The sequence below is a fragment of the Corvus cornix genome, chromosome 26 (genome assembly GCF_000738735.6).
Source record: "Corvus cornix cornix isolate S_Up_H32 chromosome 26, ASM73873v5, whole genome shotgun sequence".
Classification (NCBI taxonomy): domain Eukaryota; kingdom Metazoa; phylum Chordata; class Aves; order Passeriformes; family Corvidae; genus Corvus; species Corvus cornix.
Genome location: NC_046354.1, coordinates 4608910 through 4745465, shown reverse-complemented (window position 1 = coordinate 4745465; position 136556 = coordinate 4608910). Strand labels below are relative to the sequence as shown.

The window sequence follows — 136556 nt, the reverse complement described above, 5'->3', positions numbered from 1 at the left end:
CTCGGTGTCCCTGTCCAAGGCATGGGGTGGAAGCAGGTGATCTTTAATGTCCCCTCCAACCCAAACCATCCTGTGATTCTGTAATTTCAGTGGACACATGACGTGCCTGTGGAAGCAAACCTCCATCCTCACTTTCTTCCCCATCCCGAAGTGGCACGGCCCAGCTCCAGGACATTCCCTGCTCCCACCCTCTGGGTCACATTGTGATAGGAAGGTGATGGCTGGAGGCATTGGAGCTGCTTAATTGCTTTGAGCAAGTTAATTGGTGAAAACACAACAGCGGGAGATGTGGTGGCTCAGCACAGGGATTGTGCTCCGCTCAGAGGGGATCGGGCAGCGTTCCCACATCCCAGCGGGTCTTTGGCCCCTGGTCAGTGGATTAAGGCTCTTAGGACCACACATCCCTCACCTGGTGTGGGCATGGGCTGTGTGTGAGCCCCAGGGTGGAGGAGAACTCTGTGCCCTGACTCTTTCCCCAAATACATGCCCCTTGGTTTCCATGGCTTGAGCTTTTCCAGGGTGTTCATCAAGAACGACTCCATGGGGCTGTCACAGGTGGTGGAGAGCCTGAATCCCACAGGATCAGGCCCTAAACACCAGCAGGTTCCCGATATTGCCTCCATTTCTGCCTCGATGTTTTCCCTGCTGTCGCTTAACCCCATTAATGGGATCTGAGCTGGTTCAAAGCCTCCGGAGCAGCAGGGGGGAAAGCTCAGAGCAATAAGTGGAGGCGATCTCTGCCAAATTGGAGCAAGACATGCCTTCCCCCCGCTGCCCAAACAGCATTTTCCCATTAAACCTCGGTGCCCAGAGTTGTTGGGGAAGAAGAAAGAGCCAGGACCAGCCCTTCCTGCATGGAACCAGGGTGCAAAGCTTCTGCATCCGGGGGTAAGGACTCAGCAGCCAACCCTACAGCAGCCTGGGAGAGGATGCTCCCGGAGGGATCGCTCAGAGAACCCAGATCCCAGGGCGTGAAGCCCATTGGAAAGTCATCAACTCAGGTAATTTGGGGAGAAATGGGTGTTTTAGAGGGGTGGGTCTGGGAAAAAATTACGCTGCGGTCTGGGCACCACATTCCTCATGGGAAATGGGGAGAATGGGCCATTCTGGGTAAAAAGTGTTGATTTGTGATTTTCTTTTTTGTTGCTGCTTCTTCTGAGCATCTTCAGTGGGGGTTCCCCACCCCAGCTCTGCTGTGCAGTGCCCAAAAGTGGAGGGAGGAGCTGGAACAGGGACCCACGTGGTGGACGGAGCTCGGGATGGAACCCCCGGTGCTGGGGACACTTGGAAGGGACACAGGTCTCTGGCTTTGGGGTCTTGGGGGATCCTGTGGGGTGGAGGGGCTCTGTAAGAGGTGTTTCCATGGTGCAGAGGTTTCCAGAGCACAGAGACTAAATTTTAGCCTTTATTTTATTTTGGTCTGATGCTGCTGATTTGGGTAACAGAGATCCCAGCACATCCACTCTCAGGCTGATGGAATTACTCCATGAGCAGGATCTGACCTGCACCAACAACCTTCCTTCCCTCTTCCCAACAGCATCTCTGCCTGGCCCTCCATCCTCCCCTGCTCCTGGGGTTCTCTCCTGGCCCCTTTTTTTCGGAGGACATTGCTTGGGGAAGAGGAAACAAAGCTCCCTCCCTGCTCCCGGGGCCACGTGTGACTGGTGGGATGGGGTTTAATGGGTCCCAGGCGCTGCCCCTTCCCTTCAGCTCATGGGGGGAACTGAATCCCATAACCTTGCCCCAGGCGTGAGCTCGGCGAGGCTTTCCCGGCACTGCCCCCCCTTCCGCTGCCGCACGAGGAGTCACGGCTGTTATCCCAGCAGAGCGTCCCTCTGTGTGCCTGCGCTCCCCGAGGAGCTGGGAAGGGTTATCCCATCCTCTCAGCCCGACTGGAGCCGCGCCTGGGGACTGGGAAGAGGATAAAGTTGCACGAGGAACGTTAATGGGCAGCAGGAGTGAGGAGGTTGCCGCAGCATCTCGTGTTTGCTCTCCATCCCTCCGGCACTGCCCGTCTGACCGGGGAGGGTGGGGTACCGGGAGTGGGTGCTCCAGAGGGGGTTTTGGAGCACCCCCACGCTCCTGCCCTGCAGAGCATCCCCCTGGGAATGCTCTCCTGAGGAGGAAGGCGCAAAGATGGCTCTGTGTCCCTCCAGCTCGCAGTAATTTAACTCCTTTAATTCAGAGGAGGTTCCTTCACTGGGATTCATTGACCCTGTGGAAGCTGTTCGGTATTCCAGGCTGAGATCCATCCACTGATTCCAGCAGGGCTAGCTCCCAGCCCAGCCAATTCCCTGCATTCATCCCCCCGACTTTTCCCCATCAACACAACCACTTCTGGGCAAGGGCACAACAGCTCACAGCCGGTCACGGTTTCCTAAGAAGGAGTGAGGCATCCACCCAGCCCCAAAAGGGGGATCTGCCCTCCCTGGGTGGGAGAAACAGCTTTTACTACAGGAAGAAAAATTCATCTGGGATCAGGTGCAGGAGCCGTGCAGTGCTGTGAGATCCATCACCCATCACCCATCACCCATCACCCATCACCCATCACCCATCACCCCACTCCCTTTGCTTCCTGCTGGGACACCCCCACCCTGATGGGGCTCCCCGTGCTGCAGCCCCCCCTTCCCACGGGGAGCCCCCATCCCAAAGCCTGGCTCGCTGCTCCCCACCAAACAGCTGCCTTTGGGGTGATGCTTTATTCCGAGGCTTCTGCCGGCACTGAAGGAAGGTGGGAGGGCACCTGGAGGCAGAGCCCCTGTTTGTTGTTTTAGTAAATATGGAGCAGACAGGTCTGGTGTGGAGCTGCTCTCTCTGGAGGAGCTGGATGGGCTGGGGAGACCCCAACAGAAGGGGCTCAGCCCCATCCTGAGCTGCTGCAACTCCCTGGCTCCTGGAAAATTGCTGTTCCTCCTGTTTGGGTCTGAGTTCAGAGCAGAGGCTGAGGGTAACAGGACATGGGGTCGTGACTTTGGGGTTCATTTTTGGGAGGATCTTACAAACATCTTTCGTCCTGTGTCCTGTCATAGCAGCCTGTAGGAGAGGATGAGGATGAGGAGGATGAGGATGAGGGTGAGGATGAGGGTGAGGATGAGGATGCTGTGACTCCAGAGCCCATCACAGGCTCATGTTCTCCCCACTACCCCATTCCATGTATCCAGGACCTGTGTGGTGCTGGCAGAAGGCAGGAGGTGAGTGCTGTGCCCTCCCCAAACAAGCAATCCCTAGGGTAACCCCTCAAATTCCCCCCTGGAGTGAACCCCAGTATGTTCTATCCAGGTTGGTGACCTCGAAGGGACCTGGGCTCTGTGACTGTCCTGGCAGCTGCTGATCCAAAGGCATCAACCTCCCAGCCCCATCCCGGCTCCCAGGGCCTCCCATCAGCCCCAATTTCCTGCAGAACCCGGTGATAAGAGGCTGATCCTCAGCCATGGAAATCCGATGCCCCGGTGTCAGGGAGCACAGGTCCTGGGGGACTGTGGAAATCCGGCTGAGAATGAGCAGATCTCGCTGCTTTCCCTCCTTCCCATTGCAAAAAAATCCCTTTGGAGGATGGATGTGGTCTTAGTGCCGCTCACCGGGATTGTCCTGGCCTTCATCCCCCCAATCTGTGCTGGCAGTGCCGGATTCTGTGAGTTAAAAGCTTCCAGGTGCACCTGCACCCACTGGAGCACCCCCAAAATAACTAACTGGGTGCTCATTGTGAATGAATGGCATCTCCTTTTTCAAGGCTTTGCTGTGGTTGTTGAGTCCCAGGGACTTGTGGATCCCGCCTGCTCCCTGGGAAGGTGAAAATCGGGGATGTTCCCGCTCTCTTCTCCCTTCATTCGAGATCTGTCCTGGCCGTGTCCAAAAGGAGGAATTAAATCCTAAAATCTCTCCCCCAAGCTGGTCTGGAGGCACCTACTGGGCAGGTGGTGGGTGCTGTGGGTTTTGCCTGATGGAGGGACTGGTGGGATATTGGTATTACTGGACTTGGAGGGGATGTCTCTTCTCACACCAGCCCTGCAGCAATGCTCTCTGCCCAGCAAGGACCAGAGCAATTCCAGTTTATTTATTGCCCTATTTTCTCAGCCTATGCTGTGTCATCCCTCTGCTCTGCTGGCCCTGGGAACTTTGTCCTCCCAGCTAGTCTTGAATTGGGGGTGGATTTCTCCCTTTTCAGGTATCCCTGTGCATTCAGACCAGGTGTTTCAGCCTGCAGCTGCACATCCCAGACCGGACTATGTTGGGGTGAAACCATCCCCAAGTTTTGCTGTCTCTTTCCCAAGCAGGAATTGATTCAGCTCCGGGACTGCTGGTCCTGGAGGGCAGAGGGAAGGTTCTGAGGCAGGAAAACCAGACATCTCCAAAAATCCGCTCTGCTGTGGACAGGGCCCTGCTTGGAGGTCTGTAAATCCAGAGCTGATCCACGCCCAGGAATTACACTAATTTAATGGAGCTGGTTTCTAGATCGGTTCATCCCTGTGCCAACCACTGCAGCCATTGAGCTAAACTGATTTTCTTGGGGAATTCCTTGTTTGGGAGTGCTGGAATCCACCGCTCTGCTGCCAGTCCACTGGAGCAGTTTAACTGCCCTGGGGTGGTGGTTCCCCTGGGATTGCGCCTGGGTTGGAGAGCTGGGTTTTATCCCAGAGCAACTCCAGGGTTTGTCTTGCCTCTCCCCTTTGTATCTCGGGGAACATGGGGTCCCTGCACTTGGCCCTGTCCCCATTCCGAGGGGCCAGCCGGGGTCTGTGCAGGGTCGGGAGGGTTATTTGCAGCCCCGGGATCGGGAGGGGTGTTTGGGATCTGCATCGTGCTCGTGCTCCCGCCCGACAGAGCCCAGACGTGGGCCGGGCACGTGAGCCCCGAACGGAGCCCGCTGCAGGAGAAATCCTGGCTACGCAGCCAAGATCTTCAGTTTTTCCACCCAAATAAAGTCTCAGCCAGAAAACGGGCTGTATCCAGGGCAACGGCGATGCCTCGCAGCTCGGGTGTGCTGGGATGGCACCTGGGATCCCCCCGGATCAGCCCTGGGGTGGGATGGCTGCGAGGTCTGTGCGGCGGCGGTGGGAGAAGGGATGGGGGAGGCTCAGGGGGGTCTCCCGAGGCTGCGGACGCCCCCCGAGCCTCACCGAGATGCTCCACTGCCATCTAGTGACAGCGGCACCCGGCACCGGGGCGGCCGGTGGCACCGGCCCCGGGTAGGCACCGAGCCCCGGCTGAGCCCCGCTGGGTCCTCCCCGCTCCTCCCGGGATGTGCAGCCCCGGAGGGCTGGAGGGGAGAGCAGAACGGTCTTTCCGTAGGAAAAGGGGTTTCTCCATCGCGGTTGATTCGTTTCCTGCAAGGGCAGAGCGCGGTCCCTGCTGTTCTTCCCGTGCAGCCCCCTGCGGGCACCTGCCTGGGTCAGGCTGGCATCGGTGGAGGGCAGGTGGCTTGTCCAGCTCTGAGTGTCCAAACACAACCTAAACATCTCCAAACCGGGCTGTTACGTGTTAAAAACTCCCTTTTCCCAAAGGAACTGACGGGAACGAGGCGTCTGAGCAGCTTTGGTCGTAGGGTTCCGATTTCCTCCAGCACCTCGGACATCCCAGAGCATCCTTCATCAACACAGTTAAATTATTTAATGCCTTTAACATAATTAACTCGTTACAATCCTAAACTGCGAGCAGCTGCCCAGCCCTGCAATTTCTCCTTCCAACTGCCCATTAATGCCTCCCCCCGGGCGATTATAAAAGCAGGAAAAGGCCACAAATCCCAACCCTGCGCTGGAGGAAAAGGAAGGAGCAGCAGAAGACGCGTGTGCATTAATATAATTCACCCACCGCAACCCCAGATGGCTCGGAGGCTGCCTGAATCCCTGGTTTATCCTGGTAATGCGCCCACAGCGGCTGTTAGTGCAGAGGTGCGTGTGAGGCTGCAGCGTTGCCCCGTTCCCTGATTTTTGGAGGTGATTTATTCCCTGCGTTGTCTCACTCCTCGGTTTTCCACGGAATTCAGCGCCGTGAGGGTGATACTGACACGCCTCCGATCCGTAATTACTTTTGCATATGCCAATTGTGTAATTCGGAGAGGCAATCACCGGGGGAGCGAGCTGGGAAGCGGGGCTGGATCGCTGCCCCAGGCTGGCTCCTCCCGGCATCCCGCACTGGCCCCGAGGTACATCAGGGGGAGGCGCCCGCTGCTTTTCCCGTCACCCTTTCCCTCCTTTTTAATGCTTAAGTGTCTCATCCTCGGGTTTTATCCCGGCAGTGGTGGCTCCCTCGGGAATACCAGTCCATTTCCAACCCCACGTGTGCCCGATGCCGCCTCACCCGCAGGATTCCCCGTGCCAGGGTCAGACACGGCTCCCGTGAGCTCGTGTGTTTGTGGAGGGATGCCCCCAGCGCTTTGCTCATCCCCAGCCTGACCCTGTTTATCCGCATGGGATAAACCTCCCTGCGGTGCTGGAAAAAGAAGCGTGAAGTTCCAAGGGGATGGATGAGGCAAGGAGGGGAGGGCTGGGAGCAGGATTTGCTCCAAGATGAAGCATCCGACTTCTTTCACCCGCAGCTTTTTCCCGTTGGTGCTCTCGGCTGATGGTATTGAGCTGCAGGGTGAGTGATCTCTTTGGATGTATTTTCCCGGTTTTCCCTGGGAATCCTTCAGGGCAGGATTTTATTTGGGTCCCCCCCCAAGCACAGGACCCTTATTCACCTCCATATCTTCATCACTGCCTTTGGACTCACCTCCACTGATGCCCACAGGTCCATCCTCAAGTTTTGTCTTTATTGGGATAATTTCCCCCACTGGGATTAACAAGGAGCTCAGAGACTGGGCACTAAGAGAGGCCCGACGAGCTCCTCACACCTGACACCTGGCACTTGGTGGGTGCAGCTCTGTGCAGCTTTGGATTTCAGCATCAACCTTTGCTAAGGGAGGAATTTAAACCCCAGGCCTGGCACATTTGGTCTGCTGGCAGCACTGATCCTGTTTGTAAACACTCCAGTGAGGAATGTGCAGCCCTGGTGCCTGTCTGAACCCCTGGGCTTCCCACCTGGATCCCTCCTGCCAGCTCACACCTCTGACACTGAGGGAACGGCTGCCTCTTCCCCCCTGAATCCCAGCCCCAGAAGTTTTGCAGGATACAAGGTGCTCCCTGTGACGGGACAACACAGAGAGCTCAGTATTCCCAGTTCTCCCAGTATGGAGCACTGGAATTCCCCACGGGACACACCTCCACGGGTGCCAGGAGCTGGGGTCTGCAGCTCCTGCTGGCTTTTCCTGGTGAGCATGGAGACACGCGGGTGCAGCGTTGTCTCTGCATTTTCCTCCCGGGATCGTCCCTGCTTCGAACAACAATTAACAGGCTCCGGTTAATGGGATCCATGATGGTGCTTGGCAGATCCTGCCCAGCCCTGCGAGGGTTGGGGGGCCTTGGGGACCCTGCGGACCCCCTAAAGGGCAGGCGGTGCCCGGCTATAAATCAACACCAGCCCCTGGGAGGGTGGATGCTCCGTGGTGTGAGGAACCGACAGCTTCTTGCATGTGTGATGAAGGAATAATTAACAGCTGGGTTCCCCCCACAACCCCAGCAAGGGCTAAAAGGGCTGTGGGGAGCTCGGTGGTGCGTTGTTATTGTTTGTGTTATGGTAGGGCCGCCACAAACACCTCGGGGGCTGCAGCCCTTGTGATGGTGGGGACACCCAAACCCTCCCAGAGCCTGGCAGGGGATGGTGCTGCTCCCTCAACAGGGGGTTCCTGGTCCGGTGAGAGATCCCACGCTGAGGAAGGTGGGGGATGCCCAGATTTTAATTTTATATTTTGATTTTCATTCCTGCCCATTGGCATGGGTGATTTTGGGGTGTGGGGAAGGGAATGTTACAGCAATAGGCACCCTGGGTGAGGGTTTTGGGGGATCACAAGCGCGAGGGCAGCAATGGGGAGCACAAGGGAGGTGTTGGGGATGCCGATGGATCAGGAGAAGCTGCCGGGGGAGCAGAGGGATATTTATAGTCTGGAGCAGAGCTCAGCAGCCCCAGGTGCACGTCAAGCACTCGGATTGAGGCATCCTTAAAAAGCTGCGAGGGATTGGGCATCTGCTTGGTTATGGGAAGCATCTGCAGCTGCTCCAAGCAGCTTTTCCTTCCCCTGCTCCAGCGGGGCTCTGCCGGAGTCGGTTGCCGGAGGTCCCTGGCCCCGGGGCTGGTTTGGTGCCGGAGCCATCCCTGGCAGGCGCTGCTCTCCCAACTCCGCCCCGCAAAACGCGGCTCTCCCATCGCCCCTGCGCTGCTCAGGGGCTGCGGCTCATCCTGCCCCACTCCCGAGTGTTCCCTGTGGCCCAGGCTGGTGCTGGGGACCGGTTCCCCTCAGCAGCAGCTCTTGCAGAAGAGCCGAGGCAGCGGAGCCGAAGCGAGCCCGAGCAATTAAAAGCACCCGCAGCAGATGGTCGGTGCCGTCTGTCTCCCCGCCACCGCCTCCTCGCTCTTCCTCTCCTCAATCTCTCTCTCGACTCCTCTTATTCTTCTCTTTTGCTGACTTATCCCCCCCAGGACTTCCCAGCCGAGCAGGACCCCCACATTCTCCTGCACCCCCAGCCCCTATTTCCAGCCGGTGCGCGGTGCAAAGCCAAAGCTTCAGCTGCTGAGCTCAGGAATTGAGACGAGGACACAGCTCCAGACGAGGGGAAACTGAGGCACGAAGGAGGCTGGGACCTGCTGGTTCCACCCGACCTTCCTCTCCCAGATGCAGAGATGCTGCCACGCGTTTCGTGTCCTTGGCTCCGGCTTTGAGCATCTTTTTGAAGGAGCTGTAAATTCTCGGTAACAATGAGAAGGGAAGGTTAAAATATCCATAAAATCGGCCTGGTTGGATGTTTTATCCCGGCTCCCTCTGCACCCCCAAACTCTTCCCTTGACTCACAGCCTGCCTCCCCAGATCCTGGATTTGTACTCAGCCCCAGGAGTTAAATTTCCAGGTGGTGCAGCCAAAACGGAGCCACAACTCTCTGAAAAGGCCGCGGGCTTTGCAATCCCCTCTCCCAAACACGAACTTCCCCTGTGCCCCCCTCTGCCCGGGGGACCCCCGCGTGGCCGCATTCCTCCGCGGTCCCTTTCTCAGCGGCGGTGGCCGCGTCACTGAGCCGAGGTCGAGCCCTGCAGCGGGGACGATCCCGGCCCCAGAAAGCTGCATTGTTTTTTCGGGGGGGTTGATTTCTCTGGTTGTTTGTCTCCTCTGGGGTCTCTGGCGTTGCCAGTTTTGTTGGATGCCCGCAGCTCCTCCCGGCTGGCAGCGGCTGATCCCGACCCGCACAATGGAGCGTGCTGCTGTCCTGGCAGCGGCTCCCTGCGCCGAGGGCCGGGGGGATGCGGAGGGGGAAGGGACGGGGACCGACAGGCGGTTGGTGTTTGGATGGTTTCCCACGTAAAGGCTGATCCGGGTGGGTGTTTCCACTGGAAGATGCCCTGGGAGGGCCCTGAAGGGCTGGTTTTGAGGTGCCCATGCTGCGGGATGCCCTGGGGCTGGTCCCAGCGGGGATCCTGAAGCCCTAAGGAGCTGTTGGATGGGGAGTAAAGTCCTGTTTGCTGAGGCTCTGAGTAAATCCTTCCGTGATCCCATCAAGTGTTGCCTCCAGCTTCCCTTGGCTCCGGGAGGTGCCTCAGAGGAAGGGATGGGGCACAGTACAGGAATCCCCACCTGGAGCCAGCACAGAAAGCTCTGGGAAGTGGGAGAGAGGAGGAGAAACCAGGAACAGGGAAGGATGGAGCAGGTACAAAGCCCTAAACCACAGCCAGCTCTGCTCTTCCCGGTGGGAAGCTCTGGCTGGGAGCACCGCCCATCACATCTCCCCTCAGCCGAGCCACATCCTGCTGTCACCCCCGGCCAGGTAAGGAGTCTTAAGGATGGAAATCCCCCTCTCTCAGCTCCTTGCAAAGCTGCAGGAAATCTTGGCAGGCCCGAAAAATCCCCCTGTCCTGACACCTTGCAAAGCTGCCTCGGTGCAGGATGCTCAAGGCACGATCCCGCATCCCCGGTGTGAGTCGGACGGGGCAGTGCGGCTCAGTGGGACACACAGAGCTCATCCCAGGAGATGCTGCTCGGGCAGGAACGCCCCTCAAAGCTCTCCCGAGCCTGATTCCTTCCCCCGGTCCTGTTGTAGTCGGGCTGGGGCTGTGCTGTTGGATGGGATAGAAGAATCAGCCCCGGGGCTAATGAGGGGAGATGCCTTGGCTGGTGCCAGCCGTAGTGGGGAGCCTGTCTCCTCCCGATGGATGGGAGCACAGCGGGGAGGGTGAGGAGGGATGGCATCCAGGCTCCTCTCTCCAGCAGCGTTTCACATTCCTTGGGGCTTTTTCTGTCCTTAAAGCTCGTTGAGGACCTTGGAGGGTTGAGGGGCAGCAGGGAGGGAGGGGAGGGCAGGGCAGCCCATCCCAGCCCGCCTGTCTTCACGTGGGTGATCGTTTCCAGCCGAATCGCTGCGATGGGATTTTTTTTTTATCAGCTGCTTTAGTCCCCCCAGTGACCTCTCCCAGCCCTGAGCCCTCCTGGGTTTTCCCCCTGTGCTTGTACAGCTCGAGTGGGGCTGGATCACAGGCATTCTACTGCAGGACAGCCTGTGGAAACACCTGGCTGGATGATAGCCAGAGGATCCAGAGAGAAAAACCCGGGCTGTGCCCAGGGTCCAGCATAAAGCAGTCCCTTGGCCAGATGTTTTGGGTTTATTTCAGACCAGGGGTGCTCACGGGGCACTGAAGGGGTGGGTTTGTGCCATGTGGGGGTCAGTGGGCATTCCTACAGCATCTCCTGGCTTTGGGGACACCCGAGGAAGGACAAAGAGCTCTCGTGTGCCTGGTGTTGGCACTGAGATGCAGTGGGATGTGCTGAGACAGCCGCAGGTGCAAATGCCCAGGAGGAGGGACCAGCAGGTTGGATCATTGCCCTCTGCTGCTCTCCAGCAGTCACGGCTCAGCCCAAACAGCTGGATCAGGGCTGGTGGGAGGCTTGGGTGAAGGTCTCTGGGAGCACAGCGGGTGCTTCTCAGCTCCAGGTGAAGGTCTCTGGGAACACGGTGGGTGTTTCTGGGATGAGCCGTGCGAGCTCCAAGCTCAGCTTGTGCTGTGCTGCAGCGCTGCCAAGCCATGCCCAGCCACTGGAACCAGCACAGCGGCCGTGCTGCTCCGTTCCTGCCCCTGCCCTTTGCCCCAGGTGGCTGTATCCTGCTCCTGGAGGGGCTCCAGCCTGGGATGTGAGAGCTGGGAGGCTTGATCCTGGTTTGGGGCAGGATGCAGCACTTCCTTTGATCCCGGAGTGCAGCTGGGATGGAGCGGATGGGATGGGGTCTGGTTTGATGGGGCTCTTCAAGGTGGTCCATTGGGACACAGGAAGGATTTTTCACTTGTGCCAAGCTCCAGAAAGAAGAAGGGAGCAGGATGAGCCCACCATCCTGCACGGATCCATTGCTGTTGCCTTGCTCCCCACACCCACCCTGTGGGGCTGATGGACGGATCCTGCCCCAGTCTGATTGCTGGGTGAGCTGGGCATCTCACAGCCTGTGATTTTCCCCACCTTCTCCTTGTTCTCTCAGAGGGGATCATGGATGTCACCTCCCTCCTCCTCAGCTCTGCTCGGCTGCTGAGGGGTGACCTGGCTGTGAGGAGGCAACGCTCTGCAGGGAATGGGGGAAATTCAGGCCAGGGCAGCTCCATGCCTGGTGGGGGGAAGCTGAAAAGGAGATTTGGGAATGGTTTTGCCTGGAAACTTAGAGAAAGCAGCATCCTGGGGAAGAAGGTGTGACGTCAAATGCAGTGCTTAAAATACACCCAGGGCAGAATCACATGGCAGCTGTGAAACAGGAGCTGCTGGGCTCCGAGCACGAGTCCCGTGGGAGCCTCGGGGATCCGGTGGGAAGTGTCCCTCCAGATGAAGCTGCTTCCCAGCCCTTCCATGACCAGGGAGCTGCTCTGCCAGGCTGGGGACAGCGGGGAGGGCTGGGGACCACAGGTGGCCGCCTGATTCCCATCTGCTCCCAGCAGCCGGGGCTGTGGCTGCACGGCCCTGGGGCGGATTTTGGGTGAATTCTGTTGGAAGCAGCTACTGGTGGGGACCGGCTGGATGGTGTGTGGCTGCTTCTGTTAGCTGGGTAGAAAATGACACTGGGTGCCAAGTTGCTGAGGGTCACCCCCCTGAGGGACAGGGATGATGAGCAGCTCAGAGGGGCTGGCTCAGGACATTTTTTTGCACACAGAAGGTGCAGGTTGGGGTGAAAGTCCTCTGGGTTTGGCACTTTGAGCCCTGTTGAGGCCACCGGGCAGGTTTGCACAGCCAGGGTGAGCATTGCCAAGTGCTGCTTGGGCAGCATCAGACAAGCACAGCAAACTCCCTCCCTGCAGGGCTGTGTCCTCCCTTCGGGACTTGGGGAGGGGACGCACATCCCGCTCAGAGAAACTGGCCTGAAGTCAGGCTGAGATCTCTCTTTACTCCTCCAGGAATGAGCAGCACACTCAGCAGTGCCTGTGCAAGGAGATCTGAGGCTGAGCTGCCCTTTGAAGGGTTTTTTTTTCACTTCCAAGGACAAAATGTCCAAGGACCATGCAGCATCCCAGAGTGGGTTCAGGCCATCCCAGATCCCAACTCAGGCCTCTGTGTGGGGCAGAGGGGGCTGGATCCAGTTGTGAGGGAGGGATTTGGGGGTCTATCCCACTGGAAACCCTCCAGGGAGATGGAGCTGGCTCAGACAGGCCATGCAGACTGTGAGGGGCAGGACCAGGGGTCCCGTGTGGGGAACAATATCCAAGCTATGGGAAATCACCCATATCCCTCCCAAAAAATGCATCCAGGCCACCAAAACCACCTGGAAATGCTGTGACAGCCTGAGCTGGAGTGGTGCCACCCAGCCCTGGTGCTCCCGAACTCGCCCCGTTGCACAAAGTCGCCTCGGTCGCGTCTGCCCTGCCAGCAGCTTGGCATGTGAAGAAAATTAAGACCAGAACTCAGGAGCAGCAGCTCTTTAAAGCATGTCCCACTGCTTGGAGCCCTTCCCAGGGGCCATGGGACGTGGTTCTCATTCCTCTGCCTGGGCTGGGGTTTATTATTTTTCCCTCTATTGTGCAGAGTCCCCTTTATTCCCTGCATGCCCATCCCCCGGGGCTGAGGGAAGCAGTGTGGTTTTCTTGTGCTCAGACATGGCTTGTTGCCTCTTCCCAAGCACCCTTTTGTCTTTCAGACATGATCTCTGGGCCAAAACCAGATGATCTCTGGGCCAAAACCAGATGATCCCTGCTCCTTCCAGCCCTGGAGACTAACAGGTGAGTGGATGGAGGGGCACTGGGCTGGGTTAATCAGAATCACTAATGAAGGGAGATGTTGCTCTTAAAGGTCATTTTCTCCGTGGTTCCTGATGTTTCCAGCTGGGGCTTTTCCCTGATGTTTCCAGCTGACCCCTTTTTTGGGGACACGCTGCCCTGTGGTGTTGTCATCCCAATCTTGAGTGACCCAAGAGGTTTGGGAGCACTTGGAAGTGCCACCAGGTCTGTGTGGGCTCGAAGGTCACAGGCCCAAGCCCCTGAGGAAGGGGCATCTCTATGATGGGAAAGGCAAATCCAAGGGGAATGCCCTGGTTGGGATCCCAGCCATGCTACAGCCTCTCCCACCCTTGGGCACATCTCTGCCTCATGGGATGAGAGAAACATCCTGGCAGACAGAGCTGGGATTCTTGGGTGGAAAATGCTCCATAAGAGCCAGAAATTCCTCTGCTCTGACTCAGGCTGGGCTCTCCTTTCCCCGGGTCTGCTCCTTTCCCTCCTTGTTTGCAGCGCCGGCCCCGAATGAGCCATGACAGGCCCTGGCTTTGCAGACAAATACATATTTAGAAACCGGAGGGCTTTATCCCCTGAAATTATTATCACTTGAATGTAGGTCGGCTTGACAGCTTAGGTGGAAAATCATCCCCCGAGTGTTCTGGCAGCTCCGCACTCACTGTCCTCTTAATCCCCACCCTGTTCCCGCTTTGTTTTGGGGGAGAAAGCTGGGTTTGGGAGCTGTTTCACCAGCGGAGCAGGCACTGAGGTGGGTTGTTAAGGCAGCCGTCTCCTCCCAGAGGCACAGGAGGGGGCCAGGGGTAGCCGAGATGGGAAGAGCGGCTCCCTCCTGACGCTCCGAGCTGCCTGGGGAGAGATTCATTCATCCCTGTGCTCCTTGAAGGTGTCCATTCATGCCTGGTTTCTGTCCATCCCGGTTTGCCTGTCTGTCCCTCCCTTCCAGGCTCTGCCTGGCTGCGGCGTGTTTGGAAACGCAGGCGCTGCCGCATCCCTCCTGGGAGGCACCGCTCCGTCCTCGCTGCCGCTGAACCTCCCCGCTGTATTTTTCCTCCCGAAATCACAACTTTCCATCCTTTAAAAAGCCTCCCCCGCGCCGGACCCCCTCCCCTGGCCCAGTCCTATGAATGAATGGCTGGTGGCCCTGCGATGCCATTTCCATGGTGACAGATGGCAGCGGAAAATGCGGGGATCAGGGTCACATGAGAGCAGCGGTAAATTCAGGCGGTTATTTATAGGCTGCTGCTCCAGCGTTTATGGAAATGCGTCTGCCTTCGACCGTGGTATCAGCCCTTCGCCGGCTCTCTGGGGCACTGCTCTTCCAGGAGAGACATTACTCATGCTCTGCTTTAATCCAGACTGTTCCTGCTGCTCAGGCTGGTGTCGGAAAAGTACCGGGCAGAGGGTCTGGTTTATTTTTTTCTGAGCCTGAATCTCTCTGAAGCAGCCTCAGCTGAATGCGGCCGTAACCTTCCCGCATCTGCCCGTGGCATCTCCAGCGCTGGTCACCGCAGTGGGACAGCCTGGCCCATAACCAGAATTTTTGGTCCTGAAAATGTTCCTGGCAGAGCCCAAATCCGACTTTGTTCCATCTGGTTTTAGCTCTGATACACCTGGGAATCTTTCCATGCCTCAATTTACCAACGAACAGCACACTTTGGTGACGTGTGGTGAACCAAAGGGAGATTTTAAATCCGCAGGGGAGGATTTGTGACGCCTCAAGGTGTCATTGAGCCAGCCCTCCCCATCTCCAGCAGGGTTATCCCTGCTCCCTGATGAGATGTGCAGGAGCAGGGAGCTGAATGGCTGGTGCAGCCCCTCCTTAATAAGGATCCTTGATTTCTCTTTGCTTAAGACCCCCTTAATCAGGCTGCCCGATGTTCTTTGGGTTAATCTGTGTGTGCAGAGATCCCACAGGATCTGCAGCTCCCCTTCCCCAGCCCTCCAAGCTCAGGCCCATCTTCCCATGGAGACAGTGCCTGGATGCAACAAAACCCCCCATCCTGGGAAATCAGTTATGGAATCCCAGAGTGGTTTGGATCGGAAGGGACCTTAAAGCTCCTCCAGTGCCACCCCCACCATGGGCAGGGACACCTCCCACTGTCCTGGGTTACTCCAAGACCTGTCCAGCCTGGCCTTGGACACTGCCAGGGATCCAGAGGCAGCCACAGCTGCTCTGGGCACCCTGTGCCAGTCCTCACTTCCCTGTCCCCTGCGTGTCCCCACTGATGTCCTGGCTGTCTGTCCTGTCCAAGTCTCCCTTTCCCAGCCTGGACATCTCATCCTTGGCTTCTGTATTTGTTTCCCCCCCAACCAAAGGGAACGTTCCACAGGAAGGGCTGTGTGGAGGCGCCTCATCTCAAACACAGAAAGTACCAAGTCTTTGGAGAGGTCACAAGGACTGACCACAAACCAGAGCAGTCCCTGGCAGGCTCTGACCCCCATCCCACCTGCTCCAGGCTGCTTGGCATCACCCGTCGCTCTCTGGATCACGCAGAGATCAGATGCTCTGATCACGCAGTGAGCAGACACTGTGGATTTTGTACTGGGAGGGTGTTTGGATTTTTAAATCATGACTGTGCTGGGCCTGCTCCCTTTCCAATGCTGAGCTCTGCACGGCCAGGCTGGGAAAGGCGCAGGTAATGGAGTGTGGCCTCCTTCCTTCCCGGGGGAAGAGGGAGAGTTATGGCCCTCGGTGCTGGCCGAGCTCCCAAGTAGCTGGAGAATTGATCGTTCTGTGCCTAATAGGCTGGAAAGGGAAACGGCTCCAAAGGCCAGGAATGTGTGTAAACACTGCGATCCAGGAGCTGAGGGAGCGTGGTTTGGGGCTGGAGGTTTCAATCCTCTGGAGTTTGTCTTCCAAATGTGTTTTTCCTCCTATCAGGGTTTCTCAGTGGATACTGGTACCAGCATCCGCAGCACCAGAAAGATACTGGTGGGGAAAGTGCATCCAGGCTCCATTGCTGGGGGTTGGATGAGCTGAATTTGTGTTTTCAGGACCAGGAGACTTTTCCATGAAGTAATGAACCAGAAATAAACTCCTCCGAAAACTTTTCCCATTTTCCCTGCAATGAACCAACCTCCCAGCCCTGTGCGTTTCCTGATTAACCCAATTAGAGGTTTTCTGAGGGCAGCCCTGAATAGATGGGGAGGGCTGAGCCCTCCAGGTGTCCTGGGCTCTGCTCCCCACACCAAGCAGCCCAAGAGGCTGTGGGAAATTGGGCCTAAAAAACCGAATTTGGGGTTTGCTCACCCTCTAGAGCTGTTTGTGCAACGTTTTCCTGCCTTCCTCCAGACTGAATGTGCTGCTGCTGCATCCCACGGTGCCCTGTTGGGAAGGAAAGTGGTGTCCTTTCACCTGAAGAGTTTTATTATCTGCAATAAAGGTGGGTTAAAGGTGGAGACCTCAGAGCAGCCTTCCAGGAGCTGAAGGGTCCTACATGAAGCCAGAGAGGGACTATTCCTCAGAAACTGGGGTGACAGAACAAAGGCGGGATGGGTTTGCACTGAAGGAAGGGGAATTTAGGTTAGATATTAGGAAAAACTTCTTCCCTGTGAGGGTGGGGAGGCCCTGGCACAGGGTGCCCAGAGCAGCTGTGGCTGCCCCTGGATCCCTGGGAGTGTCCAAGGTCAGGTTGGACTGGGCTTGGAGCAGCCTGGGATAGTGGAAGGTGTCCCTGCCCATGGTGGGGGTGAAATGAGATGGGCTTGAAGGTCCCTTGAACCCAAACCATTCTATAAGAAATGCAAATATCTCATTTATCACATCTCAAATATCTCAAAGCTGGCTGACACCCCAGCTCGGCCCCATTCCAGTCAGTGCTGCTCCTGGGCTCCTCTGGCAGAGAGAACTGGTGTGGCCAGTAATGTGGTGTCTTCTGAGCCCAGTGCTGGCTCTGGGGTCCCCGAGTGTCACAGGGCTCAGGAGCAGCACTGAGCATCCTCACACTCCAGGGGCAGGTTATGGATTCACACCTGAGTGAGGAGGAAGCAGAATTTGGGGCCTGGCCACTCCTCCTGCCTCACTCCTGTGTGGTCCCAGCCAAAGAAAGTCCTCTGAAACATCAAATAATAAAAGAGATATGAAATGCCTCTTTCAAATAATGAAATACAGTAGGTTTCGATTAGATTTGAGGAAAACATTCTTCCCTGTGAGGGTGGTGAGGCCCTGGTAGAGGCTGGCGAGGAAAGCTGTGGCTGCCCCATCCCTGGAGGTGTCCAAGGCCAGGTTGGATGGGGCTTGGAGCACCCTGGGATAGCGGAAGGTCCCTGCCCGTGGCAGGGGGTGGCACTGGGTGGTCATCAAAGTCCCTTCCAACCCAAACCATCCTACCGTCTCTGATAATGTGTCGGGGGAAAGGGGTGACCAAACCCGCAAACTCTCCCTTCCCCGGGGGAAGCGCTGCCGGGAGGGCAGCCCTGAGGCCGCTCTTTAGGGGCATTCAAAGGGGGTTTTATTCTTTCCACAGCAAAACCGAACCCACGCCTCGTGTCAGGACTCGATGCTACTTTTCTTCGAACGCAAGAGCCTCCCTCGGAGCAGGGGGGGTGGCCCGGCACCCCAGCTTTGACGCGCAGCCCTGGTGACTCAAGCCTGCGTCAGGGGCTGCGTGGCCCTTCGCGTTGATTTTTTTTTTTCCCCTTAATTTATTTTTTTTTAAATCGCTTTTCCTTTCTTTCTGTATTTCCCGGGAGCCGAGCGGAGTTACCTCCCTCCGGCGAAGGCGAGCGGGGCCGGGCGAGCCCAGCGCGCATCCACCGGGCGGTGGCGGGGCGAGGCGGGGGGGGACCCGGAGCGGAGCCACCGGTACCTCGGAGCTTCACGGCAGCGCCGTGCGGAGCCGTTCCCGGTCACCGCTCGCCTTTCCCGGTCACCGCCGCTCCCGTTTGCCCGGCTCCCCGCTGCACCGGCAGCCTCGCACCGGCCCCGCCGCCGCCCGGACTCGCCATTCCCCCCCCTCACCGGAGCGGGGGGAACCTGGGTGATTTCTACCGGGAATTTGCGCCGTTTCCTCCGGGACCGGGCCAGTTTCTCCTGGAATCGGGTCGGTTTCATCCTGCCAGGGAGCCGCCGCAGCGCCGAGGTAAGGATGCTCCCCCGACCCCCGCTCCGGGCTCTCGCTGCCGGGGGTCTCCCCGCCTCGCCGGTGGCTGCCGGCTCCGGGTGCCCCCTCCCCAGGGGGGTCTTTGGGAGGGGGGAGATGCTCAGGGCCAGGTTGAGGAGGTTAATGGAGGAGACACCTCAGCCTGGAGGCATCAGGCGTGGCCCTAAGGGTGGTGGCATCCAGGGCTGGAGGGGGGACATTTAGACACAGCAGACGGCTTAAGCCACTCCAGGGGGCTGGGGGTCACCGCCGGGGGTGGCACTGGGTGCCTGCCCGGCTCGTGCTGGTGGGGGGCTCATCCCGTTTGAGGATGGGTGGAAATGGAGCCTCCAGGTTGACCTTGACAATAACATTGGGAGAGGAGAAAGCATTCGGCTGCAATGAATATTTCAGTCCCGGCCCCTGGAGTGGTGGGGGTTGTTGCCCCTTCTTTTATTTTCATGCTGCTCCCTGAGTGTGGATGGTTGGGTTTGAGGTAGAAAAATGGGGCTTGGGGTCGTGGTTTTGTGAAATTCCCGGTGTTGGGTGTGGGGAGCCCTTGGCCCCCTCCGTGCATGCTGGGTGTACCCAAAGATGTGTTTTTTGGGCTCACGTCTCGGCCAGCTCCAAATTTCTGTTGTCCCGGGAATGTGGGGCTCAAAGCAGCTGAGAAATCTGCTCCCAGCTCTTTGTAGAGGACCCAGAAGGTGAAATCCTGCTTCCTGGATCACGCCTTGTGTCTGAAGCACCTGGGGTTTGAATCCATCAGGAGCTGATGTAACTATTTCTGGTCTTGGTAGGAAAAAAACCTGGAGCACCGCGGCAGCTGAGCTATTCTGGGCAGGGCAGAGAGTTCCTTGTGAATATTTCTCCAGAGGTGTCAGGACTAGGTCAAGGAACCTGGCTGGGGGTGTGACTGCTCCAAGGGAAATAAAATGTGGGTCTGAGCTGTCCACTGGGATGAATTGGAGGTGGCTCTGCTAAAATAAAAGGGCTCAGTTTAAACCTGGAGTGATTCCACTGCTGCTTCAGGCTTGCACAGAGCAGGGAATCTGGAGTTACACCAGAGCTGGAGTCATGAGGATCAAATTTACCCCAAGTCAGATGCTGACCTGTGCACGTCCAGGCGAAACCATCGCCTTGGGAAGAGAGGCCCTGCCTTTACCCCGTCCGGGCTGTGTTTGGAGTTGTTTGTTTACAAACGTGGCAGCAGCTTCATGAATTACACCAGGAAAAAGCAGCGCTTATGGCGGGGTTTGGATGCCACCCGTTTGCTGCTTTTTAGGATGAATCTTGGCTGGTTTGGGGTGCAGTCAGTAACCTTTGGCTGGAGCGGGTGAGTTACGACGGATCGCGGAGATCTAAGTGGAAAACGATCGTCTGGCGAATCAAACCGAGCCCTGGAGGAATCATATGATGGTTGGCTTTGCTCTGGTGTCACGTTATTGCAGCTGCGTGTGTTTTCGTGCCACTAAATGAGACATGAAAGGAGGCCAGAGCTGATGAATCAAGGGGCTCACACGCTTCGTGACAAACCCGAGTGCCGAGGCTTCTCCTCCGCCCGTGTCCCTCTTGTGACCCACGGGCAGAACGGCCCCTTCCGGAGGTTTCTTGGCACCTACCGGGGACAGGAGTCACTGTAATGTCACAGCCTGTGTGAAAACCTCCGAGGTGGGACAGGCACCCACCCGGGCTGGGCAGAGCAGCCCCCTCCGGGCTGGTGTAGCCCCATCTCTGCTTTCCTGAGGAGGAATTGGGGGTTATTTATAACATCTGGGCGCTGGCGAAAGCCTCCGGGGTGGGTGTAAGACAGAAGCGGGGGCAGCTCTGATTCATCAGCGCTCCTGTGTCATGATGCTAAAGCGGGACGCGGTTTGCACGGGAAGGACAAGGAGCGTCCCCGGCCCCTGCGAGGGAAATGCCGGCTGCGTGTCACCGAGCTGCCCTCAGCCCCAGCCAGCCCGCGGCCTGGGGAGCTTCCCTCAGGTGCCCCCCGTGCTCTCCCATCTTCTCACGCTGCCCCCATCCGGAGTTTGTGCCTCCCCAGGGGTGGGTGTGAGGAGGGGACAGACCTGGTGGCACTGGGTCACCCCGTGTCCTTTCCGCAGGGTGGTGGGAGCTGGGTGCTAATTAGCAGGGCTCGTATTAACGAGGGGAGAATGGGAGCAGCCCTAAAACCCTTCCCTGTGGAGCCGGAGGCCGAGCAGGGAGGAGCAGACCCCGGGATGGAACCGATTTAAGGTGGAGGTGTCTCGGACCAGCCTTGGCTGGTGGAAAGGGGAGGTTTGTGTGACGGAGGCCATGGGAAGGTCCTCGGAGCAGGGCAGGGGTGGGTCAGAGCTGCAAAAAAACTCTGCCTTGGGCAAAAATCTCTTCTTGGGGCTTTGAAGAGAAGTTTGGATGCTGCTGGGAGAGTCCTGCCCTTGGTTTCTTGTGGCTTGGAAGAGCGGGACGCTTCCCAAAGGACCAGCTCTGCCAGGGCAGTCCCCATCCCACCACAGAGGCTCTCCTGACCTCAGGGAGCAGCAGGAAGGGGCCTGGAGCTGCTTTTCTCACGACTTGGGCTCGAAGTGGGATGTGCATCCAGGTCTCCTTCCCTTGGCTCTTGGCTGTGCAGCGCAGAGGGACGACGGGAGGGATTCATGGTCCTTCCCTTCTCCTCTGCTTCCCGGGTTTGCTGCTTCCGGGGTGACCTTGGATCTGTCCCTTCTCCTCCCCGTTCCAGTGTCCCCATCTGCACCGAAGAGCTTGGCCCTGGGTGCAAGATTCCCCTGGCTCTGTGTGTGCCAGGGAGGATGAGGAGCTGCAAATTGATGCTCAGATCTCCGAGCATGAAGCTGAGAGTAGATTTTCCACCTCCTGAAATCCCTCAGTTCCTCTGTCCCCACTCCTCCCTCCCTTCCCTGCTCCGTGACCTTGACGGGGCGAGCTGGACCTTCCCGGGCCTTGGGGAGCTGGATGCTGCACCAGGAACATCTTTCTCCTCTCCTTTAGGAGCTGTGGAGGATTTGTGTGGAACCTGAGGGGGGAGAAATGGTAATGGTGGGGCAGGGAGGGACCAGCAGAGAGTCCCCAGGGGTTGAAACGCTAATTTTTAATTCACCCAATCTCATCTTGTGGCTTTTCCTGCCTCAGTTTCCCCTTTCTGGACCCAAACAAGGGATAAATGTAGAATTTGGACACAGAGGGGAGAAATTCCCCCTCGCCACATCCTTTGGACCCAGAGCACATTTGCTGCCGGTGGCTGCTCTCCCTGGATTCTGCAGTAAATCCCCATCTCCTCCCTGCCTTCCCCTGCGCTCCCAGGCCCAGCTGAAAGCTTTGCTGACACATTTCCAGCCCGTTTATTGCTTCCCAAGAAAGCAAGGATGGGCTGAGGCAGGACACGTGGCTCAGAGCCTCCCTCCTCCCCTGACCCCTTTGTGGTGCTGCTGGCAGGGCTGGGGGATGTGGGGGGGGTCTTCACTCATCCCAAATAGCAGCTTCTTCCCCGTGGATGCTTTTGGGATTGATGGGAGCCTCTGGGCAGGGTTTAACCCTGGAGCAGGAGCTTCTCCATCCCTGCCCTTTCCCTGCTGGGTTGAACCCAGTTTGTCCCATGGCAAACCCATTCCACGTGCCTTGGATGCACTGCAGTGGTGGTTCCCATGCCAGTCCAAAGGGATGTGGAGCTTGAGGCCACCCTGTGTCACCTGGAGAGGAGGACATGGGCGGGGGACTGTCACTCTGGGCGAGCAGGAGCCCTGGACTCAGCCCAGGGCTCAGGGAACGGCAGCTGCTTTGTGAGGAGTTAAATCTGAAGGTATCCTCTGGGACTGTGGAAGTGGGAGTCCTGCTCAAGGACACACCCAGGGACACGGAGCAGGAGGAGGTGAGTTACCCCCAGGGACAGCCCAGCCATGCTCCCCCAGTGTCTCCCCTCGTGACGCCTGTTTGGAGACACCAGTACTGACCACTGCTCAAACTGGTCCTTTCCCTGCTCCTGCTGTGGGAAAAGCCGTGTTCCCTCTCTGGGTGGGTGGCACCAGCACTGGTTTTTACCTGGGCAAAGCTGTGGGTGCAAAGGCAGCCCTGGTCCGGCAGCACGAGTGAGGTTCTTGCAAGCCCTGGGCTCTGAAAGACCCTAATCTATCTTCTAAAGAGAGAGAAAAAATGCACATTTAAGAAAATTAAGGTCATGGGGACTAAGTAAACAAGCTGAATCTCCATCTGTCAGTGACAGGGTTTTCTATCTCTCTCCAGCCCGGAAAGCTCCTGGTTGTCAGCTGATCTGCCTTGTCTTTCTCACAGGGTGGCTGTTATTTTTGGCAGATGAATTTTTGATTAAATTCCCCTTTCAACCAAAGGAATTTGCGGAAATACCTTTCTCAGATGGATTTGGACTGTGCTTTTTGATTTGAGGGTGCAGACCTTGGGGCTGATGCAAGAGGCTGGGGAAATTAATGGGAGGAGCCCTGCTGACCCCGTGTTCCCTGGATCGTGTCCCTGTGCTGCGGGGGTTGGTGGCTCCGTGCGGGTTCTGGCCGGGCTCATCCCACAGCCCCGGCAGGGATGGGGATGGCGAGGGCTGGCTGTGCTCATGGCATCGCTGCTGGGGATGATCCTCCCTTCCTTCGGGCCTGGATCTCTGCCAGGCACCACCACCATGCCCAGGCTGGGGCTGAGCCATTGGGAGATGGCAAGAACTCCCCAAAGCAGCCATGGGGACACTGGGCCAGAGCCATTCCAGGACCAAGATTTGGATCTCTGCTACGGTTTTCCCCTCTGGTTTAGTCTGGGAGCAACTCCTGTGGGCAGGGAGACTCGTACCTCTGTCCTTCACCCTCATCCCAATGTTCAGAGAGGCCTTCCCCACCCTGTTAAAGCAGCCAAGCACCCCAGCTGATTCCCCAAATCCTTTGGGAATGTTGGAGTGTCCTCCAAGGCTCTGAGAGGGCTTTGTAGGTGCTGGAAGGACCCTGCTGCTCCAGGATGTGGGTCCTGGTACCTCTCAGCTCCTCAGAATAACGCAGAGGGGACCTAAACTGAGGAGAGGAAGAGGCTGAGATCCAGAGGGATGTTGTGGGGTCTGTCCCGACACCACGGTGCTGGCCTGGCTCAGCACCACCTTCCCTGGAGCTGGGCACCTCCGAGGGGTTGAGGTGTCCCAGGAGAGCTGTTTGGGGCACTGAACTCTGTGAGCTTGGCCAGCACATCCTGGATCTTCTCGGCTCTATCCCGAATCCTAAGAGACGCTTTAGCCCCAAGGCCGAGTGCTCCTGGCGCTCTGAGTCTCCCTCGCTCCGAAGGAGCTGCTGAGCAGGCAGGGAGCAGCAAACAACCCGTGGGTGTTCACCCAGCTCTGCACAAATCCACGCAGAGCCTGACCCAAACCTGATGGAAATCCTGTGCTTCCCTGGCTGCTGGATGAGGCCCTTCCCACGCTCTGTGCCCGTCCCCATCCCGGCTGAGGATGCTCCAGCCCCGGGCAGCCGCGTGCCGGTGATTGAGCGGTTTATGTGAATGAGCCCTCGTTAGGAAATGAAACATCGCCGGCTGGGCTTGAAAGGATAACTCCAACGGCTTCTCCGGAGGAGCCGGATCCAGGGAAGATGTGGAACCGAGGTGGTTGCCTGGCAACGGATGCAGCCGACAGTTGAAAATAGATTTTTTTCTTATAGGAACAGGGCCTGGCAAAGGGGGAACTTCCTTCAGGGGTGAAAAAACACCGAGGGGAGGGTGGGTGGAGGGGGAGGTTTCCTGCTCTCGGTGCTTTGCTCCTGGGCTGGAGCCCCGTGCATGAGATGGGGATGAGCTTTGCTGCCTGGGCTGAACCCTCTGCCCTGGAAAGGGTTGGGACTGGGGGCTGAATTAGATCAAAATGTCCAAAGGAAAGAAGAGCTGGGAATGGCTCTGGAAAAGCCCTCAGGGTGGGGGGGACATGGTGCTGCTGCCCAGCTGGGGTGGGACAGGTCTCTGAGCACAGCAGCATCGCTCTGCCATGGCCCAGCCAGCAGCCGGGTGTCCCCTGGGATGCAGAGGACAGGGAAGAGGGAAGCGCAGCTCTTCCCGAGCTTTTCTGAGATGAGGGATTTATTATGGGATTTCTGTGTTTTCTCCCCTGCTGATGTAGCACCACAGTCCAGTCTAGGGCAGGAGCTGCCCATGTGACCCCAGTTCTCCCAGTACGGAGAGGAGGGACATGGTGCTCTCCCAGTTTGGGGATCTCCAGCCCAGTGGAGCAGATTTCCACGATGCCCCCAAGATTTTTGAGGCAGGGGTGAGATCTGCAGGGCTGGGCTGGGCTGTGGGCACCTCCTGAGGTGCTTCTGTGTGGGATTGCTCCTCCTGACCCTCGCTGAAGGCTGGGGAAGGGAAGGGGCCGGGATTGATGGCTCTGCCTTGGCTGCTGCTGTTTTGCAGCCGTTACCTGTCGTGAAGCTGCCTGGGGAGATTTAGCGTCGGGCTCCAAGGCTTTTAAGTCACTCCTGATAACTTCCTGGGATGCAGAGACAGCCTGGGAATTTGTCACTGCCCCCTGAGCGCTTCCAAGCTGTCATGGAGCGAAGCCTGGGCTGTGCTGATGGTCAGGAGGGGAAGGAGCAGGGCAGGGAGGGCAGAGCCTCAGCGAGGGCTGAACGTGGTGTCAGGCCTTGTGAGGTTCAGCTGCTGCTCTGGAGGCATTAGAGGGGACAAGAGGTGTCACTGTCCCCTGGAGCCCAGGGAAATTCCTCTCTCTGGGACCCAGGGGCCTCTTCCCCATGAATAAGAGAAGCTGTGGCTGCCCCATCCCTGGCAGTGTCCAAGGCCAGGTTGGATGGGGCTTGGAGCAACCGGGGACAGTGGGAGGTGTTCCTGCCCATGGCAGGGGTGGGGTTGGATGAGCTTTAAGGTCCCTTCCCACCCAAACCATCCTGGGATTCTGTAATTCTCAACCAGAACGCTACTCCTGGCCCATCATTCCTGGAGAAGGGGACCCTCCAGGTTCAGGTTCAGGTCCCCAGGACATGGGGGGACGGGCACTCTTCTCACCTGGTGCTGCCGGTCCCGCCAGGACACCTGGGGATGAGACAAAACCAACTGACCCCAGCTGACCCCTTCCCCACCCAGGTCCTGCTGATGAAGAGGAGGTGAGGCCCGAGCTGTAGCTCACACCCGTGCTGCTCCCTGTGGGACATTCATCCTCTTCCCTCCTCCCATCCTGCCCTCGGGGCCGCCTGGAGCCGTCCCGATGCCGAAGAACAGCAAGGTGACGCAGCGGGAGCACAGCAGCGAGCATGTCACCGAGTCGGTGGCCGACCTGCTGGCCCACCAGGAGCCCGTGGACTACAAACGCAGCGTCCTTAACGTGGCGGGGGAGACCTGGGACAAGCAGAAGGAGGGAGATGAGGACCTGGACGCGGAGAACCGGCCGGCGTGGAACAGCAAGCTGCAGTACATCCTGGCGCAAATCGGCTACTCCGTGGGGCTGGGCAATGTCTGGCGCTTCCCCTACCTCTGCCAGAAGAATGGAGGAGGTGAGAGATGGGGCAGAGGTGGGATCAGCCCTTGGAGAAGGGGGTGTGACCCAATCCTGCCTCGCTGCACGTTGGGGTGTGGATGCTGGCACAGGACAGGGGTAATTTGGGCTCTAAAATGGGTTATTTGTGCTCTAAAGTGTGTTGTTTGGGCTCTGAGGGGGTGAAAGGGCTGCCAGAAGCTGTGCTGAGATGTGGGAATCTCCAGGACGGCCTCTTCCTAAAGGTTGTCCACCTGCCAGGTTGGGAGCCAGGGTTTCTGGCTGCAAGCCCTGATTCTTGTAGGGACTATTTGGAAATCAGGGCCCAAGAGGGAAGAGACAGTCCCTCCATTTCCTTGGGTCCTGAAGCCACATTTTGTGGTTCCATCCCCTTCCCAAATCCTCCTTCCAGCCAGCCCCTTCTCTCATCCCACCCCACGCCTCCTCCTCGGGCTTCCAAGAGGGCCAGGTCTTTCCCAGCTGTGCTGAGACCCACCACCCTCCGTGACACTGACAGCAGAGTGGGTTCCTCATCATTAACTCAAACCCAGTCCCTTCCCAGCCGTGTTGGAGGGAGCCAGGCCCAGCCCAGGGCCCCCCTGAGCTCTCCTGTTCCCAGTGCTGCATCCTTCGCCGAACCTGCAGCGCTCTCAATAATTAAAACATCTCCGGTGTCATCGTCAGGATGAGTCATTCTGCCAAACAGAGACCTGTGCAGTCAGCACTCCCCCCCCGGGGCTGCTCACCCCCATTCCCTTCCCTTCCCGCCTGGGATGGAGCCGGCTGTGCCTGGCTCCTGCACCCCAGCACCTCCCAGTGCCTTGGTTTGGCTCCAGGCTCGGCTCGGTGCTGGCACAGCTCAGCTCAGCATGGTGTGTTCGCCCCAAATTCAGGGCTGGGAGAGGTTGGTACAGCCCCCCTGGTTTCATTGCACAGCTGTCCACACCTGGCCTCTGACTTCCAAGCAAGTTCTCCTCAGTAAATGAGATTTAGAACCAGCTCAGGCCCAGAGGCCAGAGAACCAGCATCCTCCTGCTTTATAAGGACTTAACCCAGCTGTGCTTCCGTTTCCCCACGGGCACAGCAATCAGTAATTAACCCTAATTAGTGCAATCAATGAAAATCCCTCATCTTACACTGAGCTGTCTGCTGTCCTGCGTATCCGGGGGGCTCTGGCCCCAGCTGTGCAGGTGCCGGGTGACAGGAGGTGCAACCGGTGTTCCTGGGCTGGGATTCATCCTGGTGTATCCCTCAAACCCGGGGCTGAACTTGCTGTCTGTGTTTGGGGAGCATTAAAGAAGTGGTTTTAGACACAAGCCCGGATGGGGTGTGGAATGGGGATGGGAACTGAGGCAGCACAGCCCTGACACTGCAGCAGCAGAGGAGATGAGCGGTGGGTTTGACCCATCCTGTGATGGGATCCAGGGGCACCGAGCTGGGCAGGGAATGGGGCAAGCAGCTGCTTTTAGGAGCTCCTTGCTGCGATAGAACATCTTTCTGCAGCAGGACTTAAAATAAAAGGCCTTACAAGCTGCCCCAACCATCGCCACAATTCCATGGATGGGGAAACTGAGGCACAGAGCTGGGAACTCTGAGCAGCAGCTTGCTGAGCTTTGCAGCGGTATTTCTTCTGCCCAAGTGGCACCATCTGTGTGTCCCATGGGGCAGACAGCAATTCTCTGCCTTTTCCTCCTGCCATGTCAAACCCCCTTGGTAGGGATTCCCTGCAGGCCGTGAGGCTGCTGCGGATGCAGGAGCTTGGGAGGGGTGGACAGACCATTCCTGGTCGCTCTGAGCAGCTCCAGGATGTGGTGGCGGTGGCTGCTTTCTCTCCTGCTCCCCGAGCAGGTGTCTGCGGGGGAGAACGGCTGCGTGCTGGGAGCAGGATGGGCTGGAGCCAAATTCCCAGGACTCGAAGTGCCGGGAGCCAGCATGGGCTGGCAGCGCTGCCCAAGGCTGCTGCCCACCTTTCCAGACATCACAGAAAGAAAATCTCCAACACTGGACAAATTTGCATCTGAATCTGTCCATCTGTCTCATCTGCACCTATCTGCAGGTGGAGATACCCAGGAGAGCGTTGCAGAGATGGGATGCTCGTGGTCCTTCCCGAATTTCCCTGAGCTCCAGCTCTGCTCTCTGCCTCTCCTTTTACCCTCCCGATCACCCTGGGCTGCTGCACCTCAATTTCTCTCCCTACCGGCATTTTTAACGCACCATCCCCAACCACTGCTGGCGCTGATCCGCTTTGCAGAGTCCCAGCTTGGAGCAGCACTCCCTGCCCCAGCTCCTGCCCGGGGCCGGAGAGTTACGGCTGTCCCCGGGGTGTCAATCCAGGCAGGAATTTCGGCTGTCTTTGGACCGTCTGCTGCCCTGCAGGAGCCAGGCACATGCTCCCGAGCCCATTCCTCAGCTCCTGGCAGGAGGCTGGAGTCATTGCTCAGCCGGGCGCTGCGGCGTGGCTCATCGCATCCTTTACGGTCACCGGCTGTGCTTCGGGAGCCACCGCCTCCTCTCCATCCTCAGCAACCAGACAGGCACTAACCGAGCTTTTAACCTGAGTCGTTTCTACCCCTCAGACTGTGCAGGGTGGCACACGGCATGGTGGTGCTGCTGCTGGGAATGTGGGATGTCCAGGGGGATGTGTGGGGACAGGGGGCTCAGCTGTGCCTGGGGGACCGGGAGGGCTCCCGTGTGTCCGAGGTGGCCGGGAACGTGGCCGTGTCCCCATGCGTTGGCCTATGGAGGTGTCTCCTTGCACAGGGAGATTTGTCTGTGTGGATTCAGGGAGTCTTTGGGGGCCTTGGGGTCTATCCCACACGACCCACACTGGCAGGGGAGGCTGCACCCTTCCCTTCCACACACGTGTTTGCTCCTCTCCACAGCTTCTCCTCTGGCCAAGCTCTGATCTGCATTCCTGGATCACAAAATCAGGGGAAAACCACGGAAAATTTAGGTTGGAAAAGCCCTCTAAGACCATCGAGTCCAACCATTAACCCAGCACAAGGCCACCTCTAGCCCATGTCCCCAAGTGGCACATCCACACAGATTTTAAATCCTTGCAGGGAGGGGGACTCCACTGCTGCCCTGGACAGCCTGTGCCAGTGCCTGACCATCCTTTCCATGAAGAAATTTGTCCGAATATGCAACCTAAGCCTCCCCTGGCACAACTTGAGCCTGTCCCAGCTCTGCCCTGCTTGTCCACCCCCGTCCATCTGTCCTTGGCTGCACCGGAGCAGGGAGATCCATGATGACCTTTCTGTCCCCTTCCAGGTGCCTACCTGGTCCCATACCTGGTCCTGCTCATCATCATCGGGCTGCCCCTGTTCTTCCTGGAGCTGGCAGTGGGGGCAGCGGATCCGCCGGGGCAGCATCGGCGTCTGGAATTACATCTGTCCCCGCCTGGGAGGCATCGGCTACGCCAGCTGCCTCGTGAGTGCACCCAGGGCACCCCCCCAGCCCCACCTCGGGGTGTGTGGGATGAGGCAAACCTCGAGGAGCCCCATGGGGGGGGGTTGAGAGGCCAAGAGGTGTTTGTCCAGCTCCACTCACGGCTCTAGGGCTGGTTTGGGAATGGGCCCATCCCCTGATCGCAGCAGCCTCGCTTCCCTCCGCTCCCTGCGTGGCATGAGGGGTGCCGGGAACGGTGCCACTGCCCTGGGGTTTGATGCCGTGTCCTCCTCCTTCCTCCCCCCAAGGTCTGTTTCTTTGTTGGTCTCTACTACAACGTCATCATCGGCTGGAGCATCTTTTACTTCTTCAAGTCCTTCCAGTACCCCCTGCCCTGGAGCGAGTGCCCCATCGTGAAGAACGGCTCGGTGGCCGGTGAGGGACGGGGAAGCTCGGCTGGGAGGGGCAGTTCCCAGGAAAGGGGGGCTGTGGGACACTGTGGGACACACATCACCACCCCCAACAGAAGGTGGGGCCACAGGAGGTGGAGGTGTCTCCTGGGGCCCTGGATCCTCTCTGGCCCAGCTGCCCTGACCATATGGAGAGCTTTCCCTTGGGTTGGGTGTCTCCCATGCGCTCTCTCCCCACTGATGGGATTCAATGCCAGTTTGGGAATCCAGAGTCCCCACTGATGGGATTTTCAGGCTGCCTCAGTGCTTGAGGCCAAGATCTGACCCAGGACCATGGAGGGAGGCAGCGAGAGGCAGGCAGAGGCTGCTCCATGGCTGCCTAACTGAGACATGGATGGAGCTAATGGTGTTTAATAACACCTGAGCATCAACCTGGGACTCTCTGAGAGCTTTTATAGCAAATGAAACTGTCTCTCCCAGTATTTAACATCTCATTTTCACCTGGCAGTGTTTTTCTGTCCTGTCTCTTCTTTTCCCTGCTAAGAATGAGCCCCATTAATTTCTGCCCCTCGGTTTCCAGAGGTGGGGGTGACTCTCCCCCTCACGCCCTCCTGCCTCTGCTCTGTTGCAGTTGTGGAGACCGAATGCGAGAGGAGCTCAGCTACCACCTACTTCTGGTACCGGGAGACCCTGGACATCTCCAACTCCATCTCTGAGAGCGGGGGGCTGAACTGGAAGATGACCCTGTGTCTGCTGGTGGCCTGGAGCCTTGTTGGCCTGGCCATGATCAAAGGCATCCAGTCCTCAGGGAAGGTGGGTATTGGTGGCCACCTGAGCCTGGCTGGGCTCTGTCTTGGAAGCAGGAACCTGCCTGGACCACACTGTCCTGCCCCAGTCTGGGGTACCAGTGGAATGCTGTGTCCCCTGGGATGCTCACACCCACTCCATAGCTGGGCTCACCTCTGGAGGGATCCAGAATAAGATCAAAAGAGGGTGTAGGGAAGAGCTTTAGTTCAGCTGACACGTGCAGCCAGGGCTCAGCCACACCAGGGCAGAGAATCCACCTGAGCTCCAGCACTTCACAGAGTCACAGAATCAATTAGGCTGGAAAAGACCTTTGAGGTCATCGAGTCCAACCTGTGACCTAACACCACCCTGTCACCCAGGCCATGGCACTGAGTGCCACATCCAGCCTTTCCTCAAACACCTCCAGCGATGGTGATGCCACCACCTCCCTGGGCAGCCCCTTCCAATGCCCAATCACTCTTTTTGTGAAGAACTTCTTCCTAATGTCCAGCCTAAACCTCCCCTGGTGCAGCTCAAGGCTGTGTCCTCTTGTCCTGTCTCTGGGAGCAAAGCCCAACCTTCACCTGGCTGCACCCTCCTGTCAGGGAGTTGTAGAGAGGGATGAGGTCCCCCCTGAGCCTCCTTTTCTCCAGGCTGAGCCCCCCCAGCTCCCTCAGCCGCTCCTCACAGGACCTGGGTTCCACACCCTTCCCCAGCCCTGTTGTCCTTCTCTGGACGAGCTCCAGCATCTCAACATCTTTCCTAAATTGTGGGACCCAGAACTGGACACAGCACTCGAGGTGAGGCCTCACCAGTGGTCCTGCTGATCCAGACCAGGTGCCATTGGCCTTCTTGGCCATGTGGGCACTCTGCTGCCTCATGTCCAGCCTGCTGCCAGTCAGTACCCGCAGGTCCCTTTCTGCCTGGCCACTGTCCAGCCACCATCCTGATCCGAGGGGCATCACAGTTTATTCCTGGGGAGCCAACCCCATCCTGGGGAGGGAAATGCTCCCTTCTCCCCACTCTGAGCTGTCCGTAGGCTGGGTGGGAGGGTGGCTGAGCCCAGGGGGGCAAGAATTGAGGCTGTGCCTGTGTTCACCCCTCTTGCTCCAGGTGATGTACTTCAGCTCCCTCTTCCCATACGTGGTGCTCGTTTGCTTCCTGGTGCGGGGACTGCTGCTGCGTGGGGCAGTGGATGGGATCATGCACATGTTCACGCCCAAGGTGAGAGTTCCAAGCCCAGCAGACTCCAAGCAGGTTCCCCACCTGGCTGATCACGCCCTATTTTCCCTTATTCTCTTATTATTCCCCTTATTTTCGTCCCCACCCCAAAAATCAGAGTGCCAGCCCCAAATCTGGGGATTCCTGATAGATCATCAGGATGTGGAGTGGCTCCCAAAATTCAGGGTGTGGCCAGGACAGCCAAGAGCCTCACAAACTCACCATCCTCAGCTGCCCAGCCACCAGGGTGGGGGGCACAGAGGTGCCCGAGGGGATATATAAAGATCTAATGGAAAGATGCTGTCTGGCAGCAAAACCTCTGCTGGTGGTATGCACTTATTAATTAACCAGCTAATTAATTAATTAAGCAGAGATGTAGATGAATCAGCTCGTCTGGCGAGGCTGTTAGAAGATATTAATTAAGGTCCCTTGACGAACAACGCTGGGAGGCCTCCAGGCTGCAGCTCTGGCTCCCAGGAGAGGGGGAATGTGGTTGGGGGGTATCAGGAGTTAGAACAACCCCCCAGCCAGGATGTTGGATTTCCATGCTCCAGGTGCTCTGGAAGCAGGAGAAGGCCGTGGAGGATGGAGACCCATCGCTGGGCATGGGGTGGTTCCCTGGGCTGGGGGGACAGGGACATGGAGCCCCCAGTGTGGGCTCTGGGGCAGGTGGAGTAGACAGGGACGTGGTCAGGTCAAACCTTGTCCTGACCTCTCTGTGCCTCAGTTTCTCCCTCTGTGGGAATGACAAGAAGGACCCGTGAGTGCTGGGTAAAGCCAGACCTGACCATGGCAGATCATGGAACCACGGAATGGTTTGGGCTGGGAGGGGCCTTAGGGATCATTTCCTTCCACTGCCCCATCAAAGCACCCCCAGCTGCTCCAAAACCAACTCAGCCCAGAGGCACAGCAGCCTTTTGATGGAGCTTTGGGATGGGTTGTGGGGCCACCAGGCCACCTGACTCCTTCTTCTGTCTTCCTTCCAAGCTGGACAAGATGCTGGACCCCCAGGTGTGGCGTGAAGCAGCCACACAGGTTTTCTTCGCCTTGGGCCTGGGTTTCGGGGGGGTCATTGCCTTCTCCAGCTACAACAAGCAGGACAACAACTGCCACTTCGATGCCACCCTTGTCTCCTTCATCAACTTCTTCACGTCCGTGCTGGCCACCCTGGTTGTGTTTGCTGTGCTGGGCTTCAAGGCCAACATCATGAATGAGAAATGTGTGGTGGAGTAAGATTTGCTTTTTCTCTGTTTTGTTTTTGCTGGTTGTGGTGGGTCTGGAGCTGGATGATCCTGGGTTTTGGTGGACCCAAGTTCCTGATGGTTGAGACCTGGATTTCCAGAGATGTCCCGCTGTAGCTGAGGGAGTTGGATGTCGCTGTTGTACTGAGAATGGCGAAAGGAACGACACAGAATTCAAGTCCAGGATAAAATGGGATTATTTAATGAATTACAAACTCGTTTATTTAACTTGGTTCGCAATAGAGAAATGATGATTGGCCCATCGGTCAACCACCCACCAAAGTGGTTGGCTGAAAGGAATAGTTCCCATTCTCAGAATATTATTCTCAATGAACCAAAACAATAGCCACAGTATTCCACAACAACCTGCACCTGCAAAATAGTTTACAGAATAGCAACCCGTTCCTCAGCTAGTTTGTGTGAGAACGGAGACTTTCACAGGAGGCTGTAAAAAGCTGGAAAATTTCTCTGCTAGCTTTTTTAGCACCTACAGTTGGACATTCAGCTCCTCCAACCTAAAGTCCAGCCCCAAGACGGGCTCTCAGTCTGCGGATTGAGCGTGCATCCAATGTGTCTCAGGTGCCCTGCATCACCTGAGAGGTTCTGCTCTCCCTTAGGAACGCTGAGAAGATCTTGGGCTACCTGAACACCAACGTGCTGAGCCACGACCTCATCCCACCCCACGTGAACTTCTCCCACCTCACCGCCAAAGACTACAACGAGATGTACCGGGTGATCATGACGGTGAAGGAGGGGCACTTCAAAGAGCTGGGCCTGGATGCCTGCCTGCTGGAGGATGAACTCAACAAGGTACCTGGTGGCACTCCCGGTAGGACCAGCAGGTCCCCCGCCCCATTGCCTCTTCCTGTGTCAATCCTGAGCACATGGATCTGGAAAAACAACTTTTAGAGACCCTCCAGGCATGGGGAATCCAAGTCCCTGTGGTTTTACCCAGCACACAGGGGTCCTCCTGGGGTGGGAGAAGTTCTGTCCAGTACAAGTCTAGCAGGGTCATCACCAGTTCATCACCAGTACCAGACTGGGATTTTCCTTCCTTGAAGAGGGTTTGGTGAGGGAGACCTGAGACATCAGGGGCTTGAAGTCTGTGTCCTGACAAGTTTCTTCTCATCTTTTGGTTCTCTCCCCACCTCAACAGTCGGTGCAAGGGACTGGGCTGGCCTTCATCGCCTTCACAGAAGCCATGACCCACTTCCCAGCCTCGCCCTTTTGGTCCGTCATGTTCTTCTTGATGCTGATCAACCTGGGCTTGGGGAGCATGATCGGGACCATGTCAGGCATCACCACGCCCATCATCGACACCTTCAAGGTGCGGAAGGAAGTGTTCACAGGTGAGGTCCCTTCTCCTGCAACCTCCTTGGGAAGGGGTGGGGGAGTCCCCGTTGCCTTGAGGAGTCACTCCAGAAGAGTGTGGACATAGTGGGGGGTGAACTGGGCCCTGCTAATGCAGGGAATGGACTTTGTGGAGGTCTTGGTGTCCCTCAGGGGGCTCTGCTGACCAGGCCCGTTTGCTCCCCACAGTCGGTTGCTGCATCTTCGCCTTCGTGGTGGGGCTGATCTTTGTGCAGCGTTCTGGAAATTACTTTGTCACCATGTTTGACGATTACTCGGCCACGTTGCCGCTCACCGTTGTGGTCATCCTGGAGAACATCGCTGTGGCCTGGATTTACGGCACCAAGAAGTAAGGAATTTCTGTGCAAAAGGAATAACTGTGCTGTAACTCCTGACTGAAAACCCCTTCCAGCTCTTTTCCACATGGCTTTCTCTCCAGGGGAAAATGCTCCAAGGGCAGGAATTTGGTTCACTTTGATCCTCCTGCCCTGCCCTGGTGTAACCCAGCCCCAGGAGCGGGTCTGTCTCGTGGGTATCTCCTGTTGGTTGTGATGCTCAGTTACTTGTGATGACCCTTCTTTCTGAGGTTTCCAGGTCCTTCTGCAAGTGGATGCTGTTCCCCTCTGTGTGTCTTGTTCAGAAGTTGTCCAGAGCGAAGGCAGCTCTGGGTAACGCTCAAATGGTCTTGTCCTGAGGAGTTTTCCACAAGTTCTTCAGGCTTGAGGGACGCTGAGATGCTCAGCTGGGTTCTTCTTCAGGCTCTACCTTGAGCATCAGCGGGGCTCCTGGGAGGTTGTTTCTCACTCGAAGGCGGGGGATATCACGATTCCATGTCTCTCCTCGGCAGGTTCATGCAGGAGCTGACAGAAATGCTGGGTTTCCGGCCCTACCAGTTCTACTACTACGCTTGGAAGTACGTGTCTCCCATCTGCATGGCCGTGCTCATGACCGCCAGCATCATCCAGCTGGGAGTCAGCCCACCAGGATACAGCGCATGGATCAGAGAGGAGGTGAGCGCAGCTCCCTCCCCTTCCCCACCCACGTCCCAGCGGAGCAGGGGCAGCTCAGAGCCACAGACCGCTCTGTTCATGCCAGCTCCGCTCATTCCTCCTTCCTCTCCTGCTGGGTGACATTCCCACCCTGCTCCTGCCCTGGGAGCGGTCAGGTTTGTTCACGCTGCCCAGATGTCTCCAGCCAGCTCTGCCCATGGGCTGAAGTTTGTGTTGATTTTGGTTGGCTCCCACGGCTCCACGCTGTGCTCAGCATCCTGTGTGAGGATCCTTTCCCTCCACCTGAGCCCACCTTCATGTGGTGTCCCTGAGGATGGAGTCTGGCAGGAGGCAGCAGGAGCTGTCTGGTGCTCTGGAGACGTTGTACCTGGTGGGCATCACCTCTGCTGCAACAACCCCGTGACGTTAATATCTGTCTCTTCCAGGCTGCTGAAAAGTTCCTGTTCTACCCAACCTGGGCCATGGCCATCCTCATCTCCCTGATCATCCTGGCATCCCTCCCTCTGCCTCTGGTCTTCATCCTCCGGCAGTTCCACCTCGTGTCGGATGGCTCCAACGCTCTCTCTGTCACCTACAAGAAGGGGCGGATGATGAAGGACATCTCCAACTTGGAAGACAACGATGAGACCCGCTTCATCCTGAGCAAAGTGCCCAGCGAGACCCCGTCCCCCATGCCCACACACCGCTCCTACCTGGGCCCCGGGAGCAACTCCCCCATGGAAATGAGCAGTGCTCCCAACGGACGATACGGGAGCGGGTACCTCCTGGCCAGCACCCCTGAGTCTGAACTGTGATGGTTGCCTGCCAACCACCCCCACCGGGAGAGGAGGGCACTGGGGAGTGGATCCTGGCTGTCCAGGCAACAGGAAAATTAATTACTAAGGAAGATGAAGAAGAAACCCCTCTTAAAACCGTAAGCAAAGCAGCCATTTCTGAGATGACATCGGGAAGAAGGGATTGCAGGAGGGGCAGGACTCCTCTGACAACCCTCGGTGGAAAGGCAGGACCCCTGGACTCATCTCCGGGGAAGGGAGGAGGAGTAAGAGGCGCTGCAATACCTTTCCAAGAGTTGTTCTCATGCAGCTCAAATCTGAAGCAAAGAATCTCTCTTTTCTAAGCAGCTGATGGTTGGAACAAGGACCTGGCAGCAGGTGGGAAGCCAATCATACTTCCTCCTGTCACCCAGTGCTCTTCCCTCCCTGTCTGTTGTCCTTTAGCTGGGAGGAGTCATGGCCTTATTCCAACGAGCACAATTAACCATCGATGTTCATAGCACAAAAAGGTGCTGTTGTTGTCACCATCGTTGTTGTTGTTGTTGTATCTCCTGTAGGTTTTTATAGCTGTGGACACACCCAAATAACCCCCCAAATTCTGGCCAGGGTTGGCAGGGAGCAGCGTGGGGCCAGCTGAGATATTGGGGTGGGTAAGAGAGGGCATGGGGCATCCCTGGAATCTTTATTGCCACCAGCATAGGGATGGTGGCTGGGAGTTGCTTGGGGGCATGGAGATGTCACAGCCATGGGATGGAGCGGCTGGGATGCTCCGTGGGCTGGTGGCGATCATGCTGAGTGGCAGGAGGACCCCTGAAGTGACAGTGGTTTGGATGTGTGAGCCTGTGTGTGGTCTGGACGGGGTGAGCGTGCTGGGGGTCACGAGCGCTCCCCTGGAATTACTCCTGACGTGTGGGATGCTCTGCTGATCCAAAATCCCTGGCACGGTGATCATCTCCTCTCACTCCTCTCTTTAGATGTCCCCGAGGGACAAGCAGAGGAGCTGTGGGACATCCAGTCCTACCACACTCCTGGTTTAGCTCTCAGGAAACCACCCCCTGACCGCCCTCCCTTGCCCCCCTGAGCTGCGCAGTGATTCTCTCTGGACGTGCCTCCTCATTTCTCCTCGTGTCCCTTCCAAGCCAGGGGTTTGGCATTGCCTCCTGTCACACCCCACAGGAGCTCACCAGCCTTTGGGTGGGGGTGACCAGCTCCTGGGGACCACAGGCACCCAAGGAGCAGCAGCTCTTGGGAGCCAGTGCCAGGTGCCAGGTCCCCAGTAGCTCTTGATCCAGGCTGGGGAGCCCTTGGGAGAGTCCAGGGGCCTCTCTCGTGCCCATCCTTGCTTTTGGAGGCTCACATTGATGTGACCTTATGTTGTTTCTCCCCAGGCTGTTTAGGAAAGGGTGGGATCTCCCAGCTTTGGGTCTTTCCCACCGGGACTGAGGGTCGTTTCCCTGAATCCTACACATAACCAAGCACTCTGCCAAGGGTACTGGGATAACCTGGCATCATCCCCCTTTTCCTTGGGGACGGGGAAGCAGCTGCCTCCTTGCACACTCTCTCCCCTCTGTCGCCTCCAAAGGCTGGGGGAGCACCTCAGCCTGGGTCCTGCTGGGCTCAGGTTGTGCATGAAGATCTTTCAGGCCGCTCTGAAGGCCGCGTTTGTGGGTGCTGGTTCACGAGTCCTTCTCTCCTCCACTTTCCTGTCGATTGCTTTTCTTTCACCTTGATTCTCCTTTTGGTTGAGAACTGAAGGCAGAAAGCAGCTGGTCTATTCACCACACCCCTGATTCTCAGCATCCCTGGGGCCAGGAGGTTCCCACAGTGACATCTCTTGTGGGTGTGATCCTTTATTCACAGTCTTCTCCATGGGCTTGGCTGGTCACCTGGAGACTCTTCCTGGACAATTAGCTCAAGTCCTTCATTAACCATTTTTCTGGGGGGAAAATGGAGGAATGGACTGAACCAAAGCAGCTCAGTGATGGTTCCAAGGGGCACCAGATCTGCGAGTCAGGATCAGCCATGCTCCTCCAGCAGTTCCCCCTTGCTCATCCCCTCCCGCGTCTTTCTCCTTCCTCTGCCCATGCAAGAGAGACGCAGAAATGTCCCCATGGAATCTCTGGAAGGGAGCAGCCCAAATCCAGTGGCATTTCCCCATCATTAGGCAACGCGTCCCATCCCATTTCTCACTGGGTCCATCCTCACCTGACCAGCAGAACAGAGGATGAGTCAAATCCTTGCCCAGCATCACCTCCCCATGCCCCCGAGCCCAGGGACCAGATTCCCACCGTAGCTCCCATGGAGTTAACGGAGCAGGACACCTCCCACAGCCAAAACGCTCAGTCCCATGTGCTCCCATGGCACGATGCTCCTCGAACCCTGGGGGGAAGGATCCGGCCCTTGGTCTCTCCCACCCCCGTTCCCAAACCAGCCAGGGAGGCACTCGCTTTCCTCTCTTCTCCTCGCATCATCAATGAGAGGCAAAGTCAACAAGAAGGTAAAAGAAGCTATATTATATATATATATATATATATATATAAAATATATACAGAGAGAGGAGACGGAATAATAACCTAGAGATTCTCTATTTCTATTGTATATTTATTCTGTAAATGTCACTGTAAATGCTGTTAAATGACAAATCGTATTCCAAAGTGGCCCATGACCTATTTTCATTCCCAGTGCTGTACAGATCAATTCTCATTCTATAGCAGGGCATATTTTTACCTTTTTATTTCTTGTGCGTGGTGGGTGCACGTCCCCTTCTCCCCCCCCAGCCCCAGGGTGTCCAGCTGCCCTGGGGACCCAGCAGGGAGGAGGAGGAGGAGGAGGAGGAGGAGGAGGAGGAGGAGGAGGGGAGGAGGAGGAGTAGGAGGAGGAGGAGGAGGAGGAGGAGGAGGAGGAGGAGGAGGAGGGACGACACCTTTACTTTTATCTGTGGAAATACTGTACTTTGTCGTGGCATTTGCTCGCTGTTAGACACGGGGTGTTGGGGGGAGTGTGTGTGTGTTAGGTTTTAGGAGATCCGTGTTGTCGCCGTGGGAGCGTGCGCGTGTTCGTCCGTAGATGCCGTGCGTGGGGTGTGCGCGTGTCCGTGTGCGTGGGTGGCTTTAGGATTCACTTCTGGCTGTACTCGCTCACTTTTGGAGCCTGCGTGGGGGTTTCTCCCGCTCGCCGGGGCAGGTTCTCCCTCCACACACCTTCTCGGGGTCCCAGGCTGTGGATGAGGCCGACCCCCAGTGGCTTTTAGCCCTAGAAATCACTTCTTTTCCTCTTTTTCTGCACAGAGGCACAGGGAATAGCTGCTAGTTGTGAGCACAGGCACTTTTCAGTTTTCCTTCAGGCAGTGGGGCAAAGAGGGGGGAACCGCTGCCGATATCCCTGTCCCCCACATCAGCTCCTCGATGGGTTCCCAGCCCAGATCCTGCTGCTCAGAGCAGTGTGGTGCCCCTGGCTGCGAGACGAGGAGGTGCTGGGTAGGTCGGGGGAGGTCCAAACCGTGTCCCCTCTCTGGGGGGAGGGTGTTCAGTGGGTTTGGAGAGGGCAGAAAGGAGGTTGCAGGAGGGGCACACCCTGTGGTGCTGGAGCTGCAGGTCCAGCCTGTAGGGCTGGAGTTGGGATGCTCCGTTCCCCAGGACTCTGCTGCAGGGGCTGGACCTTGACCCCGGTACAAAGCAGAGGTCAAGGCAGGACTGGAGCCGGGTCCCCAGGTGTCCCAGGGCTCCTTCCCCTCAATCCCTCCAAAACAGCCCCTTCCTCACCTCTCAGCTCCCACCCAGACCCCGACAGGTCACATTAAGCCCCAGCACCTCCCAGGAGCAACTCCCACTGCCTTCTAATGGCCCCCGCCTCTCCCGAGCGTGGCTCTCGCCGGCAGGAGCGGCGCCGGGTGGCCTTGGTGGCCGGGAGGGACATGGCACAGCCACGGGAACACGCAGGATGCGGCTGCTTCCCCTGGGACAAGCACAACACTGGCGAAACCCTCCTGTACAGGTAAAGCACAGACCTCCTAGTGACGCGTCCCGTGTCCCCTCGTAGCCGCAGTAGTTCCCTCGTGTGCCGGGCGCGGCCGGGCTGCGCCGCCCGGGCTCCTCGGCCATCGGGAGAAACCCTGTAAGAGCTGTATCGGAGTCTGATTAAAAGTCTCTTCTTACCAAATCTCTCCTCACCGAGTCTCTTCTGTGCCTCTGTTTCCTTTCTTGGGTGGGCTTTGGGGTCTCTCTGAGGTTTAGGGTGGCAGAGACACAAAGCAAGGGGCCCGCGGGAGTCGAGGTCTGTCCTTCCCTGTGCTGTCCCCACTATTGTCCTGCAGTGTCCCCTCATCCCTGCCTCCACCCAGCATCAGCCGCTGCAAGGGCCTTGCTCGGAGCGAGCTGTCTGTAGGTGCTTCAGGAGCCTCGTGGAGGTTGTTTCCCATCCTGGGCCAGTTTAACCAGTACACATTGGCTTTCCAGGGCACAGGGACTGGTAAGGTGCAGCGCCTGCTCCTCTGCACAGTGCCCTGATAACAGCGCTGGTGGCTTATCCTGAGTGCTGGGAGCCCTGCGAGTCTGGAGACCCTTCCTGGAGAAGGCCCAAGGGTTTCCAGCAATCCCAGATGACTTCAGCTGCTGGGAATTAGCTGAGGTTAGCTGGGGAGCAGGGCTGCCTCTTCCCTTCTCTCCCATCTCTGGTAGCTTCTTTGGCTTCTCCAGGGCTCCTTCAGGAGCCTGAGGAAAGGGGGAAAGAAATCAGGAGAGATAGATCCAGATGAGATCCCTGGCACCGGGGATGCCACGGGGACACTGCCACGGCTGTGAACTGAACAGTGACAGCCCTGGGGAAGCAGGGAAGGTCTTTTGGGCACCATCTGGAGAGGTTGGTGCAGGACTGGGGCGAGCGTCGGACATGGCTGGAGGAGCAGCACTGCCCGGGGAGGGGAAGGAGGTGGCACAGGGGTATTTGTGTCCCAGAGGACATCCAGGGTCCAGCTCTGTGGGAAAACGCCCCCCAGGAGTGATGAGCAGGACAAGGGGACACGGAGGGCAGCTCTGACCTCAGCACAGGCCGGTTCTGTGGGAGCAGGGATGGAGATCCCAGCTCAGGGTAAGGCCCAGTGCTGGACTGGAGCCACGTGTGGTGTCACTGCAGTGCTGAACCCACCGAACTCAGCCCATCCTGCACTCCCAGGGGCTGAGAGGGTCTGCAGGGGCCAGAAAATCCCAGTGCCAGGGGCTTTCTGAAAACAGGAGAGAGAAACAAACTGGAAAGGGTGATTCTGGCCCTTGGGGGCTGGAATAAAGACACAGAAATGGGCCCAAATGTGGAATTTAAGCCAAACACTTTCTATTTTAAAAACCGCATAAATATTGAATTTCCCGTGACAGCGAGGGAGGGAGGTTTCAGAGCCTGGTGGGAGGTGAAGGATGTTGCTGTCGGATGTGGGGGTGGGTTTTGGGCGTCCCATCTCCAAACATCTCTGGACCGGGCTGCGGGCACGAGGCGGGTACGGACACGAGGTGGAGCTGCTACAGCAGCCTCTGCCGAGATTCCCTGAGCACCTCGGAAAGGAAAAGGACATCCTGACGCGGAAAGACAGGGAAACCGAGGCACGGCCCCAGCTCACGAACCGCTCCCGCTCACTCCAAAGCCACACAGTCCCCACCACTGTCCCCGCTCCAGCCCAGCCCCCTCCCTCCCGCTCCCAAATTGCTTTTATGGAGCGAAATTGCATCAGCGCTGCCGTGGATGGAGCCAGATTCTCCCCAGACCCCGCCGCGCTCCGCTGGCCGTGTTTTCCCTGCCTGGGCTCCAGCCGGGGCGCAGGACACGAGGTGGCACTGTGTGACAGAACACGGGGACACGCCGCCGCGCCAGCAAGCCGGGGAGCATTCCCTGCCCGGGAATCAGGGCATGTGCCAGCTCCCCTTGCAGGCTGAGGTCATGGAGGGATGGGGCTGCAGACTCTGCCAGTGGCACCGGCACTGCTAAAATGAGCAATTGTAGTTAAAAATTCACCTGGCAGAGGCGGAGAGCAGAGACAGAGCTTGTCCATGGCTTGTGACAGCTTTTTAGGGAAGACCCACCTCCAAGAGAGTGTCCAGAAAGGTTTCTTGGGGATCCCACCCCGGGGAGTGCCGTGGGTGCCACCCCAGGTCCAGACCTGTGACCCACAGGTCAGAGATGGAGCTGTCCCACCAAAAACATGAGGGCAGAGACCTCCTTTGGAGCATCCAGGGGTTCCTGAGGACAACATATCCTTCATTAACAAGATTCTGGGCTGCAAGGACCTGGAGAGGTTGGTTTGGCTATTTCTACACCAAAACAGGATGGTCTCTCCCTAAAGTGATGCAGTCCAGGCTCCTCCTCTGTCCTTCCATGGACGGAGGGATCCCAGCGTGTCCCCAGCCTCCCTGTGAGGCCACTCAGCCCTCTGGGCATCCCGTGCTCCGCTGTGCTGCTCTCTCCCCACCGCTGGGGATGCGCCCGATGTGCTGGACCATGGGCCAGGCTCAGGGTGCTGCGCCGGGTCAGGGGAAGAGCCTATGGAGGGGAGGGACCCAGAGACCCCTTAAAATGTTCCCAGGACCCACCCAAGGCTTCCCAGGTTAGAGCTGATCCTGCTTGAGGTCTTCCAGGTCCTGCTCCTCATTCCATCCTTCGTCTGGATGTTCTCTGAGACACCGTGAACCTTGCAGGACGTCCCTGCAGAAGTGACTCCTTCTTGCTCCACAAAGGCCCTTATTCATCCAGCTCTTTCCATTTTCTCTTCTTCTCTCTCTCTCTTTTTTTTTTTCCCATGGACATTAAAAATCAGAAGGCATATTTAGAGAGCAGACAGCTTTGGGCGGGTGTTGCTGGCTAAAAGATCTCTTCCTTCCCCAGAAACAACTCATTTGTCTGCTTGGCCACCTCCTCCCACCCCAGGAACGGCCGCGCTTGGGTGCACGAAGCTCTTCCTGGCGGGATGAAAGTCGACAGATAAAATATTAGCATCAGGTCGCAGCATTCCTTCCTCCTGGCCAAACTCGCATTACGCCGATGAGGAGCCGAGCTGCGATGCCTGGCTGGTGATGCAAGGCTCGATTTTTCCAGCACGGTTTTCCCTTGGGCTCCAGGCTCTCCCGCTGGTGCAGCTCCGGGTGGTTTGGGTGTGGAGCTACGCCAGCCTCCACCCGCTCAGGATCCGGCCCTGGAAGCTGTGGAGTTGCAGTCACAGTTGGAGCAGGGCTGTCTTGGTGGTAAGATTCGAGCGTGGCTCTCGTGCCTCGTGGATTTTTTTGGGTGGAGCTTTTTCCCCAGCCACCCCCAGTGCCCCCCGGAATTCAGGGGCACATCAGTGAGGGGACAAATCTGGGCAGGGGGTGAGGAGGGGACCTGGTGGGGTGACAATGCACCACACAGCCCGGGGAGGTGCAGAGAGGGGTGCTGAGGCAGCATCCTCCACTCCACGTCCCCTCGCCCTGCACCAAGAACTCCCTTATCCGAGTGCTGACCCTCCTGGGTGAGACCCCCACCCCAATAACAGGCCTGTGCTGGGCTTGGATCCCTTCTATGACCCCAAAGTACCCCCCGCCCCCCAGTGCAGCAGCACCAGCGGTGCCAGTGCAGGAGTAAACAGAGCTGGCAGGATGAGTCCCTGAGGTCTTCACCTGGGTGACAGCCTCGGCCCTGGGGCACGGTGCTCTTCACCTCCTCCCCAGCCCCAGGAGCCGGGGCTGAGCATCACCAGCACCCCGGGGGTGTCGGAGCCCCCAGGGAGGGGGCTTAGGGGAAGGGCTCCGCGGGCTGGGGTGGTTGGTACCCCGAGCCCCGGCGGCCGCTGCGGGAAAGGGGCATCTCACACGCAGGAGCAGAAACAGGGCGGAGAGATGCTCGGGGAGGGTGGTGGGAGGGAAGGGGGGTCAGGTCTGAGTGCAGCCTCCCAGCTCCCCACCGGCCCCGGGGTCGGTCTCTCCTGACCTCTCGGTGAGCGAGGGATTGCGAGCCAGGGAGGGATGGGATCTGCGGGAGCCTCTGCCAAGAGCTGGCTCCAGATCCGCAGGCAGCTCTGGGCTGCATTTCCCCTCCGGCGCGAAGAGGAGCTGGGGTGTCCGGGGTTCACTCCTCGCTGACACCGACCCCCCGAGACCCTCAGCGGCACGTCGGGCCCCGCGGGGAGGTGAGCCGGTGCCGGGGGGTGCGGGGGCCCTGGGGGTAGGCGGAGGGTTGGGCTGGGGGTGGAGGGGATGAAGGGAAGGATGGAGGGATGGGAGGATGAAGGGAGGGATGGATGCGGGGATGAGAGGGAGGGCAGAGGCGGGGGGGGGGGGGCACCGGGCGGGCTGCGGGGCTGGGCGCTGGGGCGGGGGGTCCCCGGCCCCCCGGCGGGGCGGTGCCGGTTCCCGTAACCCCACCGCTCGCTGCCAGCCCTATAAAAGCCCCGCCGAACCCCGCAGCCGCTCCCGCCGCCTCCCTCGCGCCGAGCCCCGCGGGGAGGCACCGCCGGGACGCAACAGGCCCCCCCCGGCCCGGCCACGCGTGAACGGGGACCCCGGGGAGGGAGAGCGGGAGGGGAGGCGGAGAGGGCGCATCCATCCCCCCTTCTCTCCGCCGGGAACCGGGGAAGAGCCCCCCCGGCCGCCGCCTCCTCCCCGAGCCCGGCCCGGGGGGGGCGGAGGGAGCGCGGAGCCGCCGGAGCGGGAGGGGCGGGCGGCGGGGCCCCCCGCGCCTGGCGCTGCAGGTACCGGGAGGGGGGGGGGACACAGCGCCCGGCCGGGCTCAGCACCCCCCCATCCCTTCCCCAGCATCCTCCCGGCCGGGCCCGCATCCCCCCCCCCCGGCTGCCGCACCCCCCCGCCCGCTCCTGGCCCCCTCCATCCCGCACTTGTTGCTGCCCGGCAGGGCTGGGCTGGCTCCCGATTTAGGGCGGTTTTATTTGGGGGGGGGTTGGCTTTGGAGGGGGTGGAGGTTGCAGCCTCCCCTGCTGTCCCCCAGCAGCCAGCGGTGTCCGGCGCGGCTCCAGCTTGCTCCCCCCGAGGCCAGAGCCAAGCCTGAGCCCCCCCCTTTTCCCCTCCCCAGTCCCATCTCTGTCCCCCTCTCCCGCCTCCGCTGAACCCCAGCTCCTCGCCCGGAGGAAGGGTGCACGTTGTGGGCATCTCCCATCCACCGAAATCTATGATCAGCTCGGTGTGTGTCTCCTCCTACCGTGGACGCAAGTCGGGGAACAAACCACCCTCCAAAACATGCCTGAAGGAAGAGATGGGCAAAGGGGAAGAGTCGGACAAGATCACCATCAATGTAGGTGGCACCCGGCATGAGACCTACAAAAGCACCCTACGGACTTTGCCGGGCACCCGCCTGGCCTGGCTGGCTGACCCCGATGCCCAGAGCAACTTTGACTTTGATGGCAAAAGCAACGAGTTCTTCTTCGACCGTCACCCCGGGATCTTCTCCTACGTGCTCAACTACTACCGCACCGGGAAGCTGCACTGCCCCGCGGACATCTGCGGGCCCCTCTTCGAGGAGGAGCTGACCTACTGGGGCATCGACGAGACGGACGTGGAGCCCTGCTGCTGGATGACCTACCGCCAGCACCGCGACGCCGAAGAGGCCCTGGATATCTTTGAGAGTCCCGAGCCTGGTGGAGGGGCTGGCGGAGAGGAGCCTGAAGAGGAAGGGGGTAGGGAGATGGCCCTTCAGCGCCTGGGCATGGATGACAGGCCCCCAGGGGCGGCGGGGGCTGCTGGAGGGGGTGGCTGCTGCCGGAATTGGCAGCCCAAGATGTGGGCGCTCTTTGAGGACCCCTACTCGTCCAAGGCGGCAAGGGTAAGCTCCCGAAATGTGCCGGTGGGGAGGCGGGATGGGGCCGTGCTGGGGTTGTGTCTTCACCTCCCCATCCCCGTGGGCAAGTCCGACTTTCCTGGTGGGTTACACGGGAGTCATGTCCCATCCTACAGGACCCCTCTTCCATTGTCTCCCAATCCCCTCCCAACCCTCACACCTGGGAGGGCTGGGCTGAAACTGGGGGCAAGCCCAATCCCTGCCCCCTTTGCGCCCTCGAGTGCTCCCTGTGCACCTCCTGGGCACATGGAGATGAGGGATTGTCCTTGGCAGGGCTGACTCCTGGCAGACTTTCAGGATGCTCTAGGATAGGATGTTTGGGTTCCTCTTGCTGGGCTGCACGATGCCAAAACCCACATTTAACAGCACAGTGGAGGTCAGGGCTGGGGATCAGGTCCTGAAGCAAACGGGATCCTCACGGTTGTCCCCAAGCAGCTCACGCTCCTCGTCTGCAGCAGCCGCAGCCCCAAAGGACACCCTGTTCCTGTGCACCCCCTGCCCGCTGTCCCCACGCCGGGGCTGCCCCAGCAGCATAGGGAGCCCACCAGCACGTGTGGTGCAGGCTCAGGCACCGCTGACACCCAGCACACCTGAGCCACGGTCCCACAGCCCCCTCAGCCACACGTGGCCCCGGGCCCTGGCACCGTGCGTGTGCACACGTGAGCACATCCACGCAGCAGAGACCCTGCCACCCTCCCTGGCCATGCCAGCGGTCCCTACCCACGGGCAGTGACGCGCCTGGGATGCGTCCCCCCAAACCAGGCGCATCCCCAGGCTCCCAGCCTGGCGCTCAGGTGCTGCTCTGCGCATGTGTCTCCTCTCCCAGCTCCTCATAGACCACCCCCAAAGCGCTGCCCACTGACCCCTCGATACCCACCCCAGCCCCTGGCACGCCCAGCTTATGGATCTGCTGCACACACACGGACAGGCAGTTGGGATCGAGATGAATTCTGGATGCATTGAGAGGTGTAAAAAAAGCCCCGTCAATGGTAAGAAATTCTGCAGGCATTTCACACCCACGAGCAGTGTGCGGGGCAGGGGTCAGTTTGGCAAGGAGGTGTTTTTGCAGCAAATGTTAGAGCAGCACACACATGCAGAGAATGCTCGGGCAGCAAGAGCTGAACCCATTTTAAAAGGGTACCTGCTCCTTTGCCCATCTCTGAGGGCTTTTCACCTCGGAGAGATGCTCTGAATGGTGCAAAGCTCCAAATAAAAAATTAAACAAAATTAAAAATAAACCCAAGCACAATAATTCAATTCAATTTTTCCCCCCGGCGTTATTTGGTTCTGCTTTTCCTGTGTGCTGAGCTGCTCCTGGAAAGGCTTTATCAGGAGGAATGTATTGGAGGGAGCAGAGATGGTTGTGATTGAGGCCCAGCTGGGGCTGGAGTGGGACCAGTTTGTACTGGGAGCTCCCTGCTTCCTTCTCACCACTCTGGATAAACGTTCAGCTCAGCAGTGCCATGGGAACAATCAACTTCCAGAGGTAACAGGAAAAAATACCAGTGCTATAGCTTGGGAAAACTGCTCTGGCAGAAGGGGAAACTGAGGCACAGAGCAACACAACCATCCCAAGTGAGGGCACCCAGCTCCTGGCTGGAGTCACCATCCAGCATTAGGGTGCTGCAGGACTCGTGAGCATCCCTGTGGGTTCAACATTCCTGGTGCTGCCCTGGCTTTTGGGCTGCGTGAGGTTTGCGGCGGTTGGGATTTCTTTAATACCGCCCCATTTTGGGGTCTCCCCCTTTCTTTCCAGAGCCAAAGGGGTGCTGCTGGCTGCAGGGAATGTGCTGGAGCAGCCCAACAGCATGTTGCTAAACCTTGGGGAGCAGCAGTCCCAGGCTGTCCATGTAAACTCTCTCCCTCTCTGTGTGGCAGCCGTGACTAAGAGTCTCAAGAGCTGAATTTCTCTGGTCCTCGCTCCTCCTCTCCGTGGAGCAGCCCCTCGGGCCCTGACTCAGTTGGCTCCTGGTTATTTCCGTCTTTCCCTCCCTCCAGCACTTCTCCTCCTGAGCTGGCAGCTGGGTGAGCGCGTGGTTAGAAATCTCTGCCGTGTTTTAGCCTCTCTTCGTGCACCATCGATGCCCATGGGATCCCTGGCTCCTCAGTCTAGTCCACTCCGGGAATATTTGGTCCCAGCTGGAGTTTCACACTTTTCCTCCCCATGCGAATCTGCCCTGGCTGTGATTTTACCTCTACTTCCAAACCCCTCTTACGTGCAGCTCCTCACTATTTTTTCCCTTTGCAGCCCAACTTGGAGACTCCTGACCTCACTTTCATGGGCACTTTCAGGCTAGTGACCCTCTGCGGGGTCATGGATTTTTTAGGAACACCCATTGCGAGCTGTTGAGTGCAGGTCAAGATTGTGTAGGCCACCAACATGTTCTGGAGGACTTGTTTGGTGGGAGTTCTGGTGTGTATTGGTAGTACTGGTTTATACATAGATTTATACATAGATTTTATTTTATTTTATTTTATTTTAAAGACAGTTTTGGAAAAGAACTTGAGTTTGGAGCAGCGACTGGAGCTGAGGTGAGACATCTCGGGTCAGACACAGAACTGGAGCAGCATGATGAGGGGGACACGATGGTTGGCACCGGCTTGAACCTGACTCTTCTATTTTTAAAGGCTGATTTTGCTCCTTGGGCTAAATCAGGTCTCACCTCACACTCAACAGCAGGGCTGCTTCATTACCCGAGTGTTCGCATGGTCTCACTCCCTTCCGGGGTGATTTTTTTTCTTCCTACTTTGCTTTAAGTCTAAATTTTTACTCTTCAGGTTTTCCCAAGATTCCCCATACAGGGAAGCTCAGGAACGTGACTCAGCCCTCAGCTGAAAAGCGGATTATTTTGGCTGTGCCACGACTGTGTAGAGACACTCGTCTGGTTAAGCTGGCCTTGCTGTAAGATCCCACTTCTTGCTGGATCTGCTTCCCAAACTGCACACGGCTGATCAGCCTTCGGAGCTGCATCCCCGTGCGTGGTCCAGAGGGCTCTGACTGAGGGGTGAGGAGCATCTCATTCCATCCCCAAGCAGGTGTCTCTCACCGGGGCAGGAGAATCATCTTCCAGAGGTTTCTCCATCATTTAATGCCTGATTTAAACTTCACACCAAACTCTTGGAGGGCTGATGCTCTCTGTGGTGGACCCACACGGGTCTGCCCTTGGGGACACCCCTCAAGGATGCTCCTGGCAGGCTCGGGGCTGCCGCCACGGCACTGCTGGTGTCCAGGGCCGGGTGTTTCTCCAGCGTGACTCAGGCTGTCTCTGCTGCTGATTCACTCCAGCCGAGGATCCGGGCTGTCGCCTGGAGCAGGCTCACGGTGCTGCTCTGCCGAGTGCAGCCGCTTGGGTGGGTTTGACAGCAAAAGGTCATATCCTGCTTGGTGCAGGTGCAGCAAAGGGGCCGCACCAGGATCTGCTCCTGGGAAAGCCGTGCTTTTGTGCCAGAGGAAGGTAGAACAAGAGTTTTTCTGCTCACAGGGGTTTTTTTTTGCAGGGGGCAGCTTTTGGAAACAGATGCTCCAGGTAATGGGCTCACTGTGAGTGAGGGAGGGAGCTGAGCAGGATTGATGGGAGCATGACAAGGTGGTCCTTTGTGACCTCCAATGCATGCTGCTGGCCCCTCCTCACTCATATCCACAGCAAGGAGAAGGGAGGAGGAGGAGGAGGTGACATGGAGGGGACAAAGGTCTCTCTCTCGGGCAGAGAGGAGAAATGGGAACATCCCGGTGTCACCAGGTCCAGGCATCAGCAGGAGGCTGAGCTCTGCCTGCTCCTCTCCTCATCCTGCCCTCTCAGACCTGGAACTTCTGTGGGCACATCACCCACCACTGACCCTCAGGGAGGGGGCGAAAGGACATCTCTGACACATCCAGGCCCCAAAGCTCCCAGCTGTGAGCAGCGTGAGCCTGGCATCTGGAGGGGTTTGTGATGAATGCGGGGGAAAGCTCTTTGAATCTGTCCTGTCAAAATTCCCTTTTCACGTCTGTTCCCAGCGGAAGATTGCTGCAGTCCCAGGCTGTCCCAGGTTCCCTTCACCCCCACCACTGCCATTCCTGGCACATCTCCAGGCACAGCTGGAGCCCAGCACAACTTCTCCCGTACAGATCGTAGCACTTGGAGAAAGGTCCTGGACTGATGGCCCCAGGCTCTGAGGTTTTCTGTCAGCTCATGGGAGAGGTCTGGGGATCCCTCCCCATTCTCCACCCTTGGCCTTGGGGCAGTGGGTGGCAGCATCCTGGAGTGCTTTGACCTCCTCCAGACAGAAGAGGTTGCCCCACATCAGCTCATGGCCGGTGTAATTTTGACTTTCGCAGGTGGTTGCTTTCGCCTCGCTTTTCTTCATCCTGGTCTCCATCACAACCTTCTGCCTGGAGACGCACGAGGCCTTCAACATTGACGTCAACGTGACGGAGACCCTGGTGGTCGGCAACACCACGACGGTCCTGCTGACACACAAAGTGGAGACGGAGCCCATCCTCACCTACATCGAAGGGGTCTGCGTGCTCTGGTTCACCCTCGAGTTCCTGGTTCGCATCATCTGCTGCCCAGATAAGCTTCTCTTCATTAAAAACCTGCTCAACATCATTGACTTCGTGGCCATCTTGCCCTTCTACCTGGAGGTGGGTCTCAGTGGCCTGTCCTCCAAAGCTGCCCGGGACGTGCTGGGCTTCCTACGGGTGGTGCGCTTCGTCCGGATCCTCCGGATCTTCAAGCTGACACGGCACTTTGTGGGTCTCCGGGTGCTGGGCCACACGCTCCGGGCCAGCACCAACGAATTCCTGCTCCTCATCATCTTCCTCGCCTTGGGGGTCTTGATTTTCGCCACTATGATCTACTACGCCGAGCGGATCGGAGCCAAGACGTCCGACCCCACCGGGAGCGACCACACTCACTTTAAGAACATCCCCATCGGGTTCTGGTGGGCCGTGGTCACGATGACGACCCTGGGCTATGGTGACATGTACCCCAAGACCTGGTCGGGGATGGTGGTGGGGGCCCTGTGCGCCCTGGCCGGGGTGCTGACCATCGCCATGCCCGTGCCCGTCATCGTCAATAACTTTGGGATGTACTATTCATTGGCCATGGCCAAGCAGAAGCTGCCAAAGAAGAAGAAAAAGCATATACCCCGTCCGGCCCCGCTGGACTCCCCCACCTATGGCAAATCCGAGGAGAACTCCCCCCGGAACAGCACCCAGAGCGACACGTGCCCGTTGGCAGTAGAGGAGGGGGCGACTGAGCGGAAGCGGTCAGGTGAGACCCCAAAGGCGGGGCTGAGGGAGGGGGAGACGTCCGGGAGCCCTCAAGGCAACGTTTTTGGTCCCCTGTGTCCCAGATCCCTGGGGATGGCGCAGGATGTGGCCCCCAGCTCTGGGTGGGTGAGACCTCGGTGCCGGGGTCCCTCGAGTGGGAGGGTATTGGGGCCATGTTGGGGGACCAGGGCGCTGCAGGTCAAGTCCCCCGTGCAGGCAGGGGGGAAAGGCCATATCCTGCTTTCCCAAAGGCCACATCCTTCCCTCCTAATGGCATGGATCAAGTCACCATGGTGGGTTTCAAGGTGCCCCTGCCTAAGCCACCTCTCCCTCACAGTGACAGAGGTAAGGCCAGTTGCTCTGCTCCTGTGCTAGCCTGGTCATGCCCTTGGGACAGATTTTTCCTTTGCTTCCTCCCACCATAAATCAGGGAAACCTTCACCAAAATTGATAAATCCATGGACATTCCCTGGGGCTTGACCACCTCCTCATTCTTCTTCTGGTAGACAGAATCCCTGCGCTGCTGCTCCAAATCCTGAGCAAAACCAGTCCCTGGACATTCCTTTTTTCATCTCACGCACTGAGCTGAAGTTCGGGGGTTGGCCAAGTCTTCCCTTTGGATCAGGAGAAGGCCCAGCCCCATCTGTGGGCAGCTGTGGGCACCATCCCTTGGGCTGACTTTGGGGGTCTGTGAGAGCCCTGCCCCAGTGCCAGTGCTGGCCATGGTGGCTGCTCTGCCCCTTTGGTCTTGGTTTTCTGCCAGTGGCACCTCTGGGGTCTCTGGAACAGGAGGCACCATGGTGGGGTTGTGTCCTGCACCAGCCCTGAGGTCAGCCCTGGGCAGCTGCACGTCTGGCCACACGTGTTTAACAGTGGTGGTCCTTCTCCTGGGGGGGAACAGGGTGCCCCAAGCAGCTCTTTTCCTTTATAAATCTCCTTTTTCCACATGCCTGCAAATCCCACCTGCCCTGGGAGCCCTGGCAGTGGGGAGCAGTTAGAGCCAGGAGCTCAGGCCAGGCCCTCACGTGGCAGAGCATCCTCTCAGCCAACGAACCAGGCAGCCAGGGGACATAAATTAGCACTTCCCACTACCCCGAGCAGCCCGCTCCTCAGCAGTGTGAATTTTGGAGAGCTAATTCCCTCCAATTAGGTGGGTGGATCTCAAAAACCTGGGGTGTTTCATCCCCAGCTTTGGCTTCACACAGGTTTTATAACCCTCAGCAGGACTAGAGCTGCTTGGAATTATATCTGTCTGTGTCCTGCTCCCCTGGCTGCTCCAAAGGAGCGTGTCCAGGCTGGGATCAGCACCTGAACTGGTGGGTGCTGCTCCGGGCCACCTGCAACCTGCTCTTCTGCCTCCTTGCACGGTCCTGCAAGCCCTTCTGGCCACCCTGAGCACTTTCTCCTGTGGTTCTGTCAGCTGCTGATGGGTCTCTGCCACCCCTTGCAGACTCCAAGCAGAACGGTGAGGCCAACGTGGTGCTGTCGGACGAGGAGCAGCCGCTGTCCCCGACGGACGAGGAGAAGCGGCCAATGCGGCGCTCCAGCACCCGGGACAAGAACAAGAAATCCTCCACGTGCTTCCTGCTGGCCACGGGGGACTTCTCGTGTGCAGCGGATGGAGGCATCCAGAAAGGTACGGCTGGAGGTGTGAGCAGGACCTGGGGAGGGTGAGTGGAGGTTGAGTGCAGCTTTGTTGGGCCGATCCAAGGCCGTGGTTCATCTCCATCCGCCCGCCTGGCTGTTCTCTGCTCCCCAAATCCACGTCTTCCTGCCTCTCCATCTGCTTCTCCTCCGTCCACCACATCTCTCCGTGCTGGCTCCACATTTTGTTTTCTCCTCCCCAGTGGTGCCCGTTTGGGGTGTCTGACCCTGTGCTGGCTGCACTGCCCTCCCTGGGGACAGAGTGCTCCAACCTCTGCCTCTCCAGCTCTTCTCCCTGGGGTTCAACCACTCATCCCTGGATGGTGGGAGCGGGACATCTCTCCTGGGGACACGGTGAGGTTGTGACTGAAGGGGACCAAAAGGTTTTCAGTAGGGAAAAAAAACCCCAGAGGCTTTTCCTTCCCTCTCCCCTCCGGTGGCTTTCAGTGGGTTCGAGCGTGGGGAGCCGCGATGCGTCAAGCGCTGCCTTGCCAGCAGCTCCGGGCTGCCAGAAAGGCTCCTCTGGGCTTGGAACAGGAGCTGTGCTAAGTGTTGAGGTTTTCCATGGGAAACTGAGAGGGAGATGAGTCAGGAAAACACAAAACCCTTCTTCCCATGACAAAACAAAATCTTCTTCAACCTGGTCCCAGACCTCCACCCATCTCCCAGCACTCCAGCTCCAGAGAGGGTGAACCCAGTGCCACGAAATCCAGCTGCACCCTCGATTGCTGGGATAATTCTTAGGGCACAGCTCAGTTTTCCAGCTGTGCAGCGTTTTGCGTGTCCAGGGTGGTGTGGGATGCTGTGGCTGCAGAGCTGACCTACTTCCACCTCCCTGGTACCAAGTGCTGCCTGTTGCTCACAGGGAACGGTGCCTGGGAGCTGGGACCGGGCATGGGATGGTGTGCTGCGCCTCTGAGCTGCTCCCCAAAACCTGTTGGTGCTTTGGAGAGCCTCAAGGGTTTGTTACTTTTGGAACTGCTTGGGATGGCACAGACTGGACGGGATTCAGGGAGGTGTTTGGGGCAACCACATTTATCAGCTGTAGATGTGAGTTGGTTGTTTCCTGCTGGGAAATCAAGGATTCCATTTGGCATTGCTGCTCAACCTCGGAAAGAGAACAAAAAGGAAAAGCTTTGCTCATCCTTGGGGTACCATCAAATATCTGCTTGAAACGCCTCATGTTGTCTCCCTGGATGTGCTTTTTCCTGTGGAGTTGGTCTCTTTTCTTAATGCCTGTTAATGTGGAGAGGGGAGAGAGCTTTAGTCCCACTCCAGACTGGGAGGGGCAATGCTGAACTGGAAGGGATGGAGGAGAGGGATGAAAGCCAGTGCTGCTCTTCCTCCTTAGAAAATGCTGAAGTCAGGCTTCAGCTGAAGCACTTGAGTCTGGTCCCACTGAAGCCAGGAAAAGTGGAGCAGCTCTAAGAGCTGAGGATCCAGAGCTGCTTTCACTCGCTCCCAAATCCCATCCCTGGATCACAGGAGACCAGGAGGTTTCTGTCCTCGTGTGGTGGCAGCAGCAGCTCTTTGAAAGGGCACTTTGGTGATCGTTCTTGGGGTGTTCTGGTGTCTTCCCTGCAAGTTTCAGAGTGCCTTTTACACTTTGAAATAGAAGGTGTGCACGGGTCACTTACCCCCATGTTGCTGCAATGATGCTGCACCTGGAGAAAGCCGGATCTGGGGTCCAGAGGGACTCCAGTGATGCTTGAGGCCTTTTGGGAAGAGGCAACCTCAGTACTTGTGTCCTGCTGGGGCTGTGGGACAGACAGGTGGGACACTGTCCTGGGAGGTCAGGGCTGGCCTAGTGACATGCTCCAGTATGGCCAGGGGTGACCAGAGATGACCAGAGGTGACCAAGGGGCAAAGCAGCCTCCAGCCAAGAGCCGTTGGGAGCTGCAGAGGCTCCTCTTCCCTCGCTCTTGATTTATCTCCTGCTGAGGCTGTTTGTTCTGGTACCGGGATGCTGGCAGCTCTGCAAATTGAGATGAGCTTGGTTCTGAGCCCGACTCGCTGATGGCCATCTGTCAGATCCTGGGACAGGTACTGGTGTCTGTGCAAGCTGTGGAAATCAGGAGGTGGAGCTGGTTCGGGAATGAGCTGCAGATCTCGGCATCCATTGTGGTTTAACCCCGACTCCAGCAGTTGGTCTTGTTGGGGCAGCTCAAAGAGAAGAGCTCCTCCTGCCTTTGGACCTGAGCCTGGAGAAGATTGAGCTGGATTGCTGTGGATTCCTATGTGGAATGTGTTTCTTCTTCCTGTGGCTGCTCCCAGGGGTATTGCTTTGCTCCTTGGCTGCTGGGGACGGCTTCAGACCCTTTGTCTCCCTTCAGCACTCAGGTCCTGCTCAGCAGTTCCCAAAAATGTGTCCTGCTGGGTGCAGACACCTTGGCATGGGGCTGCCTTGGCACTCGAGCCCTGTCCTCTGCTTGGACAGAGGGATATGGAGGCAGGATGAGTCCAGCCAGTGAGACTGGTTAGGATGGAACCATGGAATCGTTTGGGTTGGAAAAGAGCTCCACGAGTCCAACCTTCCCCTGGCACTCGGCCGCTAACCCGCGTGTCCAAGCGCTGCATCTCTGTGTCCCTTAAAAAGCTCCACCTCCTTCCTCAGCACACTAACACGGCACAGCAGCAATTTCTGGCTCTGTAGAGCATCGTGCAGCTGATTTTCACTCTGGTTCTTGCTGTCAGCGCAGGGCCATGGCTCGCACGTGGCCTGAGCCCGCAGCATCGAGCTGGGAATGCTCACAGCAGCATCCCCTGGAACTGCCTGACTGGGGGGCAGTGAGGACCAGCCCACGTTTGCACAGGAACATGGTGCCACACGAGCTGCGTGCCAGGCCTCTGTCCCCAACAACAGGACGTTCCTGGGCTTTGCTGCCTCCCTGCTTGACCCCATCCCACGTGCCGCCAGCTCCCAGCCTGCACCAGCGCCTGGAGCCGAGCTCCTGTAGGGAGCAGGCAGTGCCATGGTCCGGGGGGAGCTCCCAGGGGTCACACCATGCTCCTTTATTGGCAGCAAGCCCGTTCCTAAAGCAATCCCGGTGACTCTGGGTAGCCCCAGGGCGAGTTACTGGGACCCCAGCTCTGTTTAAGCCCCGTGGCAATCAGCAGAGCACAACCCCCCTGTGCGTTGTGGCTTCACTCTGTGGTGGCACCTGGCCCTGGGTGTGGTGGGGAAGCACGACAGCTTTGAGGGACAGAGTCTTGAGCTCCTTCCCAGGTGCTCCAGCATGCGTGGCTTGGGATAAGTTGATGGAGAGAGGATGAAGTGTTGGGCTTTGGGCAGGTTTGCCCCGAGCCCATTGCAGAGAGTCCCTGGGGAAATCAAACACCTTTATGCAGTTCTGTCCCAAAATGTGACGCTTGAGGCTTAATCAGAGCGAGCAGTGTGATTTGACCCTGTTTCTACGCCTGTTTGCATCCTTTTCTATTCAGCCTTCGGAGCGAGAGCCCCACAAAGCACAGCAGGTCCCTGCACTGCCGGCGGCTCCCAGCAAACCCCGACCCCACAACGCTTCCTGCCAAACTGGTGCTGTTTGGGTGCTGGATCCAGGGTTGCCCTGAGCTTTCAGGGACCGCTTGGATCTCAGCATGGTTGCTTCCCACGCACGGCTCAGGGCGGCAGGGAAACACGTGAGCTTTTCAAAGAGCCTCAGCACACCCAAGGGGAGGGAAGGATGAGCCCGATGCAGTTTTTCGGGAATGTTGTGGGGAGCAGGGGGGTCTTTGCATCCGCTGCTGTTGGTGGGAAACTCCCAGCTCCCCCCAGCTCAGGGCTGTGCTCACTCCCCTCCTCGCTCGCTGTGTGGATCTGTGCCAAGAAGTAAAGAAGGAAATTGCTCTTCTCCTCAGGCCTGCTTCTGCTCCTGCTTCCACCGTGGGGACGGGGAGAGCTTTGCTGGAGTCAGCAACAGGTTTAGGCAGGAGTCCCTCTGTCCCCTGGAGCTGCCTCTGCTGCACAGCTGGAGGAGCTGCGTCTCCTCAGGGGGCTGAGAGGTGGGAAGGGGTTGAAGAATCCCTGCTGGCTGCTGGGGCTGGGAGAAAAAACAAACCAACAAAAAAAGGGGATTTTCTGTAGATTTGTAGAGGCTGTGCCCTGGAGCGTTTCCCAGGTGATGCTCCTGTCTCAGTATCCCCCTTGGGGGGTGTGTGAGGGTGATGCTGTCATTGGTCTGGTGTGAGCCTGGATCCCTGATCCAAGCCCAAACCAGCACGGCCAGGCCAGCACCAGCAAAGCAGAACCCAAAGATGTGCCACGAACTCCTGGGGTGGGACATGGGGAGGGATCCCGAGCCTGGCACTGCCCAAGGGACCATCCATCACCTTGTTTTTCTGCTGTCAGGAGCTGCCTCCCTCCGCTCCCCCCACACACTTCCATGGTCTTGCTTTCCCTGGAACGCGCTGGAGCCTTGGGAAGGCTCAGGCTTGGCTGGGTTTGCTCACCCGGGTGCTCTCAGGGAAGATCCAGGCGCAGGGACACCGGGCTCATCGCGGCTGGGAGCATCATTAATTTTCCATATTTTGGCAGCAGATCCAGGGAACAGACTCATCCTTATCAGCAGTGCTTTGTGGACCTAAAAATTAAATTTTCAGTGCAAAGACTTTGTGTCTTTCCAGCAAGAAAAGTGGCTTTTGACCTGTGAGGTTATTTCCTCTGGCTGTTGCTTTTTCAATAAAAGCTGGAGAAATCCCTGGCTCTTTGGGGGAGTGTGAAGGGTCCCTGTGCTCAAAGAAATAGAAATATTTGCTCTTTAATGCAATTTCTTGTGGAAAATAATGAGCACATCTACCTGCTCCTTTCCTCACAGAAAGGTGTCAGCAGCAGCTTGCTGCTACAGGGGTGTAAAAACCAGAGCTGGGGGAATCACTCCTTCCCAATCCCGTATTTGTTTGAGTTCTGCTGCTTTTCCCCGTCTGCTTCAGCCCACAAAATCCCCAGACTCATTCCTCATTCAGAGCAATTTGGGAAACAAAACCCAGCACCCTACAGGAGCAATTTGGTCTCCTCATTGATGACTCTCCAGTCCTGGATTTGGCCGGTGCTGCTCGGTGAAGGGAGTGGGAAGGCCTGGAGGATCCACAGGAGCCTGCTCGCCCTCGAAAAGCCCTCCCAGCATTTTTTCAGGGGGTTGCTCGGGGTGTGGGGCTGGGTGACACTCAGCCTGGTGCTCTCAGCTGTCCGAGCCTTGGGCAGGAGGCTGCTCGGCTCTAACCTGTCTGTTTTCTTCACCGAGGCCATGGAAAATCCCGGAGCCTGAGCAGCATAGATGGTGTGGCAGGATCCGCGGTGGGCTTGGCTCCCCTGGCGTCCCCGCTGCAGCTCCCCCTGCTCCCCCGTCCCCTCCATCCTCTAAACGGATCTCGCTGTGCCCTGCGTGTCCCTCCGTCCCTGTCCCCGCCACGCCGCGTCTCCGGTGCCCAGAGCAGCCCGAGCTGGGACATCTCCGCCCCGCAGGAGCTGGGTCTGACCCTCTCCAGCTGCCCCTGTAACGTCTGCACCCACCTTGTCTCGTGTCCATGTGTACGGACAGTCCCTGGAGTAGGTGTTGGGGTGCTTTTCCCCTCCTTGAATCCTTATTCATCCGAAATAAACCCTGCAATTCCCTCCGGTGTCGAGCCCTCCCCCCCGTGGGCCGTTTGCATCGGGCTAAAGGGTGGTAGAAACACAAGGAGGACGAGTTGACTCATAAAATTATATCTCATTGTGCTGGAAATGGCTGAATTCACATATTTTTAGGTTTTATTTTGTTTGCTTTTTTTTTTTTTTTTAAAACCAGCCTCAAGTTTCTGGAGGCAGCAGATGAATAAACCTCTATTCCCTGCCCAGCAGTGGTTCCCCTCTTGTTCTTTGCATTTTCCTGCCTAAATCCTACTTGTTCTTTCCCAGATTGTGTCTGCTTCTCCATCCAGCCTCAGGGATGGGCCTGAGGTCCTTGGAAACCAGCCTCGAGATCCCGTGGAGGCTGGAGGGCCCTGGGAGAGGGTGCAGGGAGCACACAGAGGCTGGGATAATAGGCATGGATACTCCCATGAAGAAATGGGAAGTGGTGGGAAGAGCAATAAGGGTCCCTGGGAAAGCTGCTGCTGGTGTTGAAGAGTGGGGAAGTGAGAGACTTGAGGCAAAATGGTGCCTAAATGGATGGGGGAGGAATCCTTGTTTGGGATGGACGTGCGGTGGTGGGGCAGAACATTCCCGTGGGGATGGGAGCTGGGTTTGAACCAGGCCCTCCCCATCCCTGGGAGGATGAGGCTGGAGAGCCAAACTCCCCGTTGTGCTGCTGGTTTTTGCTCACGTGTGCTGGTTTTTGGGGTGATTTTGGATGATCTCAGGTGTCTTCCCGAACTAGAACAAACCCTTCAGCCCCTGACCTCTGGCTCATTTCTAGTTCTGTCCAGCTCAGCCTCCCTGGAGGCATTTGGATCTTGGAGGGCTGCAAGGGGCTGGTTTGGGGGGGTCCAGCCCTGGGCTTGACTCCCCCTCGGTGCTCTCTCAGCCTCTTTCCTCACTCTGAGCAAGTCAGGGCTGGAGCCCGGGGACTTTTCTGGGGAGGAGAGCTTAGATTTGGGTGTGTTTAAAAAGCAAAGAGCCCCAGGAGCTTTGCTGGGGTCAGACCCTTCCCCTCCATCACGGCCAAACCGGAGCTGGTGCTCAGGGAATGGTGAGGAGGGAGGGTGCCTGTGCGGCCGGGCTGGTCACGGCTTCGACTCGATGACCTTGGAGGTCTTTTCCAACTTTAAGGATTCTGTGATTCCATGGTCCTCAAAGAAGCTGGGATGGATTTTGGCAGATCGCACAGTCAGGACCCTCCTACTCCACCCCAGGTTTCCCATGCCTCAGTTTCCCTTGGTGTGGAGAAGGAGCTGCCAGGAGGAGCAGTCAGCACATGTCCAAACCAACCAACCTTCCTTCCTTCCTTCCTTCCTTCCTTCCTTCCTTCCTTCCTTCCTTCCTTCCTTCCGAATTCCTTCCTTCCGAATTCCTTCCTCCCTCCCTCCCTCCCTCCCTCCCCCTCCCTCCCTTCCTTCCTTCCTTCCTTCCTTCCTTCCTTCCTTCCTTCCTTCCTTCCTTCCTTCCTTCCTTCCCTTCCTTCCTTCCTTCCTTCCTTCCTTCCTTCCTTCCTTCCTTCCTTCCTTCCTTCCTTCCTTCCTTCCTTCCTTCCTTCCTTCCTTCCTTCCTTCCTTCCTTCCTTCCTCCCTCCCTCCCTCCCTCCCTCCCTCCCTCCCTCCTCCCTCCCTTCCTTCCTTCCTTCCTTCCTTCCTTCCTTCCTTCCTTCCTTCCTTCCTTCCTTCCTTCCTTCCTTCCTTCCTTCCTTCCTTCCTTCCTTCTCCTTCTTTCCCTCCCTCCCTCCCTCCCTCCCAGCTGTGCGAGAGCCAAAGGGAAGCAGAAAAGAGGTGAAAACCTTGGTGCCTGGGGATGGATGACAGGAACTGAGCACTGCATAGACCTGGTGCTGGAGCCAGAATTTGTGTGGATTTGGGGAGAAATTGGGATGAGCTGCACCCATCCTCTGCTCAGGATGTGCCATACAGGCCTGGGGGGGTGATCCGTCCCTCACCGGCAGCCCCTGCGTTTGTGTGTTGGGAGCAGCTGCCTTCCTTGGATTCCTGTAGTTCAGTGCATTCCCACAGCAAGTGGACGGGGTAACAGGGCAGGTTCATGGATCACCCCAAATTCCATGAACTGGGAGAAGGGGTGAGTAGAGCAGCACCATGCTGGCGCTCCTCCGGCTCATCCTTCCCTCTGGAAGCAGGAGCAGCCGGAATATCCCCAGCCCCTGCCAGAGGGAAGGTCACCCTCCGTGATTTCAGTGCTCTTTGGATCATAAATGATTTATCCAGGGTCATGCGCTGACTTTGGGGACGAGCCAGGTATGAAACCCCGTCCCTTGCAGAAGAATCAGATCAAGATGCTCAAACTTTGGGGGCTGAGTCTCTTGGAGGCAGAGGATTAAACCCAGAGCAGCCACAGATCCCAGGACATCCCATCCTTGCCTTTCCCCCCTTCAGGCTCCCGAAGCAGCTCATCCCAACACCACAGTGGTTATTTGGGGTGGAAAACCTTTGGTGGACTCCCCAAAATCTCATTGCCACCAGAGCAAGGAGGGTTGGGCATGAGCTGACACAGAGCCGGCAGGATGCAATTTTTAGCTGGGGCGTTATGCAACCCGGGAGAAGGGATGACTAATGTGCAAAAGCTCCTCTAAAACAACCGAGCCCCGAAAGGGAGACGGAGGGATTTCAGTGGGAGGCACCGAACTGCTGAAAAACCCATCGCATCTTCTCCCTCTTCCTCGCCGCCTTCTCCTGAGCAGGGATTTGGGGGATGCAGGAGGGAGAAAACAGCTTGTTGTTATTTTTAGATGGGGTCTGAGTTGCTTTTGGGGGCGAGTTGGCACGGGTTAATCCCCAGGTAAGATTAGAAGAGGAGCTGTAGTGGATCAGAGGAGACCTCTAAATATCTCTGGAGCCCAGGTTTTATCTCAAACAGTGGCCAAAATCGGCTGCCTGGAGAATAGGATAAGAATAGAGCACGAATATACGATACTTCCCCTAAATATCCTCCCAGGGCTTATCTGTGCTGAGGGATCTGGTTAGGAGAGCACGTTCCAGCCCAGGCAAAAGGCATCGAGAGAAAGCCAAAGTGTTGGATTTATTCCCAAGAAACTGGAGCCCAACTGCCCCTGTCCAAGCCCTAAAATGGCATCTAAACAAAAATATCATTGAGGGGTGTGCAGTGACTGTCGGGGCATCCCAGCATGGAAAGGAGAGGTTCCCTGGGATGGGCTGGGTGTGCTGGGTCTCGTTCCCGGCAGGAGGATGAGCAGGAACACAGGGATGAGCACTGTGTGTGCTGTAGGAATGTGTCCCTCCCCCGTGGACAGCGGGATGTCCGGCGGCGTGGGACCAGCCGGAGCTTTAGTGCCCCGTGTCCCTCTCCCCGCCGCAGATGCAGACACGTGTGATGCTCAGCTGTGGGAACGGGGCCAGAGGTCAGGGAGTCATGGAATGGTGGGGTTGGAAGGGCCACGGGCAGGGACACGTTCCGCTAGACCAGGTTGCTCCAAGCTCTGTCCAGCCTGGCCGGGGACGCTCTGGAGGTGCTGGGTGACATCAGGCTGCCCTGGCAGAGCCCTCACATTCCTCTGTCTGTGTGTCTGTCCGCTCTGGACACGGACCAGCGCTGTGGGACGAGGATTGAACCCCTGTGACCACCCACCCCCATGCAAGGAGCCAAACCAGAGCAGCCTTCAGACTGGGGGGATTTGGGAACAGTTCCCCGCTCCAGCATCAGCTTTTTCCTTCTCTTTTCCTTCTGGAAGACTCAGAGTCCAGCCCTGCGTGGAGGCTGCACCGTGATCCCGGGTTGCTTGCAAAGTACTAATTTTTATTGTTGCAACAACTGCTCTGTTTCTCGGGAGATGCCTGAGAGAGCTGAGAAAATAGAAAGGCCTGTCAGGCAGCTGGGCGGGAGGTGAAGATGTCAAGAGAGTAATTGCTCTACCCAGAAGGAGCCTGTTCCTGGCTTCCCCAGCACTGCCAGGAAAAATCCTCACTGCTTATTTGATGACAATAAAGAAAAATAGAAAATAAATAGCAACCCCATGGCTTGCCCGTGCTGACGAGGAACAGGGAGAGCAGAGGCAGATGCAAAATAGGATGCAGTTGAGCTTATAAATAGGAGCCTCCCAGCTCCCAGTCTGTTACTTCCTTACCTCCGCCCGGGCAACCGATCCCAACGTTTTACCCACGGAAAAGGTAAATGGAGGCTCAGAAAGAATTCTATGAACTTCTGGGGAGAGGGTCACACTTCCTCCTGTGTGGGACAGGCCGGGGCAGGGAATGTGCCCTGGTGGCTGTAAAAAAGTAATCACAGAGTCAGGGAATGGTTTGGGTTGGAAGGGACCTCAAATTCCATCCCATTCCAGCCCCTGCCATGGGCAGAGACACCTCCCACTATCCCAGGGTGCTCCAAGCCCCATCCAGCCTGGCCTTGGACACCTCCAGGGATCCAGGGGCAGCCACAGCTGCTCTGGGCACCCTGTGCCAGGGCCTCCCCACCCTCACAGGGAACAATTCCTTCCCAAGATCCCATCTAACCCTGCCCTCTGGCAGTGGGAAGCCATTGCCCCTTCTCCAAAGTCCCTCTCCTGCTCTCCTGGAGCCCTTTTAGGCCCTGGAAGGGGCTCTGAGGTCTTCCCAGAGCCTTCCCTTCTCCAGGTGAACACCCCCAGCTCTCCCAGCCTGGGTCCAGAGCAGAGGGGCTCCAGCCCTCCTGATGTTGGAGCCCAGGGCTGGAGGCAGCTCTGCAGGTGGGGTCTCACCTGAGCAGGGCAGAATCCCCCCCTTTCCTGCTGCCCACGCTGGGGATCAGCTGGGGGGGCTCTGGGTCGTGGCTGGGGAATGCTGAGCTGCTCATCCCCCAACGCCCCCAAATCCTCCTCCTCAGGGCTGCTCCAGAGCAAAGCAGAGTTAGTGCAGGACCCGGGCACTGGCAGCACTTTGGGGTGTGTGAGGGGATCTCACAGCGGGAGGGAGCGAGGGAGGGAGGGAGGGACTGTGTGAACTCCCCGTGCGGGGAAATTCGGCGCTGATGGCTCTGGGAGCACCGCAGCAAACCTTGGGTGTATTTGGAGCTGGGTTGTGCCAGCTGTGCCAAGCCTCCTGCCTCGCCCAGGGCAGCACCCTACGGACGCTGGTGGCAGATCCACACCCAAAAATAGGCTCGAGGAAGGGGCTGCACGTCACTGAGGGGCCATGAGGGCAAGAGGGGAACGGAGCTGGTACCGATAAGCCAAGACAGGAGGGCTCTCTTCTCGTGGTGGCTTTGTCTGGGGGACAAAAAGATAAAAATCTGGGCTGTTGTTATTTATTTTTAGTCGTGCTAATTTTTTTCCAAGGCTGGGAAGCTGCTTTCCAAGGCAGGTCCCTGGAGGCTGTGGGCAGCAGGTCTCGAGCTAACACACAAAATGGCTTTGAACGGGGAGGAGGAGGAGATGGGAGTTAAAAGCCAAGTCGTGCCCCTGGTAAATCAATCGACCTGACGGGGAATGTTTCTAGCAGGACACGAGCCCTGCCAGGAGCTTTTAGCTGCTTGCAGGAGTGACTGAACCAAGAGCTCGGATATTTTTCAGCAGCCACTGCATGCATGGGCACTGCTGGGCCCCAAATTGCTGCAGGGGGATGGTGTTGGGTCTCCAAAGCGTTTTGTCTTGGGAGGTGGGGAGCTCTCCTGCCAGCTCGGGGAGGAGAGCTCCTTTAGTCCCTAAGACTTTCATGGGATGTGAGGTTTGAAAAGCCTCCATGCCTGGGCGCTGCTCACCCGAGCTGTGCAGTGATGCTCGATGGAGAACGAGACCTTTATGTTGTGGAAAACGAGGAGGGTTTGGAGCTGCGTTGGGTCTGCAGGGGAGGCAGCTGGGCCAAACCCATGAGCAGGAGCTGGGGGTGAGGTTTAAAGCAGAATTCCGCGGTTTATCGGGTGCATCAGGCGCTGTCTCCCTGCCTGACAGCCCCTCGCCTGGAAACTGGGCCCTGGCGCACGGGGAGAGGCGGTGGGGTGACTCAGAGCTCCAATCAATGATAATTAATTCAATGATAACAAATGAGAGGGAGAAGAAAAAACACTGCGGGATTAATGCACCAGGCTTGGCTTTGGGACATCTGGCTTGGGGTTGGCCTGGGAAGTTTTGGGCAAGAGCAGCTTTCTGGGAGGAGAGGGTTGAGAGGGATGTGGTGAGGGTGATGTTTTCCCCCTGCTTTTCATTTTTACCCTCAAAATTGCCCTGACTCCACGCATGGTTTCTCTTGGAGAATCATTCCCCAAGTCTCCATCTCTGGCACCATTCTGAGGCTTTTTAAAACCATCTTTCCCTGACTTACCGATGCAACAGCAGCATTTTATCCCTCTGGAAAAGGCCGTTTCATTTTGTGCTTACTCTGTTTTCTGCATCCTTCTAAGTCGGGGTCCCCTGGAAGCCCAGGGTCCTTCTCCCTCTCCCATTTCTCCCCCAAACCACTCATGGAAGCAGCGTCTAATGCCGTGTTTAATATTTGTGTCTTTAATTGCAGATTCCTGCCAGGACACCCTCGCTTCCAGTTACCCCCAGGGTGAGGTGGTCACCTTCTCCTGAGCCCCAGCTGGATGCAGGCAGCACCCTGGCACGGGATGCCTTCTCCGAGGGGGAGGGATGTGTATCCCGAGGGATGCTCTCCCTCAGGCCAAGGGATGCTCTTCCTAAGGCTAAAGGATGCATTCCCCCAGGGATGTCCTCCCCAAAGCCCAGGGATGCTTTCCCTCAGGCTGGGACATGCATTCCTCTAGGGATGCTCTCCCTGGGGCCAAGGGATGCTCTTCCCAAGGGAGATGCTCTCCCCAGGGCTGAGGGATGCTCCCCCCAAAGCCCAGGGATGCTCTCCCCGAGGCTGGGGCGTTCATTCCCCCAGGGATGCTCCCCCCAAGGCCGAGGGATGCTCTTTCCCCAAAGCTCCAGCTCCATCCCTGGGAGGGGGGGTGGCAGCTGGGTCCCCCCAAGAGGTGCCACAGAGCAGCAGGGCCGGGAGGGAGGTTGGGGACAGCCCCATTCCCCTTCCTGGTGCCAGCCCTGCCACGGCCACGCTGCCCCAGCACCCCCAGGGCTGCCCCCTCCCCTTGCCCACGCTTTCGGCTGCACCTCACCCCCCACCTCTGGAGATCCAGCTGCTCACCGGGACATCTCCACCCGCGGCTGCGCCCGTGCTCTGACCCCTCCATCGTCACACGGCCACCCGGAACCCTCCCCCGGGGTGCCAAAGGCTCCGCTCCAGGTGCCACCATCGCCCCCTCCCACGGGGCCTGAGCCCACGGGCACGCAGGGCCGAGCGGGGCGGTCGGGGCGCGGGGATGGGGATGGGAAGCAATAGGAGACCGAGGTGTGGGGATCCCGGCTGGCCTGGAGGGGTCAGGGTCCTTCCAACGCTGTTCCATATCTCTGTGACCAAGGCAATACTACTCCTGTCTCCGTCTGTCCTGTTCGCATGCCTGTCCAACGTGTAGAGTTCCAATAAAGACATCCACGAGCTGAGTCAGCTCCCGTACCTCTCCTGCCTCCCTGTTTCCTTGCCTCTGGCTCCCTGTGTGCCCACAGAGTCCTGTCCCAGCCCTGGCTGTCCCTGGCAGTAGGAAAGGGAGACTTTGGCCATGGCATTGCCTGGATGTTGCCTGGATCACCTTGAAGGAGGTGATTCTTCCTCCCTTCTCTGCTCTCATGAGATCCCACCTGGAATGCTGCATCCAGCCCTGGTGCCCCCAGCACTGAAAGGACATGGAACTGTTGGAGCAAGTCCCAAGGAGGTCGTGGAGTTGACAAAGGAACTGGAGCTCCCTCCTCTATGGAGACAGGACGGGAGAGTCAGGGCTGGTCAGCCAGGAGAAGAGGAGGTTGTGTGGAGACCTCAGAGCTCCTTCCAGGATCTGAAGGGGCTACAGGGAAGATAGAGGAGGACTGTTCATCAGGAACTGGAGTGACAGGACAAGGGGAATGGCTTCAAGCCAAAACTGGGAAATTTAAGTTTGATATTGGGAAGGAATTATTTCCTGGGAGGGTGGGGAGGCCCTGGCACAGGGTGCCCAGAGCAGCTGTGGCTGCCCCTGGATCCCTGGAAGTGTCCAAGGCCAGGCTGGATGGGGCTTGGAGCACCCTGGGACAGTGGAAGGTGTCCCTGCCATGGCAGGGGCTGGAATGGGATGGGATTTAAGGTCCTTTCCAAACCAGTCTGGGATTCCGTGGTTCCACGTTGTGGCTGAGCTCCTCGCTCTCTCACACGGGTTGGAGCAGAGCCCCCATTGGGAAGCCCCCGGCAGAATCACCCACGTGAGCCCTTTGGTGGGGGAAAGGCCCCGCAGAGCTGACACAGGCTCTGCCCAGCCCGGCCATCACCCACCAGCGCTGCTGGATCACCGCAGGGCCATCCTCGGCTCTCAGAGGGAACACCAGGATGGGGTGAACGGGCCGGTCCTGCTGACTCCATGGTGAGTATTTCACATCCTTTTGGGGAATATTTCACACCCTTTTGGGGCTGTACCCTGACAGGCCCAGCAGGAGCCCTTGGAGAACTGCAGAGTTCTGGCACAGCTCCGGGTGCTCCGAATCACTGCTGCCATGAGCTGGGGGGGCTGCAGCTGACACCTTGTCTGGAAATTTGGGGCTCTACCTTCGACACCCTGAGGTCTTTCATTTGGGAGTGGTGGCGTGGGAAGAGGCTGAGATGGGTAAAACCAGGGAGGGAACTGAAAAGCGGCCGTGAGACTGGAAAGAAAACATTCCCAAATGTGAGCAGTTGGTGGCCAGGGGCCAAAGAGCAATTACAGAGAGAGCCTTCCTCCAAGAGGCTTCGCTTCCCGCTGCGGCTGCAGAGTCCTCGGAGTCGGAGTCCTCCTGCCGGGCCCTGCTCCGACGTGGCCGTGGGCACGGATCGATCATGGATCGATCACAGATCGATGCTGGGTGCCGGGGCTGGCTCATCAGGGAGGGTCGGTCAGGGGGTGCTGAGCCCCTGCATCCCCTGGGGTCCTGTCGGGGACCGCGAGCGCTCGGAACATCTCAGCAGAGCTCAGGACCTGCCCTCAGGTGACCTCGAGGGGACAGGGACAGCCCAGCCCTGTGGGAGGGGGTGTGGGGGCAGGGTGGTCATGCTGTGGGTGGTTGGGACAGAAGCGGCTGGAGATGAACCCCAGCAGCAGGATGAGGTCGCTGCTCCAGCCTGGACAAAGCCTCTTCCCATCACCATTCCAATTGCAACCTGTTCCTCTCTGATCCCTGGGCAAAAATTAGCCAGGAGGAACAAACGGGTGACTCAGGGATGGAATGGGTGTGCACAGACCCCATGGGCCCCTCCCCTTCCTCCTTCTGCTTTGGGAGAGAGCAAAATCCCTCCACGCCTGACCCTGGGGCTGCAGGCTGAGAATCGTGGCCCCAGCCTAAATCTGGGGGGCAGGGGACGATGAATGGCCAAACCTCTCTGAAGCTGCACAAAGGTGATGAGATCCACGAGCCAGGTAAGGTCCTGCAGCCCAGGACCCCGTGGGGGTGTGGGAATGCAGGAGGGGATGGAGCCCATCCCAACCCCCAGCCCGTGCAGGGATTCCCGAGCTCCTGCTGGGCAAAGCCATGGGAAACCCAGCTTCCCAACAGATCCTGGAGACACAGGAATGTTGTGGCGGGTGGGGGAATGGAGCTGGGGGAGGCCGGACCGCAGGTGAGCCCAAACCCTCTTGGGGGAACACCAGGATCAGGTGTGGAAGAGCAACAGTTCCTGGAGGGAGCAGAAATCCCAAAGGGCAGCAGAAAGGTCGATTTTGTCTTCCAGTCCCCACAAGGAATCCAACCCATTTCTGGACCCAGGCATCCGTCCCCTCACTGGGCAGTGGGATGCTCCTGGCATTCCCACATCCCCACAGAGCAGATCATCCTCACCAGTGGGCGATCCCAGCCAAGCCCAGCTCCGGCAGCCCCAGCCCGGGGCTGGCAGGGATTTTGTCAGTGCCACTGCTTGTTTGGAGCCGCAAGACTTGGATTCGGTGCTTTTGGCACGACTCGGCTCCTGGCCCGTGTTCCTTGGCTCTGCATCCCTCTAGGTGCAAATCCAGCCAAGTGGGAGAAGGGAAACAAGGGATGAGGACAGAGCCTGGCATGCCCTGACACCAGTCCCTTTCTCTTCCCAAACAAAAATCACCCTTTTCCCCATCATCCTGGAGCATTTTTGTTTCCTTTCCTTTATTTTTGAAGCCAAGGAGACACGTGGAGCACCTGGGGACACGTGGCTGGGAGGGAGCCTGGGCAGAAAGGCCCGATGGAGGAGGGGACAGTGACAGCATCCCTGGCTCGGGAGTGGGATCAGCCACCAGGTGCACTTAAAGGAATTTTAATCAACAAAAGATGGGGCTGTCAATAAAAACAAGCGCGAGGCTCTGGGGCACCACACCAAGGGATGAGAGCAGGGTTTTTAATCTAGGAAAGTACCTGCTGGGAGGGGGTGGCTGGGAAAGGAGCTGCAGGGAGAACCGAGGGGCCAGGTCTGAGCTGCCAGAGGGGCTTTTCCCCCGAGCCAGGGCACCCTGTGGGTGCTGCTGCAGCGGGAGCTGGCTCTGTCCCAGCACGGATCTGCCTGGCAAACGCTGCTCCACGCACAGGTGCTGAGCCGAGCGTGGGGCTGGGGGCTGAATCCCCCTGATCCCACCCTGATCACACGGAGATTTGCAGCTGCTGAACTCGGCAGTGTTCCCTGACTGCCACGGCCCTGCACGTCCCCTCCCCAGGGCTGCTCCTGGCTCCCCAGTTCAGTGCTGGAGCAGAGGATTTCAGCGTGGAGGGGAAGGGCTGGGGGTGTTCAGTGTGCCCAGTGCCCACTCTGCTAATGAGATGCAGTCCAATAAATAACTCAAGCCCCAAACAGAGTCTCTTTATCATCAAGAAATGAGCAAGCCTTGCAGTTTAGCCACGCACAGATTTTACTGCTCTGGCTACTCAGAGCCAATGGCCTTAATCCCATCCCTGCTGGAGGGAGATCTTAGAACCCACAAACACGGACCTAAAACGTTTCTTTTTTTCCCTCATCCCCGCTTTGCAGTATTGTAAGATGTGTTGAAATGCCAGATAAGCCAGGGAGAGGCTCAGGAGGGGTTCCTGGGGTGCTGGGAATGGCTGAGCCCTGGAATGGTTTTACTGGGAAACAGGCTTTGCCCACACTGAACAGGGCAGGGGGGAATTTTCCACTGCAGAACCCCATTTATCACCCACCCTGAATCGTCTGACTGTGAGCTGGGGATGGCATTTTCCCTGCTTCTCTAGATCCTGGTAGAAATAAAGGCTCAAAGCAACATCCCCAGAACGCCGCCTGTTCCCCCCCAGCGGGAAGAAAAACAAATGTATAAATGCAGAGTTTCCCTAGAAAAATCAATCCCAGCTCTCCATCCAGCTGCTGGAACCTCCACAAAGCCACCTGGATGCGGGTTCACGTCCTTGCCGTGGGCTTTTGAGAGCATTTTAATTAGGAGCCGGCACTAATGAAGGTAGGAGAATTTCCTGGATGGGATGTTGCAGGGCAATGCCTGATCCCAGCTCCGGGCACAGCTGGGGAGACCTGGGAAGCCTGGATTCACTCCCAGCTTGCCGCGAGGTCTTGAGCAACCAGGCTCGTGCCTCAGTTTCCCCATCTGGGTGTTCCCTCCCGGGGAGTGCTGAGCTGCGGGGAGAATGTCTTTAAAAAAAAAGAAAAGAGAGAGAAATTAAGGAGGTGTTTGTGTATTCTGCAAAAAGCAGCTCTGGGAGTCAGCTGAGGACAGTCCCAGCTAATTGGGAGGGGAGAGCTGGACTTTATTTGCTTATTACGGCCCCGGGAGGGCTGGGCTGGCACAGGGCTGTGGGCACGGCGAGGGGCTGGCAGTGCCCACGGCCCCAGTGCCCCTTCTGCTGGACCTCAGGGTCTTTTTCTCGGAGAGGTGATCGGAGGGAGAAGGAAGAACACCGTGCCAGCAAGGTCACCCCTCCCTCAATTGTCCCCAGCCCCCTCGGTGGGGACAGCTGGCTCCTGCCCAGCCCATGTCAGTGCCACGCGTTGAGCTTGGCACGGCAGAGAACACAGCGCTCCTCCCAGCCAGCTGGGGGCCAGGGAAAACCTTGTTTTCCTGCTTTTACACTGGGAAAAGGGCATCTCGGAGAGGTGCAACACAGCCCCAAGGACCCGTCTGCTGCCTCCAGCTGCTCCTTCTCTATCCCTGGAGTGGGGAATTGCTCTCCTCCACCAAGCTGGGGGGGAGGGCTGAGACCCCACCGTTACCTCCCCCATCCCTTTTTTTTTTTTTTTTTTTTTTTTTTTTTTTTTTTTTTTTTTTCAGCTGATTCATGGAATTTCTGCTCCGGCAGCACCGTGTTGCTTTAAGCTGTTTACTCGAGTTCAGGAGGCGACAGCTCACAGGGTATTTTTAGCTCTCCGGGTAGCGGAGCGGGATTAAAATGCAGTCAGTGTTACAGACGCTGGGGCTGAATCAGTATTCCTGCACAAGCGTCTCCGTGCCAGCGTTTTCCATTGAGTGTCTGAAAAACCCAAGTTTCCATGGAGACCCAGCTCCAGGGCAACCCGTTTTCCTTGCAAAAAATAATGACAATAAGATAAAATAAAATAAAATAAAATTTTAAAAAGGCAGCAGGTAGAGAGCGGGAGCAGGGGGTCGACCATGGGATGGCACCAGGAGGAGGGCGGTGGCTGTAAATCCCAATCCCTTCCCGCTGGGATGTTGGGGCGGAAGCAGAGGCGTGGGCGTGGGTGTGAAATGCTGGTAAAGGTGGTTGGGTGTGGGCTGTGCTGCTCGAGCCACCCCGTGCCCCTCTGGGGGGGTTTGGGGGCTGGGTGTGCTCCGTGCGGGGCGGGTTTGGTGCTTTCCTGTGGGGAAAAGGGGCAATGTGACGCCAAGGTTGGGTTTGGAAGGGTGGGAACAGGAATTGTCACCCCATCTCCTGGAGCTAAGTGAGTTAAATCAGAAGATTCTCTCACCCGTGCTGGATCTGTGTCCTCTTCTGCCTCGAGGCATCTCTGAAAGGGCTTCTCCAGGGGCAGGTTTGTCTCCAGTCCGATGTGCGGGAGCAGAAACGCCCTCGGAGGACGCGAGGCTGGAGGTGTTGGCTCAGGGTCACACCACAGGACTGCCTTGCCTTGGTTTGCTCGTTGGCCATCGCAGAGTCCTCAACCACCAGACTCTCCCATGGAGAAGAGACCGAAACGTTGGGGTCTCTGTTATTTTCTAGCTTGGAGAATTCCCCCCTGATTTTCCCCCCTCCTGCTGCATCTTCCTTGGAAATTGGGCGGAAAACTAAGAGAAAACTCTTCATCCTTGCAGGGCTTTTCTCTGATTTCTCCTGCCTGTGCCCAGCACTGTGGTCAGGACTCAACCCAGCTGGTGCAGTGACAGTGCTGGGTGGCAAAGCAGGGCAGCGGGACAAAACCCAGTGCTCCCAGTGCGGCACGGGAGAAGATTTGGCAAGTGGGACCCAGCAATGAGATGCTGGTTTGGTTCTCCCAATAACCACAGGATGGCTGGCCTGGGGACCCATCCAGTGGCACCCTTGGAGGCCCCCCTCGGTGGGGATGTGGACATGGGCCGGATGCTGAAGCCAGCAGTGTGATTTTCCCGAACAAGCCACATCCTCGAGCCCGCTGAGATGCAAGTTGGAGCCACGGCGTTTCCTGCCCATTGTTTGCCCCCTGCTCTGGTGGGATTTTTCCATGTGGTGATCCAGCATGTGGAAACCTTGGAAACCCAACCTGCAGCCACTTCTAGCCACCCTGAGGGAGGCCGAAAAGCACAATGAGAGCAAGGACAAAGCAGAGCCAGCTCTCGGTCAGCCCCAGCACTGCCTCCCTGCACGGGAATGCTGCATCCGCAGGGCCAGCCCATGGGTGACGTGTAAATGGTGCAGCTGCTGGGCAGGGATGGACCATCTCTGTGGGGATGAGCTGCTTCTGGGAGCAGAAGGCTCCCCAGATCCCGACCTCCTGGTGAGATCTCTGTCCTAGAGCCAGATGTGAGGCAGGTGGGATTCACGCAGAGGCAGAAGGCCGCGGACGGACGGGAGCCACCGAAGCCCCGGTGCAATCGGGCACTTCAAGGCCACGCTCTCCACAGCGCCGTTCGTTATTTCGATTTTTCAAACCAGTCATGAGCAGCCAGGGTTGAACAAATTGCTCCATTTTCAAAGCGGAATTTGTGCTTCGCCATCCATTACCTGGGGAAAAAACCCTGAGCTCCCATCTGCGGAGAAGCTTCCTCGCTTTCTCGGGGGTGTTTTCATTAAAAGAGCGATGGGTGTTTAACACCCCGTGTCCTCCGAGCCAAATCCAACTCCCAAACTGGTACCAAACCAAATGATTTTTGCTGCAGCTCCTCTCAGCCTGATTGATTAATATTTCTGCCCAAGCAAAGAAAATGTCCTGTGAAAAGGCTCCTTTTGATCTAAAAACTGTTGTCATCGGTTTTTTTTTTTAATTGAGAACCCCTTCCACTGGCATTAATAGCTGCTCCCCCAGCCCTGCCCTGCGCTCAGCATGCCTGAAACAGTTCCTATCCGACAGATGATTTTCCAGCATTGGAAACAGCTGACACGATGGGATTTCATCTCCATTCACAGGGAATTTAGGCAGACTTGTTCCTATTCAGGCTGTGCTCAGAAAATGGGCTGTTTTCCTTGTTCTTGATAATAAAAGAGGAAAAAAGTCATTTTTCTGCCCAACTCCTTGCTTTTTGTAGTCTTGGAAACTGTGTCGCTCCCCGTGGAGTCAAGGGGGTGCTACCAGAGGCACTTTGGTGCTGCAGGGTCGTGGTTCAGCTCTTGGATCGTGGATTTGGCCAAGGTTTGGCACAGGTGAGGAGAGGGCCACCCTGTGCTGCTGGGATGGACATTCCTCTGGGATGCAGGAGGTGAGCCGATCCCCTGGGAATGGTGTCACCAGGGCAGGAGTGTCCCAGGGAGTCCCCTTGTCCCTGGGCTGGGGAGCACGTGCCAGGGGCATTCTCTTGGCACTGCCAGAAGCTCAGTGGTAACCAGGGGCTGATTTTGTGTGTCTGAGGCTGCATGGAACACGTGCAAATGAATTCCCTCTTATCCCTGCCCAGGCTGCTCCACTGTCAGCCTTTGGTTTTTTCCCAGCGTGAGCAAGTCCCCGGCTTTTCTTCCTGCTCTCAGAAAATGGTATTTGGGGAACAGCCTGCAGGAAAAACAACCAACCAACCAACCAACCCCCCAGACTAAACCACAGCACTCCAGATATCCACTGACTTTATTTCAGCAACCTGGCTGAATTCTCCGTGGGAGCCTGTGGCTCTTCCTGGAGAAAGGAGGATTTTTGCAGCTTTTCAAAGGTTGGTCTCAATGTCCTTGGAGGCGTTTTCCAACCTAAACGATTCTGTGATTCCCAGCAGTGATGGGAAGCAGGGATGGGCAGAGATATGTGATAAACCCGATGTGTTTAAGCCCTGGTGGGAAGCATTTTGCAGCAGAGCTTGGAGTCCCCCATTGAGCATGGAGGGTGCAGGAGACTTGGCCAGGGGAAGAGGGGAGAAGCCCAAGGAGCAGCTTTCAGTATGGCTCGTGGAATGGTTTGGGTTGGAGGTGACATTAAAGCCCATCCCATTCCACCCCCTGCCATGGGCAGGGACACCTTCCACTAGCCCACGTTGCTCCAAGCCCCATCCAACCTGCCTTCTGACACTTCCAGGGATGGATGGCTGCTTCCAGCTGGAAGAGATACCATCTCCTCCCAGACTGCCAGCAAGGGGAAGGTCAGCGGTGTCCGAGCAGCTCTGCCAGGCTGCGGCAGCTCCTCACAGGGTCAGCCCAGCATCGTCCCCTTTGAACGCGTTTCTGCTTTCCCTGCAAACCCCCCGGCCCCTCTCCAGGGGACCCCAACCCCCTGCAGCCCCTGCTCTGCATTTATAGCTGCCACTTGCAGCTCTTTTGTTGTTTTCTGCTGTTCATTTAAAAAAAGGCAGCTGACACCATCTCACTGTCCATGGAAGGGAACTATTTAGGGACACAACCAGTGGGTTTTGGAAAACTTACCATAACGGGAGAGCTGCGGTTCCTTCCAGCCGTGCACCCTCCCTGCTCCTTGCCAGCCAGCTCTGCTCAAGGGGACACTTTAAATGGGATGTTAACAACTCCAAAAAATACCACAAAGCAGTTTCAGAGCAGAATAATTGGGAGTCAGCTGCAGCTGGGGGCTCTTCGTGCTTCCCGAGTGTTGTCCCTCTCAGAGAAGGACGTCACATTCCCGTCATTGGTCTAAGAGTCCTTGGAGCCAGTCGGGGATGTTGAAAGCCAGCTGAGCTGAGGAGCTTGGCAGGGCTGGGATTTGTGGGGAGAAATGGCCTTTTAAGATGCTGGGGCTCTTAACTCATCTGGAGCAGCGCTTTGGAAGAGATTAAGGAGGAGGAGGGAAGGGGCAAGTTCTCCTCTCTGGTCTTGGCTGTGGCCGTGATGGGGGGGTTGTGTTGGCTCTGTGCAGCAGAATGAGAGCTCCTGTATCCCAGAAAATGATAGGGATAAATTGGGGATAGATGGTGAGGAACCCCCTTGATGTCCCCCATCCTCTGCTAAAACCCCTCAGGAGACACCGTGGGTTAGAAGTTCCTGGTTGTGGGGCTGCTGCTCCGCTCTCCCCCTACTGCCCCTTGGAAATTCCTTGCTTGGAATTCTTGGGCTTTTGCTTCTAAATTTAGCCCTTTTGGGGCAGGCTGGGTATGGAGGAGGGTAGATGATAGATAAGGAGGAGGAGAAGCCCTTCTTTCTCCCTCGGTCCATCGTCTAATCAAAGGGAGCCTGACTTTAAAGGCTCCTTGTTCAGCACAGAGCAGACAGGGAACATCCATCATTAAAAATGTTCAAGGGCTTTTGTTCCTCTTTGAAATTGCTGGCAATGACCAGGCTTGGGGCAACCTGGTCTAGTGCAAAGTGGCCCTGCCCACGGAGGTTGGAACAAGAGGGGCTTTAGGTCCCTTCTCACCCTAACCATTCCAGGATTCCATGACTCTAAACACAGCCTTGCTGCTCCTTCCCCTCCTCATCAGCCCGCAGGCACCACAACAAGGACCCAGCTCCAAGGAAAAGGAATTTAAATGCAGGAGATCCTTGGGCTGCTGGGATGTCCCCACCCCAAAATGCAGCATGCAGTAGGAATTGTCTTCTTTTCACGTTCAGCCCCTCTCCCCATTTCCCTCTGAAACTGCACAGATGTTACTGGAGCCAGAGAGGCCTTTGGGGATAAAACAGGGATGTTTTCCTCTTTCTCATGGGTAAGAAAGCAGCTGCTGGGGTATGGCCGTTGTCCTAAAGCAGCTGTAACCAAAAAGCCAAGCCAGCGGGAGGGGGGTGATGTGCCCTGGGGTTCAGCTCTCAAATCTGCACCGCGCGTTTGGGTCGTGGTTTCTTTGGGTCAGGACCTGCTTTTGTCCCCTCTGCCGGACAGCTCCGGGGGCCGTATGGGGCCAGGACACTCTGCAGAAGACTCTGCTGCCGGCTGCGGGTTAGAGGTGCGGCCAGGGAGGCCGGGAGGGGCGGTGGGTGCCCGTGCCCAGGATGCTGCTCTCGGCAGATCGATGCTAATCCCGTTGTCTGTGCTGCAGAGCCGGAACCGCCCCGAGGGCCACGGGCAGGAGCAAGGGGTAAATCGGGGTGGCTCCCGAGGCACCCGAGTCCCTCATTGCTGCCAGCTGATCCTAAAAGAGGGGCAACAAGGGATCCTCAACTTCCACAGTAGGCAGGGAGCTGCTGTTGAGAGAAGGGCTGCTGTTTTTTGTGGTCGGGGTTTGTGCCCGTCCGCAAAACCTCACTAGGAGGGAGGAGAAAAGAGAATTTTCTTACTGAGTCCCTTCCTTCATGAGCTCCGTCCTTTGTGAGCCCCAGCCTTTGCTCCTGGCTCCTCTCCTCACATTTCACTGCTGCTTTTCCCCTCCACGTTTTCAGCCTGCAGGACAAAATCATGCCTGGAGCTTCCGTCCGCCCTTCCACCACAGCTGCCACCCTGTCCACATCCACACCCCGCTGCCGCTGCATTTCCATGGGATCAGACTCTTCCCAAGACGCGGGAAGAAACATTTTCCAGGCTTCTCCCTCCAGATTTCCCCCGTGGAGGATGCAGGTGGATGGGTTTTGCCCGGCCTGATTGAAATTCGGCTCAGCACATCCTGGCTGGCGATCAGTCCTGCCCATCACCGCCCCGAGCCGCGGCAGAGCGGCTGCTCCGTGCTGATACGGCACCGAGCGGCTCCCGAGACCCCGGCCTTGGCACATCGGGCTGGGAACGAGCGAAATCTGCTGGGCTGGGGGAGCTAATTAGTCTAATGGGGGAGAAAATTGCTGCGAGGGGATGGGAATCATCCATCCACTTCTGTGCCCGAGGCAGGCTCGTGGACGCGGGTGGGAGAGGAGCAAATCGCCAGCCCCGGGTCCTGCCATCGATGCACTTTTTAGCCTCGGGCGCATCATTTAACTCCCAGACTCGGCTTTGATAGCCCAAATCAAGGCTGCTTTGGCTTTTTCCTCGTATTCTGCTCATTTTTGTGGCTAGAAGGGCCCGTTGTGTTCAGTAACTTTGACTTCCTGCATTAGACAGGCCATAAAATGCTGCGTGGTGCCGAGCCTTGTTATTAGCATTTATTACTGCGGAGGGAACGGGCTCGGCGAGCGCAGCTCCATGGGTGGGGAGCTTTTTAAAGCAATCACCTACGGCCATGCAACCTGTTATGAAAGCTCTGCATAACCAGGATGGATTTGTTCTGTGGGTAATGAGAGGAAAATCAACGCCTCTTGACAGAGAAGAGCCTGGTGTGTTTGTTCTGGAAATTAGGGGGGTCGGCACAGCTGTTGGAGGTGTTGCCCCCCATCTCAGGTTCTTTTCCTTGTGCAGGTGGGGATGGTGGTGGTTGGCAGCCCAAGGAGCTGTGTTGGCTCTGTGGTGCCTGCCTGGAGCAGGGCTGGCTCCCTGGCTCTCCTTGTGGGCACAGGGAGCCGTGTTGGGATAATTCCTGGGTAGGAAAACGCAGTGCTGAACGCTTGATCGTACCTTTCCCTGATCATCCTCCACTTTCACACCGTGCCCTGGGGACGGTCTGGGCTCAGATCTGCCTCCTCCACCCCTGCTGACCAAGAGAACGCTGATTTTAGCACTGAAAGCTCCAGTCTGGGCAGGATCTCACTGTGTGAGAGGCTTGAAGGGCATAAAATGGGGCCTGCGTGGCCAAAGCCGGAGTGGGATTTGGTTCTGGGTGGAAGGAAAGAGCCAGGAGAAGCCCTGAGGCGGGGGAAGAGCTCAAGATGGGCACTGGAACAGGCGCCCAGGGGGCTGTGGAGTGTCCCTCTCTGGAGACATTCCAAACCCGCCTGGATGTGTTCCTGCACCCCGGCGACCCTGCCTTGGCAGGGGGGTTGGACTGGGAGATCTGCAGAGGGCCCTTCCAAGCCTGACCGACCTTCCCACCCTTCTGTGATTCTGTGAGAGCTGGCAGTGTGATGGGCACAGGGTCAGGGGAGCACAGCTTGGAGGGCAGCTTCGGGAGGGATTAAGGGGCACCATGGTTGCTGGGATGTTCCTGAGGAGCAGAACAGGAGCAGGACGGATTTAGCACAGGAGCCACAGTGCCTTTGGTCTTTATCCTTCTGCTCCCTGTGCCCACCTCTGAGGCTTCTGCCCACCCTGGCCCCTCCCCATCGCTGTCAGCTCTGCCCCTGCAGTCCCTGCACTGCTGGGTGACAGTGCCACCACCTCCAACCACACCTGTACCTGTCACCCATCAACACGACCCCCAAAGTGACGATCTCAAGGGCTTCTGTGGACCAAAACGGTGTGCAAAGGGCTTTGGGGGAGGCTGGAATTTTTGCTACACCTGGGTATTTTTTTCCTCCTTCCTGCACAGTGGAGCCTGGGGAGGAGAAAGGATGAAAGGACCTGAGGAGCTTTGGGGCTGAGTCCAGCCCTGCAGCAGCTCCTGCAGGACCTTACCTGCTGCTGGAGAAAGGCAGTGAAGAGAGAGGGAGAGGTGGAGGGACAACCTGAACTCCTGGGGATGTTCAGACCGGCTTCTCTCCCCTCTGATTTGGTTTAAATTAAGCCATCTGGTCACATTAAATGGTGAATTATCTCAGCTGCTGCTGCTCTCCCTGTGGGAACAGTGGCCAGAGGGGAGGGGGAATGCTGGAGGGCTGCACCCCTGGCCCCCAGGAAAATGTGGATGCCATGGGGATGGGCGACATCTCCCCTTTGGTGTTCCAAGCAAACTGGAGCCGCTCCCCTGGGAAGATCACAGCCCTGCTGCACTGGCCTTGGAGGAGGGCTCAGAGCTGGTCTCAAATCCATCTAATCAAGCCAAGCGTGGTGTCCCCTCCGTGTCTGGTGTCCTTGGGAGTCCTTTTCTGGGCAGCAGCACCAGATCAAGCGATCAGAGCTCTCACGGCGATGCTGCGGCTCGGAGAAAGGGAGGGGGGCACTTTAGCAGGACAGAGGGGCTGGAGCAGCCATGGGGAACGGCAGCCTGAGGCTGGAGCAGGACCTGGATTAGCCAAGGGTGGGATTTTGCTTCACTCCCGCCTGTTTCCCCTTCCTGGTTCTCCAGGGATGTCTTCAGCCTGCCCTGGGTGGGCACCCACGGTCGTGGGGGGGACCCTCTTCTCTTTGGGCAGCTCAGAGGCTGACCCAGACCCTGCTGGGGGTCTCAGCCAGGTCCCCCAGTGTGGGCTGCCAGCCCCTGGTTGAGCTTCACTGCATGGCCTCTGCCCCTGCCACACTGGATGGTCACCTGTGCCAGTGTCATGGAATCCTGGAATGGTTTGGGTTGGAAAGGACCTTAAAGCCCATCCAGTCCCACCCCTGACACGGGCAGGGACACCTCCCACTGTCCCAGGCTGCTCCAAGCCCCGTCCAGCCTGGCCTTGGGCACTGCCAGGGATCCAGGGGCAGCCGCAGCTGCTCTGGGCACCCTGTGCCAGGGCCTCCCCACCCTCACAGGGAAGGATTCCTTCCCAATATCCATGTATTCCTGTCCCCTGACACTTTGAACCCATTCCCCCTTGTCCTGTCCCTCCCTTTCCTGATGAGGGGTCCCTGTCCAGCTTCCCTGTAGCTCCTTCCGATCCTGGAAGGTGCTGCGAGGTCTCCACACAACCTTCTCTTCTCCAGGCTGAACGTTCCCAGCTCTCTCAGCCACACTCCCAGCTGCCACCTCTCCAGCAGTGCAGCACCCGATGCTGTGCCAGCACCCCAAACCCAGCCCTGCACAGCCGGGGAGGACACGGGCGCTCGGTGCTCACTGCCAGCTCCTCGCTGAGACCCCGCTCATCATCACTGCCACGAGCTGTGAGGTCTTTGCTCAGGCCTGTGCCAGGGACATGCCGGCTGGGTGGACACAGGTCACTGTAAACCACCCTGTGCCACCAGTACCCTTTCAGGACCCTTCGTGGGAACAGCAGCACTGAGAGGGAAGGGCTGGGAGGCCAGGGGGAGGGGTGGGAGCCCATTAGTGCTGGGGGAAAGAACTGGGGTGGAAGAAGTGGCTGAGAAGAAAAAGTGACAGGCGGTAGAGGGGGCATTTGGGGCTCCAAAGTGCCTCTGGGTGCTGGTAAAACTTCCCTGGGAGCCCAGGGGAGGGATGGATGCTGGTCCTCAAGGGACAACCTGCCCACTGCAGTGTCCCAGCGGTGTCTGTGTCCCCAGCTCTCCCAGGGCCCTTGGAGAGCTCCTCTGTCCAGCTGTGCAATGGTCACTGTGGCTCTGAGCACGCCGGCCCCACTGACGTGCAAAGGACAACCACTGCACTGGGTTAAAAGTGAGTAGAATCACAGAATGTCCTGAGTGGGAAGGGACCACCAGGACCATCCAGTCCAACCCCTGGCCCTGCACAGACATCCCAAAATCCCACCCTGGGCATCCCTGGCAGCGCTGTCCAAACACTCCTGCAGCTCTGGCAGCCTCGGGGCCGTGCCCATTCCCTGGGGAGCCTGGGCAGTGCCCAGCACCCTCTGGGGGAAGAACCTTTCCCTGCTCTCCAGCCTGACCCTGCCCTGACACAGCTCCAGCCCTTCCCTGGGTCCTGTCCCTGCCACAGCGAGCAGAGCTCGGAGCTGCCCCTCTGCTGCCCCTTGGGAGGATGTTGAAGAACCCAGTGAGGTTTCCCCTCAATCTCTCCTTCTCCAGGCTGAACAGACCAAGTCCCCTCAGCCCCTCCTCATTAGACCCCTGCAGATCCTTCCCCATCCTCGTGGCCTCCATCGGATGCCCTCCAGTGGCTTCACATCTTTTTTATTCTGTGGAGCCCAAAAGTGCCCCAGGACTGGAGGTGAGGCTGCCCCAGAGCAGAGCAGAGCAGGACAATGCCCTCCCTGGCCTGGCCAGTGATGCTGTAAATAGTGACCGAGGCCTCTTCCCTGCTTTCCTCCTTCAGCCCCTCGGCCACTCTGTCTCTCACACTCCTCTCACACCCGCGCTGCTCTGAGCACAGCAGGAGCTGTCACTTGGCTCTGCTCCGGGCCACGTGCCCAGCCCTGGCTCGCAGCAGCTCTGGGTGTCCTGGACCTCCCCCAAGAGCATCTGAAAGCAATCCACCTTCCCAGAGCTCTTGGCAGCCGGGCTGGCTGATCCCAGGGCTCAGCGGGGCTGTCCCAGTGACCATCCTGGCAGTGGGAGGAAGGGGTTAGATCCAGACTGCAGGATGGGGCACTTGACATTCACCTGATAAAATGTTTCCTGAAGCTGTAGGGTCTCCTCTCCATGTCCTGGGTGTCTCCTGGGGTCAGGTTCCCCCTCTGAGGGGCATTTCAGGGCATCTCACCCCATCTGTACCTCCGTTTGTCAGCCTGTAGCTCACGGTTGCTGCCGAGCTCCTGACAGACCAGGATCCTGGATCCATCCCAGATTCATCCCGTGCTGAAATACGGATACAGGAGTCGATGGAGAATCTCCAGGGCTGAACATGCAACAGGACTTTCAAAGGACCCAGCTGAGAAGTTTTACAGTGAGCCACAGTTTCCCATCCTCAGTTCTTCCCTCCCATCTCCCAGCCAGGATTTGGGGAGATATTTTCCAACAAGCAGCCAAATCCTCACAGCAGCTCCAGCCTGCATCTGACTGAGGTGTGAGAAACTCCCTCAGTGCCAAATCCTGAGCATGCAGGCAGAGCCCGGGGGGGAAGGGGCTGCACCAGCTCACCCAGTTTGGTTTGCTGGGAACGCTCTGAGTGTGTCAGTGGTGGTTACCATTATTAGAATCTGATTGTTGGCAGCCCCTACTATGGGGTCATTTTGCACCAAGAAAGATCAGCCAGGTCTCTTAAAGCATTTTGGAGAGATTTGGAGAAAAATAGAAGCTCTGGGTGTCCTCAGGCCTTGGGATTTGCTCCTGTCCCTGTGCTGCTCCACCTGCCTGTGGGACAGTTTGGAGGAGCTTTAATGGAAATCCAGGCTGGACTCTGGTGCATAAACTCACCAGTGAAGCCCCAGGGCTGCTCATCCAGCACGGTGCAGATGCAGGTTAAAATCCTGCCCTGGGCTAGGGGAGCTCCCTGGGAGGCAGGGCCTCATCAGGGCCTCATTCCCTCCCTGGGATCCCCATTTTCTGGTTTATGATGGGCTCTTGTCTTAATTTTCTGTGGGATCCTGTTGAGTCAACACTTCATGAGGCTCGGAGATGCCTGAGCAGCCAAAAAAAAGGCTAAAGGTGGGTTGCAGGTAAGGAAATTTGGGAGGGAAGGTAGAGATGGAAAGCCATGGAGAAGAAGCCAGGAGCAGAGGAGCATTCCCCCTTTCCTGGTGGAAGCCGGCAGGCGATCCTGCTTCTTCCCACTCAACCCATCCGGAGGAGCCAGAGCAAACCCCCACGGACACCTGAGAAATGCCCAAAGCAAACGGGTCAGCATGAGGGGGAGGCTGCTGTGGCAGGATGAAACTCAGGGCTGGGAATTCATCACCTGTGAAAAGAACGGATGGGAAGGGCGAGGGGCAGAGCTGGAAGGGCAAATCCCGCCCGCGGGGAAGATGAATGAGCCAATGGCTCGAGACGAATGACAGCTTCTCAAGGACATCAGCGGGGGCAGGAGACCGGGGTGGGGATGAAAGGGTTAAACCAATGAACTGGTTTCTCCTCAGCACCAGCCTGGGGTGTTGCAGCGGTTTGTATTCCTCCCCGGCAGCGTTTCGGTGCGCTAACCCGTGTGTGCACACACACCGCCCTTCCCCCGAGGGCTGCCTTGGAAAATAACCTCTTCCATCTGCGGGCCCTTATTAGCTCCAGGGACGGGTGATTTTCCACAGGTGTCAGATGAGAAAATTGAGATGTAAAGCAGAGAAACAGCTTGGCCCAAGGTGGAAAATAAATTGGGTTTGGGGCTCTGGCTGGACCCACCATTTTCTCACGGCAAGCTGGGATGTGCCTTTGCCTTTGAGCAGGAGCTGGTCCCACGGATCAGGACTGGGAGTAGATCTCATCCTGGCCATGTAGGTTCAACCTAATTTAAGATTACCGAGGTTCTGAAAGCCCCGTTTGGTGCCTGGGTGAGGCTGCAGAGGGGAATATTCCACCCTGGGTGCTCCTGACTGCTGATTAGCAGCACCCTGAAGCCGGAGGGGGGCCGGACCCTGCTGCGCTCTGCCCTGGGCCAGCCCTGTTGCTATTCTTGCTCAGACCCGTCTGCTCTTTTTTGGGCTGTTTTTTGTCCTCAGCCAGTCAGGCACCCCATCTCCCAGACAGGAGAGATGAAAATGAGCTCTCGTCCTCTCTGGAGGAGAAGATCAGGGAGAGACACGGAGAAAAAGTGAGGGAAATTAAGCAGAAATAGCTTCAGGGGTCATTTAAAAATATCCCCACGACTGCCTTAAATATATATTTAGCAAGAATTCATAGTCCATGGCTGAAGGAGCTCCAGGCACCGAATGTACAGAGTGGTTTTTGATAAAGACCCACAGGATTTATCACAGCTTAGAGGGGAAGAAGGAGGAATGGAGATGGGATGGAGATGAGGGAGATCCCGGGGGCAGGAGGAGGCTGCAGGGTTGCTCAGCCACCCTCCCGTGCCTGTGAACTGCCCCCACACTGCATAAAGCCACAAGTTGAGCTCTTTGGGTCTCTAAAACAAAGTCCTTTTCCATCAGGATCTCCCAGCAGCCAAATCCAGGTGTCCTGCTGATGGGGTAGGACTGGCATCCAACCTGTGGAGACCCTGTGGATCCCACCAGCCTGCCTGGGGCAGGTTTGTGGTGACACCACCCTGTTCTTCACGGCTCTCCTTTGGGAGTAACCGTTCCTGGTGCCTCTGCCTGGAGAAGGACAGCCTGGCTTGGGTCCTCGTCCCCATGGAGGCTGGGAGTGGGTGAGGAGGTGTTGGACTGAGCCCAGCCCTTCTGGGAGTGAGCTGCTGATGGACCAACAGAGGGATGGAAAAGCATGGAATTAAATCCATAACACAATGTCCATGAGGAGACACAAGGGGCAGGTACAGTCCCATGGGATGAGGAGTATGGAGCCACCACGGGGATGAAGCTTGGTGGGTATGAAGCACCAGGGTGGCCTGGAGTGACACCGTGCGGGATTGAGATCCCAAAGTGTTTCCCAGCCCCCTGGAAATGAGAAGATTCCCTTGTTCCTCCGAGCATCCTGGGCTAAAACCCCCTCTGAGGAGCAGCCCTCACTGCCCAGGTCTGCCTAGGAGCCGTGCCACCAGCCAGCACCATGAATTATTCACGGCTCCTCCATAGGATGGAGGATCCCCTTACACCTGGAGAAGGGTCTCCTTGAGCAGCACAGCCTTGCCCAGCGCTGTCGGCTTGGAAACACAAGGTCTTGAGGGAATTCAACTCGCACGTTCCTTCCCCAGGTCCAGCACTGCTCCAACGGCAAAGTCAGGCAAGGTTTTGACTTTGGGGCCCCGACTGAAGGTTGGTGGGTGTCTCCTTACAGACCTACAGGCCTTATTGATTGTCTCCTGCCCGAGTTCCCTCCCCATCCAGGCTGGAACTGTTCCCCTCGAGCTGACAAATGGAGCTGCCAGCCTCTGATTTATTTTAATTGCCATTTTTCCCTTCTCCTGGTGACATAAAGACATGATGAATCCATGCTGGAGCGCCAGACATGGGATGTGCTGGGGCCTTGGTTGGGGCATTGCCCATTCCTACATATGGAAAACCTGCTCCCTGAAACCCCCCAGTGTGGGGAAACTGAGGCACTGGAGCTGGTTAGGAGGAGGTGGAAAATTGTTTGCAGGTGAGTGGGATGAGAAACCAGTTTTGGGCTGCCTGTGCATCACAGGAGATGGGAAGGGCAGTTAACAAGGAAAAATCCTGGAGTTTTGTGGTGAGCATGTGCGTCCTCAGAGCTGAGGGGTTTCAGGCACCTTCTCTGGGCTCTCACCCGTGCCCTGGGGTGAAGTATCTCAGCACAACCCCTTTTGCACTTGGGAAGGTGTTGGAGAGGAAGGAAGATGTCAGGAGGATCTGGTCTGTTCTCCTCCAGGGCTGCAGGCAGGGCCCTGAAGGGACAGGGACAGGGACAGGGACAGGGACGGACGAGCTGTTTGGCATGACATGCTCCACTCCCCCCGTGGCTGGAGCCTGTCACAGGGAAGAGCTGCCAGACGTGACACACACCACCCGGAAGACAAAGGGAGATGGGGATGATCCTTAAGAGGTGTGGAAGAGAGGTGCGAGGTGCCTGTGGCTGGCTGGCACATGGAGCTGTCTCCTGGGGCCATCTCCTTCGTCTCTCTGTGCGAGTGCCGGGTGCTCCACAGGCTCCTGCCCAGCACCTCCCTTCCCGGCAGCTTGTGCGAACTGTTGGAAAATGTCTTTTGCCGCAGGCTGTGTCCTTGTTCCTCCCCGCTGGGACACAGGGAAGGGCACAGGTCTCAGGGCTGGTCTCGCTGTCTGGCTCCTCGGAGCATCCTTAGCGCTGCCTCTCCCTCCCGGAGCAAGTGCCACTTGTCCTGCAAACACGTCACACGCAGCGGTGACGTTACAGCTCAGCAGGGCTGGGGGGGTCTCCCCCATTTTCCCTCCCTCTCCCTATCCAAGGAGAATCCTTTACCAAAGGCAGCCAAGAGCCCTGGCTGGGATGGAGTCTCTGGTGTTTGGGTCGTTTTGGGGACTTGTGGTTATGTGATGTCCCCCCTCCAGAGCTGCCACCTGTTTGGTGTCTGCCCAGCAAGCCCCAGCTCATCCGTCATTCCTGGCCGTGTCACCGTGTGGTGACATGGAAATGGCTCCAGCGTTTAAAGGCGCCTGCCTGCCGGGATCGCTGCGGGAGCACAGATGGGCTGAGTCCTTCTGGGCCCTGCTGCTCCTCCCGAGCACGGAAAGGAACCGAGGCACGGAGTGGTGATGGACCAGATCCCTGCCTCTCGGTGGAAGAGTCTCTGGGGGAGCAGGAAGTAAATTTGGGCTCCTCTGAGCACAGGTAACGCTTGGAAGGCAAAGGCAGCAGCTTGCAGGGGGCAGATGGACCGGAGACAGAGCAGAGCCAAAGCGCCTGGAGCCCATGGATGTGTGCAGCCTCCCAGGGCTCCGCTTGGCTTCCTCGGGCTGCACCCCCGCAGGAGGAGCCGCAGAGCTCTGCCACGAGGCGTCGGCGTTGGGCACCCAAAATCAGGTGGCTCCATCCTGTACAGACATCACTGTCCTGAGTGGGGCCATCCTCAGCGAGTCCCTGGGAGGGAAATGGGACCAAGAGCACGGGGGGTCCCTGGGTGCCCAAAGCTCTGGAATTACGGATTCATGCCCGTGCACCAGGTCTCCTCAGGACAGAGGGCTTTAGGGAAGGATGTGGCCCTGCAATGCAATCCCTGATCCTGCCTTAATTCTGTCTGTAGTTTGGGGGTTTATTCTTTCCTCTCCATTAATCTCTGAATATTAGGTGGAAAGCGAACAATTACCGGGCTAATGGCTCCATAAATTCCTTCATTACTTATTAAACTCGAGCCCTCCCCACGCAGCGGAGGAAAAGAGACGAAATGGAGAAGAAAAGGGAGCGGAGGGGGGTGAGGAGCCAGGGCAGAGGGTCTCGGGCTGGGCTGCGGCGGCGGGGCCGGATCAGACCCGGTAATTCACGGGCTGTCGTTGCCCTCTGCCGGCAGCGGGACGGGCAGGGGCTGCCTGCCCGGCTCTTCCCTGTTCTTCCCTGCTCTGCCCTCCCTGCTCTGCGGGCAGAGCCCCGGCAGCCCCGGGGACACGAAGCTGGGGAGCCGCGGGGTGTCTGGCGCTGCTGGTGCTGAGGCTGCTCCGCAGAAGTCGCTGCTTGGGGACCCAAAGCTGTCCCCAAAGCTCTCGGGGACGATGCTGAGCAGAGCTCACGCCAGCATGAGCTTGGCTTCAGGAGCGGCTGCCTCCATCGCACGCTGCCAGGCAGCGAGCGCCGGGCACGGCTCTCCCGGCTGCGGGGAGGAATCTGCTCTCTCCCGGCTCCTCCCCGGCATCCCGCAGGGTGGATGTTCTCCAGTTCCTTTTTTGCTGGCCAAGGCGAGGTCTGGGCCACTGCGGGGATCGCAGCCACCATTCCAGGGGAAGATTCGCCTCGGCTCCGGGTCGGAGAGCACGGCAGCTCTGCTCCCGGGAGGGCTCTTGTGGCCTCGCTTAAGTGGAGCTAATGGATTTCCACGTCTCCAACAGCCAGCTGGGATACGAGCACATCTCCTGGAAGAAAGGCAGCTCGTCTGAATGCAAAACTGCAAACAGGCAGATGCCTCCCCAGCAGAGGGGCTTGCAAGCCTGCCTGGATCAGTGGGATTGGAGCGGGAGCTCTGGGATCCATCCAAGGAGCCCACTGCATCTCCTCCGCCATCGGACCCACCTGCTCCTCTGTGATCTGCTCCAGCTGGCTTTGGAAAGGAAAACACACAGTTAAACCCCAAGAGAACGTTTTGGGGTTTTTTTTGCAGGAAGCGGCCAATTTCTGTGGTTCTGCAGCACCCAAGTGTCCTGTGGGATGAGCCCAGCTCTGCAGAGGGACGTGGATGGCCCAGTCCCAGGGACAGCAGGTGTAATTAGATGTTTAGATCTAGGCCAGGGGCTCAAGGGCCATCTGGCACCTGAATTATTCATACACTTTTAACTAAGCACAGGCAGAGCAGAGCACAGCGCTCCTTCTCCAGCCTGGGCCCAGGGGAAGATTCCTGCTTGTGCCAGATGGTTTTTCACGGCCTGACAAAGCCTGATCCTCTCCAGACCTCCCTCCCAGTGCTGCCGAGCAGAGATCTGTACAGATCCACAGAGATCCACATCGCCAGCAGATGATGTGGAGGTGGAAAAATCCATGAGGAAAAGAGTCTCCCCTTGGAAGGAGCAGGTCAGGAGGAGTGAAATCAGATTAAATGTCTATCAGGAGGACCCGTTCCTGCGGTGATATGGCCCAGTGCTCCCCCTCAAGGTGTCTTTTACCCTGTGACTCATCTGCTGAGGAATTTTAATCCCTGTCTTTCTCTCCCAACCCCAGGCACCATTGGGAAGAGGAGAGGACTTGGGAGACAGAAGTCTCTATCACTTGTTGTTAAAGTGATGCATTTCTTCTCCGGCCATGGAGCTGTGCCAGGTTTTACCAGCTGTAACTAAAAAATTTCAGATGAAGCTGAAATATGGCACATTATGGTTTTCTGTGCAGTTTTCTCTCACCTCGTTGAGTGATTCCTCAGCTTCTCTGAGCAGCCTGGGCTAGTGGAAGGTGTCCCTGCCCACGGCAGGGGGTGGAAGGAGATGAGCTTTCAGGTCCCTCCAACCCAAACCAGTCCAGGGTTCCATAATCCCATAGACACAATCGGAGACGCAGGAGAGGAGCTGGAGGGGAGGGATCTCTGCATGGGATGTGGGGGCTTCTGATCCAGGCTGCAGTGATGCTTTTTTATTGTACACTGGGACATTCTGCTCCCTACAACATGCTGGCTGCTGGGCCTCACTCCTCAGTCAACTCCAACCCTCCCTCCAAAACCCTTTCTGGCAGCTCTGGAAGGGAGGTATTGCTGTAAAACAGTACCATCTTGACAGAAGAACAATTTTTCTGGAGGGAAATCATAATGCCTGAGCTTTATCCTTCAGCTGTGTCTCCGCAGGAAGCAGCTGGGTCCAGCCGGGAGCAGCAGCTGGGATGAGCCCGTGGGACACAGCCACAGATCAGCCCCGGCTCCTCCTGCTCACATCTTCGTGTCACCTCCTTGATTCCATCCACCCAACTCTGATCTCCCACAGGTTCCCGATGATGATCCACACACACCGAGCTCCCGGATCACCGCGGGTCTGGCTCTGAAACACCTGCTGGGTTCAGGTTGTTACACAGAAGAATCTCAGTTTCAGAAGCTCGGTGGATGTTCCAAACACAATTCCTGTCACTCCAAGGTCTGTACTTAAAAATCATGGTGCATCCAGTTCTGCTGGCCCCAACATTAGAAGGATGTGGAACTGTTGGAGTGAGTCCAGAGGAGGCCATAGAGCTGTTGAGGGAACTGGAGCACCTCCACTATGGAGCCAGGCTGGGAGAGCTGGGAATGCTCAGCCTGGAGAAGAGAAGGCTCCAGGGATGGAGACCTCAGAGCCCCTTCCAGGGACTAAAGTGGGTCCAGGAGAGCTGGAGAGGGACTGGGGACAAGGGATGGAAGGACAGGACACAGGGAATGGCTTCCCAGTGCCAGAGGGCAGGGTTAGATGGGATATTGGGAAGGAATTGCTCCCCGTGAGGGTGGGGAGGCCCTGGCACAGGGTGCCCAGAGCAGCTGTGGCTGCCCCTGGATCCCTGCAAGTGTCCAAGGCCAGGTTGGATGGGGTTAGAGCAACCTGGGCTAGTGGAAGGTGTCCCTGCCCATGGCAGGGGTGGAATGGGATGGGCTTCAAGGTCTTTTCCAAACCAGTCTGGGATTTTGTGATTCAGCATTCAGTGGCAGCTGGTCACTAGTGGGGTTCCCCAGGCCTCAGGATTGGGGCTGGTCCTGTTTAATCTCTTTATCCATGATCAGGATAAGGGGATCAAGGGCACCCTTTTCGGTTCACAGAAAACACCAAGCTGAGTGGGTCTGTGGATCTCCTGGAGGGCAGGAAGGTTCTGCAGAGGGATCTGGACAGGTTGGATCCATGGGCGGAGGCCAACGGTGTGAGGGTCAACAAGGCCAAGTGCTGGTCCTGCCCTTGGGTCACAACAGCCCCGTGGAACGCTCCAGGCCAGGGGCAGAGTGGCTGGAAAGCTGGAAAAGGACCTGGGGGTGCTGGTGACAGCGGCTGGACGTGAGCCTGGGTGTGCCCAGGGGGGCAAGAGGCCAAAGACACCTGGCTTGGATCAGGAGCAGTGTCCAACAGGCCCTGGGCAGTGACTGTCCCTCTGTTCTTGGCACTGCTGGGGCTCAGTTTTGGGTTTCTCATGACAAGAAGGACATTGAGGGGCTGGAGCATGTCCAGGGAAGGGAACGGAGCTGGGGAAGGGTCTGGAGCCCCAGGAGCAGCTGAGGGAGCTGGGAAAGGGGCTCAGGCTGGAGCAAAGGAGGCTCAGGGGGGACCTTGTGGCTCTGCACAAGTCCCTGACAGGAGGGGGCAGCCGGGGGGGTTGGGCTCTGCTGGCAGGGAACAGGGACAGGAGGAGAGGGAACGCCTCAGGCTGGGCCAGGGGAGGCTCAGGGTGGACATCAGCAGGAATTTCTGCATGGAAAGGGTGCTCAGGCCTTGGCAGGGGCTGCCCAGGGAGGTTTGGAGTTCCCAATCCCTGGAGGTGTCCAGGGAAGGCCTGGAGGTGGCACTCAGTGCTCTGGGCTGGGGACAAGGTGGGCATCAGGCACAGCTTCGACCCGATGGTCTTGGAAGGCTTTTCCAACCTTGCATGGTTTCATGCTCAGCCATTTACCCTCCACTGAAACCCTCCCACAACTTCAGGAGCCGCTGTCCCTGAGCCAGAAGACGACACGGCAGGGGACAGACAGACACAGACAGACACAGCCTAATGGGCCCTGCTAAAACAATCAGATCCCATCTCCCCCTGTTGGATGAACTCCTGGGAGCGATCGGATTTCGTGAGGGAACGTTGTGCCTCCTGCTCTCCTGATCTCCAGCCACTCAGGCTGGGATTGTTCAAACACAGCCCGGAGCAGCTGGAGAGCCGCGGGTTTCCACGGAGTGCTTCCCATCCCCGTAGCTGCAGGGAATTCCTCCTCAGGAACAGCTGGATTTGAAAATAACGATTAGGAGGGTGAAATTTGGGGTTGGGGGGGATCGAACTGGGGTTTGGTGGGGTGGGATTGGGGTTTAAAAGGTGAAACTAAGAGTTTGGAGGGTGAAATTGGGGTTTGGGGGTGAAACTGGGGGTTTGTGGAATGGTATTGAAGTTTGGAGGGTGAAGTTGGGGGTTGAGAGGATAAAACTGGGGTTTGGGGGGGGTTGAAATTGGAATTTGGAAGTGGAATTGCAGTTGTGGGGGTGTAATTGGAGTTTGTGCAGTGAAACTGGAGTTTGAGAGGATCAAATTGGGGTTTGATGGGGTGAAATTAAGGTTTGCGGGGTGAAATTAGGGTTTGTTGGCATGAAATTAGTGTTTAGGGGGATGAAAATAGGGGTTTAGGATATAAAATCAGGATCAGGTGGGGTGAAATTAGTGCTTGGGGGAAGAAACTGGGATTTGGGACGTCGGAATTAGGGTTTGGGAGAATGAAATGAGGGTTTGGTGGATGAAATTAGGTTATGGGGGGTGAAATTAGGATTTAGGGGGTAAAATGAGTGGTTGCGAGTATGAAATTGGGGTTTGAAAGATGGAACAGGAGAGGGTGATATTAGGGTTTGGGGAGATGATATTGAGATTTGGGGGTGAAATCGGGAATTTAGGGAGCGAAATTAAAGTTTGGGGGATGAATTTTGGGGTTTGGGCAAGGAAATGAGGGTTTGGAGGGGCTGAAATGAGGGTTTAGAGTGCAAAATTTGGAGTTGGGGGAATCCACCTGGGGACTGGTGGTGAAATTGGAGCGTTGAGGGTGAAATTGGAGTTTGGGTGTTGAAGTTATGGTTTTATTGGGGGAAACTAGGGTTTAGGGGGAAGATTTATGGGATTGTAGGATGCAGGGGCAGCAGTTCCAGCAGGGTTGGGGGACACAGCCCTGCTCCGCCTTCTCCCGCTTTGAACCTTTCTTTTTCCTATTTACACTTCTCACAGGCAGAGCAGAGCAGGAGAAAGAAGAGGAAGCGCCCAGGGCCCCACGTGGCAGCAGGATCCTCACAAAATACAGGGATTAGAGCGGGATCCTCACAAAATACAGGGATTAGAGGCGTTCCTGCTCCACGGGAACTGGGATTCCCTGAGGCCGCGGAGGCTCCTTCGCCTCAGACCGAATCCAAACCTCTTCCCCATCTCCGAGAACCTCCGAGCTCCAACTCCCCAGGGAAAGATGGGACCGCTGCTGAAAGCAGAATCTATCAGGATACCCACTGTGTTGTGAAGATTTAACAGGGAAATATTTCAAGCGGTTTGGAGGCCCCGAGTAAGGAGTGACCGTGCCCCGAGACAGTGCCTGCAGCTACTCAGGGTTCCAAAACCGGCAGAGGAGCGCGGGCCGGGCCCTGGGGAGCCTCAGACACCTGCGCAGCTCTCGCAGTCGCCGGGAGCGTTTCTCTGCATTCCCTGGTGCGGACAAGCACAAGGAAATAGGGGGAGGGTGAGACAGGCACTGAATGCAGCCGAGCTTCCTCCTCTCCCCCGCGGTGGCTTCAGCCCGAGCCGGTGGGTGTAGGGGCGGGCTGAGGGGAAGGACAGGGAGCACGCACCGCACCTCCACTCTGCACCGCAGCCCGCCGCGCTCTGAGCCCTCAGGGGCCGCCGCACCGCAAGCTCTGCTGGGGACCGCCTCCCTACCCGCTGCGACCAATCAGAGTCAGCGCAAGCCTGATTGATTTTTGTTCTAGCCAATCAGCACTCTGCCTGTCTGCACCCAATCAGATGCCTGGGGAGATTTTCTCGCCCAATGATAAACCAGGAGTGGAGTTAGGGGGCAGGGCGCGCCCCGTCGTGAGCGGCGTAGGGATCAGCCAATCAGAGCAGGCGATGGCGTTGACTAATGACCAATGAGAAAAGGGGGCGGGAAATAGCAACTCGCGAGATTTTGAGAGGTACGATGGGAACCCACATCTAAGCGAGAGAGCCAATGGAAAAGGGCGGGGCGGGGCCGCAGTGTGAATATTGTAACTGGCAGATACGAGAGCCAATCAGAAGGCGGCGGTAAGTTCGGCCCAGTGTCCAATGGGCAGCGAAAATCCTCCCTTGGTTGTACTGCCACGACTGACAGATGGAACCGCCCAATCAGATCGCCGCGCCCTTTCTAACTGCCCAATGAGCAAGTGGAGCGGGGAGGCGCGCGACGGCGGCGATTCCCGCCCCTCCCCGCGGGAGCATGGGGCTGGTTGGCAGACCGACAGCCCGGCGGACCAATGGGAACGCGCAGCGCCACGCGGTAGGCGGAGCTTCCTCGCGGCGGCAGCCAATGGGCGAGGGCGCCGCCCTGGGCAGCCAATGGGCGCGGGGGGGGCGGCGCGCGCTGCCGGCGCGGCTCCCAAGATGGCGGCGGGTGCGTGAGCGGGGCGGTCGGGGAGGCCCGGCGGGAGCGCGGCCGCCGCCGCCATGAAGGGCAAGGAGCGCTCGCCCGCCAAGGCCAAGCGCTCCCGGGGCGGCGAGGACTCGGCATCCTCCTCCTCCTCCTCGCGCGGCAGCAAGAAGCCGAGCGGCTTCGTCCGGCGGAGGCGGCGGCTCCAACGGCGGGAAAGCGGCGGCGGCGTCCGGCGAGAGCAACAGCGGGAGCGGCCGGCGCGGCGCTCACACGGACAAGGGCGGCCGCGCCGGCAGCCGCGAGTACGAGACCGGTTCGGCGGCGGCCGCGGCGGCGGGGGCCGGCACGGCTACAGCGGTAAAACCGCGGAGGCGTCGCGGAGCAGCAGCAGCCGCGGCGGCGAATCGCGGGCGGCCGCCGCCGCCGCCTCCTCCTCCTCCTCCTCGTCGGAGCCGGGCGGCGGCGAGTACAAGACGCTGAAGATCAGCGAGCTGGGCTCGGCGCTGAGCGACGAGGCGGTGGAGGACGGGCTTTTCCACGAGTTCAAGCGCTTCGGCGACGTGAGCGTGAAGATCAGCCGCCTCCCGCCCGGCGCCGGCGCCGCCGACGAGCGCGTGGCCTTCGTCAACTTCCGCCGGCCCGAGGACGCGCGCGCCGCCAAGCACGCCCGCGGCCGCCTCGTGCTCTACGACCGCCCGCTCAAGATCGAGGCCGTCTATGTCGGCGGAGGCAGCGGCCGCCGGCGCAGCAGCCGCTCCCCAGCGCTGCTGGACAAGGAGTCTCCCTACGGCACAGCGGCGGTCGGGGCAGTGGCGGCGGCCGTGCGGCACCCGCCGGCCGGGGCCGCGCAGCGGGCGCTGTCCCCCGCGGGCAGCGGCGGAGCTTTGGGATACCGGGACTACCGGCTGCAGCAGCTCGCCCTGGGCCGGCTCCCGCCGCCGCCGCCGCTGCCGAGGGAGCTGGAGAGGGAGCGGGACTACGGTGGCTTCTACGAGGCGCGGGTGCGGCCGGCCTACGGGCTGGAGCGCGTGGCCGGCGTGGCGGCGGCCGGGGGATTCCGTGGAGGAGGAGGAGGAGGTGCCGGAGCGGCCGGTGAGGAGGAGATCAGCCCTGAGGATGACCAGAGAGCCAACCGCACGCTGTTCCTGGGCAACCTGGACATCACCGTGAGCGAGTCGGACTTGCGGCGAGCGTTTGACCGTTTTGGGGTCATCACTGAGGTGGACATCAAGAGGCCGGGACGTGGGCAGACCAGCACCTATGGGTTTCTTAAGTTTGAGAATCTGGACATGGCGCACCGGGCCAAGTTGGCCATGTCAGGGAAGGTGCTGCTGCGTAACCCCATCAAGATTGGATATGGGAAAGCCACCCCGACCACCCGGCTCTGGGTGGGCGGCCTGGGGCCCTGGGTGCCTCTGGCTGCCCTGGCCAGGGAGTTTGATCGGTTTGGCACCATCCGCACGATCGATTACCGCAAAGGGGATTCCTGGGCCTACATCCAGTACGAGAGCCTGGACGCGGCGCAGGCAGCCTGCACTCACATGCGGGGGTTCCCCCTGGGGGGGCCGGATCGCCGGCTCCGCGTAGACTTTGCTGACACGGAGCATCGGTACCAGCAGCCCTACCTGCAGCCCCTGCCCTTGCCACCCCCAGCTCATTACGAGCTTGTGGCGGAGGCGGCTGCTTTTGGGGCTCACCGGGGAGCCCCCCCTGACCCTCTCCGGGGGGCCCGGGACAGGACGCCACCTTTGCTCTATAGAGACCGTGACAGAGACCTTTACCCTGAGACAGAGTGGGTGCCCCCACCGCCCCCTGTGCGGGACAGGAGTAATCGGGCAGCTGCCTATGACCCACTGGAAAGCCTGGAGCGCCGCCGGGATGGGTGGTCCTTGGAGCGGGACCGTGGGGAGAGGGAGTTGGGCAGTAGCAGTAGGGATCAGCCTAGGAAACGGAGGCTGGCAGAGGATGGAGGCCGGCACTTGGACCGCTCCCCCGACAGTGAGCGCTCCTCTTCCTCCCGAAAGCGCCACTGCTTGGCCACAACCTCTCCCCCGGACCGCAGCCCCGAGCTCCTCGGAGGCCGGGAGCGTTACAGTACTGACCCCGAGCGCTCATCCCGCTTGCTCCTGTTGGAGCGACCTTCCCCATCCGGGAATCCCGCCGGGGCAGCCTGGAGCGGGCGCAGAACGAAAAGCGCGACCGCAAGAATTCCGCGGAGCGGGAGCGGAAGCATCGCGCCGCCGCTGCCGCCCAGGAGTGCAAAAGTCCGGCCAAAAAGGACGAGCGGGTGGCGGAGGGCGGCGGCGGCGGCTCCCGGCTCAAAACCTCCTCCACAGAAACAGCAGCAGGACGGAGCGGCGCAGGCCGGGGCAGCGCCCAAGCTGTGCCTGGCTTGGCAGGGGATGCTCCTGCTGAAGAACAGCAACTTCCCGTCCAACATGCACCTGCTCCAGGGGGACCTCGGAGTCGCCAGCAGCCTCCTCGTGGAGGGAGCGACTGGGGGGAAAGTGGCTCAGCTCAAGATCACCCAACGTCTCCGTCTGGACCAGCCCAAGCTGGACGAGGTCAACCGGCGCATCAAGGTGGCGGGTCCCAACGGATACGCCATCCTTCTGGCCGTGCCCGGCGCCTCAGACAACCGCTCCGCAGCCGGGGCTGCCGAGGCCGCCACCACCTCCACGCAGAGGCCGCTCAGGAATCTGGTGTCCTACCTAAAGCAAAAGCAGGCTGCCGGGGTGATCAGCCTCCCTGTAGGGGGGAACAAAGACAAGGAGAACAGCGGGGTCCTGCACGCCTTTCCACCCTGCGATTTCTCCCAGCAGTTCCTGGACTCCACGGCCAAGGCGTTGGCCAAATCAGAGGACGACTATCTGGTCATGATCATTGTCCGTGGGGCGTCCTAAGGCCCTCGTGTTCTGTTCCCAACCCTGCCTACTCCTCCATGCAGCCCTTCCAGCGTGTGCCAGGTGCTATGGGATACAGCCTTAGCCAGCCCTGTCGTTATTTTAAATAGATCTTTGTTTGTAGGTGACTTTCCCGGCCCGATTTTCTGTTACTACATTTTTCTATAAAGGTAGAAGCCAGAGAGGTTGGTTAGGAGTAGTGTGAATAGGATATTTTGAGAATTCCCTATCAGTGGGGACAGCAGGGAGGCTCAGCCTGCTTTGATTTACAGAAAATAGAAAAGAAAAAATAAGAAAAACTGGGGTGGGGGGGAAGGGGAGGGAAAGAAGAATTCCCGTCTTCTGAATTTTGATTCATGTCCTTTTTTCATTTCATGTATTTTAAAGCAAGTCCCAAGAGCTCGTCCTTGAGAGAGCTCCAAACCCAACAGACCAGATTTAAAGCACTCAGTGGAAATGGAAAACCACACTCTAGTAACAGACTGGTGTCAGCTCCTCTTTTGAGTCCTTGAAATTCCCTGTCGGCCTCAGGCCAGCGGCCCTTTGGCCCACGGGATCCCTTCCCTCGGGAGCCTCAGTGGTTTCCCCGTTGAGTCGCGTGGCTCGAGGTCGACGTTTTTCAGGTGAGCAGCAGCTGCTCTCGGGTACACAGCAGAACCCTGAATTCCTTTGTGGAAAGGGATTCCTTTTTCAGCCAGCCCCCCAGGTGCATGCACTGAAACTGGGCTTTTTACCAGGTGTATTTCCCTGATTTCCCAGTGTATCCCATATGTGCACTTTGGGTTTGTAGCAGTGACAAGGTTTGGCGAAGAGCTGAGGACTTTGTTACAAACCAGGAATGTCTTGTGCTCACTCTGGTGTGCAGGAAACAAGGAGGTGCTTTAAGGAGAACTTGAGTTATATCGTGGGGTTTTGGTTTTACTACGTTTTTTTTTGTTGTTGTTTTCCAAGAGTTGCAGGTTCAGTGGGGTCTGGTTCCACAGTGCAAACTCTGAGCAAGTAAGTGCTTCTCTCCAGAGATGCTTTTCATTCTGTGATAATTTAATTACATAAAAGTTCTCATTAACATTTTACCTCTTTGTTAATAGCAAGGAACTGCTGTCTGCTAGGGACTTTTCAGGTACAGTGTGCAGCGGGCATTACATGAGGTTTATCATGGGCACCTGGAGTAAAGTGGTTTTAGCATCTTGGAGAAATGTTAAAAATACTCCAAGACACCGAGGTTTGAGCTCTTGTTCTTGTGATTCAAGGATGAAACAGTTTGCAGGGTGTTTTTTTTCACGGAACATAGTTAATTTTTTCTTATTTTTCCCCCAACCATTGGGCACTTTTCTCCAGCTGTCTCGGCCACCTTGGTAATCCAGGCATTTAGGAGGGAAGAAGGGATCTCAATCCCTGATGGGATCTAATTCCATGATATTCTGTTTAACAACCAAAAGGATGTTGCAGCAGCTTCTAAACTGAAGTGTAAATCTGACTGTTATCTTTTTACAGGCCCCAAAATTGTAATCTTGCACTTAAACCCAGAATGTAATCTTGCACTTAGCCATGTTTTCAGGGATTTGGGCAACGGAGAAGCGACGCTGCCTCGCTCGGTCCATGCTCCAGTAGATTCCTTGGATGATTGATGCAGGCATGAGTTGATTTCTGCTACAACTCGCACGGCAAAAATCAAATTCAAAGTGTGGAATAGGATGCGAATAGGAGATGAAGGAGGAAATGTCTTGAATGTATTTTATGGGTGCAGCTGAACTTGCTTGAGTTTCTGTCACAAAAATAGGAATTTTTGTTACTGAACCACTTGTGAGAGAGGGCTGTGGTTTAAGAGGGCTTTGATTGCTTTATCTGCCAGGAATGAGTGGACACAGTACCCCAAACATCGTGGTGAACTGAGAATTCCAATCTGATAGCGTATCTTAAACACAGATCTGGTTTTTATAGCTGCTTTTCTTTCTAAATGAAAAGGTGAAAGCCTCATTTAATGCTCTTAAATTTGAGGGTAAAATCCAGGATTTCTGGGTTGCCCTTCAATGTGAATGTAAGAGATGGCAGAATTCAGCTGTTCAGCTTACTATTAACAACGAGAATTTTTGGGAATGACACCGGAAATGCAAATCACTGTGTTTAAGGAGATACAGCGTATTTACCACTTACTGCAAAGAATGTTTTAATTGGAGCAGGTGCCTGTTGTATGTCAGCAGGTGATCAATGCTGCCAGTGCTGCTTGCATTCGCAGGGAGTTTTCTCATTTCATCTGACAGAAATCACTTGCAAGAGTTTTCTAGGAAAGAGACTTGAGCACCTGGGAATTCAAATCTGCCCAAAACCGGGAAAAAGAAGCACTAATGTTTGTGTTGGACACTTAAGGTCGCTGAGAGCAGCGTTTGTTCGGCTGATCCGCAGCAGGCACCTGCTTAAAAACCCATAAAACTTGGGGTCAATGTAGCTTGCCAAAGCCAGCTTGGTTTGGGAAGCCTTTTGGGAAGAGCATCCTGGGTGCACTTCCATTTTTCCCTTGGAAAATCACAGTGGTTCCACCTGCTACTGGCTGTTAAATTGTGCCGTGCTGGAGGGCCAGAGGGAGCAGGCAAGGCTGTGTTTGACTCCAGGTTTTCTGGTTCTTTATTTAATGGAGCACCTGCTGCTTTGAATCTGGTTTATTTGTGGTTGCTGCTCTGTTTTGTAAGCAGGGATTTTAACACCCTTTGAGGGTTCTTGTGGCAAAACTTTGGCAGCTTTTTTTTTTTGCCGGCACTGAATTCCCGTGCTGCCGTCCCGGCCGGTGCAGCTGGGCAGGCTCTGCTTTCCTCCTTGGTCTGAGGTGTTCCCCATTGGAGTAACTGTCCACTGAAGTCAGCTTGGCCAGGGCTGAAGGTTTTGAAGCCTGTGGGTGATACCACTGTGTGCAGAGCAAACCAGATGTAGCAGTTGTTGGCTCTCTCCCTTGTGTCTGGCATTACGTTGCTCTGGCGAGAGCTCAGTATTCCCTCCCAACCTTGTGTGCAGCTGATGTTCTTCTATTTCATTAGTGTGTTGAACTAGCCTGGAAAAAGGATGTCCTTTTCCTGAATCATTTCATCCGTGTGCTTTATGCTTTGGGGAAAGAACCTCAAATGACTCGTAGTTTTGTTTGAGATTTTAGGTAGTTGTTTTATTTCTTTCAATTGGAAACTTTGTGCAACTTCCTTGGCCTCCAGCCAGTGGCTTTGTTTGCTCCCGCCGAGCTGCTGCCACGGGAGCACCGAGGTTATCCTCAATCCAGAGGTTTTAGGGGCACAAATACCGACACGTCCTTGTCAGCCTCGCAGAGAGAAAAGGGCATCCTTGCCAGGCAGACAAACCTTGCCCTCTCTCTCTCTTTCGTTCCCTACAAGGGTGTTAAAGATGGAATATTTTGGTGCCAACTTTCTTGGCCCCTGTGGAGAGCAGAGAACGAGTTTTAATTTCTTGCGTGGGTTTGGGAACCCTCTGGTTGATGGTAACTGAGGTGAAAGGCCTGAAGTATTAATGGGGAAGGAGGAGAGAATCAAAATTGTGAAGACAGGTTCAAAAACTCTGAGGACTCAGGGAAAAATGGCTTGGAAAATGGTAATTCCTGGCTCTAAGCAAAACAGTGTTGAGGGCAGCGCTCCTGGGGAGTGCTGTGTACCCAGAGGGGAAGAAATGGTTGCCATGTGGCTCTAGAGCTTTTGGGGTTCTTTCCCCTTTATCCCTCTGTTTACTTCTTTATAGCACCGAAGGACAGATATTCCAATGATTGATAGACTGAACGATGAGGTGATTTTTGTATCAGGCTTAAAGCAGAGCGGGTGGTGCAGAGAATGGTTCATTGAATATTCATCTTCCTGCAGCTCCGATTGTGTGAAAAGGATGGCTGAGAGATACGGCTTGAATAGTAACAATTTTAAATTATATTGGGTGTGTCTTTGATTTGGCCTTTTCTTTAACATTGGCATTGTCTGCTGTTAGAACTGTGCGGCAAAACGAGAGCAAAAGAGCTGTGTGACACTACATTTCATGGTTTTGTTGATAAGTTGCCTTCAGGAAATACCCTGTGAGGAAAGTCAACCGAATTAGCAAGAATTGGGTTGGTTTTTCTCCTGGTTAATGATTTCGGTGTGCCCCATCACGTGTTACTACGAGTTGGGTAATCATCAGTACTGTAAGCCTAGTTTAATCCTGGTCCAAAAAGAAGCCCTGCACTACTTGTTTTGCATCTATCCCTAGAAGGTGACTTCATTCCGAGGTTTCATGCCTGTGGGTGGTATTGGTGCTTTTTGAAGTCCAAGTAGAATATTCAGAAAGGCCTCGTAGCTCTTTATGTTCATCTGTATAACGTAGGGAGGGGAAAAACCCAAATCTGGTGTACACATTTGTATTGAAATAACGTTTTTTTCCTCCTGCAAGCAAATCTGGTGGACTGCAGAAGACAACCGCATGGGATACCAAGCTCTAATGGACCTTTGGGAAGAGAAGCTGTGGCTTATGTGGAATTTCCATGGGCCTCCTGATGGAAGAAAGCTTATCTGTTTAGTATTTGTGCATTTTACTAAAATGGCAGCTTTAAAAAAAAAAAAAAAAGTTGTGTATCTGCTATTGTGATGCCAATGCCCGTGTTTTAAGTGGAAAAAAAAAATGACCTCTTTGCTTTGTGCTGTGTACACAAGATTGCTGGAAAAGTAAAGGAATACCCTTTTTATGGCTCACACAGCTTAAAAGTAGCTGTCACTCAAACATGCGCTCACAGTTGAGCTGATTTTGTTTCATTCTAAATAAATTGTTTCTTTTGAGGAAAATGGTTTTTCTGCCTGGAAGTGAATTGACGACAAACGTTTGGCCCCTGTGTTGGCAGCGGAGGGGTTCCTGCTGCTGCTGCCCAATTGAGCTGATAGTTGTGGGTCTTGAGCAAGAAGCAGGGAGAGCACCGACACTTTCGCGTTGACCGACCTGTGGTACCAATCAGAAGGATTCTAGCTGATTGCCTTGCTGTGGCCCCCATGTTTGCAGTGAAAAAGGGGTCACTTGCTGCGTTTCTCCTCAGCGGGACGGGGCAGCGGTGCTGCTGCTGGCACGCAAGAAGCAGGGAAGCACCGCCCTGCGCCTCGGAACGGTGGCCAAGTCTGGGGCTTCGCTGGTTGGAAGAGCTGGAGTTCCTGAATTTTAAGTTTCTGATTTATTTTGTTCACCCAACATGTTTGCCTTTAGTTTTGATTCTTGGTTTTTTTTTTTAATTTTGAAGAAAAAAAGTTTTGAAATTGCTTTGAATCTTGCACGTAAAACCTTTGCACCAAAATTGCCAAAAGAAAAAGAGAAATGAGTCCTTAAAAGTGTTTAAATGCTGTTAATAAAGCCTTTCCTGCCGTACGCGAGGCGCTCCTCCATCTCCAGGGGCTTTTCAGCAGTTGTGGGTTTAGTGCTGAATGGATGAAGAGTTCCTGAGAGCTGGAGGCGGTAATTTAAAACCTTTGCGTGGTGTCTCAGTGCCTTATTTTGACCGGTTTTGAAGCCAGTTGGTTCCACACGCCTCGGATGTGCATGTGCCCTGCTCGCGTCCCGGCCCCGCCGCGCGCTCCGTGCAGTCGCTCCCGGTGTAGTACAGATGGGGAGAGGAAAAGCCGGAGGCGGCCCGAAAACGTTGTGTGCTGTAGTTCTCCTGTCCCGGGGGCTCCTGAGCTTTGGAAGGCTGTTCCCGTGCAGGAGCACAACTCCGTGTTTGCTGCAGGAGAGGACCGCGGCCGTCGAGAGGAAGCTGCCACTGCTGCATCGTCGGCTTCAGGAGCTCGTGGTACAATTCTTGTGACGTGCCATGAAGACACCTTGAATGGCAGCTTGCCCTGTTTGCCTTGACATACTTTAACCTCCATGGATAACCCCCTGCAGCCGGGCAGGATCTTTGCTAGGCTGCAGATGCCTCTCAGCCGACGGATGCTGTGGTTGTGCTCTGCAAGGTGTCTGTTCCCGGGGCAAAGCGCTGTGTAAATCCCTAAAACAGGTAAGGGGCTGGAAGAGGTTGAACTGAATTGTAATGTCAAAGAAGATTGTTGTTCGCCTTTTGTTGTCTTGGTTCTCCAGTTTATTAATGCTTACTAACAGTGTTTGGTTCAGTCACCCTGCTGCTCCACCCGCTCGGGAACGGGAGCGAAGGAGCCGACTCTTGGATGCGCTTCCCTGTTCGTTGGGGGGGTCCCGTTAACAAACAGCACATAAAGCTACGTGTTCTCAGCTTGGCAAGCTGGAGCTGTTGTTTTGACTTCATGAACTGCTTGAATTAACACTGCTTTAACCCAGAATAGTGTTTATAATTTGTGTGTGTCGACAAGGAAAGCCAAGGCGATGATTTGGCAAATTATCTGTGTTTATGGGATGCTGGTGTAATAATTTAAATGAAGCTGTTTGTTGTAAATGGGAGCAATTGTAGCTATTGCTGGTAATGAGGGAAGGGAATTGGAGAGGGGAGACTCAGGAGATGCCTTTTCTTTTAGAAGTTGGTGTTTGTAGTTAAAATTTCTGGTTTTTGCAATGTATTTCTTGTGCTGTTGAGATACAACCTCTGGATCTCCTTTGGTGTACCATAGGTCTGGGGCTGGTAGCAGTAATGGGAGATGTGTTTCAGCCCCTTTGCCTCAGCTGGGGGGTTGATGCTGACAGGAGATGGGTGATCTCTTAGTGTACCCCCAAAAAAAGGGGATGTTTTTTGCAAGCTGGTCACCTGCTCAGGTATCCAGGTGTTTGTGGCAGGGCTTGGGCTCTATCCCACTTTTTGGCTGTGCTTCAAAGTGTCAGTGGCTGTTCGAGAAGAGTTCTGCCTCTCTGAGTCAGATTTCACTGTCTGTTTCACTGGGAGATGGTTCCCTGTCTCCTTTACATTATGTATTTATTCCAGAGACTCGGAGGTATCGTGGGATGTGGTGTGGGATGGTTCTCCTGCGGTTGCTTTGTGCCAGCGAGTTGTTTTTCGGGTGCTGGGTCTGCCCCTCTGCCTTCTGAGGGGCTTAGAGGGATGCTCCAGTGACCAGGTAGAGCCAGGCCGTTGTTAAAACCAGTCTCTTGGAAGGGTTAAGTGCTCTATATGCATCATATTAATTTGGCTAATGAGATTTCTGGGGAAAGTGGATTTATAACGAGAGCCATTTAATTAACTGCACTGCAGCAGAGAGCGGTGCGAGCGGATTAGATGGGAGCCGGTTATTTGAATTCACACATTTTTTTAAAACTGTGCTTTTACCAGCTGCAGCTGAATTAATAAGTTTAAAATATCAGATGCCCCAGATTCTGCTCTTGGCCAATACCAAGCTTGTGTTGGCCTCATGCTGCTGGTTTACTACGAAATGGCAAATGCTCTTGGAGGATACGCTCCCGCCTCGTGTGCCGAGGGCTGGGGCAAAGACCAAAAAGGGTTTGGTCAAACAGGCAGAAAAGCCAGGGAGAGCAGCGGAAAGGCTCTTGAGCTGATGGCTTTGTGATTCCCGTTGTGTCTCCTGCGGTTATTGGCTCGGAGCCCTGTGCCTGAGTGTAATTAGAGCTGCCTTGAGAACTGGGTGAGGTAAACTCCTAAGACAGAGTAAGCTCTGAGGGACCGGGTCAGCGGCACGTGCTGTGATGGGTTTGACAGGAGCCTCCTGCTGTTCTTCCTGTTTGTCCATGTGCTGCTGGAGGTGCCTGTAGTAGGAGCAGAGAACACGGACGGTGGCACAAAGGTCTCCTATTTTTTTCACCCTTTGCCTCCCGCTCCAGGGATGTATTAATTAAACGTGGCTGGAACCCGGGGCTGTGGGTGCTGTCGAACACACTGCTGGTGCTGTGCATTAAGGAGCTGCCACCTCCCAGCCCAGCTCCTGTGGCCAGGCTCTTGGGTTTGAGCTCATGTGTGTTGTCCCAGGATGGGGGTGGGATGTGGTCGGCTCCACAGATGAGCGGATGAGCTGTAGATTAATTGTGGGTCACAGCTATTTCATCTCCTTATCTGCCTGCCTTGACCTTCATACCTAGTTCTGCAATTGCATCTGAAGATCGGGCTGGAGATTTTTAGCTCTCTTCAGTATTTCCTGTCCCCAGATCCAGTGAGAGGTCCGGCCAGCGTTGAGCAATGCACACAACCCGACCCAGCCCCGAGCTGGCAGCTTTCCCTGGCGTTTCTGCCCTTTGTGCAGGCGAACACTTGGATCCTCCAGCCGCTCTCTCCTTTCAGATGCACGTGCTGCCTTTCCAGGCTGTGCCATCGCACGCTTCAGATGTGTCTGAGGACACGCGAGGGGTGCGGAAGGGTTTCAGTGAAGGGAAGCCAGCGAGGTCTCCCGGGGTGGTTGTTAAGCTCTGTTTGCCCATGGAGAGGAGATGTCCTTTGGGCTGTGGAGGTGTTTGCAGCTTCCTTGGCCAAGGGATTGCTTTGGTCAGTGCCAGCCTGAGCTGAGCTCTGACGTGGGCAGAGGTTCAGGGCAGGATGAGGTCTTGAACCACCCGAGCTGCTGTTGTTGAGGCTTGTGGGGGGCACATGGTGAGAAAAGGGGATGTTGATGTTTCTTGTGCTGTTCCTCTTGGGTGGACTGTGTACGAGACTACAGGAGGGACTCTTCATCAGGAGCTGGAGTGACAGGACAAAGGGGAATAGATTCAGCTGAAAAGGGGGAAATTTAGGTTTGATATTGGGAAGAAATCCTTCCTTGTGAGGGTGGGGAGGCCCTGGCACAGGGTGCCCAGAGCAGCTGTGGCTGCCCCAGCCCTGGGAGTGTCCAAGGCCAGGTTGGATGGGGCTTGGAGCAGCCTGGGACAGTGAAGGTGTCCCTGCCCATGGCAGGGGGTGGAACAAGATGAGCTTTAAGGTTCCTTCCGACCCAAACCATTCCAGGAATCTGTGATTCTAAGACCTTGTGTTCCCCCTCTGCCAGCGCGGCGTTCCCCTCTGGCACTGAGGCGTAGCATGTTCGGAGCTCTCGGATATCTGAGAGTGCCTTTGCTGTTCCTCATGGCACTCAAGGCTGAATCCCAACAGCAGCTGGAGGCTGGGAGAGCCCAATCCCAGATACCCCATCCCTGTGACCACCCTTTTGTCAGCCAGGGTGGCTGTGACTCCTTTGCAGCTTGAGCAAAGGCTTGAGGGGCTGGAGCTCGGTTTATTGGTGTTCTCTCTGTCCCTGGGGTGTTGTAAAGACACCCTTTGCCTCTTTCTTCCAGAGTACAATCCTGGCTCTGTCTTGCCCACGTGAGGAATATCTGTAGGGGAAAGTTTTGCAAGGCTTGGTGGTGGCTTCAGAGGCAAAGTCTGCTTTGGAAAAGAGACTTTGACCCATGAATTACTTCTGGAATTGTCCGTGGCCATGAGCAAGAGCTCCCATTCCCTTTGTGGTTTCTGCAGGCTGGAAAGTTTTCCCATGAGGATCTCAGCTAAAGCTAAATCTTCTGGGTTTTCAAACATCTGCTTTAATTTTTGTTCATTAGAGCCGCTGATAAGTTCCCATGGACTTCAATGAAAACCATGATATCTTTAAAGATTTTTATTACTATTTTTCTACCAACTCCCACCTCCTGCAAAGGCTTTCAGCTCCTTGGAAGTGAAACTTTTTCGTTCAGGCTCTGGTGAATTGCAGCCTAATAATGCTCTGCATGGTAAACACGGCTGCAGGACGTGTTCCAGGCGGGGGGGGAAGCCAGCACCAAAAAAAAGAGTGTTCCTGTTATCAGTGTGTGTGAGGGCGAGCAAACAGCCCAGACCGCACGCGGTATCTGCCGAGCAGGGCGAGGGAAGAGCAGCCACGTTTCCTGTTGCTGGAAGGCCCTGTTGTCATATCCTTACCCAGCTATTTTAAATGGCTTTTGGCTTTCTTCCTGTGGCTTAAGGTGAACACAGGAACCTCAGCAGTGTTGGTAGCTGAAGCTCCTTGTCTGCGGTGTGCCCTGTGCTGCCACAGCTGTGGAAAAGCCTCTTGCTCCCCTTTAAAATGGGAATTACATAGATTTTCCCCCCTGTGGTTAATGGGCGTGCTGGGAGCTGTGGCAGGAGCAGCTTCACAGTGGGTTTGGGTTTTGGTTCAAACAACCGAGGTGCCTGGAAAGGGTCGAAGGGAGATCTCAGGGGTTGGGTTAAACCCGGAGTTCTTGCCCCACACCCTGAGGGATGTGTGATTCCCAGACAGCTCTCCAAGCAAACCCAGAGCTCGGGCACGTTGGAGAAACAACCGAAATAATCCCAGCCCAGCCCTTGGAGGGGATTTCATTGTGAGATAAAGATTGTTCCTTATTGTATGATAAGCGTCAGGATCGACTTCCTCTGTGCCCAGTGCCTGTGTTTATCTGCTGTTGGCATCTGAGGAGCGCTGGGAAAGTCACAGCCTTGGTTTTTAGTAGATTTTGTTTTTTATCAAGGGCAGAGCCTGACCAGGAAGAGGTTGATTTTGTGTACTTAGAAATGGCTAAATCCGTGTTTTAGGAGCTCTGTCCTGCCTTTCAATGACCCAGAACACAGAACAAGGAAGGGAAACCTGCAGCTGATAGCCAGGACACTCAGGGGTGCACAGTGGCTGTATAAATTAATAATATAAAATAATTCCAGTGGGAATGAGGGATGCAACGTGCTTCCTGATGTGACCTCCGACTGCACCAGCTTCTGTAGCTTTGATACACCCGAGCTGAGTCTTAGCAGCTTTTTATCCTGGCACGTGGAACATCACTTGCAGCAGGTTTAAGACCCAGCAGGTGCCCACCCCATAACTCAATCCTGCCAGGATGCCTAGCAGGCATTGGGAGCAGGTCCTGGAGGCTACCCAGGCTCCTCCTTCAGGATTACACCTGGGAATGAATCACTGACTGACAATGGAAAAGCCTTTCCTTCCCGGGAAGGATGGAACCCCTGCAGCCCAGCTGTTGGGATGACACAAACCCAGGAGTAATCCTTACCTGCCATGTCTTGGTGGAGGAGCCAATTCCATGTTTTCTTCTTGCTTTCTTAATCCTGTGGTGCTCAAATTAATCAGGATTCAGGGTATCAGTCCTCTGTCTGTCAGTGCTCAGAAAACTAATTATCTAAATGAAATTGTTAAGGGTTTTTTTTTTCCCAAAGGGACTCAGGTGTTGTACCAGGTCTTTGTTGGGATACAGTGAAAACTGGAGGCTGTGTTCTTGGGTTCCTGTGGTCACTCGGATTCCTTCCAGCCAGCTCTGGTTCCTTGCAGGTCGCTGGATCTTTTGGAGAGATCTTTAGTGTTTGGTTTCTCTGCACCATGAATTTTGGAAGGTTTTTAAGCCCATGAATCCTGGTTAAAGTGCTTCCAAATGCGGTTTCCCATCAAGATCCAGCTGGCCACGGCACGTTATCCCACGTGCAGAGGATGAGCTGGGCAGGGAAGTGTTCCCCTGAGTGACTCAGGGCACAGTGCTGAGACTGGCATTGTTTTTCCAAGGGGTTTGATTTCTTGTGAGTGAAGTTATCTTCTTGGAAAGATCCAGGAGGTTGGTGGTGATTTCTTTCCAATGCAAAGTGTGGAGATGCTGCTTGTGAGGTACACGAGGGTTGGAAGGCAGGAGGGATCTGGTTCTCCACTGCCTTCCGAGGACCAGGATGGCTGGAGGAGCATTTAAATGTCTTTAAACAAAGCATTTTTCATGCTGAGGATCATTTTTAGCCGTTGCTGCTCATTTTCTCTACCGCAGATGAGTGAGGGAAGGATTTCCTTTGAGGAAGGGAAAAATTTTGAGGAATAATTTCTGCATGGAAAGGGTGGTCAGGCCTTGGAAGGAGCTGCCCAGGGAGGTTTGGAGTCCCCATCCCTGGAGGTGTCCAGGGAATGCCTGGATGTGGCACTCAGTGCTCTGGGCTGGGGACAAGGAATCAGGCACAGGCTGGACTTGATGATCCAGGAGGGCTTTTCCAACCTTAATGATTCTGGCATTCTGTGGAGGGAGTAGGGACAAAAGGGATTTTTTACTCCACCTCAGACTGCAGCTTTTAACCTCATTTGTGTCCCAGCAACCCCTGCTCTCGCATTTCTCCACACACCCTGTGCTGTTCTGCACTGTGCAAAAACAGCTTTAGGAAGTGATTTGCAAGGTGACTTCAGTGGGACCAATGCCTTCTCCTGGTCTTAAAATCAAGAATCAAACACGGTTAGAAGGGAAAAAGGGATTTTACCTCAGAATTTATTTTAAGGATCCTTAGGTGCACCACGTCCAGGTCGAATGCACCTCAGTGCACACTGCAATGCACCCCTAAAAGATCTGGTATAACATTATAGGTGTTACTAATTAGCAGATCTATCAAAGATTCCCCAATGAGAGGCTCAAGTGAGCCCCCCTCCCCAAGGAACCTTCCCCTGGATGGTTCTATCTTCATTTACAGAATGTGTTCTGGAGAGGACCTTGGGGTCTGTGGCTTCTAAGACGTTTATTCTCCTAATTTAACAAATAAGTCTAAGAATGTAGGCTAAAAACCACTAAGAATACAAAAAGCTATAAAAAGGTATATAAAAGGTGTATAAAAGAAAAGGCAAAAAATCATCATGGCATCAGGATGGGAAAACCTTCCTGCAGGCAGGGGTTCCCATCCTGCTCACTCTTGGTTTGTCTCATGCACCTGTTGTATCCTGCAAGTAAATAACTGCCTTTGGTTCGCAGAGCTGCCAGGGGAACTAAAGCTTCTTCTGTGCTTGCCTCCCCAGCACGAGCTGTGAGCAGAGAGGTGTTTGACCAGCAGCCATCACCCTGGGCCTGCTCAGTGCAAAGACAAAAGGTTTGAAGACTCTTGTCACCCCTCCCAGCCCACTGGCAGGATGGCACAGGGCTCCTGGAGGAGTTTCTCACTGTGGGCATTGGTTTCCTCAGCAGTTTTGGATAGACACGAGGTAATTGTGGCTGGAGAAAGGTGCTGTGCCTGCACAGGGTTATTTTGGGGGCAAATAAAGGCTGGTGGTGCTCATCCATGGGGTGGGATGTGGGAAATGGGAGCTCCTGAGCTGTTTGCTCCTCTGCAGAAGGACAGAGAGGCGGGACAAGCACTCCCATTTTGCTGAGTAAAGGTAAAGAATTGGTGACTTATTGGTCTGGTGGAGAGGCAGGGGAGGAATCTCCTTGAGATCCTGGAGGTTTGCAGGGGAGCTTTGTTGGAGCAGATGGGATGGGAGGTGTGGACACCACATCCTGCCAAGTTGTTTCTTGGTGGCAGAAGAGGTAAAAATATCACAGGGCTTGTGCTGGAAGGAGGAAGGTGTTGAGCAGAGGCTTCGTTTACAGGGAGCAGAGCGTAGGGAAAGGTGTTGGGATTGTGCAGAGCAGGAGCAGCAGGGTGAGGAGCTGGTGGGGTGCCTCTTTGCATCCCCACACAGCTCTGGTCACACTGTTAAAAGCCAAAGCACAGCTGCTCTTAGGGAGGGGCAGAGCAAGTGGGGGTTTAAAGCTTTAGAATTGGAAAACCTGAAGCCAAGGCTCTCACATAGTTCCTGTTACAGCTGCAAAGCAAAGCTGCTGGTAACGTTTGATTTGGTGAGAGGGAGAGTGAGAAACTTTAACGTTCCAAGAGGTGAAAACTCAAAATTTTTCAATGAAAGCTTCGTCCCTGCTGCAGAAGGTCTTGGCTGAGGCCTTAGTGCAGGATTGGCTGAGGATGGCCCCTGTTCATCCCCCTTCAACTCCCAGTGCCTTAAACCCTTCAGAAATGATAATCTCATCCAGAAATCCTGGTGGCTTGGAAAATGCCCCCTAGGGATCCTGTCCTGGATGCAGGTATTTCCTGGTCCATCCAAATCACGGAGTGTTGGATGCTGAGGTTGAAGGTGTAGAGGGATGATGATTAAAGGGTAAAAGGACCATTCCCGAAGCACTTGCTGCCTGCAGATTCCTGAGAGAAGCTATGAAACAGCTCATGAAAAATGAACTCTTTTGTAGCACTGATATTCCCTGTTCCCTGTAATTTTCCCCTTGTTTCAGCACAGTTTCTTTGGCACTGTGTAATTGTGTAAGGGCTGAATTTGGCCCATCATCTGTGCAGGAACTTTCTTACCTGAGACAGTGTTTGAGCTCCTTAAAACTGTTACAATATTCTGTAGCTTTTTATTAAAAATAGACCAGCTAATTTGGGGCTTGAAATAACCCATTTCATAGTTTAAAGGGGTGTTTCTGCAGGGGAAACAACTCTCTTGATGGCTTAATATTAAAAAAAGGGATGAGGAAAAAAAGGGGTGAGAAAAAACATAGGATACTTAAATCTCTTTACAATTTAATAATTAAAAAAAAAAGGAGAGGTGAAAAGAAGGAAAATGCCAATGGCTGGAATAAATATCCCAGGTTGACATCTTAATTTCAAATGTCTGGTGATAATGCAAAAAATTGCAGCTTCACTACTGGAGAGAAAGGCAAAGCTGCTGTATTGTGTCTTATCCACCCAAACGAAATCTGTGGGGTGCTGGTTGAATGCAGCCTCAGCACTGGAGCTGCCTTTGTGTGTGCCTGGAATCCCAGGGAGTCTCTGGACGGTTGGGAAGCTGGGGAGAGAAGGGCAGAGGAGGCCGAGGGGCGGCTTTGGTCTCTGCCTTTGCTGTGTTGTGGTTCTGGCTTTAATTAAAACTGGGTTTGCCTGCAGGTGCTCCGTGCTGTGGCAATAACTGTGCCTGGGAGATGGAATGGCCCCACTGCAGCATCCTGCCCGCAGGGAGAGGGGCTCCTGGAACAGCTGCTCTGCGGATCCTCGTGGAAGTACCATCCTGATCCCCCTGTCCCTGCCCTTGCATCCCTCCCCAGGCCTGGGTGTTTGTAGCTGAATAGAACGGGCTGAAACCTCTGGCTGTGCTCTGGCACCTGGAGCTCCTTGGCTGCTCATCCCACGAGGTGAGTCAGCTCTGCTCCGGGAGGGACGGAGCTGTCGTGCTGAGGATTAAATGTGAGAGGCAGAAAAACCCAGCTCAGGAGCAAAGGCACAGTGAAACCCAGGCCCACCCACGCCATAGGCCGCATTTTCCCCATCAAGTAACACTTCACACCATGCATTTCTCAGATGGCTTTAATCAGGAGAAATATCCACATATACAAACTGAATCTGGCATCCAAGAATTCCAGTTTTCAGGGTTGCTGTTGTTGATACTTCCCAGTACAGGCAATGGCTTTCCCAGCATGGATGCAATCAAAGCCCAGCCTTTAAAACTTCAGCCAGACCTGGGGCTCTTGTTCAAATTGGCTTTTTTTAGCTTCCATTTTTGGGCTGAAGGCTCGAAGAAGAAGGAAATAGGTGAGATGAGAGCACAGGCTCCAGCAAAGAGGAAGGAGCAGGCGTAGGTCTGGGTGTAGTCGTAGAGCCAGCCTGCAGGAGAGAAGGTTGTTATTAAAGCTGTGGGATTTTTCTCCGTGAAAAAAACCATTTGGGGCGGTGGGTGGGAGGCAAAGGATGTGTGTTCTCATCTAAGAATTCCTCAGATACTTCCTTTGAATTATTTTAACTCTTCCTGGGCAGCATTTCCTGCGAGGAAATGACACGTAGCTCATTCTTCCCAGAGCCAGCTGTGATCCTTGCAGTGGACACGGGCTTTAATTGGATTGAACTGAATCCCTGAATTTTTTTTTTCCCCTGTTAAATAAGTGGGCCAAAAGCAGCTGATGGAAGATCCCGTTGGATTGCTGGGATGACTTGCATGTGTTGGTATTTGCAACATTTGGGCTTCAAACCCCCTGTCCTCCAGCATTGTCTTCTTGTGAGCAGACCCAGTTTAATGCACTTTCTCTGACAGGAGAGAGCCCAAGCCAGGAGCTGGAGGTGAACTTGATAAAATCAGCTCTGGGAGGACTTAAAAGGCAAAGCTGAATTCCATTGAGCCCCAGGAATCTGTGGAGGACTCAGGTCGCCTTTTAAAGTGACCTCCAAGGTCACTTTGGTGAGGTTTGGTCCTGGCAAATCATCTGGGGTCTGGGCAGTCCTTTGAAAGGTGGGGAATTCCTCTCTTTGAATCTAAAATCTACAAAGTGGTGGGAGATGCTGCTGCACATAAAAACCCTCATCCAGTCCCAAATGTGGTGTGGGCTGGGCGGGTGTGGGGCAGCAGCTGAGCCAGATCTGCTGCTGCCGTGAAATGCAATTCCTCTGGAGACATCTGTGGAATCCAGACATCCATGGGCTTCCATGATTTACACAAACAGCAGGTCTGGCCCAAATCTGGGATTCTTAAACCCAGGAAGGGACCTGATCTGGTCCCTGAGATCCTGGGCTCACGGAAGGAAAGGGTTCCGGTAAAACGCTGGGATCTGTGCCGGAGCAGAGGCACCGACGTTTCCCTGCTGTAGATTTCCACAGCTGCAGGAAATATATATTTATAAGGCAGAGGAAAAGCTGCTTTTGCCCAGTTTCAGTTTCTGTTGGCTCATTGCTGTCTCGGGGGAGCCCCTCTGTTTTTCCCCCAGGGCTGGCGTGTGAGCGGCGCTGGAGGAGCCGGAGGCTGCAGCTGGGAAGGAGGATCCCGTGGTGCTGGGCTGGGTGACTCTCCCATGACCCCGAGGTTGTTGTGGAGGGGTTTATTCCCAGGGGTGGGATCTGGTTTTGCTGCCTGGAAGTCTCTGGGATTTGGAGAGGAGAAGGGATGCTGACGTAGTTATTTGTGAGAGGAGCAGGACAGAGTGCTCCAGCTGAGCTCTGATTTACTGCAATTATTCTTAAAATATCTTTCAGGATATTTGTTAATTTTTTTTTTTTTTTTCATGTTCTTGGGGTTTTTTTTGGTGCAGAATGGGATTTCGGTGCAGAGGGATTTACCAGCATTGCCTCACTGGCAGCACAGCCATCAACTTCCACCACACCCCAACCTTTTGAAGCAACTCCAGTCTCTGTGCCCCCAATCCTTTTCCAAACAAATAATCACTCCTGCTGCAGAAAGCTGAATTAGGATCTTGTGGTGTTCGAACTCCAGCAAAGCAGCAGTTTTGTAAGGAATGCTGGTAAATCCCAGGCACCAATGTGATCCAAACGAAACATTCCCAGCACTGCTGGTGCTGCCAGCTGGGTCAGGCTGTTTAAATGGTGCTACTGATCTTTAATCAGAAGTTCGATTTATTCCTGATGCCCTGAGGAGCAAAATTCAGCGGGAAGGTGAAGGTAAAATGTAGAAAACATCTAAGTATATGTGCCAGCAGAGCTTTTGGGAGACTCCATCCTCTCTCCTATCACCACCCAAATTTCTTGGGATTGGAGTTTGTGCTCTGGGGGCTGGAATCTCTTCTAGAACTTGCATTACATGCTTTGGTTCAGCTCTTCTGCACTTTGAGTCAGTTATTTGTACTGCTGGTGGAAACAAACTGTGTCCTCCTCTCAGCTTGCTCATGGCTGCCAAAATAATGTTTATTCTGCTTTGGGTTGGGTTTTTTCAGCGTGGCAGCATCCAGAGGTGCCAGTGGATGGGGAGTTCTGAAGGAGACTCCAAACTTCCCCTTCGGGTCCTGCCAGCTGCCCCTGGATTTCAGGGCTCTCAGCTGAACAGATTTGCAGGTAAGGCACCTTTTCCTTGCATTAGGCTTTGATCTAATATGCAAATTAGGCAGTTTTAACCTTTGCAGTTCTCATTACCCATCATCATTATTTCCACTGCATAAAAGCACTTGAGTTTGATAAAACTGTAATTCTAAACTCAAGGTTTCCGGGAGGTGAGAGCACCAAATTCCAAGGTCCCACAGAGTGTTTAAATCCTGCATTCTGCAAGGAGCAGGTGGGTTTGGCCACTTCATCAGGAGTTTCTGGTCTCACTCAGTTTTCACACTTAAAACTGCATTGAAAGAGAAAATTGCAGCATTTATCTTGGATGCCAAACCGGGATCCTGAGCTCTGGATTGTTTCCAACTTGCTCTGCCTGTAATGAGACGGATGGGGAAGTGTTTTGCTTCTTGGCTTTATTTGGCCTTTATTTATCCCGCCTGCACTAAGCCTGATTGCTGTGGAAAGGTTTTTGCAGGAAGCCTGCTTGCTTTACAAATCCCCTGCAGCAAGCAAAAGGCTTCCCATTAGTGAAAATACATTGCAGGTGGATGGCAGTGGAACTGCAGTCTGAGCCGAGGTGTGGAGCTGCTGCTGTCGTGGCAGGGAATTCAGTGGGATCGAGGGATTGCTGAATGCACACCTGGGAGCAGCAGCAGAGATCTGGGATCCAGGTTGGCCATCACCGTGGCAATGTGGAGCTCCTGGTCAGTGAAATGTTTTGGCTGCTTGAAATTGCATCCACAGGCAGACAGAGCATAACCAGCCCAGGGATATTGATTAGGAAAATGAATTTTTTCCTGTGCTGGTGGAACAGCAGCGTTGCTGAAACTTTGCATGGAGCTGGAATTTACAGAAGCCTTGGCAGCTTTGAGCCAGGTGCCTCTGCAGGCTGGGGACAGCTGATTTGGAGGGCAGGAAACAAAAAATGATGGTTTGGATTGGAAAGGACCTCAAAGCTCATCCCTTTCCACCCACTGCCATTGGCAGGGAAACCTTCCATTATCCCAGGCTGCTCCAAGCCCCATCCAGCCTGGCCTTGGGCACTGCCAGGGATCCAGGGGCAGCCACAGCTGCTCTGGGCACCCTGTGCCAGGGCCTCAGCCCCCTCCCAGGGAAGGATTCCTTCCCAATATCCCATCCATCCCTGCCCTCTGGCACTGGGAAGCCATTCCCTCCTGTCCTGTCCCTCCATCCCTTGTCCCCAGTCCCTCTCCAGCTCTCCTGGAGCCTCTTTAGGCACTGGAAGGGGCTCTGAGGTCTCTCTGGATCCTTCTCCTCTCCAGGCAGAGCATTCCCAGCTCTCCCAGCCTGGCTCCAGAGCAGAGGGGCTCCAGCCCTGGGAGCAGCTCCGTGGCCTCCTCTGGACTTGCTCCAGCAGCTCCAGGGCTGTGCTGGGCCCCAGGGCTGGGGCAGCTCTGCAGGTGGGGTCTCACCTGGGCACAGGGGCACAGGGGCAGAATCCCCCCCTGCCCTGCTGCCCACGCTGGGGGTCAGCCCGGGAGCAGTTGGCTTGTTGGGCTGCATGGAAGGAAAAGCTTTGTCCTGGCCAGGCTGTTTGGAGGAGAACAAGTCCCCTGCTCCTGAGCACAGGCTGGACACTCATTTCTAAGTGAAATCTCCCAAATCCTCACAGCTGCCTTGGTTTTCTGGCAGAGGGAGAAGAGCAAAGGCTTTTCATGCTCCTTATCTCAGGGCCCAGAGCTCTGGTGGCTGAGCTGTGTAATCTGTGTCAAAACAAGAGATTACTGAGGCTTCTCCTGATGTTTCAGTGCCTCTGCCTGGTGGGAATGTTGCTGAGCCTGTCCTTGCTTCCCCTCCAGTCCCCCCAGTCCAAGCTCGGTGTTATTTTAACACTGTTGGGAGTAAAATCCCTGGTAATGTGCTCGTTGTCCTGCCGTGGTCAGGGCTGAACTGCGCACGTGGGGCTTCACTGCATTTTCCAGATATTCCAGGCAGCATTTCCTAAATATTCCAGGCAGCGTTTTCCAAGCTGCTGGTTGGATTTTGCAAATTCCCAAGCAGAATGTTGCCTGTCTTTAAAAATACATTTCTGAAATAGGGTTGTTGGTTTTTTTTTTCCCACCCTCTGTTTGAACAGAAAACCCATGCTGGGATGGATCCCTGTAGGAGAGTGAACCAGCAGCGTGTTTTATCCCTGGATTTCTGGGGTGGGTGATGTTTTATATAACATCAGTTACCTGCTAAAGGGGGTCCTCCCATGGCTGCTATCCCTGCGAAGAAGGCAGCAAACCCCAGGTAGCTGTGGAGCTTTTCCACACCCACCAGATCCACCTGTTTGGAAACCAAAATGGACAATTAGTGATGGAGTTCATAGGAATGCATATGCACAAGAGATTCATGGAATTAATTTTTTTTTTTTTTTTTAAAGCACAAGGTTTGATTTGATTTTTCTGGGGAATTTTCTTTTTCTGGGGAATTTTCTTTTTCTGGGGAATTTGCTCTTCAGCTGCAGCTGTGGAAGGACTTTGCCCCTGTAGGTCTGATCCAGCCTGGAATCTGTTCGCCTCCTTAAGGCCAACATGGAAATTACTGGGATGGGAGAGGCTTTTCTGCCTTCCAGCTGCTTTGAGGAAGGTGTTTAAATCTCTGAATGCCTTCCAGAAAGAAATGCCAAATTATGATGGTGCTTTTCTATCTGGATCAGAGAATCCTGGAATGGTTTGGGATGGAAGGGACCTCAAAGCTCATCCCTTTCCACCCCTGCCATGGGCAGGGACACCTTCCACTGTCCCAGGCTGCTCCAAGCCCCATCCAACCTGGCCTTGGGCACTGCCAGGGATCCAGAGGCAGCCACAGCTGCTCTGGGCACCCTGTGCCAGGGCCTCCCCACCCTCACAGGGAAGGATTCCTTCCCAATATCCCATCCATCCCTGCCCTCTGGCACTGGGAAGCCATTCCCCGTGTCCTGTCCCTCCATCCCTTGTCCCCAGTCCCTCTCCAGCTCTCCTGGAGCCCCTTTAAGCACTGGAAGGGGCTCTGAGATCTCCCTGGAGCCTTCTCCTCCCCAGGCAGAGCATTCCCAGCTCTCCCAGCCTGGCTCTGGAGCAGAGGGGCTCCAGCCCTGGGAGCAGCTCCGTGGCCACCAGCAGGGTCCTGCTGGAGCTGTCTGTGTGTTCCAGGTGATTCTGGGAGCGGAGCAGGTGCCACAAGCCTGGCTTGGCCCTGGCTGATCACACGTGGGACTCACCAGCACGGGCAGCACCAGAGCCATGAAGCCTCCGCAGAAGGTGGCGAAGGCCACGGTGTAGGTGAGGAGCAGCGGGAAGGTGGTGGCCAGTGGCCCCAGCAGGTTGGTGGCCCCGCTGAGCAGCAGGTAGGTGACATGGAAATGGTACTTCTTGGTCCAGTTGTGGTCGGCCACCCAGCCCGAGAGCAGCTGGCTCAGCATCTCCGTGATGCCTGAGGGAACAGGAGCTCTCAGAGCCTCAGGGGAGACTTGGGTTTGTATGATATTGAAATTCTGTTATTTCTAGGTATTTTTGTATATTATTACTTCATTTTTATATATTATTACTTCATAGAAATATATTAGATATTATAAATCTAGCTGCATTGTATAGTATTTTATGTGATTATTTATATTAGTTGTAGTATAATAGGTATTATATTGATACAGTATTTTGTATTTTATATTATTCATATTATTTTATATTATTTTGATTATAGTTTATTATTATCAGCTCTAATATATCTTAACTTATCTATCTCATCTATATTATTTTATATAATTTAATATACTTCATACACTTAAATTATTGATATCTTTACTGTGTTTATCATAAATTAGTATTTTTATATTTTTGTATTGTTATATTGTTATATTGTTATATTTTTATATATAACACAATATTGCACATTATACATTACAACTGTATTTTACAGTATTTTATAATATATCATTTATGTTTTTATTCTGCATTCTTCACATTACACTTGATTATTTCTATTAACCCTAATATATTCTTATCTTTATTTTATAACGTTATTATTTGTATTATTTCATATTATTATATCCACGCTTATTTTTATATGTGTTTATTTATAATGCTTTATGGTGTTATGTTGATTATTTATTATTTATTTCTGATTTTTATGCTCCCTATTTCTGTTATTATACATGATTCCTGTCATTTGCTGTGTCACATCCCAATTTCCCTGTTCATTGTGAGGACGTGACCACAAAGGGCTGAAATGCTGAAAAGTTCCAGGGAGGCGTTTTTAGGCTCTTGCAAAATCCATGGATTGGGGTTTTTCCCTCTTCCCTTCTGCTGCTCTTACCAAGGGCACCGAAGTGCTCTGGAAAAATTCCCTTGGGGCTCTGCAGCCCAGACACCTCGGAACTGCCCTGAGCCAGGAAAGAGGAACTCTCTAAAGAGAAAAAGCTGAATATTAAGATCTAAATTCTTCTAAAAATCCAAAGAGCACAGAAACCCAGGAATTTTAGAGGCTCAGCAGCCTTTTGGTTGTTGGGTTTGTGAAAGCTGGGCTTTGAGAGTTGGGGCTTGAGAGTTGTTTTTTACATTTCTTGGCACTTTTTTATGAAGCAAAATCTGAGGAGCTCTCGAGTGAGCTCGTGTCCCACTGACCCCTGAGTCCCTCCCACTCCTAATTCCAAATGTCACATTCATTCCTGGGCTCTCCTAATGCCTCGACAACCCCTCACTGCTGAACATTCCCCAGCACTGCACAAAGAAAATGTATTTTTGTACAATAAAGTACTTGCTGCTGACTGAGGCTGGAGCCGCTTTCTTACCCCAGCATGGCTTTAGTGTTAATCCCAGCTTATAACCAGGCATGGGTTTGGTTTTTGGGGAGTGTGCCTTGTTTTTTCCCCACTTTGAGGTGAATGTACCAAATCCAAATGCCTGGGTCCACGTTAATGTGGGGTTTTTCCCCCCAATAGTGAATTTCTCTCTCCTGGGTCAAACTGGAGGGCTTTGGATGCCCCTCTGGATTCCGGCGGTTTGTGGCTTTAAGCACAGCAGGAATCGTGATGGGAAGGCTCCAGGAGGACAGAGAGCACCTTGAAACTGGAAATTTGGTGTTGTTGAGAGCAGGGGGGGATGTGAGATCACCCAGCTGGCACTGGGAGCACCACCCAGCACCACCCCAGTGGGAGCGACTTGTGCACGGACAGGAGGCGACTCTGTGTCCGCAGAACGGGGGTAGGGGCTGGACCTCTGCCAGGAGAACCCATCCCAGGACAAACCTGGGACTATTTCTTGGCAGAATCTGTGGTGTTGCTGTGTGACCCGTGGGTGTAAAGGATCCCTTTGCCTACCAGCCACGGCGATGAGGTAGGAGCCGTCCCTGCTGCTCATGCCCAGTGTCCTGGCTCTCGCCACCAGGTGGAAGAAGGGCACGAAGTAGGCCAGGTGGCTGAACAGGAAAGACCACGTGAAAATGAAGAAAACGGGATCCTTCAGCGGGGAGAAGTCCAGGAGAGGCTGAGAAGGTTCCTTTTTGGTGGCTGGAAGGGGTTTGTGGCTTCTCTTGGCCTCGGTGGATGTTTCTGAGGAGGAGCTCTCCGGGGTGGGTTTCTGGAGCCTTCCCAAGGCAGATGGATTTGCTGGATCGGAGACATCTCTGCTCTGGGGCATCACGAGTCCCTCCATGCTGGGAGCCTCCTGTGCTCTGAGAAGCTGTAATTCCCTGTGAGTGCTTCCAGCTGAACATCCCCCAGGAGTTTCTGGATCCTTCTTTTCCATTGAAGACCCCCGGTCTTGGTTTTCAGCAGATTCCTGAGGCACTTGGGGGCTGACGGGCCACAGCAACATGCTGGAGGGCACCAGGTTCAGCATGATGCCTCCAAAAATCAGGAGAGTACCTGAGGGAAGGCAAAAAGCATTTTGTTCCCGATTGAAAAGGGAGGAGCAGCAGGAAATGGCCTTTCTAGAGCAGGGTGTGGTTTCCACTGACCGTGGAGAAAGCTCTGCCATCAGAAAGGGTTTTGCCTTCTCCTTATGGAGGAGTTAACAAAGCAGGGATTTTTGTTCATGTTTTTCTGGAATCTGAAAATTCATTTTGCTGTGATGCACACAACAAACCCAGAGCTGCCTCTGAGCTCTGGGAGCTTGTTTTGCTTTTCCTCCTTTAAACCCGTGATGGACCTCTAAGATGGTCTTGAAACACTACACTAAAAGTAGGCATTTCTGGCTTTGATTTCTGAGGTCTGCGCTTTGCCTCTGACTTTAATGAGTGATTAAGTGTTTAATTATTAACAAGATGCCCCCAAACTGTCCTAGAAGAGGCAGAGTTGTTCCTCGGTGTGTTGAATTTTTAAAAAGAGCCTCTTACCCTGCCCAGATCTCCCCAAACGCCCTCTGGGAGCTGGTGAATCTGAAGGAGCAGGAGATCCCTCACCTTGCCAGCCGTAGAACTCGATGAGGAGCTGAGTGAAGGGAGCCATCAGGAACGTCAGCCCCATCCCGGAGCGGGCGAGGGCGTTGCAGAAGGCCAGGCGTGCCCGGCAGCGCTTGGCCGTCATCACCGCGCCCGCCTGGTACAGGCAGGCGAACCCCATCCCTGTGGGAAGGTTGAAACTGAGGATTCCGTGCCCAAAAAGGGACTCCTGCTGTCAGGATTCTGTGTCTTGCTATCCTAAGGTCGTGGTCCCTGGCTCTGCAGTGTTCCTGGGCTGAAAGGGGGGATTTGTGCTGTGGCAGTCAGGGGTTGGTGAGATTTGGTGGGTGGGATTTGGTGTCTGGGGGATTGGAGGCTCTGCCCTTGTATAAGGGATTTTAAAAGGCCAGGATCTGTGTAGGTGCAGGGAAAAAACCAAGGTTAATTGGGACTGGAATGTTGAAACTGATGTTTCATTCTGAGCATGAAGCTTTGGGAGTTCACACAGCGTCTCACAGAAAGAAGCTGGGGATGCTTTGGCACTGAAGGTTCACAGAATCACAGAATGTCCTGAGCTGGGAGGGACCCACAGGATCATCCAGTCCAACCCCTGGCCCGGCACAGACACCCCAACAACCCCACCCTGTGCACCCCTGGGAGTGGTGTCCAAACGCTCCTGGAGCTCTGGCAGCCTCGGGGCCGTGCCCATTCCCTGGGGAGCCTGGGCAGTGCCCAGCACCCTCTGGGGGAAGAACCTTTCCCTGCTCTCCAGCCTGACCCTGCCCTGGCACAGCCCCAGCCCTTCCCTGGGTCCTGTCTGTGATCACCTCAGGCTCCCCTTCTCCAGCGGAACAAACCTTTGGCTGCTCCCCCTCCAGACCCTTCCCCAGGCTTACGGCTGAAGGAGCTGATTTACTCATTATGCCCAGGGAGTCTCACCCAGGAGGAATCCCATGGAGAAGCAGAGGAAGGGGACACTGGTGGCCTGAGTGCTGAGCAGGCAGCCCCCGGCCACCAGCCCGGCCCCGAGGATGGAGGTCGGCCGCTCTCCCAGCCTCCGGCACACCACGGCCACGAGCGGGGCTGCAAGGGAAGGAGGGACACGTCTCAGGCTGAAGGTGACAAAAGCTGCTTTGGCAGGGTTTGGGGACCTGATTGGGACCACTGAGAAGTGGTCCATGTGCAGCCTTGGGAGTCAGGGGGTGATGAGGGGTTTGGGATGGGTCAATCTTCAGGAGAGAGACTTCCCCGGTACCCTGGGAGCTTAGGGAATGGGACAGGGAAGGAGGCAAGGCCCAAACTTTCAGCTCTCCTGAGTCTCCTTCCCAAATCACACCATGCCCAGCGGTTCCAGATTGTCCCACAGCTGGGACAGGATTGTTGTTTGCTCTGGATCCGTGCAATAAACCTACAGTGACGTTCAGAGGATCTCAGAATGGATTGGGTTGGAAGAGTCCTTAAAGCTCATCCAGTGCCACCCCTGCCATGGCGGGGACACCTCCCACTGTCCCAGGCTGCTCCAAGCCCCATCCAACCTGGCCTTGGACACTTGCAGGGATCCAGGGGCAGCCACAGCTGCTCTGGGCACCCTGTGCCAGGGCCTGCCCACCCTCACAGGAAAGGATTCCTTCCCAATATCCGATTTCTTCCCACTATCCCATCTGAATGACACAGGACCCTGTGTTTAGACCACGTTCCTGCTCAGACACGTGTGAGTACCAGCCACGTCCCGTTTGGAGCAGTCTGGGATCTGGGAACTGGATCCACAGCGGATCCTCAGTGCCCCCAGGTCAGATGGAGCCGAGGCTGCAGCACTGCTCCAAGCCTTGGGAATGCCAGCTCACCTCCCAGGAAGCGCAGGGAGGACATGATGGAGCCGATCCAGCTGACCTGCTCGGAAGATCCCCCGACCTCCTCTCGGAAAGCCACGAAGAAAATCCCAAAGGTTTTGAGCATCCCCATCACGAGCACATTGACCTAAATCGAGAGGGGGTGGAGGTGAGGTGCCGCAGGGGACTGGGAGGGAGGAAAAGCTTTTCCTTCTGCTTCTTTTGTGGTGGTGTGGGAGAAACAAACTGGGGCACCTGGACTGGTGTTGGGAATACCAGCAGTGTGGGCTGATAGTGGCTTTGCTGCAGTTTGATCCCAAGAGATGCTCAGAAAACCCTCAGCAACACTAGAGCTCAACTCTTGGAGGATATTTTTGCCTTTTAAGTTGCTTTTTAGTACTAAAGCAATAGTCTAAATGGATCAGTTGGAGATCACTGGGAGTTGATGAGGGGATGAGTGGAGCAGGCATGGATGTTATCCGGGGCGCTTTCCCAGGATTTCTCTGCCACAGGGGCAAAGGACAGACAGTTTGTGTCCTTAATTTTAACTCCTGTTGCCTCCCTGGTGGCCGGTGGTTAATGATTGGCAGTGAGTTACTTGGGGTGGAGTGGAAGTGGGGGAAGCTTTCCTAGCTGGGGGGATGGTGCCTTCTTTACAGTCAGACTCGGTGACCTTAAAGGTCTTTTCCAAGCTTCACAATTCCTTGATTCATTACTGGTGGGAAGATAAAGCCTGGAGCACAGAGAATTAGTGCCTTTGGTGCTGAGGTGCCTGGTCCTCCCAGAGAGTACCTGAGTGTGTGTGGTGCTCCCTGGCTCCCCTCTCACTGCCCAAGGTGGGATCGTGCCCTTGCCAAAGGGACAGGACACCCCTGTGGGGTTTGACACCCCCGTGGTGATGTGTTTGAGTAAAAGTCATCTTACTGTGGCAAGGGAACCCCCTTGTCCATCACTGAGACGTCTGCAGGTGGCATTCCATAGGGAATGGCGGGGCTGGACTGTGCCCTGGCACGGGTGGGCTCGGCCTGTCCCATCCTCTGAGCGAGGCTGGAGACTTTCCCCCCTGCCCCAGCTCCAGGAGGGTTTGGTGCATTCCCTGCTTACCAGGAAGAAGTGAAACACCACTGCCCACGCCCACCCTCCGCCTGCTGCTGCGCTGCCTCGGGTCTTCCCAGCTGATGGAGCCTCCAAAGCCTCCGGCTCTTCATCCTCCTTCCTCTCCCCTGCCGATGAGAATGTCAGGGCACATTGACACCTTCCACTGCTCCTGTTGCCATTCAAAACCATTCCCGTGCCGGCAGTGCTGCCGTGGAGCCCCGTGGCTGTTGCTGGGGCCAGCACCACACGCTGCACTCAGCCTGGTGATCTTTCACCAACCTTTTCGACAATTCCACCTTATCCCTGTCTGGAAACAGTTCCATTTCCTTTCTCGTTCCCACCAAATTACTGTAACCACTGCGGCTTTAGCAGTGGGCAAGTCCTTAGTGCTGCTTCAGCAGTTTGGGTTGTGCCAGAAGCCAGGGGGTCTCCGTCTGTCTGGATCCACCTTGGAGCTCTCCAGGAAGCTCTTCCTACTCCCTCTTTTCTCTGCTTGTTTCCCTTCCATCCTCTCACCCACCCCGTGCCTCTGGCAGAGGCAGGATCCTGCCCGAGGGAGCAGCTGGACCCTACAGCAGTTGGGGATGATGATTCTGGAACTTTTCCTTACCCCCTCGCTGCTGCATGCTGGAAAATCCTCCCCGGAACCGTCAACAGCCAAGAGGAACCTCTTCAGAGTCTCTTCATTTGCTCCAGAGATGAAATCCCCCCTTCCTGACTTGGCACCCCAGAGTCTGCTCCTTCATTCCCATCCGATGAGGATGATGGTGTCGGTCCTGAGCAGGACATGGAGCCTGGCAAGCGCTGGGGGGACAGAGCCCATCCTCCTCCTCCTCCTCCTCCTCCTCCTCTCTGGGGGCAGAGCTTGGCTTGTGAGGCCCCAAGGCCGGGAGTCCCTCCCCTTCCCAGCTGGGAGCAGGAAACCCGGGGCGTTTGGAGCAGAAATCCTGTTGGGAGGGAAAAGGAGGGGGGAGCCTGCCGAATTGTGACTCCGGGGAAAGCTCCGGATGTGGCCAGAGCAGAGCAGGGGTGGACTGGAGCCCGGCCTGGGGCTGCCGGTGGCTGCAGAGGAGCAGGGCCCTGTCCCTGCCCTTCCTGCACGGCTCTCAGCCCGGGAAACTGCAGCACCGAGGATGGGATAGGCTGGAAAACTTTTGTGTTTTCCAGCTGGACAGAGCAGCCGCGCTGCTGCAGCCCCGGGGCGGCGCTGGGGTCGGAGCGGGATCGGCGTCGGCTCCGCGCCTCCACTGCGAATCTGCCCCAACTCCCGGATAAACAGAGCCCTGCTGCTCCCTGCCCTGCTCTCGGCTGAGCTGTCACCCCAGTCAGCATTCCTGAGGTCAGGGAAAACTGGGAGCACTGGGGGATTGTGATGCTCTCTGGTTTCCTTTGCCAAAGCTGCATCACTCCGGATAAATGGGAGCCTGTGGAGGAGCTCTCCCCACAGCAAGACTTTTCATATGTACATTGAGCTTTATTTGAGCAGGGTGAGATTTGTACTGAGCGTGGTTTAAGGGCTTGAAGGAGGGGCAGGGGGGAGCTGTTGGATGCCCAGGGGGAAACTCCAGCTCCAGCTGCTCCCAGCCTGGCGGGATGGAGGGACAGGGGAGAAGGACTCCCCAGGGCCACCACAGAGCTTGGCTATGCCAAGATCGGGGCTTTACTCCAGATTGAGACTGAGCTGGATGGGAGTGTGGAGCCTGGCCAGGCAGGGGCTGCTCCTGTGTGAGCCTGTCACTGTCACTGCTCCGAGGAGTAAAGTCAGAGCAGTGACAAGGGCATTTCACTCTGACTCAGCGCAAGCTTTACCTCATGCTCTGCTGGGAAACTTCCCTTCCCCTTCCTGCAGCTGCAGCCCGGCTCCTCTTCCCTCCCCAGCACACGGAGCCATCGGAGTGCAGCAGCTTCCCAAGTCCTTTTGCAGGATTGTTTCCCTGCCTGTTTCAAATCTGCGAGAGGCAGAGGGACCTGGATTTGAGTGTCTTGGGGTGACACAAATCGCTGCCTATGCCCAGAAATTAATTCCTATGCCTTTCTATGCCTCTAAACTGAGGATATCTCAGAGGATATATTTCTAAATTTGGCCAAACCGGTACAGTGAGGATGTTCCAAGATCCATTTACAGCTCCCAGGGCCCCGGCAGGGCCAGCACACGCAGGTCTGAACTTCACCCCAAGGCACAGTGAGCAAGTAACTCCCACAGAATGTTTAACTTGAGGAGGCGAAATGTTTCCTAGGAGAAATTCTTTGGAAAGCGTTTGTACCTTTCCTATTGGAGGAGCCCCCGTGAATTCCAATGTTTCTCTACAGAAATGCAAATGAAGGGAGTGGGAGAAGTTACCTCGCTTGGCTTTGGAAACGAAGCACCAGGCCCGGCTCTCCCAGGCGGAGCAAAGAGAAGGAAAGAAGCGTTTTTACAGGTCATTTATTATTGATCTCTCCAACAAATGAGCCCCCTCCCCACAGCCGATAGCATCTGCTGTAACAGGGGCTGGGGGAGTGCCCACGGTTCATCCTCAGCAGCACAAGGGCTAAAAGGTGAGCTGGAGCCCCGGAGAGCTGCCCAGGAGCCGTGAGAGGGGAGGGAGAGCCTTCATCCCAGGTGTGGAGCTCCAAAGGGAGGGTGGTGTGCAGGGAGGAGGAGCCGCGAGCAGAGCTGGTCCCCGAGGCTCAGGACAGCAGCTTGTGCACTGCTACGGTGATGCTGTCGTGCTTCTGGATCATGATGTTCCTGGAACAAGGAAAACGTGCTGAGGGAGCTCAGCTGTGCCAGGAGGAGCTGGCAGGGAAGTGGGAAGTGGGCAGGGCAATCACCGAGCAGCTGCAGCCCCCAGCTCCATCCCAGACCTCGGCTGCTCCATGTCCCCACTCCCTGAGCAGCGTCCCTGCTGCCTCACAGCCTTTGTTACCCACAGGGATCCCGGGAGAGCTACCGAGCTGCAGTGACCACCCCCCCTGAAAGGTTTCCCACTGCTTTTACCTCTCCTGCCTCTTAAAATCCCATTCATCCAACGAATCTGCCTATGGCAGTGCCTGCCTCCCCCCACAGCTTCACTGGCACGGGGCTTCCTCCACAGCTGCCCCTGCAGCTCCAGAGGAGGAGCTGCTCCGGGGATCTGGGAGGCTCCCAGGGCTGGGGGAAAGGCAAAGGCGGGGGGACAGCGGCAGCTCCAGGCTGGCAACTCACCCATTGTCCGACTCCAGGCACACCACGGGCGTGTCAGTGGGGTCGGAGGTGAGCTTGGCTGCCTGCTGGGCCAGCACCGAGATGATGCCAGCGTGCTCGTCCGACAGGGTCCCTCTGCCTGGACAGGGGGGAGACGATGGGCAAAGCCACGTGTGCCAGGGCAGTGCTTGGGGAGAGGCCATTTGCCTCCCCAGGCCAAGGGGGTTCATCCTGCCCCAGCCCATTCCTCTCCCTGGGGGCTGATGCAGTGTCTCCCCAAATGGTCCCTCTCAAACCACCAAAAATCCTGAATTAAAGCTTCGGGAAGAGCCGGCTCCGGGTTCCTCCGAGGCACAGGCAGCTGGTGGCCCCTGGGGACAGCAGGGCAGGGCCCGGTGTGCTCAGAGCGGTGTCGATGCAGGACAAGGCCGGGTACCCCCAGACGGGGAGGGGTCTGGTAGGGCCGGGCCTGGTGCCCCCCTGGGAGCCCTTAGAGGGGACGGGCAGGTCCCGGCTAGGGCTTGGTGTCCCCATACCCGGTGCCCCCATCCCGGGGAGCCCTTAAAAGAGAATGGGCAGGACCTGCGGCTACCCCGTGGGGCAGTGCCAGGTGCCCCCCACCCCTAGGAGCCCTTAAAGGGGCCGGGCAGGGCTTGGTGTCCCCTAACCCGGTGCCCCCCACCCTCAGAAGCCCTCACAAGGGATGAGCAGGGCCTGAAGCCCCCAGCCCCGGGCGCCTTTGGAGGGGATGGGCAGGACCCGGTGTGCCGCAGCCCCGGGAGTCCTCCTTGGGGCAGTGCCCGGTGCTTCCCACCCCCGGCAGCCCTCAGCGGGCCCTGCCAGGCCCCGGTGCCCTCCCCCGGCCCCGGTGCCCTCCCGCGGCGGCGCTCGCTCACTCACAGCCCAGGTTGAGCCCCTGCGAGTCGGTGCACAGGACGCCCACCACGGCCGGGCTCTTCATGCTGGGGGAGACAGCGGCGGTCACAGCCGGGTCGGGCCGGCCCAGGCCCAGCTCCCCTCATCCCCCGTGTCCCCCCGGTGTCCCCCCGTGTTCCCCCGTGCCCCCCGGCCCGTACGTGTCCTCCAGGTGCTGCTCCAGCGTCCCCTCCATCGCCAGCGCCGCCACTTCCGCCCCGCGCCTGGCAGCGGCGGCACCACGTGACCTCGCGACGGCGGCTCCGCAGGGCCAAAAGCGCTCGGGGCGCGCTCGGCTCCGTGGGGGTGCCCCGGACACCCCAAAATCCGCCGGTCCCGGGTCCCTCCCGGGCCCCGCTGTGCGGCTGCCGCCGTCCCCTCACGCAGGCACCGTGCCCGGATTCGGGAGGACCCGCAGCAAACCCGCAGCCCCAAACCAGCCCGCCCCGCCTGTCCGTTTTCCCGCAGAGCACGCGGCACAGTTGCGATATTTGGGTTTTTTCCCTTCCTTTTCTCCACTTTATCCTCCTGAGCGTGGCTGAGTTGTGTCCCCTCCCTCCACGCAGCACCGCCCGGGATTTGTAGAGCCCAAGGGAACTCAAGTGGGCTTTTAACGATGCTCCTGTACCCCCTCCCCGGCCAGAGCATCCTCTCGCAGCTGGACCACGGCGGGGGATGCAGGTTTGGGGATGCAGGGACACGAGGATACGGCCGGGATCAGCACCCCCATCCTCTCCCCATGGAGCACAGAGGTGTTAAAAGGGACTCTCAGACCAGTTTTCCACTGAGGACCCCCCCAAAAACCGCGTCGTGCCGGCAGCGGGCGGTGGGAGGGGATTTATGGGGCAGCCCCGGGAGCCCGCGGCACTGAAATGAGGCAGCGCCCGGCCGCGGATCTCGGCTTGTCAGCTCGGGAAATTAAACTGATATTGAAGGGGGAAGCGAAGTGCAGCAGGGTTTTGACTTTTAAATTTTTTTTTATTGGACTTTTCTTTCTCTGTGGTCAAGCTGCGCGCTCAAAGGGTTTCCAGGGGCTTCCTGCTGCACCCCAGCCCACGGGAATGGCTTGCAATGAAAGTGCCTTTGTTTTGGGGCTTTTCTCCCCACTTCTGAGAGGCAACACAGGACACAAATAATACAAATACAAGCACAAATACAAATACAGATACAAATACAAATACAGATACAAATACAGATACAGACACAAATACGAATACAAACACAAATACAAATATAAATGCAAAAACAAATATAGATACAAACACAAACATAAATACAAACACAAACACAAATACAAATACAAATACCCCTCTGGAGACACGGGCCTCCCCTCTGTCCTGTCAGCCCCTTGGCAAGGAAACCTCTCGAGCACAACCACTCCCGAGCCATTCCCGGCTGCAGGATTTCTGCCAGGAGAGATTTTGGATTAATTAATTCAAGCCCAGGTCGGGGACACTTCAGTGGTGCAGCTCTGCATGGAAACCTGGGCTGGGCTGAGGGCAGGGAGTGCTGGGGCTGGTTTTGACTCATTCGATTGGCAATTCAGCACCAGATTGATTCTCAAAAAAACCCCAAACAGCAACAACAAAAAACCAAAACAACACCAAAAAAAACCCCAAAAAAACAAACCAAAACAAAAAATACCCAAGAAACACCAAAAAAACCCCAACAGAACAAACCAACCAGCCAACCAACCCCCCAAAAAACCAGTAACAACAACAAAACCCAAACAAACAAATAAAACCACCACAAGAGCCTGATCAAACCCATATTTCAATGCCAAACCATCACCTCGGACCACGCTTCCCGGACAGGGCTGCTCCTGATCCCAGATTTGTCCCTGTGCACTGGGTCCAACAGGGACCAGCCCCCAAATCAGCCTCGGGGTGTTGATTCCTCAGTGGGAAAAGCCAAAGGAGATTGAATTCCAAATGCTGGAAAGGAGTCTGAGACCCCAGGGCTGGAAAAATCTGTCCTGCTGGGTGAGAATCCCAAACCCAGCTTTCTTTTGGGGTGAAAAAAACAGAGTTTTATGTCCTGCCCTTGTCCTGAGAAGGGTCTGAGGCACCATCTGTGCCCCAGGCAGGCCTGGGAGCTTGGTCTGGGCAGTCCCAGCCGAATCCAGGATCCAGGATTTGACCGTGGAAGCACCCAGGTGTTGGCCATGGAAGGGTATTTCGATTTTTCTTTGTTATTATTTTTTACTTATGATTAAAATAAACCCTAAAAAGGATTAACCTTTGTATTGCTGGGCTCCCAGAGGGGCTCCATGGGATGAGGAGGGGGGTGAGGAGTGATCCCAGCTCCATGGGGACGTCCCACGGCCGAGGCTGCAGGAATTCCTTCCCTGTGAGCAGCAGTGAGTGGTTTTGTTTTGAGGCCCCCCAGCCTTGAGCACATCGGGATGTTCTCCCTTGCATCCTCCCAGGATGCACGGATTTAAAAAATAAGCTGATCATTCCACCTTTTCCAGCTTTTCCAGCCTTTTTATTCCCCCGTGCTCCCAGGAGCAGCTCGAGGTCGACGCGTTGTACTTCAAGCCATAAATCAACATATTTATACGTGATATTCAAATTGAAACACACCCTCAGTACTAAAAAAGACATTTTCCCCTCTCTGCCTCCCTTTATGCTCCCAAATAAATGCAGCCAAGCCTCTCTTTCTGTGGGATATTTGTCATGGAGCCACGCTTTTGGCATGCTGGGCTCTGACGAGCCAGGGAGTAACAACTGAACTTCATTCTTTGGTTTTCTTTCTGATTAAAAAAAAATCACAGACCCTTCATGAAATTCTCCCGTGCACCCGGCAGGAATAAACACGGATATTGAGGTGTGCCTGGAAAATCCGGCTGCGGTGGAAAATCCCCCTGGGAGGTGGATGAAGGAGGGAGGGAGGGAGGTTTTATCCCTTCCCGGTGATTTTTTAACCTGTCTTTGACACCGTTTGAGATTCAGGTCTCATCTGCTCCTCCCGAGCTCATCCCGGGGGAAAACCCGCAGGGTTATAAAGGGTGGGAGGCCGGACCCTGCGGCTCCTGCGCCTCCTCCTGCTCCTCCCCCGCTGCCCCTGCGCCGTCCTCACCGGGCTGAGTCCTGCTCCCGCTGGTTCGCCCTCCTCGCTTCGGGGAGGAGCACAGGGACCGCTGATTTTCTTCATTTTTCTTCATTTTTCTTCATTTTTCTTCGTTTTTCTTCGTTTTTCTTCATTTTTCCTCCGTTCGTGGCTCATTTTTCCGACGCGTGGATGCTGCTCCCTCTGTCCCAGCCCCAGCCCGTGAGGGTAAAGCCACACCTCGCTCTTCTCCTCCTCTCGACACCGTGTCAGAAATGGGCGATTTCCGGACGTTTTCCAGCACGGGAAAATTAATAAATCTTTATTGGCGTCTCTCTGAGCATGTTCCCGACTGGGACAAGGGCTCAAACACCTCAGATTTTCCTTCTCCCTCCCAGATTAAATCATTCAAAGAGGTGGGAGCTGTTGGAACACCGAGGGCAGGTGGATGCTCACCCTGTCCATGGACTCGGTGTTCCCGAGCTGGACCGAGGGTGGTGCTAAAGGCGAGTTTCGGGGACAGAATCCAGGTTTTGCTGGTGCTTCAGGAGCCTTGGCGTTGGTCTCAGCAGGGCTGAACCCCCCTCTTTCCTCGAGGAGTGAAAAATCTGTTTAAAACCAAGGCAGAGTTTTCCATCCCGCTGCCTCCCAGCTTTTCGCAACCTGGGGGAATTTCCTTGCTGACTTCAGCTGGCTCTTAGCTCCTCTTTTCCCTTACAGCCAGAGCTGTTTCCTTCCAGCCTGGGGTGGTTTTGGCTGCATCTCCCCAACCCCTACAGACCCCGGAGCTGCAGAGCTGCAGGCTGTGGGATCCACCTCCATCCAGGGCCAGACAGATCCAGCAGCTCCTTAAATGATTCCCAAGGCTTAAATGGCTCCTTTTGAGGGAGGGAAGGGGTTGGATGTGCAGCTCCCTGGTTGCCTGCAGCCCCCTGAGCTTGCAGGTGAGGGAGGGTCCCTCATTCCTGGGATCTGGTTTTTGACAGAATTTGGGGGTTTCAAGGGGATTTGGATGCTCAAGGAGAATCAGGGAAAGGGAAGGCTCCATAAAATCCCCTTTTTGCCACCCTGTTAGAGCTGCACCACAGAAATTTTGCTTTCTGGTGGGTTTTCATGCTTTTTCCCCCAGCTGAAATTCCCACAGCTCCTCATCCGTGATGGGTTTGTGCTGGGAGCTCCGGGAGAGAGGTGCCCTGAGGAGAGGTGACCCCAGGGATGTTCGAGAGAATCCCACCAGTTCTCCTTGTGCTGCCAACCAAGCGTCAGACAGAGGGGTCAGAGAAGGGTTTGGGGGTGCCATGAGCCCCTCTGGTCACCCTGGGGGGCACAATGGGACCTGCTTCGTGCTCAGAGTGCCCCCATCCCCCTCTTCCCAGCACTTTCATGGACTCCCAGGCGAGGTTTTGAGCTGGGGCAGCGTTTGCATCCGTGCCTCAGTTTCCCCATTCTCGTTCCCCAGAGTTTTGCACCTGCCTGGGGTGGGAGAGGCCGAGCTGTTGGAATTGCTCTGCTCCCCGTTAGCAATGGAACAAAAGCCCTGGGAGCGGGGGATACTGAGCAGGTTTCACAGGCTCAGCCGGGCCGTATCCCTGGAGGGAGGATGGACAATGAGTTCACCCCTCGCTGCTTCTGCTCTCCCTGGGCACCAGCACGGCTTTCAGCTGGGCAGCTGCGAGCTTTCCCTGTGTCCCCCCCATCCCTGTATCCACGAGGGATTTCCCCTTCACCCCACAAACCTCAGCACCCCAACCCAACCCCTGCTATGCCCCGCAACTCCCACCTCAACCCAAAACGGGACAGCTGGGAACCCCCCTTTATGTTAAATCCCCAGGAGGGATTGCCCCCAGCAGCTCGGGGCTGATTTCTCCATTAACCCCCCGAAAAGAGGGATAACGATGCTTTTCCCTCCTCCCCAGCCCTGCCAGCGGGACCCTCCGTGCGGCAGCGGGATCTGCTGTGCCGTGAGCCTGTGGCTGCGGGGGCTGCGCGTCTGCACCCTCCTGGGGCAGGAGGGGGACGAGTGTCACCCCTTCAGCCACAAGGTACCACCCTGGGGAGGGGAAAGGGCTGGGAAGGGGCTGGGAAGGGGGCTCTGAGCTCCTCACACCGGGGGAAAGCTCCATAAAGCCCCGCGTGAGGAGGAATTGGTGTGGGGAGCTGGGAGTGCAGTGAGGAGGAGCTGGGAGTGCAGCTGATGCCCGGGACACCGGCGCTGCTGCAGGGACGCTGTCGTGCCTCTGGAGCAGGAATTCCAAGGGAAAACTGCTGTGGCAGGGAGGAGCCGGCGCGGGTGGGACCCGCACAGGCGGAGCCAGCGCCAGACCTGTCGGTCGCTGCATCTCTTCTCCCCTGGGATGCAGAGGGCGGTCACTGTCGGGGGCTCTTGGGGGTTTGGGGTGAGGATCGTGGTGGTCCCCAAGCTGGAGTAGCTGATTTCAACCTCTAAATTATTTTGGCACCGCCCTGCCTGTCCTCGCCATCCTAAATCGTGGAATTCCCGCCTGTCTGGGTCGGAAGGGACCTCAAAGCTCATCTCCTTCCACCCCCTGCCATGGCGGGGACACCTCCCACCAGCCCACGTTGCTCAGAGCCCCATCCAGCCCGGCCTGGATCGCTCGGGATGCCCCGGGGGAGCCGTGGGCGGTGACAGGGAGCTGGGATGGAGCCTCTGCCCGTTCCTTTAGAAGCCAGGCACACCCCACACTGCTCCAAACCGAGCCAGAAAGGCTCTGCCGAGCCAGGAGGAGCTGAGTGAATCCCTCCGAGCTGCCCCAGTGCTGTGGTTTCTGCTGGATGAGAACCCCCAGCTCGCCGGGATTAGCCCAAAGCGCGGGGCTGCTGCCGTCCTGCTCCTGGAGGATTTAGCAGCAGCATCCCAGCCTCGGAGCGAGCATCCCACCGCCTGTGCCTGCATCCATTTCATGCTCCAGGAAGAAGATTTAATGATGCTGCACCCGCTGCTCGCACAAGCAAGGGCTTCAGAGGGATCAAAAATTAATTTCAGGCATATCCCTCTGGAACCTCGGAGAAGAGCCAGAGGTTTTCTCAGGGCTTTGATCTCACTGATCATTTTTTGGGCCATGACACCTCATTTTTCTCGTTCCTCCCTGCAGGTGCCTTTCCTTGGGAAGTGCCAGCACCACTCCTGCCCCTGCCTGCCCAGCCTCCTGTGCTCCAGGGTCCTCGACAGCCGCTACCGCTGCTCCATTGACTTCAAGAACATCCATTTTTAGGATGATGCTCCTGAAAATTCCACCCATGAGCCCCCAGCTCCTGTGTCTTTCCATCTCCCGTGGCCGCCAGGTGCCCACGGAGCACCCGGCAGCCTCAGGAGTGCTTCTCTGAGGTGGCCAATGTTGTTCTGAGCTCAGCGTTTGTCCTACGGGGAAACTGAGGCATGGCCAGGCCAAGATGCTCCCACAGGTGGCTCAATCCCAGCCTGGAGCAGGACCTGGCTGGGCCTGAGGGATTCTCTGTGTGGCAAACGGGGCCTCACAAATCCCTTTCCTAAGGTGTTGGCTCCTGGATGCTGCCAGTGAGTTTCCACCCCCCTTCTTTGTCTCATCCAGGAAAAATCAAGGGTGAGGCGATTTGAAGAGTGCAAGTGGGTGCTGGGCAGCCCAGAGCTTCCTCATGTGGTGTTTTATCCTGGAACATGATAAAATCTGGGACGTGAAGCTGAGCGGCATCATCTCATCTGCAGAGCAGGGCTGCTGGAGACCTGACTTGGATTATTTTCACACTTTTCAGTTGTGTACAAGGGAAAACAAAAATCAGGGGGGCGGGAAGTTCATTTTATGAGCAGTTGGAGCATTTTATTCAACACCCAAAGCTTCAGGTTCTGCCCAAATTATCCCAAATGCGAATCCTCTGCAGCCCCTCCGTATCCTCAGAGCTGCTTCAGCTCCCTTGCAATTCCTGCTGGAGGAATCAGTTCTGGGATGATAATTCCCATCGTGATACTGCCCAGTCGTGCCCTATCCATGAGTTTTTTCCCTGGCAGCAGCTCTTCCAGCTGCTGATGGATGATCTAATCCGGCCCACAATGAAATCAAATCCATATCGGGTAGCTGTGGGCAATTAAGGAATGGGTTTTCCCGAGCCCTGGGATGGGTTTGGAAGAGTCTGAAGCAGAGCTGGCTGGAGCTGTGTTGTGCCAGATGTGGCTCTTTGGGATGTAGCAAAACATTTTCCAGCATCAGCATGAGGGTTTGGAGCTTCGCTTTGAGAGGAGCAGGGGATATTAAAGGGAATTAAATGTGCTAAAAGTGGTCTCGGATGTGTGTTCGCAGTTCTGCTCTTGGAATCTCTTGTGGAAAACTCGGGTGCTGCTGGAGCTTCTCTCCTGCTGCCTGTGGCAACCCCCAGCCAGGGTAAGGAGAGAGAAATGAAGAGAAGAAATTAAAACTAATCAGCATTTACAGCAAAAAAAAAAAAAAAAATCCACCAAAAAACCAGGTTGGCTTCCTTTCAGGCAGCAGCATTAATCCCAAAGCTGAATTTAGGGGCTGGATGCTCGTGTGTGCAGAGCTGCAGAACCTGTGCAGCTGGGAGCTCCAACAGTGGAACCAGTGGGGTCTGGGGGGGTCTGGGGGGGTTTTGGTGCTCTAAAATCACCAATTTGTATCCGTAAAGGCCCCGGGCTGTGGCCGTGGCAGGCGCTGTGTTCCCATCGCTGGGGAAGCTGTCGGGATTTGGTGTTCGAGCCTGGCAAAACTTCCCTGCGCTTGTTTCTCCCCCTCAAAAATGTCATAAATGTGGTGAAAATAAAACACTGCAAAGACTAGGCTGAGTTCATTTAAGGTTGTTTTTTTTTTTTTAAAATCAGGTTTTTTTTGCTTTTTATTTATGAGAGAAAATGCTGCTGTGGGGCTGCTGCATCCCCAGGCGGGCGAGTTTGTGGTACCCACATGTGGCACTGGGAACACCATGGATTGCCCAAAAACCCCCAGGAAGGGGTCTCGGGGCAATAGAGAGAGGGAAAAATTCAGGAAACCCCCCACAATAACTCATAAAATGGCCCAAAAATATATAATTTCATGGTTTGGGTTTCTTTTATTAAGCTGCCTTATTTTATGAGCTGCCTCTGGCTTTCCACAACCTTGGAAAGGGGCAGAGAGGGATGTTAATTTGGGGGTTTTTGCTTAATTTTTGGACATCTCCCAGTGGAAAATATTGCAAATTGTTTTCTCCCAGCAGACTCCACCACAACAAAAGGAAACAAAACCTCTTAGCAGCTTCTTATCATCCTCAATTCCCGTTCTGGAGGGACTCCCCAGACTCCAGGAGTGGGAATTGCCAATCTCCCAGTGGCTTTCAACTACAGGAGGTGACAAATTAGTGGGAAATCCCTTGATTAAAACGAGGGACGCCCCCGTTGAAAGAGGAGGCTGTGCTTGACTTCAGACTGTGAACTGGGGGAGTCAGGAGCTGTCCATAACGAAGGTGGTGCAGAAGCTCCCCTTTCCTGCGTCCCTGCAGGGTTTTCCCTGCAATTTAGCAAAACCCCCACTTCTGAGCTGCTTTCAAAGCGCATTTGGGGCAGCGAAACCTAGAAAAGATCCTTCTAATTTCTTCCTGGAGGTGCAAAGCTCCCGCGGGGGGGGGGGGAAGCCCAGGGGGAAAGTCAACACCGCCCGGTGAGCCGGAGCCCCGGGGCTCTTTGATCCCCGGAGCCGCCTTCCCGCCCGGAACGGAGCCAAGCGCCCCTCGGGGCCCCCGCACGGGCGAGTCCCGAGCTCTGTTTGATGTTCTGCCTCCAAGGTGAACCGGCTGCACGAGAGAGGGGTGGGAGCGGCCGGGACACGGCTGGGATGGGAGCGGGACAGGGCGGGGATGGGAGCGGGACAGGGCTGGGATGGGAGCGGGACAGGGCTGGGATGGGATGGGATGGGAGCAGGACAGGGATGGGATGGGAGCAGGACAGGACTGGGATGGGAGCAGGACAGGGGTGGGATGGGATGGGATGGGAGCAGGACAAGGCTGAGATGGGAGCAGGACAAGGCTGGGATGGGATGGGATGGGAGCAGGACAGGGCTGGGATGGGATGGGATGGGATGGGAGCAGGACAGGGCTGGGATGGGATGGGAGCAGGACAAGGCTGAGATGGGAGCAGGACAAGGCTGGGATGGGATGGGATGGGAGCAGGACAGGGCTGGGATGGGATGGGATGGGATGGGATGGGATGGGAGCAGGACAGGGCTGAGATGGGAGCAGGACAGGGCTGGGATGGGAGCAGGACAGGGCTGGGATGGGAGCAGGGCATGGCTGAAATGTCACAAACCCGGCACCGCATTCTGGTGATGCACTGAGGTGTGAATATTCCACACCTAAAATAATTACATGGATGGCTTCAGAACAGCAGGGGAATATCCTGTTCTTTATTCTATTCCATTCTATTCTATTTCATTATTCTCTTCTCTAGGGGTGTTTTATTCTAGTCTATAATTCTCTTGTCATTCTATTTATTCTATTCTATTCTAATTATCTTGTATTGTAATTCCATTCTATTCTAATTATCTTATTTTCCATTCTCTATTCTGCTCTGGTCTAATTAGTCTCTTCTTCACTGGACTTCAGGAGCTTTATGTATTTATATCATATTAAAACACAGAATATATCATTATATTTTTAGGTTTTATAATTCACAGTGTCCCTCATACATTATACATTAGTATTATTACTTTAATATATTTATTATTTCAATAATTTTTAAAAATATTAGTTTTTGGCCTGGAGCAAATTTTTGTCGCAAGGGTGGTTCCTACAATTCATGCTGATGACTTCCCACATTTCAAACCCATCTTGAACTCCTTTCTGGCACCAAGCTGGGATGAGCCTCGCTGCCTTTTTGGCTGCCACGGCCCCAGCCCCTTTCCACTCTTCTACAAACCACCCGGACAATTTCAGCAGAAAAATCATCATGGATTATTACAAAACCATTATAAATTCCTGCTTTACTGCACTGCAAGAGCCACCCCCATCGTGGAACCCCTGTGTGTCCCTGCAGCGGAGGGGACATCCCGGTGCA

General features: G+C 56.1%; 6 protein-coding genes and 2 long non-coding RNA genes across 22 annotated transcripts; 5 read left to right on the top strand and 3 right to left on the bottom strand.

Annotated features, from left to right (window-relative positions):
* Positions 1–17849: 17849 nt before the first annotated feature.
* On the top strand, positions 17850–38347 carry SLC6A17 (solute carrier family 6 member 17). The gene is given in 13 exon segments (XM_039565220.1): positions 17850–18359; positions 25449–25855; positions 29107–29180; positions 29182–29265; positions 29532–29658; positions 30265–30446; positions 31533–31643; positions 32628–32869; positions 33499–33691; positions 34038–34230; positions 34421–34580; positions 35079–35241; positions 35667–38347. Coding segments are annotated over 12 exon segments (2184 nt in total). The 5' UTR covers positions 17850–18359; positions 25449–25569; the 3' UTR covers positions 36036–38347.
* Positions 38348–42926: 4579 nt separating this feature from the next.
* KCNC4 (potassium voltage-gated channel subfamily C member 4) lies at positions 42927–65793 on the top strand. Of its 3 annotated transcripts, none has more exons than XM_010404478.4 (5): positions 42927–43234; positions 45054–45800; positions 50134–51070; positions 52520–52705; positions 64789–65793. In XM_010404478.4, the coding sequence occupies exons 1-5, from the start codon at positions 43067–43069 to the stop codon at positions 64848–64850; spliced, it is 2100 nt and encodes a 699-aa protein (XP_010402780.1). In that variant the 5' UTR covers positions 42927–43066; the 3' UTR covers positions 64851–65793. The 3 variants fall into 3 exon arrangements, with proteins under 3 accessions (XP_010402780.1, XP_039421306.1, XP_019144483.2); XM_039565372.1 differs by lacking the exons at positions 42927–43234; positions 64789–65793 and adding exons at positions 43875–44154; positions 57954–59612; XM_019288938.3 differs by lacking the exons at positions 42927–43234; positions 64789–65793 and adding an exon at positions 57954–59612 and having other exon boundaries at positions 44823–45800.
* A 1547-nt stretch (positions 65794–67340) lies between these two features.
* LOC109145256 lies at positions 67341–72968 on the top strand. Of its 2 annotated transcripts, none has more exons than XR_005603670.1 (2): positions 67341–67753; positions 70592–72968. It is a non-coding gene; the product is annotated as an uncharacterized LOC109145256 (long non-coding RNA). The 2 variants fall into 2 exon arrangements; XR_002046552.3 differs by lacking the exon at positions 67341–67753 and adding an exon at positions 69685–69766.
* On the bottom strand, positions 69182–71335 carry LOC120411289. Its single transcript, XR_005603671.1, has 2 exons — positions 71248–71335; positions 69182–69954 (listed from the first exon to the last, which is right to left on the bottom strand). It is a non-coding gene; the product is annotated as an uncharacterized LOC120411289 (long non-coding RNA).
* A 19803-nt stretch (positions 72969–92771) lies between the features above and the next one.
* RBM15 (RNA binding motif protein 15) lies at positions 92772–100469 on the top strand. The gene is given in 5 exon segments (XM_039565078.1): positions 92772–92952; positions 92954–93095; positions 93098–94909; positions 94912–95090; positions 95092–100469. Coding segments are annotated over 5 exon segments (2823 nt in total). The 5' UTR covers positions 92772–92844; the 3' UTR covers positions 95674–100469.
* A 10166-nt stretch (positions 100470–110635) lies between these two features.
* SLC16A4 (solute carrier family 16 member 4) lies at positions 110636–123509 on the bottom strand. 12 transcript variants are annotated; one of them, XM_039565079.1, is made up of 9 exons: positions 123005–123502; positions 122401–122519; positions 121312–121444; positions 120407–120550; positions 119423–119650; positions 118335–118952; positions 116313–116524; positions 115303–115396; positions 110636–110950 (listed from the first exon to the last, which is right to left on the bottom strand). In XM_039565079.1, the coding sequence occupies exons 1-9, from the start codon at positions 123018–123020 to the stop codon at positions 110796–110798; spliced, it is 1719 nt and encodes a 572-aa protein (XP_039421013.1). In that variant the 5' UTR covers positions 123021–123502; the 3' UTR covers positions 110636–110795. The 12 variants fall into 12 exon arrangements, with proteins under 12 accessions (XP_039421013.1, XP_039421016.1, XP_010402777.3 ...); XM_039565082.1 differs by having other exon boundaries at positions 118407–118952; positions 123005–123500; XM_010404475.4 differs by having other exon boundaries at positions 119489–119650; positions 123005–123500.
* Positions 123510–124802: 1293 nt separating this feature from the next.
* Positions 124803–126740, bottom strand: LAMTOR5 (late endosomal/lysosomal adaptor, MAPK and MTOR activator 5). Its single transcript, XM_039565517.1, has 4 exons — positions 126637–126740; positions 126461–126522; positions 125582–125699; positions 124803–125125 (listed from the first exon to the last, which is right to left on the bottom strand). Exons 1-4 carry the CDS (start codon positions 126669–126671, stop codon positions 125065–125067), a joined length of 276 nt encoding a protein of 91 aa, XP_039421451.1. The 5' UTR covers positions 126672–126740; the 3' UTR covers positions 124803–125064.
* A 4681-nt stretch (positions 126741–131421) lies between these two features.
* On the top strand, positions 131422–132759 carry PROK1 (prokineticin 1). The gene is made up of 2 exons (XM_010404628.3): positions 131422–131568; positions 132640–132759. The coding sequence occupies exons 1-2, from the start codon at positions 131422–131424 to the stop codon at positions 132757–132759; spliced, it is 267 nt and encodes an 88-aa protein (XP_010402930.3).
* The last annotated feature ends 3797 nt before the right edge of the window (positions 132760–136556 follow it).

Coding starts and splice junctions, on each gene's coding strand:
- KCNC4 (XM_039565372.1), top strand. CDS start 45,150: ATGATCAGCTCGGTGTGTGTCTCCTCCTACCGTGGACGCAAGTCGGGG. Junction 45,801..50,133: donor ACTCGTCCAAGGCGGCAAGG/GTAAGCTCCCGA, acceptor TGACTTTCGCAG/GTGGTTGCTTTCGCCTCGCT. Junction 51,071..52,519: donor GACTGAGCGGAAGCGGTCAG/GTGAGACCCCAA, acceptor CACCCCTTGCAG/ACTCCAAGCAGAACGGTGAG.
- SLC16A4 (XM_039565079.1), bottom strand. Junction 121,445..122,400: donor TGGTGTTTCACTTCTTCCTG/GTAAGCAGGGAA, acceptor CTCTCGATTTAG/GTCAATGTGCTCGTGATGGG. Junction 118,953..119,422: donor TTTGGGGAGATCTGGGCAGG/GTAAGAGGCTCT, acceptor GCCTTCCCTCAG/GTACTCTCCTGATTTTTGGA.
- LAMTOR5 (XM_039565517.1), bottom strand. CDS start 126,671: ATGGAGGGGACGCTGGAGCAGCACCTGGAGGACAC. Junction 125,700..126,460: donor GCAGGGGCTCAACCTGGGCT/GTGAGTGAGCGA, acceptor CCCCCTGTCCAG/GCAGAGGGACCCTGTCGGAC. Junction 125,126..125,581: donor TGCCTGGAGTCGGACAATGG/GTGAGTTGCCAG, acceptor TCCTTGTTCCAG/GAACATCATGATCCAGAAGC.
- PROK1 (XM_010404628.3), top strand. CDS start 131,422: ATGCTTTTCCCTCCTCCCCAGCCCTGCCAGCGGGACCCTCCGTGCGGC. Junction 131,569..132,639: donor GTCACCCCTTCAGCCACAAG/GTACCACCCTGG, acceptor TCCTCCCTGCAG/GTGCCTTTCCTTGGGAAGTG.